Raw genomic sequence first — 121908 nt, forward strand, 5'->3', positions numbered from 1 at the left:
GATCTGCAGCTCCCAGAGGAGCTGAACAGGGTGTAGAGCAGGCTGGCGAGGCGGAGGCAGGGCCGACAGGGCCAGCAGCGCAGGCAGGGTGGCACCGCCGCAGTAAACACAAAACCACCACTGACAGACGTGTTGAAATCAACAGGTCCTGGTACCTCTTCTGTTTGTTTAAGTTTGAGAGCCTTTTAAAACGGACTTGAAGATGTTTGTTGATGTCTGTGCTATATCGACTCTTACAGCTCCCTTGCATAATATGTACAGAGCAAAGTCTTTATTTGATAAGTGAAAAAAGAAAAAGAGGGAAAATGTTTTGCTGGTACCTGCTACACGTGTCTGGACTCTCAAATATTCTCTTGTATAATAACACTTACAGATGTTTGATAAATGATCAGGAAAGAAAGAAGCAGAGATGCTGAACAAGAAAATTACATCTCCAACACCCCGGGCTCTGGAACAAAATATACCAACGAATACAAATAAAAAATGTCTGTGGAGAGTTTAGGGGATTGTGGGAAATAAGGTCCCAGCTTACTAATCTGACAGATTCCATTTCTCTTCGCGTAGTGAATCATCCTGAGATGAAACATTGATAGAAACATGGAAAAGGAAAGATGAATGACAGGGTCTGTTAAAAAAAACGTATCTCTCATGGGGTTTTCTGTGAAAATGATGCTATATGTCATTTATTTGTACAGAGATCTGAGATTTATCCTTATTTGCAGCAACCTGTTAGAAAGGCGACTTGAACACACTGAAATTTGACTTTTGCTAATCAATGATGCCAAATACATGAGAACTCGAGCTATAGAGAAATGTTTATGACATGGTTAGTCGGAACACTTTTCACTTGTAAGATTAAGATTTTCTTCTTAAGAAAAATGATGCACATTATTTTTACAGCATCATCTGCTTATTTGACCCCTTTCCAACTTCCTTTATGATTTCAAAACTCATCAGTGCCTGTGAAAAGTTTAGGTACACCTAGTTTCTGAGAGACACAGGCATGTTGCTTTTGTTTATACAAGCAAACTAGGTACCTTAATAGTATTGATTTCAATCAAACTCTCACCTTAGGCAATAACAGTAGGCACTGAATGTAAGGTTCCACTTCCCAAGTTACAGTATATATTTGGAGAACATGAAAACTCATTCCAGAAATGTAGGTGAAATGTAGGTTGAATGGTAAAAGAAATACTGAACCAACATGGCTACCGTCCCATACTTGTCATTTAATTACGTCTGGATTGCAGCTAATTGGAACCAATTTTACTGTACAAGACAATGACCCCCATCATAAGTCTGGATCCATCCTCAGCATTCTTCTACTGATATACCCCATGTTCCTCCTCTGCACATGACCAAACCATCTCAATCTCTCAACCTCTCTCACCTCATCTCTAAAATGTCCTACCAGTGCATGCACTCTAATATACTCATTTCTAATCCTGCCCATCCTCGTCCCTCCCAATGGAAATCACAGCATCTTCAACTCTGCCACCTCCAGCTTCAACCCCTGTCTTTTTGTCAATGCCAAAATTTTTAACATGATGATTAGTGTAAAAATCCAGCAGCATTGTAGAATACATGCATTTTACTGCATCCTTACTACACATATCACACTGTAAGCAGATAGGTAATAAAACATAAAACTGGTGTGTGTGTGTGTGTGTGTATATATATATATATATATATATATATATATATATATATATATATATATATATGAATGAAAACAACCATTTCAGATTCAGATGAACATTTCATTCATTCATTCATGAAATAAATACTTTAAAATGATGACATTTACACAGGGTACTTATTGTTTTTCTTTTAAGTATTTTATTTACCTTTTTTATTCTTCTAGATTCTTTTTTTTCCCCATGTTTTTCAAATTGCGGGTTTCTGTCTTAATCTGTTTAATTTGAACAAAACTTAATAAAAGCTTCATAATTTAAAATGTGCAACCAAAAACTTCCATGTAGTGACTGCTGGAAACAAAAGAAAGGACTTGCACGTGATGTGATGTAGAAAATGTATAACAAAAACTGCTTAATACTATTATTATTAACCAATAATAATAACAATGATAATAATAATTATTATTATTATTGTTATTATTATTATTATTATTATTATTTTGAAGACATAAATGCACTGAAAATTTTGTCACCACCACGAACGGCCGCCAGAGGGCGACATTGTCAAAGGTAGTTTGTCAAAATGCATTACCTTGAACATGCAAGACGTTAAACAAAATCCCAATGGTCATTTTTGTTATTATTAATAATAATAATAATAATAATAATAATAATAATAATAATAAACAATTGCAAAACCTATTATTATTGGAAAAGGGCAAAGAATTTACATATGCTTTCTGATCAACGGCTAAGCCACATCCAAAGCCGTCTATACGATACAGTAGATTATCATGGAACATATTACAAAGAAAACAAAACATATAACCTAATCAACTTATTTCTTACATTTTTTGAAAGTATCTGTAGAAGCATGACTGCACTTCTGGTTATTAGAATTTATCAGAATGTAGAAACGGGGAAAATAGCTTGCTAGTCCATTGCTGCTATTCATAGAATCAGCCACTGGGTGGCAGCAACTGGTCATTACAATTCTGTTGTGTGACTCAGACGTGGTACATTTCTTATATTATATCGCTTACTTAGCAGTTTATGCAAGAAAAAGATAAAATATACAAGTAAAATATTAATATTCCAACTCAAGTGTGTGTGTGTGTGTGTGTGTGTGTGTGTGTGTGTGTGTGTGTGTGTGTGTGTGTGTTTTATGTTCAGTCTTCTGAAAGACAAAATTAAATCAACTGCAGCTGAAATATTGAACACCAAAAACTTCACAGCATCGACACACAGATTCTTCACATTCGTGTAATCAGTTGACCTTCACACAGAGCAGTCATGTCTCAATCATTCCATCGACAGCTGCACACACTCCTGTGCCTGGCCCTGCTGATCGAACTTCCGGGCTACGAAAGGGAAGAGCGATAAGAGAAAGAATATTTTTGATTTCATAAAATGGTCAATGTGAATTAACTGAGTAAAAGAGAAGGTATGAGGGCGGTCTCTGACTCACAGAGAGAATACATCTCCAGCTGCTGTCTGAGCCGCACTTTCTGTAGGCTGTCGTAGAAATTAGGCTCCGGAGCAGATCCCACTGTGGGAGGCATCGTAAATATGCGCATGATCTTCCTCTTATTCCTTTTGGGAAAGAAAATGATTTTATTGATATTGTTATTATGATGAGCATCATGTTTAGGGGCTGTGTATTAAGTACTACATGGGAGTTTTATAAGGTATATCAAGATATAAGTAGTAGATATATCAAAAGATTAACAGTAAAGGCTCAGGGTTATTGATAAGACGTTTGAATGTTCAAGCCCCAGCACCACCAAGCTGCCATTGTTGGGCCCTTGAGCAAGGCCCTTACCTCTCTCTGCTCCATATACACTGTATCACAGCTGTCTCTGCACTCGGACACCAGCTTCCTCACAAGCTGCGATATGAGACTAAAGAATATCACTGTGCTATACTGTCTCTTTTGCAGAAATCCTTCTATCACAAATCACTCCTGCTTTCACTCTTCTCCACCCACTCCACCCTGCCTACACTCTTTTCTTCACTTCTCTAACACACTCTCCATTACTTTGCACTGTTGACCCCCAATTACCTGGACTTCTCCACCTTCTCCACCTCTTCTCCCTGTAACCGCATCACTGTGCTATACTGTAGAAGTGGCAAATAAATGCATCTATCTAAATGCATATATTGAAGTGCTTAAAGATTTTCACAGACAGTGAGTACATGATATGTTTTAGTTACAGAGATGCAAATTATACTCCAGTTATAACCCAATTATAATCAGTTATTACAATTTTTTCTGCATTTTAAATGGATCACATTAAACAGGTTTACTCCAAACCTCAATAACTCAAATATAAATGAATAAAGGAAGTAATTTGTACCCAGAATGTTCAGGGTAAAAGTGTTGCAGAATGTTGGCATGTAGTATAGTATTTCTATAGTATATGTATAATTTGCTTAAGACTTGGAAAATAGGTATATCATGAACGGACATATGGTGCCACCCAGATGTTTACTTCCAGCCAGGATTCTTTCAAGGTTTTTCCTCATACCATGTCGGGGAGTATTTCTTTGCACCTTTGACTCTCTGTTGTTACTCTGATAGGTGATGTAGTGATTGTGTGATACTCTGGATTAGCAAATAGCAATGTACTTATATATATATATATATAAAAACCTTATTTGTCACACTGCTATTTATTTATAGTAAATAGGCCACTTATGCACTTCTAAATAAATGCATTTCATTGGCTCTGTACATGCATAATGACAAAGTTTATTCTAATCTAATTATATATACACACATATATATATATATATATATAGAGAGAGAGAGAGAGAGAGAGAGAGAGAGAGAGATATTAACCTTTATGGATACTTTGTTTGTTTCAGACATTTTATCATAGACTTATGGTTTTCATAAATGTGTTTATTTACTAATTATGTGATTAAGTGTAATTGCATTTGAACTAATTATGCAATCAGTTTAATATTTTTGGTTGTTATATAAGGTTATATAATGTTTTGTTGTAAATAACTTTAAAATGTTATAAACTTTATGGAATACTGACAGATAATCGCAATTATTAATTTCCTATTTTCATTTCCAGGATATAAAACAGCACAATGCTGAGGTGTGAATGTTTATTTAAGGCATCATATCGAGCTTGTTATGAAGGCCACACATCCATGTTTATGTTTATGTTTATAGAGTCACTGCAAATAAAATAAGATTGTCTTACTTTCTAGCGTACATCAGCAGAGCAAAACTGACCAAAATAACAAGCAGGTACACGTTGGTCGCTTCGTTCCACGCTTCATGCACGGAATAATCCACTGATTCCTCATTAGCCATCACTCCAAATCCTCCCATTACAATGTAAAACACACCGCTTTATCACTGGGTTTAAAAAGTAAATACACCCTGAAACCACACAATTTACCAAAACAAAACCTCAATTTACTTCCGCGATGTGAACGCAGCAGAAACATAAACTTCCGGGTCTCTCTCATTTATGTTGTCAAAACAAAAGCCTTGTTGTGCTAATATATTTAAAATGTCTTATATAATAATGCCCCTGTCATGTAATATGCATTTCTGTGTGTGTTTGTGTTTTCTATTGGCTTAAGTATGACATTAATTTGTATATCTGATCTTTTTTAGCATGGCACATGATATCTGATCAAACATTTGGTACGAAAAAAATCAATATTTCAACTGTGTAAACGTAATTGTTGTTTATTAAATATAATTTGATCAGCTAATACAAGTCACATAAACTTTAATTGAAAGCATGCACAGTTGTGATTGAAAATTCAAAATTGCTCAAAATTGAGACAATTTACTAGCATTATGAAATATCAAGGCTTTTCTCTCTTAAGACCTACTTAAATGTATATCTAATAACTTTACAACATATTTTTTGTATTTTTAACAATGTGCAACTGGAAGCTTCTTTCAACAAAACAAATTCCCAAAAAGTGCAAACATACTCGGCAATAAAGCGCGGTCTTGAATTAACGAGAGTTAGTACTTTTATTTTGCCCCTTCTAATGCATTTGTAATACGGAAGTTAATTGTACATACAGATTCCAGTAGTCTCATGAATCCATAAATTCGATTGGGTAACGGAAAGGGGGCGTGTCACTATGCTGCGTTCTAATTGGTGGTGCTATAGCGCCACTCTAGGGGAGTGTTTTATTTTGGCGTTGATTTCGTTTGTGGACTTTTCAGCTCTCAAACTTTTCAGCTGTAGTGTTTTACAGTAAGAAATTCAGGGAGATGATGTGTGGAGGTTTTCTAAGGGTTGTCCGTCCTTCTGCTGTGGGCTTGATGGTAAGAACGGGGTAATTCTGCCTACAGTGTAATGCGCGTTATAACCTGTCTAATGCGCTTTATTACCTGTCTAATGCACCTGTCTAAATCCTGTCTATTGACCCCTACTATAATTTGTGTTTAAATATTTTATTAAATTATTTAAATAGTTTAAGATTGGTATCTGTCTAATCATGGTTGTGGTGGCATCATCCCCATCTTAAGATGTTCCCAGAACTTTCTGTTTGTTTTTGGTGTTTTGAAATGATCTCAGCTTCTTAGTTCCTGCTTTCAAGGACATTTTCCGGTTACATTGCAAGCAGTCAACATTCCCTAACATTCCCACAATCTTTAAATAACGTTACAATACCCAGAGATGGTTGAGGAAACATTCTTCTAACGTTAGGGGAAAATACTCTAAATTATACCTGTACATCATTTGTTAGTATAGTGATGTTAAGTGGTCTGTAGAGTTTAAAAATATGAAAAATAAGGAATAAATGTAAAGTCATAGTAGAAATCTTATAATAGTGGACAGGCGTAGAGATGATCTAGATGTGGGGTTTACTAAATAACTAAATACATAATTAAATGTTATGGCAATGTCTCAGAAATGAGTAAGGACAGGATGTGAGTAAGTCAGTTCCTTTTTCCTGCTAAATAAGTTCTTATCAACATTTGAGTAACATTACGAAATCATTTTGAGCTTTTTTATCAACAGCTTCTTCTTCTTCTTCGTCGTCTTCTTCTTCTTCTTCGTCGCCTTCTTCTTCTTCTTCTTCTTCTTCTTCTTCTTCTTCTTCTTCTATAAATGCTTTATCCTGGACATGGTTGTGTTGGAGTGTGGAGTTTATCCCAGTAATACTTTGTATATTATATTACATTTCATTATACACCGATCAGGCATTACTTTATGACTACCTGTGTAATATTGTGTTAGTCCCTCTTTTGCTGCACTTTTTTTTTTGCTTTTTTTTCTGAAAATGTTCACTTGCTACCCGATATATCCCACCACTAACAGGTGACATGATGAAGAGATCTTCTTCTTCTTCTCCCCATTAGGGGTCGCCACAGAGGATCATCCGTCTCCATACCCCCCTTGTCCTGTACATCTCCCTCTTTTAACCCAACCACCTCCATGTCTCCCCTCACCACATCCATAAACCTCCTCCTTGGCCTTTTTCTTTTCCTCCTTCCTGGTGGCTCCATCCTCAGCATTCTCTTACCGATATACCCCGTGTCCCTCCTCTGCACATGTCCAACCCATCTCAATCTCACCTCCCTCACCTTGTCTCCAAAACGTACGCTACATACGCTGTCCCTCTAATAAACTCGTTTCTAATCCTGTCCATCATCGTTACTTCCAAAGAAGACCTCAACATCTTCAGCTCTGCTACCTCCAGCTCCACATGATGAAGAGATAATCAGTATTGTTCACTTCACCAGTCATAATGTTATGTTCGATTGTCTTATACTGTGTATATGACCTGGTTCAGATGCCAAAAGGACACCCGATATACAAACATTTACACTCTTTTTCATGTTTAGAAATCGATGGCTTCAGTGGGCACTTTAACAAACCTTTAAACTGTCCACTTTAGTTGAGCCTGTGCCAAGTGTAGCTTCTGATTCCTGTTTTTGGCTGACAAGGGCAGAACCCGACACGGTGTTGCAACACATCTGGCTGTAGGGACGACTTGTGCATTCTGAGATTCTTTTCTGTTTACCATGTTTTTAAACAGTATCCAATTAAGTTACCATAACCTTGTTGCCTTTATTCATGTATAGCATGTGCCTTTATTTGGATGTTTAATATGAATATTAAAGGAATCATATTGACCAGTAAGTGTAGCATTTCAAAAGCTATGAATTCTCGAAGTTTGCACCTGGCAATACACGTATAGATACTAACAAGACTCTATTAATGTTGTTAGCATTTCTCTCAAATAACAAACTGCAATTTCCTTTTATGTTTCAACAATTGCAGTCTAGTCTTATGGTGAAGAAGAGCCAGGTGTGTCACAGGACACCAGTCAGCATTCGCTACTCTGGCAGCGGTAACAGCGAAGAGGAGAAAATCAGCCGCTTTCCTGTGCCTTACAAGAAAAACCTGCCCTATGACATTGTGGAGTTGATGGAGGAGGTTGAGCTGAAGGCAAGGCAACAATCTTCTGCTTTCTTAACTTTGTCTGTACATGTGTGTATATTTGAGGAGTAATACTATTTAATACAAAACCCATTTTCCAGGGTGGCTTTCTGCCAAACGTCTTCAAGGTCCTCGCTCATCGTCCTGCCGAGTTCCGAGCTTTCTTCGCTTATTATAATTTGCTCATGAACAAAGAGACCGGTATGAGACTGAAAGAAACAGACATTACACATCACACAAAACAGATTATTATTTATATTGAATAATTTGGTACATTTTAGCCTAAAACTTGTATGTTTTTGTGTTGTTGTTTTTTTTTTTTCCAAATTACAGGAGGTTTGTCAAAGGCAGATCGGGAGTTGATTGTGGTGGCAACCAGCGCCCACAATAACTGCCTGTACTGCGTCGTATCACACAGTGCACTACACCGAATCTACTCGAAGAAGCCCACACTTGCTGATCAGGTATGTGTATGTATGTGTGTGTGTGTGTGTGTGTGTGTGTGTGTGTGTGTGTGTGTGTGTTCTTCATTCTTTTCATTTCACTTTGCATGTTATATGAAGAAATGCTGTTGTGGTTGCTTAATCTTATCTTCAAAAATAACTTGTATACTTATATAAATAAATACTTATGTATAGAATACTCAAGTAAATGTACCATGCTGTAATAATACATTTATTTTTTTAATGTTTAGTACCTGTAATTTGTTACACTTCACCCCTGAACAAATACATATCTCTACTCCGAGTTCTATTTCTATTTTTTAGGTTCCATTTATATTTTTGTTGTAAATTTAAAGTTTGTATTTTAATATATATTATACATTCTTTATAGTTAAAATTCTTTTAAAATGTGTGCGTTTATATACATTCTCTTCAATTCCTCTTTATTCTATTCTTGAATTCTTTAATGTTTAATAAATAATCCAATCAAATTATATTTGTCACACACACATTCATACAGAGTACGACATGCAGTGAACTGCTTTGTACGACTCTCCAACATTTAGGCATACAAAAGGAATAGAATTTAAGGTATAAACTATTGAAAATTTATGAAAATCATTTCCGTTATTATTTTTATATTTAATTTTATGACACTGACAGTCATAAAAAGCATGGCCTAATGTGTACAATTATATACGTGACAAACGCAATTTGAATCTGAGCATCAAGCACAAGCTTGTGTGTTGTAGATTATTTATGGTCTCCTCCTAAAGTTTGTTTCCCTTGTCCCTGCAGGTGGCAGTGAATTATGAAGTCGCAGATCTTACTGCACGGGAGCGAGCCATGCTGGACTTCGCCCTGACTGTGTGTCGCAGTGAGACAGTGACAGACAAACACTTCAGCTCTTTAGAGGCTCACGGATTTGATCGTGATGATATCTGGGACATCGCTGCCATCACCGCTTTCTTTGCCCTGTCTAACCGCATGGCCCACCTCACAGACATGAGACCCAACACAGAGTTCTACAACATGGGCAGAGTGCCTCGAGACAAACGTTCCCCAGGCACGGAGGACGACAGGCCGTAGAGTTGAATAGTGATGGAAGATCATCCTCACTATTCCTGAAGAGAGATTCATGATAAATGCTTCGTTATTCAGTGTGTGAAGTTTGTTCGAGCCAAACCAACAGTTTTCCGTTTATTAGGATCTGAATGTTGTTTTTTTTTATTGAACTTAACTTATTCAACTAATAAAAATAATCATTTAGTTAATACATCTTTAAGTGACATCTGTCAGTGTTACAAAGAATGGCCAGAGATGTTCTTTTAGGATGGTATTGTTATTATATAAAAAAAAACCCTGAGCTGAGGTTGTACAGAGATAAAAATCTGAAAAGTGTTTTTTTTAGACAGTTTATGCAGCGAGATAAATGAGTATGGTGGATCTGATTTCCATGACTCAAAAAAAAAAAAAAATAGCTGAGTTGAATATACATAATCAAAAGATATTCATCTATTGTATACTTTATAAATTTTCATCTATTAGCTAGTATTAGTTTTACATGGATTGGATGGTTTGTGTAATCACTTGTAGAGTATCTTTGGACTCTACTAGATTATCAATCTGTTGTTAAAGATATGTGAACAAAAACGTTTAAAGTTGTTGTTTTTGTTCTTGGATGTGTATGTTGATCATTCGTAAAGTATAAAACCCAAAAAAACTATATGAAAGGTTAATTGCAAAGACAGCTAGGAGCATAAAATAAATGGCAAGGGTAAAATGCTGAAAGCTAAAAGTTATTTAGACTAACTTCTATGACAGGAAAAAAATATAATATTTGTAATGATAAGCAAGTGACAAATAATGCTTACGTCTTACAACCATACACAAACAATCCTGTATGTTCTCTGAGCCATTTCAATTGTCCGATTCCCAAAGCCAAAGCCATGGTCGGTAAAGAGTTTTGAAGAAGGCATGGTATCTCTCTGTATGAAGAGTTTTGTTCAGGGGAGGCGTACAAATACATTTTCAAAACATTAAATTTCCGTAAAGGCTATCGTCAAACAAATTGTGAAAATGGAGCACCACAACGACACCACTATAAACAGGTTGTCTGCCTCAAATGTATAAGGACAAGGCAAAATCTTCCCAGGGTGACTGTCCAGAGACCTTCTGTAACAGCAAGAAAATCTGACATGTACTAATTTCTGAGACAACAGTCTTATTCTTCACGTGCCTGGATTGTGGGGTAAGGTGGCTCTCCTGTATCTAACCATCACTATCAAATATTTTGCATTTGCCTCATAATTTCAGTGCTCGAATTGAGTTAAGTCTTATGAGGGTACCCAGTTGTTGTGTAATTCATATATTTGTAACTAAAATAATCTTGGGGACCCCCCTAAATCTATTTTTTAAGTGTCATGTGGGGTCCCTAATGTCTTATGGGGTCCCGGATCCCTACAGCCCCCCCTCTCTTTTCGATAGAGCAAAACGCTTATAGGGAGTTGTTTTTATGGAGTTTTATGTTGAAATAATAAAATGTATTAATAAAAATTAAATTATTAATTATAAAATTAAATAAAATGTTAATACAGTACAGTATTGTATACATTAAATAGCATTTCTTGGAGTGGCGTCCGTTTATCGCGGTTTTTCGTAGCCACCGCGATAAACGGGGGATTACTGTACTTTAATATCTTTTGCAATCTAAAAGATTGAAATGACGTATGATATCAGCAGAGGGCGACATTTCCCAATGTTATCCTGTGCGTTTTTATGCACACTGTAATTGTGACTAATTTTCTGGTATTGTGTATGAATTGATTTCTATTTTAGTTAAAGGTTTTTAAAATGAGATAAAGTTACACGACTTCTAATTATTTACGACTTCTAACAACTTTATATGAGTATTAAAATTTGTAGGAATAAAGTCACATGATTCACTGGATTTCAGGACAGAGGACTTCTAATTATTTACGACTTCTAACAACTTTATATGAGTATTAAAATTTGTAGGAATAGAGTCACATGATTCACTGGATTTCAGGACAGAGTTTATTTAGTAAACATAAAATGATTTTTCACTTTATAGCCTTTAAACAATGTGAGTTTTAATTTGTTCTACAAAAATGCATGTAAAATATTTCTTGATAGGATTCTAATAGAAAAAATGATGCTATAACCATATTTATACACATACAAGTCTCATACCTAATACAGCCTATCAAAATTTTATTTTGAAATATAATTTATTTTATTATTATTATTATGGTGTATATTTGGATTTAATACATTATTAGACAATATTGTCAGAAGCATAAAAAAAGCATAAGTACCAGTATGTAGTGCTGAACAAAATAGACCGTTTAGAAAGTGAATTTGTTTTATAGACAACAACAACAACAAAACATCAATACAAACCTATTAATTAACTTTTTTTTCTTTCTTTCTTTTTTTTTTTTTTTTTTTACAAACATCAGGTACATAAGCCATTGTTTCCTGAAACATGGAATGGAAAAAATTTTATGAATATGCTAACATATTCATAAAATTAAATAAAGTTCTTTGTAAGATACTAAAATACTTTATATGTATGATGCTTTGCTGTTTGAACTCATATACTGAGTGTGATTGTCAAAGTAACAGTTACTACACAGTATACAGATGAACTATGATGCAGAGTGTAATATACATTTATAACCAAAATCTCACCACTATTTATAATATATATATATATATATATATATATATATATATATATATATATATATATATATATATATATATATATATATATATATATATATATATATATATATATATATATATATATAATTTTATATATTCAAAGAACTTGCCATTTTATGTTATGCAAGTATTTCAGTGTCCTCTAGGTTTCCCCTCTCTCTCTCTCTCTCTCTCTCTCTTTCTACCCACACTTATCTCACATTGCTCCCCCACAATCCTGTTTATCCATGGTAAAATGATGCGGTTTCTAGGCAACCAACCCAGGCTGTAGGACCATGAAACCAGAATGCTGCTATCTGATTGGCTGATGTTCACAAGCTGACACAAGACAGGCTAAGCTTCAGTCAGTCCAGAGCTTTGTTTCTCAGTGTGGGGGAGGAGTCTATGCAGCAGAACGTACACACTGGTTTTCACTCACACACACACACACACACAAACACACACACACACACACACACACACACACACACACACACACACATGCACGTCAATACGCCTACACAGCAGTCTGCTGTGTACTGCTTCACATCAGCACTGGAGCAGCAGCTGATTAGCCCGACTGAAGCGTTGAGATCATTTGGAATATCTTCTCTTGATCAGCATGTGTCTGTGTGTCTGCTGTAGGTGAGTTGATATAGGAGAGCTTCTGTGTGTACGTGTGCATGACACGTTCATTTTTTCTTTTTCTTTTTTTTGCTTGGGATTCCTCCTGCCCCATAAGGCTTTGCTGCAAGTGGATGTGCTGATGTAGGAAGAATGGATGCACCACTGCTCACACACGTATACACACTCTTAGAGCTCAGCCGTGAGACCAAATGAAGAAATCAATATCCACGCTTTTGACGATTAAAGATACAACAATGTGACTGAAGGGTAAGAAAGATATGTATGATGTGTGTGTGTGTGTGTGTGTGTGTGTGTGTGTGTGTGTGTGTGTGTGTGTGTGTGTGTGTGTAAAAAAAAAGAATGAGAGTATGAATGAATAGCTATGTGCATCCAAGTAAGGCTGGGAAATATGTTTAAAAGATTGTATCACGATACTTAGAAACACTTCCTGAAGACATTATATGTATAATGATTATGATTTGTTGTAAAAAAAAAAAGTGCTAGTTACAGTAGTGCAACATTTCCCTCAGAGTTTGAGTGTGTGAATTTCAGACCTTGAATACCCCATGACAGAAAATGTGTGCCATATTTCAAACCTTGAATGCCCATGACAGAAATATACAATTTGATTTTAAGTGTGTACAGGAAAACGTACACATCAGCAACAGCTTTCAGGAAACAGCTTTCATCAGCTCAAATTTAAACAACACTGCTGTTCTCAATTCTGATTGCTCCAAAGGTGTTGGTTCATTTTTCACAACAGAAGCTCTAGCAGTAGCTCTGACCATGAGGTTTATATTAAAGCAGTTGTTATAGCAAGTTCTCATTCATATACTAAGAACTAATTCATGTGATCTTCTATAATTTAGTTTTTTGGAGAAAAAAATATATTATTTTTAATATTAAACATTAAACATTAGTTTAAACATTATATACAAATCAAGTTTCATATTTATTTATGAATCAAGCTATTCATCTACTAAACAAAAATTTTATATGTTCATTTTTATCTACTAATCAAATTTTTTGAGTAAAAAGATTGAAAAAATAATTTACATCCGTCAGCAACATGTAACTCTGATTAGAATTGGAGTCATTTTTAGAAAAGTGTATCATGACATAATTTATGACAATAATAATATCCTACAATATTGATGTCATACACTCTTAGGGGAAAAATGTTTCTTCATGGGTTCTTTGGATAGTTAAGGTTCCTAAAATGAGTTCCTCTTGTATTACTATTAGATAAACATTTCTTTAGGAGATTTTTGGACAAACAATGCACCACTGGACTCTTTAAAACTTCTTTTAAACATCTTTTCTAAGAGTGTATAATCCTGTTGATCTCTCTTGATCTCTTTTTATGCATTAATCTCTTACTTTAACACTTCATCTGATATTTTATTTATTCATACTGCTGTTCTAAGCCTTGGATAAAAAAGACGACATGTGAAATAGTTTAATTTTCCTTAAATAAGATTCATACATTTACAAGTTAGTAGTTTTTGTTCTGCCGAAGTGGACATCATGTGACAGCTGCAATAAAATAATGTTCATCAATTAGTATCTATTTACATTTTACATTTTATTTGTATAGCACTTTTAACAAAGGACATTGTTCCAAAGAAGCTTCACAGAAGTAAAAAGTTACATGTACAAATATACATTTTAAACGTATACATCAGTCCAGATATATTTTTCCCCTATAATTTTATCCCTAATAAGCCAGCCAATGGCAACAGTGTCAAGAAAAACTTTTAGAGATGGTATTCGGAAGAATCCTTTAAAGGAACCAGACTAAGAAGGGAACATCGTTATCTGAACGTACATTCATTATAGTTCAATCATTGTTGAGTTAACGGATACATGATTAAATGCAAAAACTGTTCTTGGAAACTGTAATCTTAAGCCAATGTAGCAGGCAGTTTACATTAATTACAGTCCAAATCCATCTTCATTGTTTTTGAGTTTAACCCTCCACAGTAACTTCATGGTTTTATATGGAACTATCGTCAGCAGCAGTAATTCTCTCTAATTGAAAAGACCTCTATCCAGAAGTAGGGCATCAGGATGAATCAGACAGGTCTGGAGAAAAGAAAGTGACAGGGCCACCTTGTACATCAGGAACATGTTTTACCAGACTTGGGGGCAACAGGTGTGTACACTTACTGTTGTGATATGTATTATAATACTATGTTTTACAGCAAAACAATATGTAGACGGGATAATATGCATCAAGGTAATTAAGTACCAACACAAAGACAGCTCCTCATTAAAGCTTCCTATCCAATTGAGCTATGATTGTATAGATATTTATTAATCTTTTATAAAAGAAATGATTGAACAAAAACTTAGCTCTAATACTAATACATTATTCACATAATGTGTTCTAAACAGATACAAATATAGATATGAATAGGAGGCATATTTGTTTTTTCTTGTAGAAAGCTTGCCAGAAAGGTTCACAGAGCAACTACTTTAGATGAAATGTAAGCATTGGAAGTGGGATCCAGTGGGATGCAGCAAAAAAAAGGTTTTATACTTACATGTGGGCATCAACAAATGACCAAATAGAATGATATAAATCTAAATAAATATAAATATTATATAAAAATATATTTTTTAATATTCTCAGAAAGTCCTGGGAAATCTTTTTTCCCATGACAGATTTTGTTGTCTTCTCCAAACACACAGTGTGTGATAATTCATGATTTGTGAACCAGAATGCGTGTGCATGTGTGTGTGTGTGTGTGTGTGTGTGTGTGTGTGTGTGTGTGTGTGTGTGTGTGTGTGTGTGCATCACATCTTATCTCAAAATCTGTTGTTTACATCAATTGCAAATCAGGATTTAATTCACTGATCTCAGAACTTAGAGCCTTACTGTGTGTGTGTGTGTGTGTGTGTGTGTGTGTGTGTGTGTGTGTGTGTGTGTGTGTGTGTGTGTGCATAAGTATGTACTAATTCTATCAGATGTTACATACCTAATCAAGGCTTGATATCACCAGAACATTGACTCTCTGTAGGATTTTCATTACGTTTCCTCCCCTTTCACAGGACTGTTTCAGCTGTAGCTGCTGTAACACCATCCAACAATGCTGAGCCCTGTTCTCCATTCTGAGCTCTCGGCCTTGGAGCCGGAGTACACAGACGGTAAAATATATGAGCTTCACTTTATTTGCCCTAAACCAGAAACACACCACAAAACATAGGTGATCAGGAGATTTCTACAGATGTCTCAAGTGATTGCTAGTAATAGAGTTTGTTGTGCCTCAGTTTAGGGGGGAAAAATGTTGTTACAGTTTCTTTTAGAGTTCAATAACAACAATAACAATAATAAAAATAATTTGTATTATTATTAAAAAATATTAAGCCTTTTTAGACAAAATAGAGAATTACAATTTTTAATAATTAAGTTTAAAAAAATTATAATTTGCAAATATTACATACATACCCACAAATAAACCAAGCTAAGCAATATATGAAATAAATATATAAATAAATAAAATGGCTTTTAAATAAAAATAAGAGATCATTTGAGCTGGGTTTTTTTAATTATATAGTCATTAAAAAAATTTCACTTAATGTGTTAAATATAAAAAACACTGTGTCTGCACAGCTGTTGTATTTTTTCTGTACTGAAATGTAATAATCTTATATTTTTATATTCTTATCATTTATATATTCTATAATTTTTATTCTATAATATTTTTGACCAACTAGAATTTCACATATTTTGCCACAGACAGCATTTTTAATTTGGTTAGTTAGATTATTAAAAATAATGATAAAATAATGATGATTAGTCTTAATCGTTTCTAGATCTACTACAGATTTTAAAATGCACACAAAAAACACAGAGAGAATGAAGGCACCCGAGTATTAAAGAATGTAAGGCAAGGATCAAGATACACAAACAAGACATACACACTGACACAGAGGCAAGAGGTCACAATGAGTATATGTTAATCCTTTATTTATTGTGCACAAGAAACGTAATGAGGACAAAGTATTGAAAAGGAAATATTACCCAGGGGAGGAGGACCTCTGTTGGAAGAGAATTATCATTCAATTTGACAAGTTGCTTTTTAAATCTCCACTTACATTTGATCCAAATCTTTGCTCATTTCCAGTTTATTCTTAATGGTTTCAGTAGATTTATACAGCGGTTCACCACAGAAACCTTTGTACAATTTGTAAATGTCTGCTTCACACAAATCATACATTGAATACATAATGCAAAATTGCCACACAAAACCGTCCACACATACAAATGTACAAATTTCACTGCATTGTAAAAGAACATGTCAAACCAAGCGTTATTTATTTTTTAGAAAGAAGCACAATTTCAAGCAAACTTTTTCCCGAAAATAGAGAGCATGAAAATGTTTAAAAACGATAGATATGCTGTTTGAAATTAAACTAAAAGGTATACCCAAATGATTTTTGGTTCTGCTGTATCTTGAGAGATGGCATGCATATACAGGTATTTATAAATACATAGACATACTGTACTCATTTTCACATTATACAGATTATGTATTACTAGAAAAGAAGTGTGATTCCCAAAACACTGTTTATGTGATGTCACATCCAAAACAAAGCATTACTTGTTAGTTTCTTGGAAATGTATGCCCTCCCGACCTGAATAGTCACATGGCCAGATGTGCATGCTGATGCTGATCTTGTCTGAGACACTTTGCATGTGAAGAGTTTATATGTCACATTTTGTAATGTTTGATTTGCTCTATTGTGTTGCATTTAAACCGTTTTAGCTGATGTCATCTCTACGGTGGAGTTCAGCCAATCAGGGGAATTCCTGGCCACAGGGGATAAGGGTGGGAGAGTGGTCATCTTTCAAAGAGAACCTCAGGTAAGGATTTTACTCGCACACCACCTGGGCAAAGAAATGCAAACGAATTAACAGTTTACACTCATTATGTTAATATGGTGACGTCTCTCTTTCTTTCTCTCTCTTACAGGGGGAATATAATGTGTACAGCACATTTCAGAGCCATGAGCCTGAGTTCGACTGCCTGAAAAGCTTAGAGATAGAAGAGAAAATCAATAAGATCCGTTGGTTACCTCAAATCAATTCCACCCACTTCCTCTTGACCACTAATGGTAAAAAATACTTCGGATATTATCAATCAGATCAGACTATACATCACCAAATATTTGTACATATATTCCTTATACTATTTGGCGTATTCTTTAATGATGTTGGGGGTTTAATGATTGGTAATGTATGTGTTTTTCTTTTTAGATAAGACCATTAAGCTATGGAAGGTTAGTGAGAGAGACAGGAGGCCTGAAGGTTACAACCTGAAAGATGAGGAGGGCCGGATGAAGGACATTTCCAGAATCACATCTCTTCAGGTGCAGTTCTATACACTGTTATGCTGCAGTCGAGCCTACAAGTCTGAGACAATATGAAATTTATTTTTTTTTCTTTACATTTTTGCACTAATTAGTTCTCACTGCTTGGCTAATTTATGCTGCTGAAACTTGTGTTAAAACAACACTCCAATGAACCATTTGTGCAATTTTATTTTACTACAAGGAAATTGCAAAGATTTGTGGAGTCCATGCTTAACTCAAGTGCATGCTGTCATTAAAGCAAACTTTAAAATTTTAATTTTAAAATTCATCTCAATCTAAATTCAAAGTATCTCCTTTTTACTCAGGTTGTTGTCAATTTTGTAGTTTAAAATCAAAATTGAATGAAAAGAATGCAAAATTTAAGTCAAATGTTTACTATGGCTCTCAGACTTTTGGATCTCAATATATATTATATATACATTATTTCATTGATGATTCCAAAATTCAAGAGAATGTACAAAGGTTTTTATTTTAGTTTAAGACAAAATCCACCCCGAATGACCTGCATATTGATATTTACAGCCAATATGTTCAGTTTAAACCAATATGATTCATTCTGAAATGAAATTCTACACCGACCCGGCTTAACATTATGACTTTATACCATTATGAGCGGTGAACTGAACAACACTGATCATCTCTTCATCATGATACCTGTTAGTGTGTATTATATATTAGGCAACAAGTGGCAACATTTTGACCTCAAAGTTGATGTGTTAGAAGCAGGAAAAATGGGCAAGCGTAAGGATTTCTGCGAGTTTGACATGGGCTAAATTGTGATGGCTAGACGACTGGATAAGAGCATCTCCAAAACTGCAGTTCTTGAGTTCTGTTTCCGGTCAGTATCTATCAAAAGTGGTCTAAGGAGTGAACAGTGGCAAACCAGTGACAGGGTCATGGGTGGCAAAGGCTCATTGATGCACATGGTGAGCGAAGGCTGGTCCGTGTGACTGATCCAACAGACAAGCTCCTGTTGATCAAATTGCTGAAGAAGTTAATGCTGTTAGTGCTTGACTGGTTAGGACTGTTAAGGCAGCAAAAGGGGGACCAACAAAATATTAGGTAGGTGGTCATAATGTTACGTCTGATCGGTGGTTATAAAGTTGGCAGGTCGGTGTAAGTTTATTTATTTATTTGGTTTAAGTTTCATATATATATATATATATACATACAATTGATTTGACTCATGGTGTGTCTTTGTAAAGGTTCCTGTGTTACGGCCGATGGATTTGCTGGTGGAAGCGTCTCCAAGGCGTGTGTTTGCGAACGCTCATGCCTATCACATCAACTCAATCAGCATTAACAGTGACTGTGAGACTTATCTGTCAGCTGATGACTTGAGGATCAACCTGTGGAATCTTAATATCACAGATCGCAGCTTCAGTATCTTTTCTATACAGCTTTCTGAATGTGTGTTTGTGTGTGTTTATCCTGTGTTATGGTTATGGCACGATTGGCTAATTGCTCATAATATGGTGAAACCAATGTATTGTGGTTTAAATGGAGTTTCATACATCAGTGTATAAAAACACAGACTGTATTGTGTGGTTTAACAACTAGTTTCAGGTGGACTTTAACCGAAGCTCCAGGAATCTAACATGTCTGCGATGCTTTTATGTGTTTTCGGTTTATGTGTCTGTGTTTCCTTGAACACCTTTCTTCAGACATTGTGGACCTGAAGCCGGAAAACATGGAAGACCTGAGCGAGGTGATCACCGTGGCTGAGTTTCACCCTCATCACTGCCACTTGCTGGCCTTCAGTAGTAGTGCAGGTGCAACACGCTTGTGTGATATGAGATCTCGAGCATTGTGTGACAGACCTGCTAAACGTGAGTCTCTCTCACTCATCCTGCTGCATTCATTGTCTGAGAACACACACATGTAACAGACTTGTGTTTCTACGGTGTGAAGTGTTAATAATTGAGTGGGTACAAGAGATGTTCAGAGGAGTTTGGAGTCAATCAGGCAAAATTGCTGATTGGGAATATTGTATTACATTTTTAAAGCTACTCATATTCAAACATTCAATACTTAAACATCTACTTTGGGATGATGATGATGGAACATCTGAGAAAGATAACACAGTAAATATATTTTATACCGGAGCGGCTTTAATGCCTGATTCTAAATAGACAAAAGGCGTTGATTAATTCTATAGAACAGCAGATTTGACAATAACTAAAGTTTATATTAACATGTTCATTTTAAATTAAGTATTTGTTTTCAGATATAAATGCACAGAGGCCCTCAGATTACCAAAAATGTGTAATCAGCGATGAGTCTCCTTAGTCATGAAAAGTTTCCATTGCCTTTTTTTTTATTATTTTAATTTGTTGGTAATACAGTATATATATGTAAGTAATATCTCTGTTTTTGCTGGTGTGTGTTCCCTTTTAGTATTTGAGGAGTCAGTGGATCCATCTCATCGATCCTTCTTCTCTGAAATCACTTCCTCTGTGTCGGATGTTAAGTTCAGTCACAGTGGACGTTACCTGCTCACCCGAGACTACCTCACTGCTAAAGTTTGGGACCTCAACATGGAGAACAAACCAGTGGAGATATATCAGGTCTCAACTTACTCTTACACCCTGCTGTTATACAGTGATTGCCAAAGAGGCCAGATGAAAAAGTACTTTGTTCTTTCTTGTTAATTTCAGATGATTTCAAGTGATAAGTCTTTTTCCTGAGATCACATATCATGCACTGGATATTAGGCATTAGCGACAACTAGCAAAATAACTAGTCTTATTATAGTAATAAAATTTGCTACAGAATAAAAAAAGAATAGAAGACTTCAAGGCATAATGTTATTGGAAAATAATTTATTTCAGGATGTCATTGCATGAATACATAATGTTGATTATTTTCCTATAAACAGCATGTCTGGTAGATCTATTTGTTTTGTATACTGCAACAGACATTTGCATATTTGAACCTTTTTGAATTGCCGACAAACAGTGAACTAACCATAATTAAAGCATTTAAGCAGCATCAGAAACCGAACACCCAGCCACACATTCACAAATGCTTTAAAACTGTTGAACTCGTCTTGACACATAAGATACAGGGATGCTTTGCTTTTAAATGATGGCCACATGGTTCAAAGGTTACAGTGCATCCAGGAAAGTATTCACAGCACTTCATTTTTTTTCACATTTTGTTATGTTACAGCCTTATTCCAAAATGGATTCAATTCCATATTTTCCTAAAGGTTCTACAAATAATACCTGATAATGACAATGTGAAAGACATATGATTGAAATTTTTGCAAATTTATAGAAAAAAAATTTGATAAAATCAATAAAGTACATGGTTTATGTACTGTTTATCACTGATGTGTTGCTAATACAAAAAGTCTGTGTGTTCGCAGGTCCAGGATTATTTGCGTTCTAAACTATGTGCCCTTTATGAGAGTGACTGCATCTTTGATAAGTTTGAATGCGCCTGGAATGGAGCTGACAGGTAAGACCATGACCTCTGACCTTTGAGCTCCATTCTTGTTGCCATCTATTTACAAATTTTTTCCTTGTTGTCTCTTTTAGTGTCATCATGACAGGGGCGTATAACAATTTCTTCCGGATGTTTGACCGTGCCAGTCGTCGCGATGTGACTTTGGAGGCGAGCCGGGAGGTTTGTAAGCGCCGCGCTGTGCTCCGGCCTCGCCGTGTGTGCTTGGGGAAAAAAAGGAGGGAGAACGATATCAGTGTGGACAGCCTGGACTTCAGAAAGAAGATCCTGCACACAGCGTGGCATCCTACGGATAACATTATTGCCATCGCGGCCAGCAACAACCTGTTCATCTTTCAGGACAGACATGGCACAGGACACCATGGAGGCCATCATTTAGAACAAGACAAGCCTCTGCAATTACAGGATACAACTCGTTAGTGAAATAACCCGTTTGCCCAGAAGGCAAGACATGACAATCTGTAATATTTAGAGCACGTTTTCACTATAAACACAAAAGCCTAATTACAGTAATAACTTAATGCTGGATATTTTAACCACCATTATGACTGGGACTGTATTTCAGCAATCCTGCATGAAATGTAACACTCGAAGACTGACATGAACCAGGAGATATTGTATATTTGCCTGTCAGCGTCGAAATAACTACTGCATGTTTACACTATTATTCTTAATTAACGGGCTTCGTTAAATTATAATGGCAATGATGAAGGCAAACAAATTGGACCCTTTATTTTATTGATTTTATGAACTGTATCCGCCGCCTGGTGGCTCATCTCAGGTTTCATGTTTTTTGACTGGAGACAGGAGACAGTCAAATTCGAAGATGTCCTCTTCCTCGTTTCGGATATCAAAACTGAAGCAGTACAATCATGTGAATGTCTGACTAAGGAGTAATGTTTCTAAGCAGCATCATGAAAACTGGATTTGTTTTGATTTGTTTTTCTTAAGCATGCCAAAATTATTATTGTGCTGCTAATTTGATGCCACATGAAAGACCGTCCAAAAAGATGAAAAAAAAGGGGGTAGGGGAGAGCAGGGTGAGCTTAACTGCTGTTTTACCTCAACCCCGTCTCCCTTATCAGTCATTAAATGTTACTGTGGAATCCGACGTTGGCTAATAATGCGAATAAAGAAATGGTAAAGCTGATTTTACACCAGACGCAGTAAGCTACGATAGGCTACATTACGCATTGCACAAGTAATGCATGTTTATAATAACCTGGGACCGATATTCACACATATGTACTAAAGCAGGGCAAAAGACACTTAACGCTCCTGTCCATGTGATTTGCAAACAATCCACGCTTGATTTTAAAGTGCTGTGGTGCTGCATCGCTTCTGGTGTAAAATGGGCTTCATTTAATGCACATCAGATCCTCTGATCACACATCTCATGCTTATGGAGTTAATTTCAGTGTTATCACCCTGAAAGCCGTGTCATTAAATTTGGACTTTTATTTCATTTAAAATAATTCATACAAATGCATACAGTCACAAACATTTCTGGTTTTTTTTTCCTTTTTTTTTTAATTCTGTTTAACAAAAAAATAATGATATCTCATAGTATATATAGTATGTATATTGCTAGCCTACCACTTTAATCAGGAAGGAAACTATGTAGGCAATGGAGCGCTGCAACTACCCCAGCAGCTCGGAGCTGCCTCGTAAAACACGGTACGGTCAAGTCACACAGAAACAGGCAAGCATGACGCCAGCTTTTCACAAGACGAACTGGATTTTTTTTTCTTCGTCAAAACAGAACGCATTTTTTTTTTTACCTTTAACACATAAGGCAGTACATGCTAAGTTAACAAAAACTGAAAATTATAAACAATAAAAAAAAAAAACACTGAATATACTTTTTGAAAGTACTGTGCTAATTTAGACTACAAAAAAGACACATGGATTAAAAAAAATAAAAAAATTAACAATTTATCGATGCACTATGTGGTTTAATTCCAAAGGGAGGAAGGAGGGGAAAATAATTTTCCTGAGAGGGTGTGCAAAACAGGCCTCTTTCGGGGCATTTTTTAAAAAAAACAAAAAAACAAAATCATATATAAAAAATTAAAACAACAATAATAATAATAAAAATCTATTAGTTGATGGTTACCTCCCTTTATGCTGTGTTTCTTTTTTTTTTCTACAAACCACTGATCATATCCTAAAAACTGTACACAAACAGGATACATTCAAAACTACAGCGTTTTTTTTTAATCAATGAAACCCATTGGACACGAAAGAAACAAAAAATTGCCCACTGCACTTAGACAGACTAGAATCTAAACCAGCAGGATTTGTTTTAGGGAGTTTTTTTTGTTTCAAATCCATTTTTTTTTGTTTCCACATCAAAAAAAAAAAAGAGAAAAAAAAAGAGAGAGAGAGAGAGAGAAAGAGAGAGAGAGAGAGAGAGAAAGTAAAAGCGAGCACGATCCACCACCTTCAGTTCAAATGGTTGGCTACTTCAGACAGTCATGGTTCATTGTGATTTTTTTCGTTTTTGGCTGGTTTCAACTCCTCTTCATTGGGGTAAAGAAGGACCAGGAGAGTTCTCTAGTAGCACAGAAAACTCTCGATATAGGAGTGTGTGGCTACAACTGCTCGTTGGGGTGCTGCTCTCGATCGGGCTCGGCTTTACCAGTCTGGCCTGGAGATGGTGCATGGGGAGGGTGTGCTACCGAGGGAAGGCTGTGGCTGATCGGCACTGCGCTCGGCACGATTCCTTCCACAGGTGGCGGGAGGCCACCAGATGCCAGGCTCACCACACCTGGTGGGTACCTGTAAAAAAAGAAAGAAAAAAAAAAGAAGTTTTACTTAAATATTTTAATTAAATGAAGTATCAATGTCTAACATAGGAATATGGATCTTTTTGCATTTTATTCCCTAAACATGGTGTATGTGTACTTTGAACCATTACAAGAATATAGGGAAGTGGGCAATTTTAAATACACGCCAGACAAAGATGGGAAAACTTAAAAAGTACAGTATAAAGTACATTCCTTATAAAGTACAGTAATCCCCTGTTTATCGCGGTGGCTACGTTGTAAATCCGATAAATGAAAAACCGCAAAAAAAACCGGACGCCACCCAAAAAAATGCTATTTAATGTATACAGTACTGTAATGTATCAACATTTTACTTCATTTTATAATCAATAATTATATTTTTATTAATACATTTCATTATTTCAACATAAAACTCCAAACAATTGCCTATAAGCTGATTTGGTCTATGGTGCTATCCGCGAGAGATCGGAAAATCAGCAAAACAAATTAGTTATGTGGCAAATGCGATTCGCCGATAAACCGGGGGCGCCAGATTGAACCGCTGTAAAGCGGGGGATTACTGTGCAAACAAACTATTCTTTACTGCATACAATACTTTGCTTTTTCTATTCATTCTGTCTACTACAGCAAAACATTCCACTTCCTTCTTTTTTTTTGTTATGTGTGGTTTGGTACAGAGCGGTGACACTGCACATATCTGCATGCAAGTCTTTTAGCAGATGTTTATTATAGCACCTATGGGTGATTTTGTAAATGCGCGCTGGGTGGGTTTGCACCTTCTGCTGTACGTATGCAAATAAAGGCTTCTTGTGCTGTTTCATGTTGTACTGCATGCTCTTTAAAATTCGACTGCACAGTATATGATTACATTTTTGCCAGTTTGCACAACTGCATTATGCATGCAATTTTAAAGACAAAAACACGGCCCAGAAATTTTCAGCACATCATTTTTAGGATAAAAGTTAAAAGTTCTAACGGTTTACTATATAACATCTTCTTTGTTCTCTCAATACATCTTTAATCGAGGCAAGAAACTTGTAAATTAATGTACATTTAAATAATCTGCACATGCAAAACATGCACTATAGCATTAAAGTAAATGCTTTGGGCATTTCTTTGTATAGCACTTAAGTGATAAGTGAATGTGAAATCTGCTTTAGAGAAGAGTTGTGTTTTCCTATTAGGTTGCACTGGATGCCACAGTAGGTGCATCTAATGTAATATTTATAATATGAGCCTGATGTGGTGCTGTTAATGCTTATATATTTACATAGTAAGATATGTTGTCTCCCTCTTGCAATGTTTGAGTGGAAACTCTCAGGGGGGCACAGCAGAAACTACCACCGAATCAACACACAGGAAATAGAGGGGAGACTGATAAAGATCTAGAAACGGCATTTACGTTTATCTAACATTAAATCGGTGCAAATCTCTACTTTGCTGGCATCAAATATATTTTGTTTCATTTTAGAACAAACATTTTCATATAACAATCATGCATAAGGTCACAATATAGGTGCAGAGCAGAAATAAGCCAACAGTAACCAAAGAACCAAGAGTAGAACCTGATGTGCTTGATCATAAATACTCCACCTCAATATACTTATATACTCCACTCTAAGAGTTTGGATTCTACCCAATTGAATTGAATTGTATATGCAAAAAAATGGATCTTCAAAAATCCCCCAATATTTACACCCTTTCCTGCAACCCCCAGACTGCAGTTCCCCCAACACACTCAAGTTTCCCTATAGGTTTAACTAATATGTGAAACGCTGCGCTGACTAAACAGTCTGCAAATCTACGATTTTCACGTCCCACTGTTACTTTAAATAAAACTATCTGTAGGGTGAAAATGTGCAAGCATAAATGCATTTGGGTGTTAATCTATAACCTGTAGGCTCCATTCAGCTCTGGGTGTATGGCAGGATCCATGCCTGCCCAGTGTGTGGTCTGTGTGAGAAACTCCTTATTCACACAGTTCTTCAGGTTGTCTGGAATACGACCTGGGGGCACAAAAATTAGACATATTACACTACAACAGAAACAGGAAGTGCTCTAAAAACAATGATGCATAAACACTTATTTATATATATACACACACACACACACACACACACACACACACACACAAAAGGTGGGGGAAAAATGATTAAACTTTTATATTAGGTTTATTGTAACAGAAAGACAGAATATAAAAAATTAATCCATTAAATAAACCTTAAAGAAAAAATTATAAATTAATTTTTATTTGATCCCATACCAAATTAGCAAGAATTCTGACTCCCACACACCCAAATTAATTCTGTCCCTTTAGGAAAGAACTTCTGATATCAACTCACTATGTGTATAAAAGACACCATCACAGAATCAACCTGTTCCACTCAAACCTCTCCACCACCATGGGCTCTATGTTTGGTTTCACTAATAATTAACATACATTTGCATAAAGCATACATATTTCTCCATGTCCTTGTTGAATAGAGTATTACAAATTTTAAAAATCTTAATTTAAGGTACATTCAGGACAGATTTTTTTAAAATGTGCGATTATGTTGTGATTAAATATTTTAATCGATTGACAGCCCTTAGATAGATAGATAGATAGATAGATAGATAGATAGATAGATAGATAGATAGATAGACAGACAGACAGACAGACAGACAGACAGACAGACAGACAGACAGACAGACAGACAGACAGACCTAGTTTACTTTGAATAATGAAAGAGGTCTCCAGTGCCAGTAAGTGTAAAAATCATTACATAATTGTGGGTTCTTGTTCAATGAGCTGATTTTTTTTTTAAGTGAAAAATCTAATACTTCACTGGTAATAGACTGATAAATCAATAAAAAATAAATAAATAAATAAAATAAATTTAAATAAAATAAACATTTCTGGTGATAAACATTCTGACATTTTGTAACGCTTGTATGTATTTCCATCATTCATTATTTCATATAAAAGACATTAAACTCGTAATTGGTGTTATTGTGCCGTACCTGTAATGGCCCTGCGGATTTCCCGAGCTGCCTCCTCTCTCATCTCGATTGAGGACTGCTCGCTGTACCAGGCAGCGTGAGGAGTGCAGATCAAATTAGGGGCGTCTTTCAGGGGGCCCTGGCTGAAACTGAGACAGTAGTTAGAGGTATAAAAGGTGTCATACAGCAGATGCTTCAGTGTGATTACACTGTGGAATGCTAGCATGCTGTAAGGCTGGTAAACAGGCAGGTAAAATCACTTGAGGCACTCTGTCTCTGTCTTATACACACACACACACACACACACACACACACACACACACACACACACACACACACACACACACACACACACACATTTAAGGCTCTGACAAGTTGTCTTTTTCTCACACTAATACACTTGCATACCTGAAGGGCTCAGTCTCGTGGACGTCCAGAGCTGCGCCGCGTATTCTGCCCTCTTTTAGTGCTTGAGCCAGAGCTTTCTCGTCCACCAGCCCCCCTCGCGCAGTGTTCACCAGGAACGCACCCTGACGCATCTAACACACACACCCACACGAAAAATACAAATTCAGCTTTTTTTGTGTGTATAGTTTATAATAAGGACAAAGCATGATAAAAGTCTAAGCAAAAATAGGGTACAGCACTGATGTACATACAGCAGGAGATTTCACCATATAATCAGAGCAGCTCTACTGCAAATATTAGACTGAAATTCTAATTAGACTAATGCATAATACAAAATATTTTTTAACTGTGTAGCACAAAATATGTGAAAGGTGGTTTCACGGATTCATTGTCTGATAGATGAAGTGGTGAGTATGTTACCTGTTTGATAGTGAAGTCGTTGATGAGGTGGTGGTTGTGTTCGTTCAAGCTGCAGTGGAGTGTGACGCAGTCGGAGTGGAACAGAAGGTCCTGTAGTGTGTTTACTCGCTGTAGTCCGAGTGCTCGTTCCATGCCGTCAGACAAATAAGGGTCGTAGAAGATCACATTAAAGCCAAACACTTTAGCTCTCAGAGCTACAGCTTGACCAACACGCCCTGAAACAGACACACACACACACACACTCATTAGACAAATCAATAGCGTTTTGCTTCTACTCAAATCAGACGTGTCTCATTTTCTTGTTTAAAGCTCTTCTAAGTGGCTTAAATGAGTAATTAATTTAATGATTAATTTACAAGTGACTCAGACCCACTTTATATAAATGAATATTTGTGATTTCCGAGTCCCTAACTGGTACTAATTAAAATATTAAAAGAGGTTATAAATATTTCTTTGCATTAATCCTATATCGTGTAAAAGTCATTCTATTCTAAGTGCTTTATCCTGGTCAGGGTCTTAAAAAAAGATCTCCAGGTGCTTTGTACTTATAATAAAGGATAAATAAAACAACAACAACAAAAATATAGTAAAAGATTTTGGTAAAAGAATATTGTGTGAACAATAATATAAAATGTATGAAAACGATCCTAAATTGTGAAGTGAACATTTAAACAAATAAAAATGTAAATTTTACATAATTCCATATAAAACATGTAAAGCAAAATAATAGAAAATTATACATAATAATAATTATAATAATAATAATAATAATAATAATAATGCTTAACAGCTGTTGTGTAAGCTGACCTAGGCCGATGATCCCCAGAGTCTCCCCTCGGATGCGAGCGGCTCCAGACGCGACCTCTCGGATTTGCTCCACGCTCTGGACCCTTGTGCCCTCACGGAGAGCCTGGTGCAGCCAGGTGGTGCGTCTGTAGAGATTGAGGATGTGACACAGCGTTGAATCGGCTGTCTCTTCCACTGAGGCTGAGGGCATGTTACACACAGCTATCCCTGAGAAAGAATACACACTCTTAACTATATGGACATAGTGAGACACACATACATATATAAACACACCATATATAACGTCAGTAATTAACGCAGGAAGGAAGAAAATGAGATTACCCAATTCCCCAGCTGATTTGATGTCGATATTGTCAAAACCGCTGCCGATGCGGACGATGATTCGAAGTGCTTTGAATTTCTCCAGGTCCTCGCGCATGAGCGTGATGGTGTGGTACATGAGAGCCCCGACGGCTTCGTTTAGTACCTGGAGGACCACACAGGAAAGAAGCAAGGTGAGGACAAAAATACACATATAAATAAAGATTTTTATATATAACTATACATGAAACTATACAGTATGTATGCATATCGCATCCTAAAGTATTTGCAAGACCACAACTATGTCTTTATTAGATCTTTTTGTAGGGTCTGAAACATCTTGGAGCGATATGTCTCTGTCTACTGATGATGTTTTCAGCATCTCATGGAATCCCGGGAACTCACTTTCAAAACCCAAGAACGAACAAAAACTGTAAAAGTGTAAAACTGTACAACTGAAAAGCAGTGACACTTGAAGAGTGCTTATCCTATATAAAAGAGCCTTGTATACATTTTTGATAATTTGGTCCATTACATTTAAAATTTAGCTATGGTACTGTATGTCTGAGAGTGAGGAGAGTGTGTTGAGAAGGTGGAGGGAGTATTTTGAGCAGCTGACGAATGAGGAAAATCAGAAAGAGAGATGGTTGGACAGTGTGGAAAGTCGGTTGGACCAGATGACATACCGGTAGAAGCGTGGAGATGTTTAGGAGAGATGGCAGTGGAGTTTTTGACCAGATTGTTTAACAGGATTTTGGAAGGTGAGAAGATGCCTGAGGAATGGAAAAGAAGTGTGCTGGTACCGATCTTTAAGCATAAAGGAGATGTGCAGTCTTGCAGTAACTACAGGGGAATTAAGCTGATTAGTCACACCATGAAGTTATGGGAAAGAGTAGTGGAAGCCAGGCTGAGAGAAGAGGTGACCATCTGTGAGCAACAGTATGGTTTCATGCCGAGGAAGAGCACCACAGATGCCTTATTTGCTTTGAGGATGTTGATGGAGAATTATAGAGAAGGACAGAAGGAATTGCATTGTGTATTTGTGGATTTAGAGAAAGCGTACGACAGAGTGCCAAGAGATTAGTTGTGGTATTGTATGAGAAAGTCAGGTGTGTCAGAGAAGTATGTGAGGGTGGTACATGTATGAGGACAGTGTGACGGCAGTGAAGTGTGCAGTAGGTACGACAGACTGGTTCAGGGTGAAGGTTGGACTGCATCAAGGATCGGCCCTGAGCCCTTTCCTGTTTGCAGTGGTGATGGACAGGTTGACGGACGAGGTCAGACAGGAGTCTCCCTGGACTCCTGTCTGAGGGAGGGCAGTGGAGTGATGCAGTTGCAGGGAGAAGAGCTGGAAAAGGTGGAGGAGTTCAGGTACCTGGGGTCAACAGTGTAAAGTAATGGAGAGTGTGTTAGAGAAGTAAAGAAAAGAGTGCAGGCAGGGTGGAGTGGGTGGAGAAGAATGACAGAAGAAATTTGTGATAGTAGGGTATCTGCAAGAATAAAAGGGAAAGTTTATAGGACTGTGGTGAGACCTGCGATGTTGTATGGATTAGAGACAGTGGCATTGAGTAAAAGACAGGAGGCGGAGCTGGAGGTGGCAGAGCTGAAGATGTTAAGGTTTTCGTTGGGAGTGACGGGGATGGACAAGATTAGAAATGAGTTTATTAGAGGGACAGCGCATGTAGGATGTTTTGGTGACAAGGTGAGGGAGGCGAGATTGAGATGGTTTGGACATGTGCAGAGGAGGGACATGAATTATATTGGTAGAAGAATGCTGAGGATGGAGCCACCAGGTAGGAGTAAAAGAGGAAGGCCAAGGAGGAGGTTCATGGATGTGGTGAGGGAAGACATGCAGGTAGTTGGTGTGAAAGAGGCAGATGTAGAGGACAGGGTGGTATGGAGACGGATGATCCGCTGTGGCGACCCCTAATGGGAGCAGCCGAAAGAAGAAGAAGACTGTATGTCTGAGAGAAATATTATGCATAGTGCCTCATGTTTGTCACTTAGTGATTTATTAAAGATAGGAATAACCATTCAAATGAATTTTGCATTTCTATTTGGGGCCCTGTCATATTTCAAGTGTTTTGGTTGAATCAGAGTGCTTTTTTAAATCTCAGTGGGGAAAAATTATAAATATTGAACAGTATTGCTTCAAAAAATAAATCTAACAGCCACCAACACCATATAATCAAACACCAGTAAATCAAAAGAACAGGACCAAAAAAAAGAGTTTAGGCAGGCCCAATTACAGATTAACAGAATAGTTAGATTTCATATTTTAGGTGTCAAGTGACAGTAAATTATTATTTAAAAATAATGCATTTTCCATGAGGTAATGGATGACTGTAAAGCATGCACAACACACAGAGAAATGATTTTCAGTTTCAAACATATAACCGTAATAATGAAACACAACTATGACCATAGGAAAATATTTATAACCGTCTATCAAAGTATCTTCCGAGTGAGTGCGGAGCTCTGTATCCAAACCACATGACAAAATCTACCTTTTGCGGCTAAATCCGAATACCATGTTAAATATTATATGCTGTATCTCAAAAGTTTCCTGTGGAGAGCAAATGATTAGAAATTCCAAGCAGCATTGCTCTTAGTCATGCGGTGTTTTGTGCTCTTGGCTGCAGAAATGTACTGCATTAAACATGACGACTAGGAGAAAAACAATCATTGTGAATGTTCTATGAAGAATGTGATGACGTTAGGTTTGCTCTTCATGCCTCCCACAATGCATTACATTGCCCAGTTCATCAAACACCTACGCTCATAAAAAGTGGGATTAATTAAATAAACGCATTTACATGAAATTACTACAGAGAAGTCTCTGGTGTTCATGCAAAAGCAAAATGAATCATGTTTACATTTCCAAGTTAAAAAAAACACTCTCTAGCGGCGAGTCAGTTCAGCTGAATGTCTATTAGGACCTTATTTCCATGAACACTGCTGTTCATGGAAATAAGTGGTGACCCTTCGTCGAGTTTTTAGGTAACCATGGAATCGTTTCTGCTCCAACAGCCACACGACTAAAAACATTTCAGTTACACCTTATTAACTTTCATTCACAGACGGTCGCGGTCACTGAGGTGCTTCTCATTTTGCACACACAGCCTCAGCACTTTCTGCTTAATTATCAATATGGCTGCCTTTAATCCTATTACCGGACCTCACTAGACATTCAAATTGCATGAGAATTGAGTTGGGAATGTGAGTTATTTCTTAGAATCCAATAAGCTTACATTAAATGTTTTGTACATCGCAATAATTGACATCTGTGACAATTATAGACACACCTTTTGACCTTTATTTTAGGTAACATTACCTCTGCAAAAAAAAAAAAAAAGAAAAAAGCCTATAAAAGAGATTCTGTCACGGATTACTTTCACAAATAAAGCTGACTAATAAGAAAAGCCAAAGGACAGTAGATAAAGGTAAATTATTTAAAATATATGCTTCAGAAGTAATGTACATCAAAATGTATATACAGCAGAGACAAAAAACAGGGTTTCGAATCCGTCCCATCATTCCTGGTGATGCCATTTTGAATTGACTATTACACTAGTTGTTTGTATATTGTAACGTTAAATAAAGATCTAATTAGTTCCCTATTACAAAGAACGCTTTAGAGGCATGGATTGGAGGTAAATCATCAAAGTCAGCGTTGTGCAATGTGGCCCGATGAGTCATTTATTTTGCATTAATCACACATTTACAGTAATCCCTCGCTATATCGCGGTTCAGCTTTCGGGGTCTCACTGTAACACGGGTTTTTACATGGAACATAACCCCCGCAATAGGTGAGGAATTACTGTATTTCTGTACTGTAATGACAAGTCACGCTTTTTTAAAATAATCTCTTTATTTTAATATGAAAAAACAGCAATGATTTTGATCCTGAAATTTCTGTTTACAGCTTAACTTTACAAACTAATGAAACTCTAGATTTCTCCCAAAACTGTTAAACAATGGTGATTGCCATCAATGCCATTGCAATATAGTTTATTAGCATCTAAAATATAATCTAGTAGAAGAGCTGCGTTAAACTAAATCTGTCATGCGAATATAGAGTACTTTATATAAACAACTCCTGACCAATCAAATTAGAGAACTTGCTACACCACTGCTGTATAACAAGTAAAGTAAACTTTGTTGATAAAATCCTGTCAACTGAGCCGTGAAAACGGATAAAAAAAAAAAAAAACTATATCTAAGAAAAATAATTTGACAAATAAACGTTGTTTTTGCTGCTTCAAAACAGACCCGGGTGTTCATTTGTTCACTGTCATCTTGACAAATTCCACTGATTGCAATCGCAGGCAGAGGAACAGTATTATAAGATCTTTTCTTTTGTAGAGGGAACTATGTAATAACCTCATCCATTCAGCAAGGGAAGTTGAAATTGGCTTGTGGAAGAGGACAGGGAGAAAAACCAGAGAGCCATCTGTCCCTGCGAGCTCTGGGAGGGCACGCTGAAGCCTGGCGTCTGTCCAAAAATACACAACGCGTGCCAAAAAAGGCGATTTGCAAGTCAGCAGAAAAAGAAAAGCCGCGAGCATGTTAAATATCCGTAATTTTTTAAAAGTAAAACAGTTTCATATTATTTCAGCGACGTGTACAATATATAGGAGACCTTCTTGTTTTGTAGTTTTCTTTGTTTCACAGCCTCAGATAGTGAAGCTCTGACATGATAATTACAGCAATAAACGGAAGCTACTATGTAGTAACCAGCTGCCACTTTGTCCTAGAAATTAGAACAGTTGCAACTGCAAGCCTGCAGGTCAGCATGTAGAAGTTCATGGCTGAAAGCATATTTGCGCTTTTTTCCTGCTCATTGTTTAATATGTATATTAACTACAGTCAGCACATTAACAGCAACACTTCATGGAAATTTGTCATTACAACCTTCGAAAAAAACCCTTATAATAAAACTATTCACAGGCCATTAAATCTGATGTACACTTCACTTTAATGAGCTGACTGCCAACAGGTTTTTCATTTCCAATGTATAAACTAGGGCAAATATTTCTATTAGATGATGGTAGTTTCCATAATAGCAGCTCTGATAATGATCCAGGTTCCGTGCACTCATTCTAAAATGATGCCATAATAACAAACTCTAATATTAGATTAGATTCGATTCAACTTTGTCATCATTGTGCAGAGTACATGTACAAAGCCAATGAAATGCAGTATAGTGTATATAATATAATCCAGTTTATTCAAAGAGAAATTTATTTAACATTTTTTCGTTAGGACTCTTCAGTGTCACTTTGTAATGATCAGCGATAAAGTTTCTAAAGTGGTGTTTTGTGGTCGTTCAATAATATCAAATGCAACGAAAAACTGATCAAATGCATGTCAGGCCACATCACACCAACCCAACATTGATTATTTCTATATACCGTAATTTCCGGACTATAAAGCGCACCCACTGAATTTAACAAATATTTTGATTTTTTACATAAATAAGCCGCACCTGTGTCTACACTGAAACTAATGAACTTTACACAGGCTTTACCGAAAGACAGTGTCTGTTACACGGTGTAACGGGTGAAATATGTTGTGGCTCCTTTAAGAGCAGAGCGGCATTTTGGGAACAGCACGTCACTGCATTCTTCCGGTATTACTGCGTGTGTGCGTGTGTGCGTGTGTGTGTGTGTGTGTGTGTGTGTGGAGACTGAGGATTATGTGCTCATTATTTTCTGATGCTCATTTCTAAGTTTCTTTGACTAACCCATAATGCTGTTGCCAAGAAAAATAAAAAAGCACGAGTTTTGGAAACCTGTCTGTGCTTATATGATTTCTGTTGCAACCTTCACCCAGACTCAACGCGTTACAACGGCTTGTATCTAAACAGTAGCTGACCAAAAAAGTCATTGTTCACTGTCTTTCTCCTTCCTTTCACAACTATTTCTCTCTGGAGTTTATCTTTTGCCATCATCGTGCGTTTAAAAATCAACACCGGTGGAAGTTTTTCTCCTGAAGCCGTGCAGCTCAGAACACAGGTGAGGTGCGTTTTTTCATTTCCGTTCGGAAATTTCATTGGTCTAATGTTATGGGGTTCAGTTTTTTGCTTGCAGTTTGTGAAACCGGGAAAAACCCAAGAAAAATCCATAAATTCAAAACGTGGGGAAAAAAGTAGCGGCTTATAGTCCGAAAAATATGGTAATAGCACACATCATTGTGTTTTATTCCATTTATGTAACCAATAATATTAGTAATAGTTATTATCAGAGGTTAGTAATGATTAACACAGAGCATCTAATTGCAAATGGATAATAGTGTTAATACTTTTGTACCTAAAATGTTAAGATAATATAAGATATTTAATATCAATATTACTGACTTTCTAAAGAACACAGCAACTGAATATGAAGTAATTTCTATTTAAAATATTTCTATTTAATAAAATATTAACAAGTATGCTTTAAAAAGAATGCTAAAACTGCAAAAAGTATGCTAATAAAAGGATGTAAAAACACTAATAAATCACTAGCAATACAAAAGAATATACTCTACTCTTTAGCTAATCAGGTATAAAGTCAAAACCACAACACAACCCATACCACCTCAGATTTCTGTTCTTGTCTGGCAGACAGCTGTGGTAGCTAATGTGGGAGAGTATTGTGGGTTTTATATCTGATTAGCAAATCATAAAGCGTAGCTCACATAGTCATTTATCCAATTAACATTTAGTGTGAGACACTTTTTTTGCTTGGCAAAGCTGTAAAGGGTGGTTTTTAAGTGAATGATCCTATAGACCGCCTGTATACCAATCTGACCAATCAACAGTACATTTCCTCCTGCAAAACTGCCGCTCACTGGATGTCTTTCGCACCATTCTGTGCAAACTGTTGTGTGTGAAATTTCCAGGGGCTCAGCAGTTTCTCAGAAAGTCTCAGTTTCTCAAGAGTCACTAAGATCAGTTTTTCCTCTGAACATTAGTGAACAGGAAAGGTGAACATTAACTTATGCTACTGACTATGTGGTTAGCTGAACGGATACCTGCGTGAATGTTGAGATCTGCAGCTTTTTCCTAAAAAATAGGAGACTGGGTTTCAGACTGTCTCAGTGTTAAACTTGCGGGAAATGGCTTGAATATTATATAGGGCTGCAACAACTAATCGATGAGATTGATAATAATATCAAATGATTAAATTCATCGTCAACGAATGCCGTCATTGATTAGTTAGGCTGCTCAACAGGTTACAGGTTAGTGTGACGGCAACACAATACAGCCGCTTGCTGAATGGTGGAGAGTACAGGCAACCGGCAGCAGGAAAAAGTGTGCGTCCCAAGTAACTGGATGAAGGTGAAACCTCAGCATGGTAAGCAAAATCTGTATAATCCTCATCATGTGAAAAGGTTATAGTTTAATAAAGTGCTATTGTGTAAACTGTTGTTTGCTAACTTCGGGACAGTCGGACTAGATCTGTTCTGATGTGACTTGCAGCATCAGCATCAGGTGATCAACTCACTCTCGACGTAGTGATGGATTCAATTAAAACGATGCGAATAAACACCAGATCTAAAAGCAGCAAATAACAGCAGCAGTACACGATCAGATTTTTTGTCAGAGTTACTGTGCATTTGTACACCAATCTGTTAACTTGTCCGTTTTCAAACGGGATTAACTGCGGCTTAACTGCGCTCAAATGCTTGTTTTTAATGTTTGTATATTTAATTTATGCATATAATAATTTAATTATTATACAAAATGAAAATAATTAAATATTCTAAATGCTTGCACAACTGAATAAACATTTTATTATAATGTTTTTAAGCATGGTTGTCATCTTGCCATCTCCAATTATCATTAAAACAATACAAATTTTGATTTACACAAATTGCTTCACCTTCCATAGTCAAATGCTGTTTTTTGGGGGGGGGGAGTTTACAGAAAGAAACAACCCAGCATGAGTGAATCTGTTAACAGGAGAAATCCCGCATGCACTCCTCAACAAATGGCCACAATAAGATTTATAAAATGTCAAAATTGAAAAATAGTTAAACTCAATATGTGGCTTTAGGGTTTTATATAGTTATAATAAGCAAAACATCTCGTTTGAAACCCCCCCAATTAATCGAAAAATAAATAAATAAAATAATCGATTATCAAAATAATCGTTAGTTGCAACACTAATATTATTCAGAACATATATTCAGCTGATAAACCACGTTGTTCTTCCAAAGAGCTCCCAAACAGGTCCAACTTGACTGACTAGCTCAAAGGTAAATGCATTAAACATTCCTCTACCTTCTCGTGGATCTCCTGGGTTGACTGAGCATCACAAAAGGCCACGGTGGCCACGTCTTTCAGGATGGGCATCTCCACTGTGCAGTCCCGGCCGTCCAGTAGTGCCACCAGAGGACGAGGGTGCATGGGCCCATTCATTATAGGAGGCCTGATGCCTGCACAGAGAGATGTGCAAGTTTAGTTAGGACTTTTTTCCTCACTGAAGTTTGACACTAATGCGAAACAACCAAGGGTTACTGGGTTGGTCAGAGACATTGTGCATGCAGTTCCTAAACAAATTTACATTAAACAACATTTTATTTGCGTTTAATTCATAACTACATTTGAAAGGATGCAAAAAAACACTTAGTGACAAAACCTCATTCAAATTTTCATCTCTCTCCAGAAGTCTTCTAATAAATATGATAACGCAACAAATGCTTGCGATGTCCTCGAATCTGTCATTTCAGTGGCATGTGATATGCATTCAAATGTCTTGATTACAGCAACTGGACTTGTATAGAACGACAGACTCGCCTCCCCCACGAAGCGAGGATCAATTCTACTTTGTGGTGAAATGAATCATGGCAATATAAGCTGCAGCTTGGAAATCGAGGTCACCCCACGCTCCAGTATTACAACCTTAAAAAAGGAGCAAGATGGTTCAATGACTCCAGATAAAGAAACAACATAAAAGGAAAGTCAATAAGAAGAAAACTTTCAATGATTGCATGCGAATAAATACAAATGGATTCTGTGAACATTTATTTATGTAAAACCTCGAGCATTTCTCTGAGCTTTTACTATTAATTTTATTATTATTATTATTATTATTATTAGACAAATGTAGGATAAGACATGATTGGTCTCATATATACATATACATACATACATACATATATATATATATATATATATATATATATATATATATATATATATATATATATATATATATATATATATATATATATATATATATTTTTTTTTTTTTTTTTAACTAACCAAATCAGAATGAGGCAATTCCACGTCCTTGAAATTACTTGGATTTAATTTAAGAAAATGTATTTAACTGAATTATAATAATAATAATAAGAAGAAGAAGAAGAATTCTTAAAGTTCGTTATACTCTGAAATAAATAACTTTTTTCATTTAGTCAAATATAAAAAAGCCAAAAAAAAATTGCACTATTAAAAAATTAAGCAAAAAGAAACTTTTGCCAGTAAAAATGTTACCAATTCCAAATCATAAAATATTTATTTTATTGCAATGTGATTTAGATCTTTGATGCGGAAAAACAAAAGGTTACTTCACCATTCTTTTTTTACATTTCCTCATAATCGGAGTAAAAGGGTTACCTGGAGGCTAAACCAAATCTAAATATAGAAACAGATTCGTATTCATGAGGCCATTATACAAATATAAAGTTAAAAAACACAAAAATAAATAAATTATTCAAACGACTGCTTTCCCGTAGGCTTTAGAACAGCTTGGCTCCTGTGGCAGCCCTGTTAGTGTGCAAGAAGAAAATAAAAAAAAAAAAAATCCTAGCTTCACGAATAGACACAAACATTAACTTTCAAGGTTAGTCTTAGGAAAGATTCTCAAAATAAAGTACACCCTGTAGAATAAACTCTGTACTTGACCTCCAGTGAGATGTTCACAGATATTCGGTGACACAAAGAACGTTTGTCACTGACTTTGACAAAAAAAAAAATGCTACCAATTACAGCGCACATAACGGGGCATGCTGGGTCATTTTCTCACTTGTCAAACTCACGCTTCCTGAACATATTGCAACGCAGATGCATCCTGAGCTGGACTGTTAGACGGCCTGAGACACAAAATGTGTATCGTACCAATGCTTATTTACATGTTGCAAAATGTATAAGGAAATGTGGGATAATAAGGAAAGCAGGTCAGCTTTATCAGCAGGTCAGATGAACTCTGCTTGGTTCTACTGTTCATTAAAACTGTCACCTGACAATCTTTTGTGTAGTGCAAACAATTACAGGCATAATCGTTTGAATAGTTAATTCTGAACTTTTACAATCAACTAATTGAAAAGAAATCTGGACACAGGGACAAAAAAAAAATCATTATCATTTTTCCTTAAAATTATATTTCCCATGAAATTTCTCATGGTTTAGTTATGGATGAATCTGCAGGAAGTTTTTCGGTAGTGTGACACAATGTGGAACTAATTTCTCATGAACATTCCACGATATTGAACCTTAAAATAAAAATATACAGAAATACAAATATAAGGAAAATCTCAATAATAATATGCTTACAAATATAAGAAACACTTCAAGATGCGCTTTTCTTCCATGGATTAACAGAACATCATGTCACCATTGTGTGGGTTTTTCTCTTTACATATTACAAATATGTATTCAACGTTGTGCACAATTCTTGATCGTTTCCCCACAAGCAAAAGTAAAGACCTTGTAAAGACCCTTCTTGTTTGATTTAAGGTAAGATAAACTTTTGTGTATATATATATATATATATATATATATATATATATATATATACATACATACACACACACACACACACACACACACACACACACACACACACACACACTGCAGGGTAAAAGTTTACGTCTGAAGTTTAACGTTAGTAAATGCCACCATTCCTGTTTTGTTCTCATTCTGATAAGAAATGCTGATAATGTGTAGATAAACACAAAGATGAAGAAAAAAAAACCTGCGCCTCGGGTACTCTTCAGTCTGTTTGTTCCGTTTGTTAAATTGTCATATTTTCCTGCCTTTCTAGTTTTTATAGGTGTGCTCTTAGACTGGTTTGTTTATGACGAGTAACAACAATGACTCGGTGGACTCTAATAATTCATTTTTCAGCTACATCTGGGGAAAAATATATAGTGAGTACCAAACTAGGCTGTTTTTTTTAAGTTTATATATAGGATACATTTATAGTTTACATAGCATTTAGTGCGCTTGTGTCCAAGGAATACACTCGGGATCTATCTTGTGAACTGATGAACAAGCATTCCTAATAAATACAATGAGTCTTATTTCATTAAAATGAAAAAGCAGTAAAACTACAGCCAAGTGATACCGTAACACTTCTAATTAAAATGCAAAACAATGTTTGTACCCTATAATGGCAGGGTTTGTGTACTAACCCACTCGAAATTAGTCAAAACTGTGTCACAAGCATCACACTATTAAGTGATATATATGCATCAGTGACTTCAACATGCCTGATTCATGTATACTGTATCTAATCTGGCGTGTGCAGACATGACGTGACTATTTTCCCCATCTCTTGTGCACACACAGACAGACACATATACACACACACACACACACACACACACACACACACACACACACACACACACACACACAGACAGATGTGGGCCTCCTCCCTCTACACACACATATTTGTCTGCCATCATTTATGCTGCTTATTACTTAGACGATCCCTCACCTGCCATCCGTAATAAACAGTTACCAGTTTCCTTTTTATTTTTTCATCCCAGGTTTACGTTCCTTTCATAAACCTACTGAACGCTCATGCTGAGTGAAGTCTAGCGGTGTCTAGCTTTCCAGACTAATAGCTTTTTCCCCCTACGTTCAATTTTTTTGATTTAGAAAACAAACTGGCAGTGTGATATAAGCGGACCTGATCTGTGCTATGCATGAAATCAGGCCGTATCAGGACTAACCAGAACGAGATGCAGTTTTCTTTCTGGACCTCTCTATTTCTGTGTAAAGGTGCATTTCTAACAAGTGCACATGTGTAAAACAAATCACGGGAAGCAAAAAGAAAATATGCGAACGCTGCAGTGTTTTTCATGCTTGGCCTCTAGAGATGTGTGTGGGATCTGTCTTTGAATGAGACACTTCACAGCAACGGGATGTCTTCTACCTCGGCTGTCCATTTAAACCGCAGGGCAAGGCCATCAACCCAGCCCCTGAGGATCTTCTTCTAACACATGGCTTTATTTGAAGCACAGTGTTGTATAGAAGAAAATGAAATGGTGACATCATACTGTCAAGCATGAAAAGGGTCCTGTAAGTTGATCCTAATTATTGGAGTCTATAACAGGATTTATGACCGTGTAATAACATGATATCATGGTGAGAATTGTTCTTCAAGCGCCTGAACTTAATGCATAAAAACATTGATTGAGCTCTTCCTGTTTCTTGAAATGAAAATTTCCTCCCATCAAAAAAAAAAAAAAAAAGGAGAATTAGGAAGCATGTCAAGGCCGGGAACTAGAAGCCACATTTCCACTGTACATCATGTTGGGAGAATTCCCAAATGTGAGAGGCACCGTGTCCTTGCCAAACCGCTCTGATTTTCCACGCATGAACACACACACACACACACAGACACACACACAGCGTGGAACAAGGGAGAACCTCGCGTTGCACATTGCACACTCAAACGCATGCTTTGCTTAAAAAAATAATATGGCACGCAAATGGTATTTTGCACGGGGAGAAATAACACGCGTGGACTATAGAGAAGAGAACTGAGACGAGAGGGAAGGCGAAATGAAAAGCATAAGCGACAGGAGGAGGGAAGAAAAAAAAAGGGGACACGCACTGCTTTGCCGCTCAACGCCCAAATAATCGCCGAGCACACGTCCAGTATATCACGCGCTCGCTCGCAATGCGACCGTGGCTTCACGTGCGAGCTCGCGCACGCAAAGCGAAACAATTTTACCTACCTAGAGGCAGGCCTTTGTTCAGCAAGTGTGAGCTCCCCATCGCGCGATCTCCTTCCTACGAGCAACCCCTTTTCAACGGAACATTCACCAATCCCTCAGCATATGGCGGCTCCCTCCCCGGTTTCCTTATTCCCGTTTTCTTCTTTTTCTTCCTCACTCCGTCGCCGCTGTAGTGGAGCTGCACACGCGCGCGCGCACGCACGAGCATATGCGCACGCTCGCCCCGACCACTCTGTCTTTTCTCTCTCTCTCTCTCTCTCTCTCTCTCTCTCTCTCTCACTCTTCCTCCTTGCTCCCTCACTTTCTATTTCGACACGCAGAATGGTAGTGCAAGCGTGTGTGTGTGTGCGTGCAAGAAAGAGGGAAGAGGAATGGGGTGGAGCCTTTTTTTTTTTTTTTTTTTTTGCTCGAGCAAAATTGATCTTTTGTTTCCTGAGAAGGAAAAAAAGAAAAAGGAGTTTAATAAAAAAAAAAATGTAAAAAGGAAATTCAGAACAACTGACGGGCAGGACAGAAAAAAAAGAGAACATTGCATGTAAAATAATGACTAGTTTGCTGCTGTTTCTTCTTTCAGGTCTAATCAACAAGAACCAGAGTTATTCTTTACATTTCATGCTAATCTAAAATTTAAAAATAAAGGCCCTTTGATCCCTAAAAGTGTTACAAGGGCCCCTAAAAGATTCCAAGTGCATCTGTTTTTTTAAATAATAGATTAATAACAATTATTAAGAATAAATCAGTTTATTAGATGTATTTTGGACTCTTGGACCCCCCTTGGACATTGTTTACCTAAATGTATCTTTGCAACAATATTCTAAAATGTACCAAATTCCTTTAAATGACATTGCATCAAGGATCGGCTCTGAGCCCTTTTCTGTTTGCAGTGGTGAAGGACAGGTTGACGGACGAGGTCAGACAGGAGTCTCCGTGGACTATGATGTTTGCGGATGATATTGTGATTTGTGGTGAGAGTAGGGAGCAGGTTGAGAAGAGCCTGGAGAGGTGGAGGTACATGCTGGAGAGAAGGGGAATGAAAGTCAGTAGGAGTAAGAGAGTACATGTGTGTGAATGAAAGAGAGGGCAGTGGAGTGGTGCGGTTGCAGGAAGATGAGGAGACGGTTTAGGTACCTGGGGTCAACAGTGCAAAGTAATGGAGAGTGTGTTAGAGAAGTGAAGAAAAGAGTGCAGGCAGGGTGGAGTGGGTGGAGAAGAGTGATAGCAGGAGTGAATTGTGGTAGAAGAGTATCTGAGAGTGATAGGGAAAGTTTATAGGACTGTGGTGAGACCTGAGATGTTGTATGATTTCGAGACAGATGTTGAGGTTTTCGTTGGGAGTGACGATGATGGAGAGGATTGGAAATGAGTTTATTAGAGGGACAGCGCATGTAGGACATTTTGGAGAAAAGGTGCATTAGGTGCGATTGAGATGGATTGTATATGTGTAGAGGAGGGATATGGGATGGAGTATGGAGCCACCAGGTAGGAGGAAATGAGGAAGGCCAAGGAGGAGGTTTATAAATGTGGTGAGGGACGACATGCAGGTAGTTGTATTGAAAGAGGCAGATGTAGAGGACGGGGGTATGGAGACGGATGATCCGCTGTGGCGACCACTAATGGGTGAAGCCGAAAGAAGAAGAAGGTATTCTTTACATTAAACAGGAACTCCTGCTTATTTATGCAGTTATGCAGTCAGTCAATTATGTGGCATGCATGTGAAGTGAATAATCATGGTGATTATGATGCATATAAAAATATTAAATATAAACAGGAAAAACCACGTGTACAGTTTATATACTATACTATTAATATACTAGATTTCTGAGCTTAATTATTTTGAGGTGATTTATCACAAGGAAATGAAAATGAATATTGTAAACGGCATTGATAAAAAATAAAAAAAAAACCAATCTAAGAAAAATAAGATAAGGAAAAATGAGAAGTCGTGATTGTAGCATTTTCATTTTTACCTGTTTTGTTTTGCTAGGAACATCTCAGACTTCTGAGGAATTGAATGCAAAGGTACTATTTAAACTATTAAAATGAGACACTTTGGAAACCTCATTTTGAACCACAGTGAACTTTGCATCGAATTGATCATTTTCTTGAAGATTTCATTTACACAGTTTGAGTGTCATGGCACAATCACAGCTTCCACGTCTCCTGTCTGACTTTATTGTCAGACAGAAAAATGTACACAACATATAAATCAATGATTTGTGACATTGGTGGTTTAGAGCTCATAATATGGGATGTTCACCAGCAGATCATTTGGTGGTTTGGTGACCAAAGACTAGTAATTCACCTAATGTATTACTGGCAATGTCAGATATTTCTCATCATCAATATATGATCACTGCTACAATCCTACTCATTTAGGAGGATGACATGACACACAACCCACATTACAGCTACAAATATGGTGACATGCGGTTATGGTGGAACCATTAGGAATTAAGCATTAAAACATGTTAACATGCAGAGGTAACCTTATCATATTCTTGTTATCTCAAGCTCACGCTGAACAATGTTTCCGTTCACACGATCCTATCGAGAGGACACGCCCAGATCATAATGATTCATATTACCTTTTTGTCAACGATGTTTCTGATAATTAATCTTGTAAAAATGAAACTGAAAGAAAGGGTCAAGAAAGGATAAATCAAATCTTATTTCCCTGATTGATTGTGGCCATTTACAAGTTACAGGAGGAGGCATTAAATAATTAAGAGATAAAACAGCAATATTTAAACTTTTTATGATTGAAAAATTAGTATATCGTTGGAATCAGTTTTGGTAGTGTTTGCCAAAAAAAAGGTTGTGTTCCAATCCTTATTGTCTTGTGCCCTTTATTTTTTTGGTCTGCTCACATTATAAAACGTGACATTGTCATAATTGTCATTGTGACACTTAGAATTTTTTAAATACAATATATTTTCTTCTAATACACTTTGTTTATCTGGATGACTTCCTCTTTTTCTCACACTTATTTAGCAAGTCTCTAACTGTCAATGGTGTGATGAAGGGATGCTATATTTACCTCAGAAAGTGACTAGCTGCTAAGTTTCCTGGCTAACGAGCCAATCTGGGAGCCTGAGCTAATGAGGCATATGCTGGTGTCCAGGAAGGTTTGTACTGAAGCAGAAGATCCCTTAATCATTTTTTTTTTTCACTTTTCGTTTGTGACTGGGACCCACCGTGTCCACAGCCTTACCGCCGTGTCAGTCTAACACAACAAATGGCCGGTGTGTAAACCATGTTTTTGTCATGTATTGACTTGATAATGAGTATGCAGGTTTCCGAGGAATTTGTTCTTTGTGTTATTGAATAAAGCGAATCCATACATAAACAGAGCTGAAGAAGAAAATATGTCCATCCCAATGCCACATTTAAAACACATTCATTACATATTTATTATCTGTTATTAAATGTTATCAAATGATTCAATTGTTTCAAAATGGGCACAAATGTTCTTTTTAAGTCATAAATCTTAGACCCGTTTTGCATATTATTAGTTTTTGCACACACAAAACAATCACCAATATGATATGCAAATAATCATAAACAATCCGTCTTGTGATGAACAAGCGTATACGCTGTAACCATGACAACAAATGTATGGTTTTGCTTAAAAAAAAAAAAAACATGCTATTAAAACTTTGAAAATCTGTAAATAAATTGGTTCTTTTTAAAGTATAAAAAGATATTAATGAAAAATCACAATATGCTTAAGCATAGATTAATTGATATTTTAATTGTAAAGAATAAAGGTTAGAGATGTTCAGGCTATTTATAGTTTTATTAAAGTTTTCACAAAAAGAAGCAGGAATTACGATGCAATATTTTGCCATGCCTCTTGTCAAACTGGAAAACTGCCAATGCAAGGTGTTTTTCACTACTATATATGTATAGAATACACCTTCCAAACCCATTCATCCCAGAGCAGTTCAATATTATTTAGATCCGGTGACTGGGCAGGCAATTCTATGATAGATAACACTTCAGCTCTTTAAATAACGCTTACAGAACATGGACTTGTGCTTCATTGTCTTGTTGTATGGTGTAGTGACAACAATTAACTTTAGTCCAAAGTAATGGTGTCATGTTGGTTCAGTATTTCTTTCAGCTGGAATAAGTCTCCAACGTTACCTGCTTCAATACAACTCCAAAACATTAAGCTTAATATATATAATATAATACAGAATATAATCAAATATAATATAATATAATAGTAGACCAACATTAAGAGTGCATTTATGACGAGATACTATAAATAAGTGACCCATTTTATTTATGTCCATTCTTACATCGATTTAAGATAAAAATGATAAAGACTTTACTAATTGCTGATTTAATTAGTAATAACTAGACTAATTTACTCATTTTTACACATATTACATAGTTCCCCAATTGATTTACTAGCAAACCACTGAAACCGGCATTTCGTTACAAACCAGAGCATTAAGCATATAAATCACAGTCTTTTTCCACTGTGAAAATGGCAACGGAATAATGATTTGGTGACACTTTCCACCCACACTCCTCTGATCAATCCACTGATAGGAAGAAAGCAAGACAGTGGAGGAAGAGAGCTGTCTGCAGCTGGATGGCTTAAAGCAACAATATTCCATTGTGGAATGAAATGAGAGAAACGGCAGAGTGGGGAGAGAAGAAGCCCCTGTGAAAGAAAGATTAAACTGTCTGAGGCATGCACGGCTGCTGCCTCGCTGACATACACACACACACACACACACACACACACACACACACACACACACACATCAGCGTGGAGAATTGTTAAACTCAACCCTCCCTCTTGTAATAAATTCTGTGTGACCACACGCCTCCTATTCAACGCAGCTTGTAACAAATACAGAGCCTGTGGTTATGAGGCAGTTGTGCAAAAATGACGCTGTGGTCCACCATTACAGTAAAGCCTATTTTATTGAAACGATCCCCACCGCAGTAAACCTATCCCTACAGCCACGGTTGCCATTTCCTGAAATGATCCTTCCCCTTAGTTTACAGACTAGCCTTGGATTTGAGGTACTGCAGTATCTTTTGACAAGACTCCAATTCAGCATGACCTTTAGAGAATGTTCCATAAGCTAAAGATCTCACCCCTTTGTGACTAAATGTGAAACCAGAAAGAGACCATAGGTTCACAATAATTAAAAGGAATATTCACCCACGACTCTACGTCAATCGGGTCTGCTGTTTGTTTGGCCTTGTTTATGCTATATGCACCATGGCAATGTCCTACTTGAGTTTGCTGTAGGCTCTCCATGAAATGTGGATACATTTCTGAACGAGGTGTGTCGCTCATTTGCATTATTAACATTGTCTACTTCATTGTAATTCATCCAAAAAAAAAGAATGAGACACCATTTTTCCACTTTGATGTAACCATCTGCTGTTTTAGTGGAACAATAAGATGAATACTCCTCACACCAAAATCCTTTTTATTAATTTTGACAATAAGTACTTGTTAGCTACAATTACGATTTATTTATTTAATTTTTTTGCTGTTGAGAGACACAGACTCGGGTTGTGCTCTGTTTTCACAGCTGTACAAACTCCCACACTGTCTCGAACAGAATTTGAGCTGGTCTTGTTGTGTAGTTGTGTACTCTGAGGATTTCTTGCTCTACACACACACACACAACAAAATGACTTCTGTAATGCTTGGGCAAATACTGTTCTAGATCATTACTCAGTCGTCATTCCACACACTTTGTTGATTTACCCAGAATAGAATACCATGCAGGTTTTAGTTTACGCTTACATATTTGAGTTTGGAGATCTTGCCAAATATATTGTGACTAAATATGACTTGACTTGATTGAAACAATCATGACAGCTATACAATGCTTGTTGCATTACAATAGACAATATTAAGTCAGGCATACAGTCCGTATTTACAACCCAGGAATAAGTGGTAATGAATATAAAATGTATGGTAGATGCATGCTGTAGATACTATATGCTATTACATAACAAGCAGACATTTTTGGGGGTGACTTCTATTGCCTTTCAGCTTCAAATGCATCTATTTTTTTTTTACATAGATTTGATTACTAACTTGTTTGTTTCTACATTGGCTCTCTATTTTATATATCTATGAACATTGCTTAAAAAATGGAGAGTGAGAAAATGGGCTTGTGTGGAACGTTTTAAGGAGCTAATACCAAAATCTTCCCATTCCCTGACACAGTCTGGGTTACTACCTTATTACTGGCCTCACAGCTCCGACAAGGAAAAACTTACCACCACAAACCTGTTGAAGCAGGTCCATTATGCTTGAATTAACATAGGAAGCTGCTTAGATTTTACATCTGTAAGACCTATTCCTTTACGACCTCTGATTATAGAATATATATATATATATATATATAAAATTTTGTAAGCAACTTCCAAAATATCTAACTTAGGAGAGCAATCATTCACATGCTCATCAGGACAAAAACTTTAACATCAAAGGACCTCTTTGTTAAAATCACCATGAACTTCACAGCTGTATGCGGATGTATTTCTTTTCCAAAAGAAGTCAGAGCAAAGACATGTTGACATACCTGACTGACTTACACCCCAGCCAATAACAACTGAAATAATACCACACACACCCCAGACTAAACACCACAAAAAAATTTCACAAGGGCCAGATTTCAACCATAAAAGATTTGTCATCATCTCCTTCATTAACAAGTCCACTTAAATAAATAAATAAATAAAAAAGGAATGACCCTATCTGAACCGGTCCAAGTGGCGGGACTTATCCATCTTGGAAAGCATTTAATTGGACGAACACACGACTAGGACTGGATAAGTCATCGAAAACAAGTTTTCATTTTCCTAGGCTTGGCAGAATTTGTACTGAAATGTTTGCATTTCTAGATGTGCCAGTGTTATGGTGTAACACTAATGGATTGTTATAAAAGCTCTGAAGCACGCAGTTTAATATCAAGAACATTTTAAAAACCCTGGGCTTAATATCAGGAGGTTAATTAAAATATTTTTGATTACACAATAACAACCCTGAAGATCTGTAATCATCTTATATTAGTCTGGTTTTGGTTGCAATCAAGTCAATCTAATGTGAGTCTACGCGTATAATAAATATAATTGACATTCTATACAGCCAATCAAATGCTTGACATTTCTTTCCATCAAATACAATGTGTTTAGCTAAGAAAGCTGGCCGACACTAAAGCAGTCACTTCTCACTGCTTCTCCCTGCCTGTAGGGAAAACAAGAAAAGCCTGTGTCAATGCACATGATGAGCCAGCTGGCTAGAGCACACAGGAAGTAGGAGGGGGAAAAAGGGGGGCAAAAACAATCACAAACCTTGCATATCGGCTGCTTTCGGAGCCGCAATCAGTCCCTCGGCGTGCCTGGGATTCGGGGATCCATTGCAGAAAAAAAAACTGCCCAATTACAACCGAGGGAACGCAAACCAACCAATCAGACAAGGGCTTTCTTTGGGAACGCGCCAATCTTGGTTGGTGTTCCAAACGCCCCCTAGTCTTTCTACTAGGGTAGACTATGAGACAATACACTGCAATGAACGTTTAGTGCACTATATAGTGAGAAAGGTGTTGTTTGAAATCGAGCCGTTCATGTCTACTGAGGGAGGGGTCAGTGTGACTTGCTCGGACAGGAAAACGAAATCTGAGGACATGGGTGGAGAAGGAGGGGGGAGAAGAGAGGGAAGGAGGTGGATGTGTGGGGGGATGGTTGTTTCACAAGGGATGAACAGGGAATGGCCAAGCTAACATTAGTTGTTTTTGCTGGCCAAGGATGAAAGTTTCAAATGAGTCTTGGTATAAGGCTGAGTCAGAGACAAGCTTCTATATGAGCTCAGTGAAACAGTTGAAAAACATTTCCTATCACAGGTAATTGGGGAAAAGTTTCCCATTGCTTGCTTGTAAATGGCATTTGTGTTGTAGACTACACAAACTTCATATTGTACATGAGAAGTCCTTATCGGCATGTTGACTATGTGAAAAAGTCAAAACGTTTTTCGACTTTCAGGCTTTTACGAATAACCTAGACGACATATACAACATGATAGATACTAACAGATAAACACCAGAACCAGCAGGTTCAGGGCCTGCTTTTTTCCATCTTACCATCACACTAGTGATCTCTAGGACTCTGGTAGAGGTGGTAGATGGTAGCCCACGGGGACTTGGTAGCTTAATGGCTGAGGCATTGGACTTTGGATTTAATGGTCATTAGTTCTAATCCAAGCCACAACAAGATACCACTCCTATGCACCTGAGCAAGACTCTTAATCCCATATCTGCATAGTTGTGCAAGTAAGCTAAATGTAAGTCACTCTGGATAATGGTGTCTACCAAATACTGTAAATGTGAAGATTCGACTGCCAGTAATCATTATGCAGTTCTGCAGAACATCAGCTCCCTCACCAAGAAGGCTCAGCAGAGGATGTATTTCCTGGGCCAGCTGAAGAAGTTTTTCATCCCTGCGAAGATGTTGGTGAACTTCTACACTGCCATTATCAAATCTATCCTCAGATTCTTCATCACAGTCTGGTTTGCTTGTCCAGGGACAAGGCCAAGCTGCAGCGTGTCATCCACTCTGTGGAGAAGTTGATTGGCTGCAGTCTCCCATCCCTCCAGGAGCTGTAGGCCTCCAGGACCTAGAGAGGTGCAGCCAAGATCGCAGCTGACCCCTCTCATGCTGAAAACAAACTCTTTCAGTCCAACCCCTCTGGCAAGATGTTTGGGTCCATCAGGACCAGGACCTCATGCCACATGAACAGTTTCTTCCCCACTGCAGTCAGCCTGCTAAACAGTGCCCCACTTACCCCGAGATGACCCCCCACCCCCTCCAAAAACTTACAATCAGTCACTTTCACTTTCTATTATAAATTGCGCTACTTTTTATGCAAACTCACACTTCTGTGTACAATATTTATTTTGTACATACTTCATGTCTGTATATATGTTTGTACAGTCACTTTCACTTCTACATTCTAAATTGCACTACTTCTCCTGCAAAGCCACTTACTGTATACAGTATTTATTAAATTTGTTATAGTCAATTTAAAAATTGTGTACACATTGCGTATCTGTGTATATGTTTGCGCCCGACACAAAGACAAATTCCTCTTTGCTGAACCCTTTGCTGAACTGTTTCTGATTCTGATCTCTGGATAATTATAACTGTATATAATTGTAAATCCATAAAATATCCTAGATTATCTTCTACATATCATCTGTATATACACAGACTATAACCTTTATAATTAAATTAGCACTTTCCAGGTTTGCTTTGTAGAATTCAAGAGTTATATTTATATTAGGTTTGTAATCTTGTGTACCAGTGTAGATTTATTAATTGCTAGAGACTCAAAGCACTTTTGTACGTCGCTCTGGATAATGGCGTCTGCTAAATGCCGCAAATGTAAATGTAAATACAGTTTTACATATCTTATATTGTACATTTATATATTCCATATTTCTAGTTCCTAGTGTACTTGCTCTACAGCTTTAGCACAAATTTTTATATTGGCCAAAGCCTTCATATTTATGTATTTATCTGCACTTGTCAGTTTGCACAATGCTACTATTTGCACTTCTCGTTGCTGTGCACCTATACAATGCATTGATAATAAAGTTGTATCTCTCTCTCTCTCTCTCTCTCTCTCTCTCTCTATCTATCTATCTATCTATTGAGCAAATATAAAGGTTTAAGCCACAGACTCGTGGGTATTATGTGGCTGAGAAAACAAGTTTGAAAAGCTGAAGTGTGGAATGCTTGATTGTCTGTGTGTACATTCATGTTTATGTCTGGTATTATCATCCACCTCATATAATCAGATCAGCTGACACACTTTGTCGTTCACACCTGGTATCAAAGTACGTCTCCTATGGCCATCCATATATCGTTTTCGAAGAAGAACACACACATTTATTCTATCAGTCTTCCACTGCATTTCTTATCTTAACTGAAATAAAAACTTATTTATAACATAACATTTTTGTTGGAAAGGTTACTTTTGTAAAAAAAAAAAAAAATTTTTGACGTGATTTAAAATGATATATTTTGTATAATCGATTTGTATAAAGTTAAAGGGCCACCACATCTACAGTATATATGATTTTTGAACATTACATTTAAAAACCATCAGTCCCTGTTCTTGTTTTGCCTTTCCGTTTGGAATATCCGTGTCCATTCAGCCATATGAACATTATTGAAGTTGGGGACAAGCATTGGGCAAAATGTCCTGGCAATCCAGTTGTGTTCAATAAAGTTGAAGCCAACTCTTTGTTCAGGCCACTGCAGTTCTTCCACTCCAATTTTGGCAAGCCATGTCCTTATGGCACTTACTTTATACATAGGGCATTGTCATGGAGAGGAGGTTTGGGGTAGTTTTTTTTTGTGCTAGTGAAGAACATTTGTAGATGTTTTGTTTATAACAGTTTGGTAAGGATACACATATAGGTGTAATGGCAGGTATTCACAACATTTTGGCTATACAGGATATATTACAGTGGCATATATTATAGAAGTGCAAAACAAAAAAACAAATCAGAAAACTAAATAGCAATTAAAAAAATAAAACAGAAAACAAACTAAGAAAAGAAAATGTGAATAAAATCAGATAACAACATTTAAAAAAGAAAAAGAAAATAAATAAATAACAATATATAACCTTTCTACGGTTTGTGTAGACAAACATTTAGGACCAACATTTCAAAGCTGTAATACCTTATATCGTCAGTAGGAGACAGTAGAGAACCCATTGACTGTGAAATCCACTGTATAGGCGACTAATGAACAAGCTGTCACTAGCGCCCCGATATGCTCTGCGCATGCGTAGCATTTTCTCCAAAACCAAGATGGCGGTACAAGAAACAGCTGCTCAACTCTCTATGGCTCTTAAGGTTCAAGAATATCCAACTTTGAAGGTTCGTAACTTCTTAATTTTTAATGGACAATCCCAGCAGGAAGGGTCGGGTCATGATTAACTGATGTAGGCTTGCCTTGTGGTAAGTGGTGTTGTTTAAATCAGATGTCAAGAGATTTGAAATCAATGTAGAACTGTGCGGGTTTGTTCAGGGAGCTAAAGCTAAACAAGTTAGCAAAACAACTCAGCTGAGCGAGAGAGAGAGAGAGAGAGAGAGAGAGGAGGGAGAGGGAGAGGGGTGCACAAGGGGGAGAACTGGCATTAGAGATTATATTGAGTTTTTAATTAGTAAAGTGGAACGACTGTCTAGTGTCTTCTGTAAATGCAACTCAGCTCCGTTAGCGTGCTTTGTTTAGTAAAATCAGATCGGAATCCTGGATGTCATAAAAAACGCTCTGATGCCCATTGGATCATGTTCTAGCCTCCCCTGCAGGCTGCCTACAGAAATAAATGGCGTTCTCCTGAAAGAAATAAACGGTGCATTGCTCCTAAAATGGCTCAGGCCACATTGCTCATATCTAACATGGCGCAAATGCAACCTGCCATTCTGCTGTTTTGCCTTTAGCTTGTGATCGAGACAAGGCAATGGCATCTTGTACCTAGTGCACGTTATCTCTTATCTAATACCTGGTTAAGGTGACACTAATAATCTGCACTGGTTAGACATGCACGGGATGCATTTATGCACGGGGATACATATCCGTGTAGCTGCTGATCAGGGATTCTGTGCATGCGATCATACGCACAGGGTCGTACCGGGAGACGTTCACGTGTCTTGGTTTTAATCATGGCAAAAACACGTGATGGCTGCTTTGCCACCTTTGTTCTCTGCGCCACTGCTTCCCCTCCCCTCCTTCTCCCTCCTACAGCAAGCATCATGCATGCAGTAATGCTCGGGAAAGAGCTGCATGTCGAGATCAGACGCCTAATATCGGCTATTCATTGTGCATAAACGAGCTCTGTCTGACTTGCGTCTCATTTCCGTCTCCTGTGCACGCATGCAGAATTTCAATGCTTATTTGTGCTGCTGCTGCTTCTGCTTTCTGTTCGATGCGCCCAGCACGTCAAATCGTTGGATTTATTCTTTGTGCGTATAATATAGATTTGCATTAAGGACTTGCATTAATTTTTTTGGGATGAACACGTGATCTGCACATTCACTCAAGTTAGCTTTTGTAATTGCAGTCTGTTGTGAGTTTTTCAGAAACTGAAAGGGGTCTGGGATTTTCTTTCTTGCTTGCTCTGCTCTATAGAGTTGTGCATCTGTGGGGGTTTGATGGAGGACAGCCAGTATGGTTTGAGCTGACGGGAAGGTTACAGTAACTCAAAACGAGCACTCTTTGAATCCATCGTGAGCAGAAAAGCATCTCGGAAAATACACAGCGTGCGGAACGTTTAGGATGGATGGGCTACACTTGCAATAGACAGCCGATTAGGGCAGCGGTTAAGGGTCTGGGTTACTGAAAGAAGTCTAGGGTTTTAATCCCCAGTATCACCATAGCCTTGAGCAAGACCTTTAACCCTCTGTGCTCCAGGGGTGCTGTATCAATATCTGACCCAGCACTCTGACCCCGTCTTCCTAACATTCCTGGACTATGCGAAAAAAAGAATGTGTCCTGAAATGTACATGCGACAAAAAAAAGCACCTTTCTGAAATACTCAGACAAGACTTTCTGGCACCAACAAACATTTGACCTTCAAGTCACAAGTTACTGATCATATAGTGTTTGGCATTAATGAACTTATTATGCTGGCTAGATATTGCATGATTGAGCAGGTATAGAGGTGTTCCTAATAAAGTGGTTGGTGTGGGTATCACCAGTATCTAGTTAGCACATACCTATTACTACATTAAACTGTATTGGTATACTTTTTATAGTATTGTGTAAGTATATAAAGAATTGCTGATCAGATGGTTGCAGGTTAAAGCCCCTATATAAACAAGCTGACACCCTTGTGGCCCCCCGAGCAAGCCCCTTTACTCTCAGTGCTCCAAGGGTTGTATCATGGCTGACCCCAGGTCTGAACATCACTCGGATATGTAAAGAAAGACTTTCACTGTGCTGTAAAGTACATGTGACAAGTATAAAGCACCATTCTTTCTTTCCTTTTTAAACCATATCTTCATGCATGCCAGAACAGCTTTGGGCCTCTAAGTTCCAGAGAAAGGAACAAGTAATGCTACAGAATGCAAAGAAATCATTTGCAATTGTGTGCTTTCAACTTGATGGCAAAAGATTGGGAAGAACCACATATGGTGTGATGGTCAGGTGTTTTATGGAATATAATATTGATAAGAAGGAAAATGAACGTGAAATCGTGCTGTAAAAAAAATTGCCCGCGTTGAGATGCTTTGATAAACAATGAGTAATAATCGGGTGCATCAGGTCGAGGTTCATCCTCGATCAGTATGGATCACAACTCACCGTTCAGCACGCACGTAACCCGCGGATTAATGATATTTTGAAACTTGTGTTTTAATCGTAATAGTTTTTTCCTGCCGATATTGCCTTTTAAGTAATTTCGTAACTACGCAGAGCAGTCATGTGCTCACGTGAACAGGACAGTGACATAATCAGTCATTAACAATGGCTTGCAGTGGAGCAGAAGAACTTGAAAGGCATCCTGCATCATTTAAATCGCATGTATGGGAGCATTTCCTTGCTATAATTTTCTTGTAATACATGGAAAGCAAATTATATTTGTCTCCTGGCCATTTTTTTGCTGATCTGAAAAATAATTCGATCCGTGACGCAAAAGCCGTTTTGTAATTTATTGTACCACTAGTAATACATTTAATAGACAAAAAATGTATAATATATATAAAATTTTGGGTATCGAGTTTGTAAATTGTTTGAGAGGGAAAATCCAAATTATTTCAGTGATAACATTCAAACAAGGGACATTTATACATTTTACATCAAGGCCTCTTATACTAGCGATCTGTTTAGTGCATAATGCTTTGGATATTGTCAATAATGACGTTAAAGCAGCGTGTTAAATTGGGTATAAAACAAAAAGAGAATTCTGATAAATGGGGCATCCAACTAATAGTTTTCCCCCCCTTGTTCTCATCCTACTAACAGTGACAGACTATATAATTGACTATAAAACTCATCTGGAGTGACCTCTTGAATTGAACCATTTATTGTATTTTTGCTGTAGAAATCCGTGTGACCAAATGGAAAAATATTACACAAATTGCTCCACTAATTAATCTGTAATGGTTATTTTAAACCTTTTAACTGACACCGGTGATTTCCAAAGCCTCAACGAGTTTTATCCCCTGCAGGTTCCTTATGAGACGTTAAACAAGCGATTCCGTGCCGCACAGAAGAACATAGACCGCGAGACAAGCCACGTGACCATGGTGGTAGCTGAACTGGAGAAAACCCTGAGCAGCTCCTTCCCTGTGGTGGACTCTGTGGTCTCTCTGCTGGATGGTGTGGTGGAGAAATTAAGTGCACTCAAACGGAAGGTATCATTAATCCTAAGCATTTAATAGCTTGACAATTACGCTTCACTTTTTTGTTTATATTAGCAGCGAAAGGAGTAGTGATATAACTCTGTTCATTTAACTTAGTTTGCAAGGTTTCTTTAAATTCTAGTACAAAACATTGCTAGACTCAAATAACGTTCAGTAATGGTCAGGATCTTTACAATATCATTTTACAATGTTCCTTTTGACTTTGTGATTCAAATGATATTTGAAGGTGCTTTTGAAAATATTTAGCAAATTAAATGTAAATTCTAAATCATTATAAATAGAATTGTAGTGAACTCAATTAATTGATTATCAAAAATAATCATTAGTTTCAACTCTAGTACAGATGAGCAAAGGTATTATGTTTTACCTGGCATCAGCATCCCAATTCCTAGTTTTCTGGTTTCTGGTCATTGGACCTACCAACTATAACTCCAGACGTCTACCACTCATTGTAACATCTCTTGAAGGCGGCAGAATCAATCCAGGCTGAAGATGAGAGCGCTAAGCTCTGTAAACGGCGTATCGAGCACCTGAAGGAGCACAGCAGTGACCAGCCGTCTAACGTCAGTGTGTGGAAGAGGAAGCGCATGGACCGCATGATGGTGGAGCACCTGCTGCGCTGCGGCTACTACAACACCGCCGTCAAGCTCGCCAAACAAAGTGGGATCGAGGTGTGCCTCTGTCATCATCAAAATGTTCACGTTTTTTGAGTTTTGATCTTTTTTTTTTTTTTTTTTTTTAACACTGATTGAATTGATCTCTACATATTTACATATTTGCCAGGATTTGGTCAACATTGAGATGTTCCTCACTGCAAAGGAAGTGGAGGAATCTCTTGAAAGGCAGGAGACAGCTACCTGCTTGGCCTGGTGCCATGACAACAAGTCTCGCCTGAGAAAAATGAAGGTAACGCAGTTTATTTAGCAGACCTGATTTTTTTTTTTTTTTTTTTAAGAAAGCTTCGGTTTCTGAACATTATTTTTTTTTCTCCTCAGAGCTGTCTGGAGTTCAGTTTAAGGATCCAAGAATTTATCGAGCTCATTCGACAGAACAAACGCATGGATGCAGTACGGTACGGTGACCACCTTCTGTAATAAAAAGCAATTACGTTCAAGTTGAACCTTTTGTGTAGATATTGTTTGTAAAATTGACCTGTGTGTGTTGTAGACATGCACGTAAACACTTTAGCCAAGCAGAAGGAGGGCAGCTGGATGAGGTTCGGCAGGTGATGGGCATGCTGGCATTTCCTTCTGACACTCACATTTCCCCATACAAGGTGAGCTTTCTGGACAGACCTTTTATTAGTATTTTTTTATTAAGCAATTAATCTAGGGTTTAGCCTGAGATAAAGCAGTGTAGAAGTGTTTTTTAATGTTTTATACTCCAATGATTTAACATGTCCTCTTTAAATAAATGATGATTTACATCTCATTTGCATTTCATTTATTTTTTAGACCTCGGTGTCATTCCTAGAAATCTGTGAATTAACTGTTACTATAAAAAGCGATTAAGCGCAACAACTTCATTTCAATACGATAATTCAACCGTAATTCAGTATAATATTCGTTGAAAAGCGTAATGTTGGTTACTGAGGATGCACATTGTAATATATGCTCAAGTGACATCACACATACTCATGAATATTTAGATTCCTGTAATGTAGTCCATCGAATCCTTATAAATGAGCATTACAGCGAGATAGTAAATCTCTCTTACAAAGAAGACTTGGTCAAGATCTTGGAGCAAACATTTTTATGGGCTCAAATGATTATATTAGAAGGAAGGATGATGGTTAACGTTGGTGCCGGTTAATTTAGGTTAAACTGAACTGCAGTTAAAAACATTCACTGTACACTGAGAAATCCTTACAATTATAGATCGTGAAAGCCTAGTCAAGTTCGGAAAAGCCCAGGAAAACGGTTTCCTAAAAAACGCATGAGCAGTGTCAGATGTCGGGGTTGGAAACCATGAAATGATTTACAGACAGCTTGTTGTCTCACACAGGACCTTCTGGATCCAGGCCGCTGGAAAATGCTGATCCAACAATTCAGATACGACAATTACAGATTACACCAGCTGGGGAACAACTCTGTGTTCACCATCACTCTGCAGGCAGGGCTGTCTGCCATCAAAACCCCGTATCCTCAACAGCTTCGAGCTTGATTACTTCCAACACACCACATTTTCCTAATAGCATTTAGAGTTACCGTTAACACATTCTTAGTATGAGGCAACCGTTTGCATGTCCTTGAAACAAATGCAATTTGTGGCAATGACTCATTTACAGTGTTAGGTTTTCAAAATTAGTCATTATTTGGTTTAATAACATTCAGTGGTATTTAAGGTATTAACTCTTTCTGCAAGAAATATTCTGCAACACACTTGTATGTTTACGTTTACATTTGCGACATTTAGCAGACATCCTTGTCAAAGTGCTTTGAGTCTCTATCAATGGATAAATCTACACTGGTACGCTGAATTACAAATTCAAGATAAATCGGACTACAGCTCTGTCGAGAGGGTTTTTTATCTTATTTATTATAATTTTTTTTTATAAATTGTTTTTTTTTTTAATAGTGCAAATTTGAAAAGTGTTAAAGTATGCATGTATATAGTATGTGTCAAGGGCATACATATGTACAGTGGGAGAAATAATCATTTAATCCCCTGCTGATTTTGTATATTGACCCCCTTACAAAGAAATGGACTGTCTAGATTTTTGTAGTAGGTTTATTTTTAACAGAGAGAGGCAGAATATTAAAAAATAATCCATAAAAAATTAAAGAAAGGTTATAAATGATTTTGTATTTGACGGAGTGAAGTAAGTATTTGATCCCAAACCAAATTAGCAAGAATTCTTACTCTCACAAACCCTAATTAATCCTGTTCCTTTCGGGTAAAAACTCCTAATTTTAACTCATTATGTGTATAAAAGACACCTGTTACAGAATCCACCTCTTCCTTTCAAACCTCTCCACCACTGTGGGCAAAGAGCTGTCAAAGGATGTCAGGCATTAGATTGTAGACCTGCACAAGGCTGGTATGTAATGGGTGTGTTTTATACACATAATGAGTTGATATTAGGATTACTTTCTTAAAGGGACAGGACTAATTTGGGTGTGTGGTGGTCAGAATTCCTGCTGGTTGGTAGGGGATCAAATACTTCTTTCACACTATCAAATACAATTTCATTTAATATTTTTTTTTTATATTTATCTTTCTGTTAAATTAAACCTACCATAAAATTCTATACTGTTCAATTATATATAATTATATTTTGTGGACACCTGACTATTAGATTTCTATATGTTTTTTTGAACATCGCATTCCACATTATAGTCCCAATTTGCTGTTGTCATAACCTTTACTCAATGGGAAGATGTTCCACAAGGTTTTAGTGTATATTTGTGGAATTTGTGTTAATTCAGCCACAAGGGTGTTAGGAAACTCAGCTACTCATGTAGGGTGAGGAGACCTTGGATGCAGTTGGATTGCAATTCATCCCAAAGGTGTTCAATAGGGTTGAGGTCAGAGCACTATAGCAGCCCACTCAAGATCTTCCACTCCAACCAATATAAAGCATATCATCTTGGAACTGGCTTTGTGCTCAGGGGCACGATCATGCTGGAACAGGTTTGGGTTTCCTAAATCAATTGAAGATAATTTAATGCTACTGCAACCAAAGCCATCCTTTACAATCGTGTGCCTCCTCTCGGTTGACAGTTTGGGGAAGAGCCTCGTATGGCTGAGAAAGTCAGGTGTCTCAGTACTGTTCTTAACATATATGACACACTGGTAATCTGATGAATATAAGTTAATGCCCTTGACTCTTGGCTCACAGACAGTGTTACAAAGAGGATGGTACCTCTAAAAACCCAGACTGTCCTGTTTGCAGCAAGTCCCTAAACAAGCTGGCTCAGCCTCTCCCTATGGCCCACTGCGCAAACTCCCGTCTGGTGTGTAAAATCTCTGGAGAGGTCATGAACGAGAACAACCCACCCATGATGCTGCCTAATGGCTATGTTTATGGCTATAATGTAAGTATAGAAGTGTTACGTGACAGCCTTGTACAACTCTCTATGTCGGTTGGGTTCTTTCTCTGTTTTGTCTGGTTTTATTTTTATGACATGGTTTGGGTCCACTTTCCCCCTGCTCTAAGAGGAAAACATTACCGAAATGTAATGCAAGATTTGATAGTCTGACTGATTATCATTATTACTTAGACACGAATAATAATCAGTCAGGCTATCAAATCTTGTATTACCACATATATTTATATCTGATTCTAGAAGAGAGCAATTATATCCTTTAGAGTCTAAGGATATAATTGCTCTCTCCTAGCATGCCCCCCATTTGCAGGGTTTACTGAGTGTTTATTGCTCCAGTGCAGTTTCAGAGTGACGAATGATTCACATTTCCCGTAGACAGTCCGAGTGAGCGGCAGGTCAAACATCAGAGGAACCTCATCCATATTTGTGATGTGGTGCGGAAGCGCATCTGATTTAATATAAAGAATTTCATTGGTTCACCCGAACCTGTTCGGCAATTTCATTGGTCTAATGTTATGGGGCTCAGTGTTTTGGCTTGAAGATTGTGAAACCGGGAAAAACTCAGGAAAAATCCATATATTAGCCGCTTCGTTGTTTAAAGCGTGGGAAAAAAGTAGCGGCTTATAGTCTGGAAAATACGGCACATTATTTCCAATACAAATGCAATTTCTTACGTCTGGAAGACATAAATGGCAACCAAATGTTAAGTTTGACTTTATTGAAATGCTTTGCTCTATTGAATGGCTTTTACTGTAGCTGTTTAAGTTGTTGCTTGTTTGTGAGTCTTTCTGCCTTTAGTTTTGTCTGCAGTAAGTGAAAAGCAATCACAACATCAGTAAGCACTGATGGCCAAGACCACTAATAGGCATTTATGCTACAACAATGCCATATTTGACAGATGGTGTTGCATTCTTTGGATCATGAGCCCTTCCTTTCCATCTCCATACTATTCTTTTAATACCATTTTGCTACAATACAATTTTTGTTTTATCTTTCCAAAGAATGTAACATCATTGCTGGGCTATAACTCAGTTTGAATTTACATTCATGAGTCTTTTGATTGCAGACCTTGTTGATGCACCCATTTCCTTCAGTGTTTTTATAGTTGGCTGTTGGTTCTGAAGTGGTTTTTCCCTCACCAAGGAAAAAAATGGCTATAATTCCTAAACAGTTAATAAATATTTTTGTATTACCACTCGAATCTAAAGAGCATGTCTACATTGATTGTTTTAATTGATTGATTCATTTAACAATGAATTTGTAATGTGTAGAGGCAGAATTATTTTTATTTTTTCAAGGATATACCTCATTTTTTTTAGATAATGAGAATCCGCTTTTATATCATCTCATAACTATATAAGTTTCAGTTTGCTTGATGTATAAAATGGTATGTATTTATATAGTATATTTTTTTTTTTTTTATTCCTTCTACAGTCTCTTTTGTCTATTCGCCAAGACGACAAGGTGGTGTGCCCCAGAACCAAAGAAGTCTTCAGCTTCTCCCAGGCCGAAAAGGTTTACATCATGTGATGAGACCTCCAGAGCCTAGTTCAAGATTTTGAATTTTTTTTTTTTTTTTTTTTTTTTTTAAACCACCCAGGAGTCGATGAATCCCAAAACGACAAAACCTATAGTCTAAAGGCCTCTGTTCCTCAGCCCGTTCCATGAGACTGACTTCACTTGGCCTCTGCCAAACCTTTTCAGAGAAAGGTTTCTCATCCATTGGAGGTTTTTAACTATACAGCTGAATGGTGAAAACAGTGTAGAACAATACATCATTTCAAAAAAAGGTTGATATTTTGCCATTTTCCTTCACTAGCTTCTTGAAAGTTGTGTGATGTCAAAAGGACATGGCTCCACATTATATGTCTGAGAGCTTCTGCCTTTTTAGTGTGCTTAAAATGACCGATTATTTTAATCAGTGGTGCCCTTTTTTTCCGACCGAAGTGTTTAAAGCATAACATGGTCCACTTTCTAATATCTTGCCTGAGCACCTGTAAGAACTTTTTTTGTTTTTTTACCACATATGGTTGGTTAATACCAGCACATCTCTTTCTCTCTCTCTCTCTCTCTCTCTCTCTCTGTCTTTCTCTCTCACAGACAGACACACACACACACACACACTCTTGTACTTACTGCCGTTGCAGTTACCTTATACCTTATAGAAAGTGTAGTAGCGTCAGTGGAAAAACTTCACACATAATTCTCTGTTGATGTAACTAGGTGTAGAAAGACATTGCAGTTCGTTGGTAGCTATTTGTGAAGGGTTGTTAGTAGACTAAACTTTACATCACATGCCGTGTTTTTTAAAGGTCCATCATTACAATAATACTTGTGTCCATGAGCAACAACTACAAGTGTAGCAGGATTTTAATGTGACTAAAGTCAGAGATTGTGAGGACATTCTGTGAGGAAATCTGATTTATCATACAAAATATCCATGATCTAATGTCAGAGTTAGTGGTGGTTTTCGATTAAAGAAGAATGAATTCATTCTGAGGTGTGCACAATTTTCTTTTTTCAATTTTTTAATGCCGCACTTTCCTGCTGTAGTAGGAAGATCAAGCCTGGTTAGTTCAGTAGTAGTTCCACGATGTATTCTGGTGAAGTGATCCGTATTTATTTACCCTCAAGAATTAAGTAATAAAACAGAAGGAACAAACGTCCAGTATAGTTAATGTGACATCTGTTTCCTCCCATGATCAACTTTTTTTTTTTTTTTTTTGGGAGACCCAAAGGAATCTCGTGGATTTCACACGGATCTCACATCGATCCCATTCTTGGTGCGCACCTCTGCATTCATTCACCAAAACAGCCTGTAGTGTCTGAATCTCAGGTTAGATTGACATCGTACATGCTATACCATAAAGCCTGACTCACTGTGTCTCCATACCTCACAAGACCATCAATTGTTACTTCACATTTCTCGAAAAATAGACTGTCTTCCTATTTTGTGTTAGGTCTTAATGGTAAGGGCTACATAGGTTCGGGATTGATAAGGTCTTAACCACTTTGTCATGTGATTTTCTTTCTCTTTTTTTTTTTTTTTTTAAAATATGCTTCAGATAATCATCGGGATTTTTTTGTTTTTGTTTTTCAGATGAAGCACTAAATAGTTTTGTGTTGTTTTACAAGCACACATTTTCTATTTTAGAATCCACACCGTTCCAGTTTTCCCTGTCAGGTAGCAGTTAGGTCGTTTATGAGCACCTATTTTTTAAGCACACTGTCCTTTTTTCCTTTATATTTGGCAAGCTGCTTTCAAATGTGCTATTTTATTGTAAGTGTAGAAAGGCTACTTAGATACTGCTCTTGCATGTGTGTACTCATAGAGTAGTTGGGTTGTTCATGTTTAGTCAAATAAAAAATTATTTGAATAAATGCTGTGACTGTCAATGACTGCATGAATATTAACCAAAAAACATCCTTTCAGAGTTCTTAGACATTAAATATAATTCTATCGTTAATAATAATAAAAAATATGTATATTGTGCATATTATATATACATTGTTCATTTGAATAGTATTTACTGTAGTATAATAGGAATAAGAACACTTAGTTATCGGAAAAATGCAACCGGGTGCTATGATATGATGCTAGTGATTCCTTTTTAATTGAAATGTATTCTATGGGTATCATAAAGGTATGTATTTTTATTATTATTTAATACCACAATTTTAACTTTGACTAAAGATTACATACACCTAAATTCTTTCAAGCATAAATTTCTCAACAGTTTTGTTTTGTCTCAGGTACTAAAAAAGGTATACTTAGAATTGATGTGTTGAGTTTTTAAGGTGTTACTTTAAGGTATATCGTCCTTCCACGCCAGGAATTGTGTTGCATCCACCCCCATGCTTCACTCTTTTTAGGGATTGATTTTTAGAAAACGCCTCAAAATTGCTGGTGATCACCTGCAAAATTGGGCTTCTTATGGAATTGCATATGGCAAAGTTTTAATTGATCCTCATAAATAGCTGCTCCACGTCTTTATCTTACAGCAATTTCAGAAGCCCTACATATTACATTGTATCACCAAGCACAGGAACTTATTATATAAAAAACCTTAAATGATGTCTCAGACTCAACACATACACAAAAGAAGACTGAAAAACAAACCATCAGTGCATGTTCCTTTTTATTTATTTACTATAGAAAGATCTTTCAACTTTATAATCTATAAAAAACATTTGCTGATTTTGTCATGAGTTTGGAGATCAGTATTCCAGGCATGCAAAATATATATGTTTATAAATCAAGTTAACATGACACAGTCTTTGGTCAATTTTGTATTCACAGTTTTGTGTGGTCAAGGAAAGATTGCTGTTTGGTAGCCTGTTTGGTCTAGTAGACGTAGCTGGCAGTGTAGAGGGACTGCATAGCAGCCGTGTCAGCCTGGCCTGTTGGTTTGTACTCGCCTTTAGATGCCAGACCGTTAATCTGTGGGGGGTGAACAGGAGAAGCATGATGTTCACTTGGCAGATCTACAGCTGCTGCTTTATAAATAATATTCCCACTGTATGTTTTAGATATGAATCAAATTCCTGCTTTATAAACAATACCAACTAAAACCAATTGGCTCCCCTCTTTAAAAAGAAAATTCTATTTCAGTGCCTACCTTAGCACGAGTAACGAAAGCCTCCTGTGCAGCCTTCTTGTTTGCTGTTTTACCCTTCCATGCTGCCAGCGCTGAGGCCTGGAGAGCACGTCCGTAGGAGAAAGTCAGCTTCCAGGGCCTGTGCAGTGGAGTCTGGTTGATGGCATTGAGATTGAGTGAAGCTTCCTCCTCACTCTGACCTCCTGACAGGAAGCAGATGCCTAGAAGAACAAAAGAAATCCCAGTGAGTACAGGTTACAAGGAGAATCTTATTTCCTTATTAAACCGTCCAAACGTGGTCCAAATCACCTGGAACAGCGGCGGGTACGGTGCGTCTGAGGGCACTCACGGTTGCCATGGCAACCTCTTGTGGGGTGTACTTCTTGGGGCAGGAGTGTCCTGCTGTGACCATGTTAGGTTTGAGCAGAGTACCCTCCAGATAAACATGGTGGTCAGACAGAGCTTTGTAGACAGCAGCGAGGACCTAATCCAAGAGACACGAATGAGTGTTAGTATGTGTGTTGGATTTGAGAGTTAGGCTAATGTTTATAGAAGTTGGATCAGATCCCACTCCCATCTGTTTCTGCAGCAGGGACTTAACATTGAAGCCAACACAAAAATTATGCTTTGATTTTTGATTATTTTTCAGTTCATTTTAATCTCTGAGGAACCTCACCTTCTCTGTGACATATTGGCATCGCTGGAGGTCGTGATCACCATCTGGGAGAATCTCAGGCTCAACAATAGGCACCAAGCCATTCTATAGAAAAAAAAGAGAAAACCACTTGTAATGCCTTAAGCCTCAAATTTATGCACAATGAACAAAGGCAGTTTGTGTAGAGGTGGAAGAACTGGGTACCTGTTGGCAGATACTGGCGTATCTGGCTAGTACATTGGCATTTTCAGCAATAGCCAGAGCGGAAGGGCAGCCGTCTGAGATCTTCAGCACACAGCGCCACTTAGCAAAGTCACACCCATCCTTCTTGTACTGAGCACAGCGCTCCCCCAGGCCATCCAGCCCTAAAAGACACAGGGGTGAATGACTATTCAAGAGCTGACAAATGCTCAAAGACCTAAGTGACAGGATCAGATCATGAAGTGCTGAATGTTTCTCTAATAACAGTGAAGAATCATCATGCTAGACTTACCTTGTGTGGTTGTCTCACCATCTGTTCCATTCAGCCCTGCTGTGCCTTTGTCAACCTAGCAACAAAAGATACACAATTAATACATGATGGTCTCATTTGTGGACACTGTTTATATGTGAAGATGATTTTCTACGCGATTGTGTATGTGTCTGTCTGGTGTGTAAAACTGGTCTAACTTGTGGTAAAGAGACCTTCGGTTACATCGTGCCTCGTGATGTCATTTACAAAGGTTACATCAGTTACATTTCCTGTTTCTAAAGGTCAGAATAAGCAACTAGCGTGAACGTTGTTGCTGTTCAGTTTCCTTTGAGCAGTTCACTTATGTTTAAAATCATTTACTTTCAACACCACAGACTATGAACTGAGTGGAAGCAGGAATTACAGTATTACACTTCTTAGCCTAGTCATCATTTGAAAACATTGTGTGTCAATTTCAATAATACACTATAAGAATAATTAGCACTAATCGTACTAGCATATCTATGAAGAAATAAAATAATTTACAATAATTAAAAATTCTAATCCATGACATTTCTAAACAGTAAGCAACACAGAATCTGCTAATGAAGCTGCAAGTGTTTCGTTTGATCAGCTGATAAACTTTGCCAGGTCTGCATCTGGATTGCAGTGTACTAGTTGACAGCATTGCTTTAGACCTTGGTCGTAAAAAGAGCTTGCCTGACATTTTACGCAATCCCTACATTTGATCGCCCTACGTGCACTTTATCCTTATGTCCAGGCAACAAGCTGAGTGAATGAATGACTTTGAAATAGTCTGACATGAGAATTTTAACAGAATATATGCAAAGTGAAGAAAAGAATGTGTAATATAATGCCTATACAGCAATTTTACCTTAATGCCAACCACAATTCCCTTCTCCTTGATGACCTGTGGAAAAAGGACGCCCTTGTCTGATTTCTGATACAGTGTCTCGTGGAAGAAAATGACTCCTCCGATGCTTTGCGAAATGGCAGGATCAACGGAGAACAGGAGGTCTCGGAAGAAGCGGCGGTTCTCCTCCGTGTTCTCCACGTTGATCTTTTGCAGACGCTTTGCCATGGTGCCTAAATCAGGAATGACAGACTTGTTGTTGACATTTTTGTTCAATGTGTAATGATTAGACATATTCATGTCCTCGTTCTAATACGTTATTGCTTCTGTAGTAAGAAGTCATAAACATTATTTGAGGTGACATTTATTTTAAAGAAGGACTTTCCATTATCACTCGCAGTCTCAGGTAAAGCTGTGACTTTTCTAACAGGCAAAAAGTAATTTCTCAGTAATGACTAAATGTAGAGGGTTTTTTTGGTCTTCCCAGGTTTAAAAAATTTATAATAATGGCAGAAGCTGGAAAGTATACAACATTATACCAGTTACAATGCGAGTGATAGCGGGAACTAACTTTTTTAATAAAACTATGAATGGATACAAAATTATCAATTACGTGTCACTCTTTTGGAAATATACATTATTTGTGTTGACAAATTGAAGGAAAAATAAAGAGGAATGAAATGCTCCAGAAAGTGCTGTAATTAAAAAATGATTAACTTTGGGGTGAAAAAAACAAACCATTGTGTGTTATTCCGGCCTTTCAATTCTACAATAAGACAATAATCGAGACGGTATATGTTAAATATATAAGAAATGTAATCAACTTTGCAGCAGTCATGATCTCCAACACGCCGCTATCGTTTTTCGAACGCTACTGTGGTAATATCAAGCTATGAAATATGTACAAGTATATCATGTGATACCTTTATCTCCAAATGTATGTAATGCAAATGTAACAATGTTTATTTCAGGCTAGTTTTCTCATATTCAGGCCTGTTTTTTGCAAGCCCAGCAACTAGTGCTGTAGACATCGTTGCAACACCATGCAACAATAATTAACTAAGAATGATTAGCTAATCATTAACTAAGATAACACATGAATTCACCTGTGGACTCATCTGCAGCCAGGATACCCTTTCCAGGAGCCACAATACGCTGGGCGATAGTCGCCAGCTCCTTCTTCTGGTTTGGTGAAAGGGATGGAAACTGGTGGGTCATCCTGGAAAAAAGAAAGAAAGAAAATAAATAAAAAAGTTATCAGAAGATGGAAATTGTTTACATATTAAGCAGTACATCTAATTGAGTGCAAATTTGTTTTCCTTATGATTTGGAAACGCTGCGCCCTCTTGCACATTTAGTTAATATTTGTCCTGTCTGATCTCCAGTCCAGAGAGCTGATTGTACCTTTAAATAAATCGTATCAAACCATCCAAACTGATATGTGGTCAGTTCGAGACAGGATTGCAAAACTGTGTGACTATGTGTACTCTGAGATTTGATTATTTGTTCCAAGTCGGAGCAAACATTGAACTTTGCAAGGCAGGAATTACTCCATCATTCCAGTTTTACCTTTTGGCATTGCTGAAAATCCTGCTTAGTTGAAACAACTTGTTTTGCCAGTTTATGCAGAGTTCAGAAAATCATTTTGGCTTATGGTTCTTACAATTCTTACACTACTTTTCAGAAATACAAATCAAGGTAACATTTGTCGCTTAATTTGTAGAACTTTGCATGAAGATTTTCCAGATTTTCTACAAAACTCTCACAATGCTCATGAGAAATGTTTCAGTTCATTACAGTTCTTGACTCAACGTGTTGCAGAACGTGTACGACATAACATGTTTACGACTTGTTAGTATTAACAAATGCATACAATTGTAACGCTGAAATCGAGTTTTCAATTTTCAAAAATATAATTTAACAAGATTGAGTAATATGTATCACTTTATTGCTTTACCTGGAGAATTTTTTTCTACAGTTGCACAACTCTTTGTACACATCCGCCTCCATTCAACGTTATTGAAATCTATAAGTCGTGCACCTTTCACTAAATGTTTTTTTCTGGTATGTTATAGTATAAATAAACGCATATTTTTTTTTATAAATGAATTCCTGTTATTAATATAAATGAACAAAATAAGGAAGTTACTTTCTCTCTCCAGTGCATTTGAGTTATTTTTTCTACATCAACAAAACCCCTAGCTCAACTATATATCCATACGCTTCCAAACTTTATAGTTAATTACCTTAAACGCAAATTCACTATAAAAGTAGAGAAACATACTTACTTGCTGGATTTCTTTGTACCGCCGGTGATGAGAGATGAAACAGACACTCGGTTTGTTGCTTGGGCTGTTTTGCAGTCTGCAAGGAGCAAGTGAATGCAGCACTATTTATTTCAGAGTAAGATGGAGGTTGGTTCCTCTGGGTGGGAGTTTACTGTGTGCAGGGAAACTATTGGTTGAGGTTTATTAGCATGTCTACGTGTGCGTGTCCGTGTACGTGTAGCCCCCATTGAATAGCGCCAACAATGTGATTGCCTCATATTTACAACCTTTAAACCCTCAAGCAAATGCACATATTTCCCTTCTCACAACTTTTGGAAGAGTTTAAATCAACATGATATAGTCAAAGTGAACACAACTTAGTGATATATTTATGCTAATGAAATGAAATGCTCCAAAGCACGTAGGGGGCAAAAAGTTTTAAGCAGCTCTGTCACAATAACTGTAGACAACGATAGACTTGCCATTCAGGTTTTCTAGGTTCCTGCATTTGCCTCGTGCAAGGTCAATAAATGGTTGTTGTTTTTTTACCTTCCATGTCATGCACAGACATGATGGCATGTATTTGAGTTTGCTTTCATGTGGTTTGTAGGAGACCAAAGAAACATGCATGTTGAAGTAATATAAATGTGGAGTCAACAAGACAGGAAGTTTATGCTTATGCATGCTCAGGAGCTACTTTTTAGACGTTCAGTCTGTGTGAAATGTAGACTTGTGCATGTCCAAAGGTTTGCGTCACTATGGTTTCGAGGTGAAACATAAAATCAATGTATATTTATTAGAATAAAAAAATTTCGGAAACAATTCCAAATGAAATGTAGATGTTTCATGCAACGAAACAATGAAAACATTGATGGTAATCAGACCCAATTTGAGCATTTTTTATTTATGTCTTCAATTCATGTCTTTACTTGATAAAAGGACATAGACTGAGAGACTCCAACATGAATAAGGACCCAGACAGAGAGACTCAGACATAAATAAGGCCCAAAACAAAAAGACTCAGGCGTTTTCACCCTCAGGCAAATTAACTGTGTCCCGTGTGGGTGTGGGTGTGGGTGTGGGTTTGTGTATTAAAGCAAACACAAGCTATACAATATATAAAGCAATTATAGTGTGCAAATTCTCTGGCTAATTTGCTTTTATATATATATATATATATATATATATATATATATATATGTGTGTGTGTGTGTGTGTGTGTGTGTGTGTGTGTGTGTGTGGAAATGAGTTGTAGAAAATTATTTTAATATCTGAATTTTAGATTTAGTATGCTTTGTGAAAAAAAAAAAAGAAAGAAAGAAAGAAAACACCAAGATTATCTAAAGAGTAGACTACTAAAAAATTATTCAGTAGGGGTGGAGGACAATTGCCTAATAGCTGATCTGATCATATCAGCAGACGAGAGTGGGTCAATGGAACTAATGAATGGTGCTCCAAGTAAAAAGAATTGCAAACTAAAAAAACACTCAGCAATGATGTAAAAGAGGTGACTGCTGACGTGCATGCTATGAACTAAATAATAAAGAAAAGCCAAATTGTTTCACAATATGGACTCTGGATCATGGGTCAAAAGTCGATAATCACGCAGGAACACAGTTCATAAGCGTATTCTTCATGCCTAGATCACAAACCTGGAATTGATCCAGTTTTTCCTATAAATCTACTAACATATACAGTAGAGCTAGTCTGCTTTTTTGGCATAAAACACACTCATTGCCTCCACCTTCTGGACTTCTGAAAAATTTTGGCAAAGCTATGATGCTGATGGTACAGTACATGAATATTAAATCAGAGATAGACTGAGTTTCCTATCAAAAGAAGTGGATCAGTTAATATATGTTTATTAATAAATGTTTTTGTGAGTCAACATTTCTCTATCCTGTAATATGCAATGTCCAGATGTTGAGTGTCTCTCCACACATCACCACCAACCTCAGGTTTTTAATGTCTTTATTCATTCAGCATGCTCATGGGAGAATCAGTCCAGACTTCTCTAACCTCAGTTACAGACCTATGACTTGGGAATGTCCAGGGATCAAGAAATCCGTTGCTGGGGCAAAGATTTATAGCTTGGCGTCCTCCCCAAAAAGACCTAAATGTTTTCATTTATTTAATCATTTTCTATCCACTTCTTTTGGTGAGAAGGTGTTACACATTTTTCTATCCTTCGTCCAAGTTTCAGAATGCATTCTATTTTAGAGTTTGGGAGAAGCCGAAAGAAGAAGAAGAAAAAGAAGAAGAAGTAGAAGAAGATGGAAAACACATGAAAATAAAAAAGTCATAAGTCAAATATAGTTGTATAAGTCTGGTTACCTAAAGGATAACTATATGACTATACAGTTATAAAGTACTGTAAGAAATACCAGATAGACCAATGTCACTTTTTAAAAATCCCTTTTTAATAGTTTAGACCAGGGGTCCTCCACCACCTGGACATGGACCAGTAACATTTCATGGATCATTTAAAACCGGGCACGCACAGAAAGAATAAAACCTTTACATTTATATTTTATTTGCGTTTTCATTGACTTTTACCATCTGCAGGGTGTGTGTGTGTGTGTGTGTGTGTGTGTGTGTGTGTGTGTGTGTGTGTGTGTGTGTGTGTGTGTGTGTGTGTGTGTGTTTTGTAAAATGCCCACTCCACATCTGGCTATGCCAATATCCTGCACTTGTTTCAGTTGCTGTTTGTTTATGCACCGATAAATGAAGCTTGCACTGATTATGCATTATGGTGAATTACATATTCATTAAATATCAAAATCAGAATCAAAATAAGAAATAGATTTATTACCAAGTATATTTACACACACAAGGAATTTGATTTGGCGACAGGAGCTACCAGTGCAGGAGAAGTACAGACATAATATAACAAAATATAAGTAAAACAGACAATTAAATAATGCACTATATACAGAAGTAGAAATGTTGTTTAAGGCGCCAACAGTTTGAAGAGAGAGTGGGATGGGTGTGTGGGGTCCAAAGTGATTTTCATAGCCCTTTTCCTCACTCTGGAGGTGTGAAGGTCTTGGAGGTTGGGCAGTGAGGCACCAATAATCCCCTCAGCAGTCCTGACCATCCGCTGTAGCCTCATAATGTCTGATTTGGTAGCTGAACCAAATGTAGGAGGTATATATGTAATTAAGTTAATAATTAAATCATATAATATGTATAATAGCATTATAATATGCACGTTATTGCGTCTGTAATGCAAAAAAATGCTGATTTGGACGCTTGGATTGTTTTTGGTATGAAGATAAAGTTCTCCCACCAGTAGATGGCGCTGCAATTTGGAGTAACTGAATATGTTAGCGCACTCACTCAAAATACTATGGCGCTGTGTATACTACTTAGCACTGCAGTATGCACTTACTGACTTAGACTCTATTTCCGTTTCCGGGAGCTTCCCCTCCTCCTCCTCCTCCTCCTCTCAAATGTTCCGCAACATCAATATTTCGAACCTGAGCAGTTAAACACACTGAAGGGAGGTTTGTATGGATCAGAATGCATTTTATAAACTATATTAATAAGCCGATTTAATTAGGACCGTTTAAACCGTTCCCGCATGGTGTGCGGCTTTAGGAAGATCATGTCTAATCAAAATTCCGGTTCCTCTTCATATTAGCCAACTGTAGCTCTGTAGGCAAATAGAAGGATTGTAAGATGAATTTGGAGAATAAATGAATTACAAAGATACATAATATAATTTAATATTTTTTTTTCGGTGAGATTAAAATACCTCGTTGGTGTTAAATAGTGAATTAGTCTTTTCAGTCTTTGGAAGCTAGCTTGAAGCTAATCACTGATTAGCTAACGTTAGCATATGTTGCAGCTATATTTTACAAAGAAAAGTAGCTGACAGGATTAGAATAATGGATATATGTCACAAATAAGGGCCGATCATTATTTTATTGACAATTAAAGGGTCAGTCTTTTCCCCCGGTTTAGTTTAAGAGTCTGACAGTATATCTGTCTGTCCATCTGTTTGTCTGTCTGTCTGTCTGTCTGTACGTATGTATTTGTGAATGTGTGTGTTTATAATATATATAACTCCATTGCCTGTTATTTGTTTTCAGAACATTTATATGAACATATGTTTTTGGTTTATAAAATGTTCGAATATCAAAACCTATTAGTTTAAAATTTGTTTACTTTTTAAAAAGTTTACAAAAATATACGGTTTTTTTATATTCTTATTAAAAGAACATTTGAATAACCTTTACATGAGGTAAATTTATAGCTATAGTAGTAATAATTATAATATTTGTGAAACATCATATCACCAGTGAGTTCCCAGGACGTTTCAGAAATAGTGACTGTTATAAGAACATATCCAGAACGTTTTGCAATGTTTCCTGAAAAATCAACCAGATAAGCAATAAATGTTAACATAAAGCGAGTATTTTGTGTGATTTGTGTGAATCTGAAATGCTCCGTACATTTTCCAGACTGTAAGTTCACTTAACTATGTTTAAAACAGATTAAGGCTTTGCTTGTTCAATGGACTCTAACCAGTGATTTTGTCATTTGTGTTTCAGAGGGACAGCTGGCGATACAGGATGTCTGCTCAGAAGCGGCCGTGTGATCCCAGCAGCTCTGCTGGCGCCCCCTGAGAAAAGGAGAGACAGAGAGGGAGGAGACGGAGGCGAGGGTCTGAGCACAGGGGCAAGCAATGCCGTGGAGACCGTCATCAAACTGGGAGGCGTGTCCAACTCGGTAAGATGCATATCAGTGGTGTATATATGTGAGGCATATTAAGATTTTAGAACCTTTAGGCAATGAGTGTCTAGTTTTAAGTGGTTGGAAGATAGTGAGGATGTTTCTCCATGAATAAATTCATATCTCCATCTTGTTAGCATGATATTGTGTATGTGTGTTAGGGGAAAGAAAAGTTTTCTATGTATTTAAAAATAATGAATAACAATAAATAATTTGGTCAAAAGGCAAATGTACATGATTGTGAGACTTACAAAGAACATATTTACATTTAATCACCACATTATCTGTGTAAAGCTGCTTTGAGACAATGTTCATTGTTAAAAGCGCTATACAAATAAAAATGAATTGAATTGAATTGAACTTACTCTAAATGTAATCAGATATGCTAAGAATATGACATTTCTACTTCTCTACCTTTGTGCTACAGCAGTTTGTGTGTTAGTAAATGTTATTCGCTGATACATAATATTTAATAACTGAGTGCCATACTGAAAAATACGATTAATTCTGTGTAATAGTGGGTGGTATGAATTTTAATCTGCTAAACTCACTGTAAGGTATAGATGTTCATACCATTATACTTTTACATGAGAAAATAAAAGACAAATTCTGATCGTATGTGACCAACTCTTAATCACATATATAGCCTGGTGGGTTAAATCAGAGGTATTTGCAAGCCCTAGTTTGGTCATCTCTGCTCTAAACTATTCATGTGTCAGAATATACTGTAGTTGTTGTGATGGAAAAAGGGATATATGATGAAAGCTATTTACTGGAGCTCTACAGTATGGTGTAGTTTCATTTGGTTTCAGTTTCAAATAAGTGTTCACTTGGTATTATAATCAGTTTGAATTTGTCTGTAGTTTTAAGGTCAATATGAAGGCACAAGACCATTTTCTGGTAGCAAACCCAGCATATATGTTGACAGGCCAAACCGTGTCATTGGAAAAAGTGTAGCAGAGCAGATAACAATAGGAAAAGCTGTCTGTGTTTAAGTGATGCTAGTTTTCTAAGCATGAAGCTTCTGCAGCAGATCCTCTGTTGTTGTTCATTCAGGCTTGAGCACTAGTGTGGATAATTAAACTAAAGGCAGCTCATTGGACCTAAGACAAAATTATACTCAGATTGTAATAACATTGAAAGCTATTTCTTTACATACCTCCCTATCTATCTATTAAAAACTGAATGTTTAAAAACATCTTGCTGAAGAAGTGTGTTCTCTCTTTTGAAAAATATAAATTGATTACTTTAAACGTAGTGGTTAGATGTTGTATATCAAATAATTAATGATGTTTCAGAAGTTGAAATTGCCCAGAATCGCAGGAATGTCAGATAGAACCTTAAAATTTACTATTTTGTCTTCATGTCTGTCAAAATCGATAGCCAAACATCAGTGTTCATAATATTATACTGGCAGTCTGCATAATGCTAATAAAGAACTAGATGCTTTGCACATATACACATGCGACAGTATTCTTATGTACGTTTTCAACATTAGTCTTTTTCTATTGGTGTTTTTAATTACTTGTGCTTTAAATTTTTTTGCTTTTATTGTCAGTAATCATTTAACTATTGTGTGTGTGTGTGTGTGTGTGTGTGTGTGTGTGTGTGTGTGTTTATAGGAAGAACAGGATATTAAAGCACTGCAAGTAAAAAACAGGAAGTTGGGAGATGCTTTGGACCAAAGACAGGTAAATGTGTCTACGCCTTACACACATAATATGATGAATTTTATGTATGCGTTTCCAGATCAGTTTGTGCATTTTGTCTATATGTTTAAAGGTTATTGAAGATGAATTGAGGGAACGAGTGGAACGGCTCGAGACGAGGCAGGCTACTGACGATGCTAGCCTACTTATCCTTAACAGATACTGGAACCAGGTAAGCACCCCTGCAGATTGCAAAAATAATGCCTTATATTAGCATTCATGATTCAGAGCATCCCATTGGAATTCCAAAGTCTTGTGTAAAAGATTGTTAACCTGCTGGACCTTTTTGCTGTGAAGTTTTATTTTCCACGAAATTCATTGAGATTTTGAAATGTATTGCTTGATTTATCTCGGACACATCTTGCATGCTGTGGACACTTGCTATACCTGTAAAAAAAAAAAAAAAAAAAAAATGTCTTTGTTCTTAGCTATTTTTTGCATTTGTTTTAGAAATTCACAACCCTTATAATGCACTCACCGTTTGTGTTTATTCGTTACTTTGGACCCTCATTCATCTTATTTATCTTATTCATCTTATTTCTCCTTGTAGTTTGACGATAATATGAGGTTGATTGCTCGCCGATATGACCAATCGGAAAGCCAACCAGTGGAGAGCCAGCCTGTTGAGGGGCGGAGCCTAAAGCCAGGCACACCAGAGCCGGATGGAGATTCCAATCAGGAGAGAGCAAAAGACAGAGGTAAAATGAGGCTAAGACAATGGCGCTTAAAACAAAAAATGCATGCAGACCGTGTTGTAAACTGTGGTGTAACTTTTATCTTACAGGTCAACAAGGAGAGGGGGCAAGCTCATTTCTTGCCATGTTGGCCAGTAGTAGCAGTGAGGAAATGGAGGCGGAGCTAAAAGAGAGGGTGGAGTCCAGTTGTAAACAGGCCAGTTGTGTGGTAGAGATTTGTGAGTGCTTGAAAACTACAGTAGATCAACTTAAAAAGGACCTGGATTCTAACTTAGGTGAGAGACACATTGTTAGAATGGCTTATACGTATACTGATTATAGTTTAATCTCTTACTATATGTTGATAATTCACAAAAACAAGAATAAAAGGCTGTGTTTTTTGATAACTACAGATGGTAGACACTCTGAAATCGCTGCTCGCCTCAACACCTTACTGGCAAATGAAAATGAACGTCTTCGTCAGCTGACAGATGACCTCAAACAAAAACATAGTCACATGACCAGTGAGGTGAGAGTGCTTTTGCGAGCGAAAAATGTATTTATTTTTCTACGGGTTCTTTTTTTTTTGCCGTTCTTTTTTAGTTAAGTTTCGCATTGCTTGCACTCTGTGTGTGTGTGTGTGTGTGTGTTTGTGTTTGTGTAGTTTTGATGACCACTGACAACATAACTAAGCTCATCAAACTTCGCAAGGAATTAACTGGCTATTTCATCAGTGTACTAGCTCAGTCTTAAGTCAGATATTCTTGCTTTTTAATTTTAAATTTTTTTTTATATATATATATATATATATATAAATGTTTCTAGTTTGACACTTACTTTGCTTGATCTCTCTTTTTTATATACATTTATGCAGCAAAATATTTTTGCTAAACCCCTAAGTTATTTATTTATATTGGACACTCACTTTGTAAAGAAGCTGAATTGGAGCGCTCTGTGTCAATTCAATTTATTGTGTTCAATTTAAACCCTGGCAAATTTGAACCAGTCCTACAAGAATAAACAAGATTCTCATGCTAGTAGTTTCCTGATTCGGATTTAAAAACGTTATATTTTTCATCAGAGACTGCTTTAGCTTTGCACGTTCAAAGACAAAGAGTTTAGTCACAATGTTTGGAACAGTGTTTGAAAAGATTGTAGCTTATCTGCCTGTGTGGATCTGTTTCAGTCTCGTTCCCTGGCGCGTGCTGCTAGTCGAGCTGATAACAGAATTAGTGAACTGCAGGTGTCAATAGAGGAGCTGCAGTGGGATACAGAGAAGATTCGGCGCAGGGAAAACCGTCTCAACACACATCTAGGGGAGGTGCTGGAGAGGGTGAGTGTGTGTCTCCAGCTAAGTTTCAGGTCTGCTGAATGTACTACTGTGCTGACCTGGGTGTTTGATTCTCTTTGCGCAGTTAAATAGTAAAGGGTATAAAGTATGTGGTGAGGCCAGCAGTGTGTGTGGGACCATTACGATCAACAAGAGAAAGGTAAGTGTTTTTCATTTTCTTTTTTATTGACCTTATGTATGGGCCTTTAAATATTAGGGCTACGGCTAATGATGATTTTGATATTTCGATAATCTGATTTAAAAATGTTTTGCTTATTATAATTATATAAACCCCTAATTCAGGGTATTAATGTATAAAATTGTACTTAAAAATGCAAAAGCCACATGTTGAGTTTAACTATCTTTAATTTTGACATTTTAAAGCTTATAGTGGTCACTTGTCGAGGAGTGCATGGGGGATTTCTTCTTTGAATGAATTCACTCATGCTGGGTTGTTTCTGTAAAAAACAGAACCCAGCATGTTTTCTTGCTGTCACGCTAACTTTAGCAGCACAACTAATCGTCAACAACGAATTTCATTATCGATTATTAGCAATTTTATTGAGTAGTTGTTGCAGCCCTGTTAAATATAATTGAATAATTTTTAGGATGCAAACGAGATAGTGGCAGTTATTATTGTCTTAATGTGGTTGTGCAGTGGTTGTGATTTAGCCCTTTCTTTTTCTTTGAAAGTTTGAAGAGATGAACAGTGAGCTGGAGGAGAACAGGGAGTTAGCAGAGAACCGGTTTAGCGAGCTGCAGAAACTGCAGCAGGATCTGCAGACCGTTGTCCAGGAGAACAACAACATGAAGGTAGACATTCATACATGCATTTGGTCACACTAGCAAATACCTTTGTACCTTGTTCTTTCATAAATTGCATTTTTGCCAATGGAACCTATTTAGGACAGTTTTTAGTTTTTTTCCACCAAAAGAATTCGATTTGTTACTGGGTAATAGTGAAATAACATGATGTCAAATTTTCCACTCGGCTTTTATTTTTTTTTTTTAAGCCTATGACGAAAAAAGCTTTGACGGTTGTGTGTGTGTGTTTCTTCGAGATGGAGCTTATGTGCAGGGCTGAAGGGATGGTGAGAGACACGGCAGAGTATCGGTGCCTGCAATCCCAGTTCTCCGTGCTTTATAATGAATCTTTGGTACTAAAGGCCCAGCTGGATGAGACCAGAGCTCGCCTGAACACAACCAGGGCCGCCCGCCTTCGCCAGCTCGACCACATGGAGGTACTTGTGGTGTGTTTGTGGTCAGTGTTTGCTATATGTATCAAACAATCTGATTCACTGGTGGTGCATTAGGTTCAGTCCAGGCGTATTGTTAGCTTTTTCGATTCCTGAAATTATTACTTGCTTTATAATTAACATTTAAATTTTATTTGTCACATACACATTCATACATGTAGTGAAATGCTTTTTATGACTGTCCCACATCTGTGGATGTGTCATTGTGCTGAGTCAGTATGGTTGTCATTTTGGGAGAGCTATAATATAAAAAGAAAGTGACATTTTGTGCATGTTTGTGCACCTGTCAGAATGACGAGGTGTCTCTGCAGCGTAAAGTTCGTACTGAAGTGATTCAGCTGGAGGACACACTGGCTCAGGTTCGCAAGGAGTACGAGATGCTGAGGATCGAGTTTGAGCAAACGCTCGCTGCCAACGAGCAAGCAGGTAAGCTGTCTTTCAGCACTTCCTAAAAAACAGTGTTGTGTTTTTTTTTTTTTAAAACCCTCTCCCCTAAATTTTCTCTCTCCATAAGGCCCAATAAATCGAGAGATGCGTCACCTTATCAGCACCCTGCAGACGCATAACCAGCAGCTGAAAGGAGAGGTGGTCAAATTCAAACTCAGACTCAGAGAGGCCCAGCAAGAGCTCAACCAGGTAAGAGACACTTGTGCAGTGTCTCCGAACATAAGGCATCATTTGGACGACTGTCAAAGTAGAGGTCGACTGATCATGGATTTTACTGACACCGATAGCTAGGTTGGATCGTACTTGCCGATATCCGGTTAAAAATGGATACTGAATAAAAAAAAAGAAAAAAAAAACATGCTAAATGAAATAAATATGAATAAATTAATTATAATAATAAAAAATATAATTATATAAATAATAATTAATCAATATAATAGTGTTCTCTGTGCATCATGCTTAGCTGTATAAATAATTTAAATAACTGTATAGGTAATTTAAATCGCTTTGGTCAAGAGCGTCTGCCAAATACCATTAATGTAATTATTTAGGAATTAGGAAGTAACCTAATAATTATGTTAGGATTTATTCGGTGTGTGGTGTTTAAGTAGTGGAACAAAGAAAAGAAGACATTTGTTATTCATAATATCTTCTATAACAAGTGGGAAACACTGAACAACAATATACTTGTGTTATAAGTAAACAAACATGTCTTGTTTAATACTTTCTTTTTCATAGCTGCGTGCTACGAAGGGTAACCCCGCTGTCCAATCACAATCAAGCACAGAGATGGATATAAAAGAAGAACCTGCTTCTGTTTTAACATCTACTACTTCCGATGTCACAGTAAAAACCGGGCAAGATAATGATTCAGCCACGCCCACTACCACCGGTGAAGGCTTTTTCTTTTGTATTTAAAGTAGATTTGTTTAGAAAAAAATACTTTAGAATCTCCAGTCTGCATTTTCATTGTAACTGCCTTTTGCAGTAAAAGAAATGATGTTATTAAAATGTTGAATATACCAATGCTTGCATTTATTAAAGGAGAGCAGAAGTGATGATGAATTTGTCATAATGGAGGGCGGTTTCTGTCTTGTTTCAGGTGTGTCTGTTAAGACTGAGCCTGGAACTGAACCTGAAGGCACTTTAAAAGAAGAAGAGAAGGAGAAGGACAAGGATAAAGAGAAGGAGGAGAAGAAAGAAAAAGACCAGAAAGAGAGAGAGAGGGTATCTCGTGTGGCAGTGAAAGAGGAAAAAGAGAAACCAGGCACAAGCAGCAGTCAGTCAGATGACACACCATCTGAACGTGGCACTGTGGTTGGAGGGCCAAAGAGGAAGGAAGTGGAGCAGCTGAAAATCGTCAGGGTAGAGCTCAAGTGAGTTATTATTATAAGTTGGTTAATAAAATGCGTTGATAAACATAATTAGTGTTCTTTGTTACGTAGTTTATTTATAGTGTTATATAATTATTTATTTATTTATTTTTTTGCAGGAAAGCACAAGAGTCGCAGAGAGAGATGAAGCTCCTGCTGGATATGTATCGCTCGGCCCCAAAAGAACAGAGGGACAAAGTGCAACTGATGGCTGCAGAGAAAAAATCCAAAGCTGAGGTAAACTTACAGTAAATCTCTCTCAGACACAAATCCCTATCAGCTATCAGTAGGCTGTCATCGGATATTACATACTCACGTCTGTGTGTCAGGCAGAGGACCTACGTCAACGCCTCCGGGATCTGGAGGAGAGGGAGAGGAGGGAAGGAAAGAAAATGGCTGATGAGGAAGCTCTGAGAAAGATCCGGATAGTGGAGGACCAGATTGACATCCTCAACAAGAAACTCTCCCTTGCAAAGCAGGTATGTGTGTAATAAGAATGTGTATGTGTGTGGTTAGTAATCTTTCAGCGTAGTTTCTATGTATGTGTGCAGAGGTAAAGCTTTGTTGCTGATATAGATAGAAAGAGGTTTTTCTTTTTCTCTCTTTTATTATTAGGAGGTGCTAAGCTTAAAGGCATGTTCTGATTCGAGGTCGACTGTTATGGGTTTTTCTCTGGCCGATGCTGATATTAAGAAATCAGGGCTGCTGATATGTTTGCCCGATTTTCTTTGTCCTCCCTTCATCTCATGTAATCTAACAGTTAATGAATAAGAATATGAAGAATAAGAAATTAAACATTTATTGAACAACACAAGCCTCCAATCAGTGCAGTTGTTAGCAGGTTTTGGTACCCAAGCCTACCTGTATCCTAAAATACAGCTGGTTGAAGGCTCGCTAATAATACATTTTCAAAAATTATTTGCGTTCCAGAGTTCCCGTGGGTCATGGAATTTCTAGAATACCAGGGAATTTTATATATTTGTCCAATCATGGAATATCAGCGATTTTTCTTTGTTGCCTTCAATTTTAGTTTCTATGTACTAAAATGTAATTCTTCGTTACCGTATTTTTTTTTAACCACATTGTGTTACGCGTTTTTCAACGCCATTTTATTCCCTTCCCACTCGACAACTGACACTCACTTAAGTCAAATGTAATTACCAGGCTGTACCTCTTAACTAAAGCCAACATGCCAGGTAAATGTCAATTTCAAGAGCTTGGGTTACAAAATGACTACTTCAAAGGCTGGGTGTTAAAAACCAAATGTAAAGTGTGTAAAACAACTATCAAGCTATCGAATATGGGAGAAAGTGGTATGTTGCCGTAACTTTAGCTAGCTAGTTAGGCTACACTTAAAAAATATTTTTTTAATCTATGTTAGGTAGCTTAAGTGGTAGTGTAGATAATTACTGTTAACTCTTGACAAATTTTTAGCCTCTGCAACCAGTATTTAGTCATATATTTAAACTTGTAGATTTGTGTAAATAAAGTTATTTAAAGTTTTAATCAATGTTGTATTAATGTTAAGGCTAATTGAAAAGATTGGCAAGGCCCTTAAAAATGGACAGATTTGAAATACTGTCTGTGGCTGGTTTTTGTCTGCTCAGTGCTCAGCACAACAGTGGCCCGTGCAGCTTTTTAGGTCAGCGAAGGTCAGGGAGAAGTCAGGGAATTTGGCAATTGGCTTTGTGTAGGAACCCTGTTATTCTCATTCTCTCTCCAAATGTTACTGTGATTATCTCCCAAAAAGTAGCATCATATTTAACCAATAAAATATATAAGGCTAGATTGAGAACAAAGGATAAGATCTTAAAGCCTTTGGTCAGCTGTTGGCTTGGGTGGTGTTTGAGCTTTAGTTTTCTCTGTGTTCCGCACCGCAGCCTCTAGTCACACGGCATCAGCCGTTTTCATACAAGCAGATGCATGTCAGGTGGAGGTGGAGCTCTCCCTGTTTGGATGCCGAATACAGAGTACTGGGAGAGTAATCTTCTCTCATGCATGTGCAGAACATAGACGCACGGTTTACGGCTGCCTAATAACCGGCTTAATTTGCAGCGCAATAGGCCGATGCAGATTAATTAAAGAAAGGCCAAAAATCGGCCTGATCAGTCGACCTCTAGTTATGATCCACATTAAATAATCTAAAAAGCTTTATATCTTGTAAAAAGAAATTGTGATTAAACGTGTAATTATTAAAAAGGCATAAAAAAGGGTGTTTGTTGAAATCCGAATTATATCAGCAAAACAATGCCTCTCCCCACAGTATAACAGCTTAATTGTGCCATTCAATTGGTGAATCATCTCTATAACAGACTACTTAGAGCATCAGTAATAACTGGTGTAATGTGTTTTTTGTCAGGAGGAGGACGCCTTGCTGAGTGAGATGGACGTTACCGGGCAGGCTTTTGAGGACATGCAAGAGCAAAATATTCGCTTGATGCAGCAGCTCCGCGAGAAGGACGATGCCAACTTCAAGCTCATGAGTGAGCGCATCAAATCCAACCAGATCCACAAGCTCTTAAAAGAAGAAAAAGAAGAGCTGGCTGACCAACTGCTCACACTGAAAACACAGGTATGCACAAGGACTGGGTTCCACAGATGGTTAAATGATGCATGTTATTAATGTTATTCTGTCTCCGTCTCTCAGGTGGACGCACAGCTGCAGGTTGTGAGAAAGCTGGAGGAGAAAGAACGCCTCCTGCAGGGCACCATTAGTGCTGCAGAGAGAGATTTGGCTCTGCGCACACAAGCCCTGGACATGAACAAACGCAAGGTACACCGATCACAGCTATGCTCTGTGTGTGTTTCTGATAACTTTGAACAAGTGCTCACATTAACCCAGTGTTCTTGCACAAGTCTGGGCGTGATATAAAAAAAAATAATAATTTTATGAATTCCTGAAGATCTAATTCAGCACGTATGCTTGTGCACCCAGTCCCAAGAGTCTGCGTTACTGTCTGAGGAGTTACGATCTCAGCTAGAATCAGTGCAGCAGAGACTGAAAGAAGTTCGTGCGGAGGTGATCGAGAACAGCATTTCTAGAGAGAAAGAGTCCTTCAATGCCCGCCGTGCCCAGGTACACATTTATATACTACGATGCAATGCTCATTTTAAATGAGACAGTAAGTAATAATTATTCATCTCTGGAATGTACCGAAACCAGTCGAAACAATAATTTCGATGGAAATGGATGTTTGTGTTAACCTGGATCTTTCGCTTCGTTAGGAGGACATCTCCAAACTGCGCAGGAAGATCGAGAAAGCCAAGAAACCCGCCGAGAGTATGCGCAATGGTGATGAGATACTTAATGAGGAAATAAACGATTACAAGGTAGGGAATATGTGTGGAAATATTTCATACACAAAATTTATAATTGAAGTTGATTTTTTATTTATTTTTTTATTTTTTTTTAGCATGGCTACAGTTTAACAAAAAGAACACCTCTTGTATTTTCAGGCCCGTTTGACGTGTCCATGTTGCAACTCCCGTGTAAAGGATGCCGTGCTGACAAAGTGCTTCCACGTCTTCTGCTTCGAGTGTGTGAAGACACGTTACGATACCCGGCAGAGGAAATGCCCAAAGTGCAACGCCGCATTCGGGGCCAACGATTTCCATCGTATCTACATCGGATAGGCTGGTTCCTGCTGAGTCCATTGCCTCAACATTTGCTCCAAATGAATGAGCTGTTCATTAGATGGATTTGCTGTGAAGAGTGATCTATTGTCGAGATTTTTCACTAATTCTAGCCACCATCAGCTGAAACTTCACAATGCACCACGTTTGCTTGGTTACCATCAAGGTGTAAAGGATTGTGACCTATCATGTCTGATCAGCTCTGTGTTTTGCTGCTGCTTGTATTTTGAAATGTTTCATCTGGTGGCTCTTTTACAGCAGAACGACTCACACTTGCTCTCCATTCCACCTCGACCGGTTTTGTTGAAATTAGTGATAAGCTAAAGACTTCCTGTGGGACAAGAACTGCCTGAGAGGCTTCTAGTTGTTTATCTGCAGTCGTATAGACTGAACTGTGTTGTTTTTTTGTACTTTTTTTTTATTTTGAAAAACGGCTCAGTTATGTTGGTTGATCTTTCGCAATTCATTAAATTGCTGTCCAACTGTGCATATGATTCAATTAATTATTTCTCCTTTTAATGTGGACCTTTTGCTTTCATGCTTTATCATTTGCAGGGTCTAATCGGTGTTTCTTGAGACTTGAGGAAACCAGAGAACCCTGAAGTACAGACATATAGACACAGGAATTTTTTTACACTTCTCTCAGACAATAAGCCATGTGCATTTCCTCCGACTTCTCCACATTCTTCCTTAGCCACCCATGTCTCAGTTAAACTTCTCGGTCCGAGGTGGTATAAAATTTTTCAATACTAGCTTTACACATTATCATCTCTAAAATAGTGTTCTCACACAGCAATGCAGTGTGTATCAGGCACCTTCTGCGATTGTGTCAAAATAAGACATTCGAGTTGGATCTCAAGAAGGCGGAGTCCGCTAGAGCCAAATCTGTCACGATCACGAGATCACGTCAATTGTTCTCCGATGATCATCATGCATAAGTTGCCTGAAGGTTTCAACTAATATTTTTAGGGGTTAAGCTCGTTGAAGATCTTCCTGATCTCTCGTCGTCTCCCAGTGACCTTCTTCCGCTCTTGAAGTGCACATGCCACTCAAAACCCCTGGAACGGCTCATTGCAGCATCTCCGTGTCAAACGTCATGTGAAACGTCTTTGTGGTGGATTTGCCCAGTTTCATGCAGAATTATACATTTGCTTGGTGTTCATGAGGAAATTGCGGATGTGGTAATGCACATAGTCAGAATTATGTAGGGATTTTCTTCCAAAGGAGAGAAATCACCAAAATGTATCACCAAAGGAAATAGTATTCACGTGAAGGAGTCTATATATCTAGATGGAAAACAGCCATTATGTCCCATTTCTTCCTACACTGATCCAGCCATGAAAATAGCCCCGGATGCTAGCATGGCATCTAATTGGTGTTTATTTGAGAGTTGTATTTTTTTGTATTAGTGGCATCAGCTTTACTGTAGCACATGCGCACACACAAATAGTTCTGGGGATTGGGCTATACAATGCTCTACTGTTTTAGGGACTTTGTGGGTGTGTGTAAATGAGAATATCGAGATTATAACTTGTCTATCTGGGACAGGGCGATGTGTATTATTGTCACAACACAACAGAATTTAAGAATGCCACAGTGAATATTTGTTTTTCTTCCTGCCCTTTTTTCTTCCACTCTCCCTCCCACTAGTAGATAAACGGGTTTCACTTGCATTACATGTACACTTGCCATAATCTAAGTGCAGCCAGGAACCATTTACAAAGTTTTTTGTTTTGGAAGTATATAACAACTTTTGTGATTTATTGCATTTTCATTTGCTGTGATTTTTTTAAAAGTTAAAATTAGAAGAACACATTTTTTTCAGTAGTAAATATTGCTATTTGTCACAGCCAAACACTTTTGGCCAATAAAAAAAAGTATTAGTTGCAATGCCAACTGGCCTCCACGGATGCACTGGACTATGATAAAATTTCTTGTTGGGATTTTTTCCCCCAGTGAAACCTGAACGTGCTGTGACATGAAATTTGTAGCACTGAAATAGACCGTCACACTTCATCTGGATTTATTTTGGAAGTGCTGATTTATGACTCATGAAGCTCTGACAGTCGAGTTTGTGCTCCGATGAAGTTGCCTGGGCTTGATATTCCAAAAGTCGAGTTGTAGTTGCTTTTATTGCTTGCTTGTATTCTCACATAACTCTGTTTAAAGATGATTTTGTGTGGCAGTCACAGTGAGGGTGTTGTCTGGAGGAAGTGGCTCGGTGTGGGGCTGCTCGTGCTCTCAGCACTTACGGTGAAGTGTGAAGGGGAAAAGATGCCATTCGAGGACATATTCAGACATGACTACAGACCAACGGTTGTGGCGGAGAGTCTGCGTATCCATGTGGACTCGGTTGTTGGAACCCACACAACCCAGCAGTGTTTGACAGTAAGCAAGTAAACCTTGTTATGTTTAATTAAACAAGTATGATTTTCAAAAGCACATTTTGACTGTAACAGGACACCAATTTGTAAAAATGTTTTTACTTATGATTTCATGCACACAATCCTTTTTTTTTTTTTTTTTTGTATCCCCCCAGTTTGTTGTCTTGGAAATTCCCAATCCCTAACTCTGTCCTATCACAACATATGGGGAGGTTGCTGAATTTGAATAAACAGTGTATCCCATGCACAAACTAGGGAACAAAATGCTCCTTTAATTCAGACTATCTATTCAACATAACAGATTGCGTCCCAATCCTCCCAGCCAACTGACCTCAAATTAACATGGCTGCTCACTGCATGAACAGTTAAAAATACACCTCATATCTTCTTGTACTGTAATACTTGATTTTGGCTCATTCAATATATTAATGTTGTTTCAAAAATATCTATGAATAGCAAGATTTTTCATTCTTAGTTTATTACTTAAGTATATGTTAACCAAAATCATTTACATACAAAATTTCTTACAACTGCTTTTTATTGTTACGCTACATAATATCAGTCACTTATTCATTCGTTCATTTATTCACTTGTTCATCTTCAAAAAGAGCTTTATTCGGGTTTTGATCTGGAGCCGATCACAGGAACATCAGAGGATTATTAGATTATGAGGCATCCATTCACACCCACATTGTGCACATTCACTCTTCTAGGCAAATAAGAAAAGTGTTATACTGCAATACAACGTATTTGTATTTGACTCAATTAAATTAAATGTGTAAGTAATAAAGGGTGTTCCAAAAAATAAAAATCTCTATGCATAGAACATGTCCATGCAGAGCAACGTTTTTCATACTAGTTTTTTTTTCTATAGAAAATCAAGTTAGATTTAGATGTAAAAAAAATAATTATTATTATTATTATTTACCCTCTGTAAAAAGACTTTTGAGACACGTGGACATATGTGCTGACTTATATCTTGTTATATCTATAGGGGTTCTCATCTGGCATTAACATGCATCCTGTGAGATCTCATCATCAGGAGTTCTTAGACTACCTTGTTTGTTTGGGATGCATATGACTACTGTATTAAGTGTAACTGGACATCATGCGTAATTAGACATTGTGCTGAACAGTACAGTCTTTCACAATTAATAGACAAAGGCAATGCTGTAACAGCAACATCTGATCATCTGTTCCTACGAGCAGCCTGTACAGATACATAAAAAACATAAAATGTATATGAAATGTGTATGGCTTTCTACCTACAGAGAAAAGTGGTAGCTAGAGACTCATTCTAAAAGACCAGTATAATCGGCTACATGTTTCGGCTGCTTGCTTGTGATCAGATCAATGAAAAAGATGTTAATTCAAGGTGTGAACATGGCCTTACAAAGTCTATACAGTTCAGTGACTTTGAGGAAGGAAATATACTTCAGTCATCAGTTAGCTGGCTAGCTTGTTGCTAGCAAAAGGCATACATGGAGAATGAAACAAATGCATTCCTGAGTCTCTCCGTGACACTATTTGTTGGTTTATTTTTGCTGCAGTGAATTGTTTGGGGAAAAGTGGAAGCATGATAATGAGGAAAAATAGTAGATGTAAAACTGCATGGATTCACAACATGCATAGGTTTTACAACATTTTTCAACTCCTCATCAACTATATTGAAGCAAATCAATGAATTGGACTTGTTCTCAAAAGATGTTCCCAAGTTTACCCACAAGAAAATCACTATTCCATAATAATTTACGCGATCTGTTTGTTTCATTCTTGGTTTCATTTCCTACATTTACATTTACGGTATTTAGCAAACGCCCTTATCCAGAGCGACATACAAAAGTAGTCTGAGTCTCTATCAATGAATAAATCAACACTGGTTTGCTTGATTACAAACTAAAAGATACCATCAACCAAAATTCTGTTTAGAGGAATTATAACACGCTTTAAAGAATAGCACAAAGACCAAACAAACAGGGGGGAAAAGTGCTAGTTTAAGTGCTTCAGGAAGAGATAGATCTTCACCCCATCATTTGAACATAGCCAGTGACTCAGCTAGTTCAGGCATCTAGGAGAAGTTCATTCCTTTGTGCAGGAACAGAAAAGAGCGTTAATGTCCTGCCCAATTTTTTGTGGTTGACAATTCAAAACCACATTTTTTTTTTTTTTACCAATTTTTTGCTCAGAAGTGTAATACTGGTTCTAAATGTATTGTACATTGTTTTGGAGAGATTAAGATCTCCAGTCCTGTTGCACCACACTCGCTGTCCTTCACACAGGTTTAAATGCAAAAAGATAACTCTTCAGGAAAACTACACACGAGTGAAAAATATTTATTATTTTATTATTTTTAAATGTATACTCAAACACAGCATTCAATCTTCTTGTGTAATTTTGGGCTGTGCCTGCAAGTTTTTAACGTGTTAGCTGTTTAGTATGCAAGCAGCTGACCTTGTAGCGGGAACAGTAGTATATTTGTGAGTGTGTGTGTGTAGTGTCAAGTGCATGCTTGTGGTTAAATTGTGTGCAGCCATCACTGTACGCAAGTATCTTCTTCAGGCAGCTCATTGTACTGACTCTAACCTTAATCGAATGCTAGAGCAAGTGTGTAAGTGTAGTAAGTATAAGTGTGTGTTGCCAGTTCATCAGGTTTACCTACATTGTCTGTTACATTGTCTGGTACAGCAGCATCGGTGGAATTTTTTACCACCGTGTATTGACACTTGTTTTTTGTAGGTGTTTAGTCACAGACACTGTAGATTAAATACTGCAGTAAGAATGAGGTGTGTGTACCACTCATATGTTCATAGATTCATACAAGCACTACACACGCCATAAAATATATCAACGTCAGTGCTGTGATTGATAAATAAGGTAGAGGAATGTTTTTAGAGCATCAGAAGGATTAGTCTTTTATGATGTATTTGAAAAAATGTCAAAGAAATATATATTTGGATTTCTTTAATTAGACTTTTTCTGGAGCTGTGAGGCCAGTTTAACTAACAGGTAGAAGAAGTAACCAAAATTTGGAGTCAGCCATGATACAGTGCCCTGTGAGCACTGAGGGTTAAAAGCCTTTCTCAGGGGCCCCAAAAATGGCTGCTTAGAAGTACCTGGGCTTGAACCCCGACACTAACTCAGATCAACCACTGAGCTACTGCCTCCAAAATGACTGCTTTCGGTGATATTGTTACACTACATAATCTCATTTAGCTAAATAAGCTTTATAGTTTCAATGTCTTGATATCTGACACAACACATTCCAACCCTAAAGCTTTGATCATGAATTCTTATTATGTGGAAAGCGGCGTCTGGTTAATGATCGCTGACGGGCTCCAGCTCTGATTCGGATTATCTGTTATCTGTGTGTGGATAAAGACCATCTCATTCACCTCTCACACGCACACTATTACTCTTTCTTCCTGGTAGTTTTTGGATATGGCGTTGCAGTTTGTAGCAGAAGGAGCAGCCGGGGGCCTCAACGTCATTGCTGTGTACTTGGCTGAGGTCCTGCGTGCCACTGGAGTAGGCGGTGAGTGAGTTTGCTTGGTAAAGATATAAATATAGGGTTAAAGATAAGGACAAAGATGTGTTGTGTAGAAAGAAGCAGTTTAGAATTATGTACAGTATAATACAGCTAAATGGCAAGAGTTTTCTTGTTTCCCAAATAAATGTGTATAGTCTTAGTATACACACCCAGTAAGGTTCAAAGTTCATGCTTGTGTAAAAGTATGTTTGACAAAAGAAACTATGGACCTGTGTGTGTGTGTGTGTGTGTGTGTGTGTGTGTGTGTGTGTGTGTGTGTGTGTGTGTGTGTGTCTATTTGATTGTCAGGAATTCTGGCTAAGTGCAACTAATCCATAAGACATTTTGAACATTTTTGTTTATCATTTGCTATTGACAATTGTACACACTCAGGAACATAAGTATTATTATTAAGTAGGAGAAAACCGAATTTATTGCATAAACACTAATAGAAAACATTTAACTAATAATTTAATTTATTCTAAATCCAGTTTGAGGCCTAGTGTAAGCATTCATACACTTAGATTAAAGTCAAACCAGCCAATGCTAAAGAATCCACACATCCGTAATCTGAAGCCTGATCTCTGGGCCTGAGACGAGCACATTAGATGAGGCATAAGTTCTAACATTGTGGATCCTTCAAACTTTTGTATAATTAAAATTCTTAGGATTTTATAATGTATATGTACTCATGCATTCCGTTCATTTTTTATTTTTTTCATTTACCAGATGCTGTATCCATCCCTCACTTCACCCTGAGGGCATGGCCTTTGCAGCGAAGTGGATGTTACTGGCATTGATTAGTTACTGGCTGCTGTGCGCCATGTTAAGGTTATCGGTAGTGTTGTTACGGCGTGGATTCTGGATGCTGAAGTTCTTTGTGGTTGTGTGGATCTTTAGTCGGATCATCAGTGATCCCAAAGCCTCTGCTGATGCCACGATTACACGCTTGTTCCTGCTGGTACTGCTCGCTGCTGTGTGGAGCGTAGCCACTGGTAGAAACAGTGGGACAGATCTGACCAGTTTGGATGTTCGACTGACAAGTCTGGAGGGCAGAGTAGCCAGAATGGAGAAAAACGGTCAAACAAAATGATGAGAGACTGAATGGATGTGATTAGAGACAATGCAGAGAGATGGAAGAAAGCAGGAGGAAGAGGATAATTAAAAAAAACAATAGGTCTTAAAGATTACATACTACAATAAATAGCTGTCTGGGGTTACTTATTAAAATATTTACATATACTTTTTTTTTCTTCCAACTGACAAGTCATTCAAATACTCTACAGACACAAAAATCATTCAGGTTTGCATAAACAAGTGGCTAAAATGGACTCTATCCACAGGAAGTGGTGTAGAAAGCTCATGAATATTAAACACAAACTGTGACACTGTAAAATACACTGTGATCATAAAGGCATGGAGGAACCATAATAAACCACAATACATCATTTCAGTACATGCTGTTAATCGAAAATAATCATTAGCAGGGTGGTGTTTATTGGAGTTGAAGCCAGTTGCTTATGAGAAACACCCTGAAAACGGGTTCATTCTTAATTATTACTCTTCTTGAAGCAGGTTTAAACTGTTGACCCCTCACCAGACTGGTTTTCTCTCACTTGGTATAATTAGTACAAGAATGTAACTTGTTACTAAGAATCCTATAAAACTGTCCCAAAGACTTTCCTGTGTCTAAAAATATAAAAATAGAAATAAAGAAGATTTATCCCTGACTGTTACAGTGATGAAGCTGGAGACTCTTTCCAAAAGACACTTCTCCTGTGATCCTGTGAATATTCCTGTGTAGGTTCTTGCTAACAAAATTATCATCTTAAGTGGATTAATAGAAACTTGAGCTTGTCTTGCACTCAAAATACTGACCAAGGTGTGCTGTTAAATTATTGCCTTTTGATTATATATATTTCAAAAATATGATCGATCATTTATTTTAAATAAACAAAATTACATTTGTATCACTGCCAGAACTCAGAGCTGAAGAACTCTGGACAGTAAAACATGTTATCATATACCAATATCTATACAGTTTTTAAAGGGGTTGCAATATTTCATCAATTCTTTTGGGTGAAAGTAAAACAATTTATAAGAAAATAAATAATAACTCCAAGTCCATGTACAGATAGTATTTCTTTTAGACTGGATTAAATGAAGCAAACTGGACCTTTTGCTTTCTGTAAATGTTTATGTACAAGACACACAACTGTAAAGGTAATACAAAAATAGAACAACACTGCATAAAACATTACATGGATAAGATAAATAAATACAAAGATGTCTTTTTCGCATAGACAATTACTTTAAGATCAAGTGAGCAAAGGTAAAGATATTTATACATGATGTATTATTGATTAAAAACTTTCAAAATGCAGATGAAACGCAAGAAGAATGTTTCATTTAAGACCACTTTATACGTTTTAACAATTAAAACTGGTGTTTATTTTTTGCTGTTAGGGCATATGGATGTTAAAATGTGAAAACAAATTCTGATGATATTGCTTATATCCATGTGTAGATCTGTGTTTTTGTGTGCAAAAAAAACAACAACAAAAAAAAACCATTTGAAAGATGGAGACATCTCCGGTACTGGAAGGAAACTGTGTGTGTGTGTGTGTGTGTGTGTGTGTGTGTGCGCAAAATGTCCTGAAAAGGAGCTCTGATGTTTTCTTAGTCTTTACTGCACAATCTGTGGCATCTCACTCCAGGCTTTAGCTTTTTTCTTGGCCAAAGCCAGCCATGGAGGCTCGTCCTGGGTTAGAGGGGCTGGAACTGGGTGGCTGATGGTCCTCTTTTCCTTTTCCAGTAGTGCTGGCTTGGATATCTCCAAAGAACATGACACTATTTACAAAAATACATAAATAAATAATAATAATAATAATTAAAAAATGATTTGTAATATACACAATACTGCAAGTGCAACATTTCATACAGGGTTGTAAAGATTGTATTGTGGATATTTGTCCACTAGAGGTCAGTAAATGAATAATGTCACTGTAGTTACACAGTTCATCCTCCAGGTTGTCTTCAAAGCAGTCCCTTAACTAAATCAAAGGTTTCTGTAGCTGTCGCTTTTGTGGCACACTTTTTTAGGTCCGAATTGAATAAGCGTGAATTCCTGCAAACATTTGCGTATAAGGTTTAAACAACATTCCGAACAACAATATTATTACCTTTAACTGGTGAAGCAACAGGTTTTAGCTGATCCTTAGTAACCGGAACTGACAGATCCTCCAATGAACCATTCTTATTAAATTCCTCCTAGAAAAATAAAACAAACCTTGAACAAAACGCACGAGACATGTTGACATAAAGGATGTTTCCTAGACAGAAAACAATGTGGATAAACAATTTTATCAGACATACACACAAAATAACCAAACCTAATAATGGCATCTGTCTTTTTTTTATATGAAAAGATCTAAGTGCACTGCAAAGTTCTCTGCTTACAACATGGAAAAAATGACTCCCTCGGATTGGGATTGCTGTCTTAAGGAAAGTTAGAAACAAAAAAAATGTATTCGGTCAAACAGCCTGGTTTCATTGAAGAAAGCATGTTATTATCTTATTTATATAAATGAGCAGTTGAGAGTTAAGGCCTTGCTCAAGGCTCCAGCTCATGATCAGAAGTCCAATGTCTTAACCTTGGGTTAACTTATATGTCAGAGGTATGAACAGTAATTTTTATATTTTTACAGAATTCATAATGACTGCTCCACTGCATGCAATAAATCAGTGACAGAGGAAAAACATTATTGTTAGTTGCAAGGCCAGGCAGGGTTATACTTCATGCAAGTGATGCTGTCCTGCAAACTTTTTTTTTTTTTACATCTGGAGAATTTAACTCTCCCTTTTTAGGGGGCAGGTCTGATGCAAACATACATCATCATCATGATCACCATCACCAAAGTACAATTTATTTTAGAGCCCTGCGCAGACTGTTTTCTTAATCCCACCAGCTCTCGCTGAATTTCTGACCATTACCGCCTGATCCCTCAAAGGGTTGCGATTTTTGTTTCCACTCCCGCAAAGATTCTCTCCCAGCTTATAAAGATTGTGTGAAAAAATGTACACAAATGTTAGGGCAACTATTAGCTTACAAAATAATAACAGACACAAACCATTAAACTGATAATAAAGCAATGATAAAGTAAAGCGAATACATGACAAACACATTAGGGTTTTTTTTTCTTATACTTGTAAACAACCTTCAAACTAAACATTACAACTTGCGGGATCTGCGTGATGGAGGGTCAAGATAATGTTCATCTTGAACAAGGAAACTTGCAATCCTAGTTTGGGCAAAGCTAATGATTAAGGATCTAACTCACCTTGCTGTCAGGTGATTCATCCAGAGAGTTTTCTTTGAAGACTTTTTGCTTCTGCTTGGCCAACGAGATCCAGCTTGGAGGCTCTGAGCTTTCAACTGATGCTTTCCCAGGCAGATCTGTAAATATCCCAGCATGACACTGATAAATGCTACATGATTACAAAGCCAGCACAATCAATCTTAATAAAACATTTCGGATATTCATTCTTGATAGCTAGGTGGTACCTGAGGTTCTTTTGGGCTTTACAACTCCTTCAGTCACCTGATCAGGCTTCTTGGGGTAAGCAGGCTTCCTTGAAAGCTGATCCAGGAATGGCGACTTCGGTGTGTCCATGGGTTCTGTGCTAGGAGTTTGACTTTCTCCCTCGGAAGCATAGCGGTGCAGAACTGGTGTCTTTCTCAGCCGTACTCCAAAGGGGTTCTCTGGGGTTGTGTCCTCATCAGCTGTGCATATCTCTTTCTGGAGCATGGATGATGACAGACTCTGAGTCTCCTCTTGGTTGGCAGATGGCTCAGCTCTTATGGAATCAGAAGATTGATCCCTGCTTGGCCACTTGTTAAATACAGGTTCATCAGAGTCATCTGTTACAGAGAGTGTGACCTCCTGAACAAACTCTTTGGCAGCCTCGCTTTCAGCTGAGCTTGACTGGTGACTCACAGAGAGCACCTCCTCTTGATGGACCTCCTCTGAATGTTCATCTTCAATCTGCAGACTTTCTGTGTGCTGATCTTCACATTCTTCCATAACATCATGAGGCTCCCTGGCATCCTCCTGTAGTATTTCAGGAACATCCTGGTTTGAGGTTTTCTTGGGAACACTGAGCTCAAGACAGGTCATCACCACAAAGGAAGGTTGCTCAGTAAATTCCTGCACTAAAAGATCTTCAGGCTGATTCACAACCTCTGTTGGCACAAGCGAACTGCCTGTGACTGACTGGCCGGTCTCATGGGAACGTTCAATTTTTATGCTTGTGTCCAATTTAATCTCCGGTTCCATATCTTCTATGGGACATGTCTGATCTATGATCTGACACTCCTTTTCGTTTTCTTCTTCTCCATGCAGTTCATCACCATCTTTGATCTCTTTGTTGTCTTCAACCAGCATCTCATCCTCTTGATTACCTTCATTTTCTGCTTCCTCCTCACTCTCTTGCATTTCATCCTCATCCATATTTTCCTCAGGTTTCATGTTCTCATCCTTTTGTTCCAAGGCTACTTGCTCCCCAGCAAAGTCAATTTTCTCACCGTGTTCAGCTACTTTCTCCTTTATGACATCCTGGTCTTCATCACTCTCATACTTCTCAATACTGCCCTCATGAACTTGCAGATCTTCTTCAAATCCGACTTCCTCTGAAGTTTCTTGTCCTTCTGGCAATTTTTCTTCCTTTAAAACACTCTCTACTTCCTGTAGAAGTGTGACTGATTCAGAAAGAGTGTTTTTAACAGGTAATTGGGTGTCTAGGACTGAGGAGAGATCTGTGAAGTAAGGCTGTTCTGTTGCGCTGGGTACATCCGGTTCGTCCAGCTCATCTTCCCCAGCTAGGTCTTCAACCTGAGATAGAACGTGACACAATTTAAACATTGTTATCTTAAGAGTACACAGTCTGATATTTTGCTTAGGGATTACCAAGACCTATTTTTAAACTACACAAAGAGGTTATTGCCCTCAAATATTAAATTCCAACCTCTATCTGTTCAACGGTAGCTTCGGAATCCAGCACCAAGCCTGACACAAGGGGGCCTTTCAGAGAACTCAGCACTTCCTCCAGCAGAGAACCCTGGTTTTTAGAGACAACCTCACAGCCTTCTTCCAGCAGGAAGTCATCAGTCTGGAGCTCCAGTGTTATTGGGTTTTCCCAGGGGCATTCTAGGATCCCAGAGATGGCGACGTGATCTTTGTCAGGAACACATTCGTCATCCTCCGACGCCTCGGAAGAAACGGACATTGTTGAAGATGATCTTTGACTTTGGGAAGATGCTGGCAGCTCCTCCTCATTCTGTTGCCATCCTGATGAGCTCATTAGAGAGTCCTCTTGGTCTTCATTAAGCTCCTCTTCATCTTTAAAAAAAATTTTATTACAGAAATACGGTGTATTGTTACTTTAGTTCCTCGAGTGTGTAAAAAAAAATTAAAAATATATTTATTAAAATATAAATTCATATCCTGTTTTCAATGTTTAAGCACAGAAATGGATGTAGAGTACCTTTATTTTCCTCCTCTACTATGCTTGTTCCTGCAGCTCTCCGGTTGTCCTCGGTATCTCTTAGTAGTACTCTTTCTCTCAGGTCCCTTCTTTTGGCTTGTAATATCTCCTTCTAAATACAATCAAAGTGGTTGCTTATTTAAAATCTCCCAGTGAAGGCTGTCACATGATGTTTAAAATATCTACTTCTGTACACCTAAATCATCATCCAAACGACTTGGCTCAAATTTGTAAATACAAATCTCTGTGGTGGGTTTGGACACCATCCAGAAATACTTTCCAGAAAGTCTACAAACTGAGGTGGGTGTAAAACCATATAAACCAGCCCTCTGTATGACTTTTAGCTCCCAGAAAAGTGAGTAAGTGTTAGGGATTTCTCACGCTGGCAGGCTTCCTTTTAGCACAGGCCCTGGTTTTGACAGCAATGCGATGGTGGGCAGCAGAACTGTCCAGGCAGGAAAGAGAGCTGGCTGGCTCACTAAAGTCCACAGGAATGGATGTCTGTGGGGTACTTGGTCTCGATGAAGCTCCAGACATCTACATATAAAGACAACAAAAAGGAACAATCTGGATCCAGGTTCTTTACTTAACATTGTTGTTTAATAATTAGCTTGTTCCCAGAAACATTAAAACACATCCAGTAGTTCAATTATTGGCCATTCACTTCCCTACTGTTAAGAAAACATTCATGAATATCCTTCCTGCATTAACCACCAAAAACTCAGATTAGCAAAATGTTTCAAGTCCTTTATTGTCTGAAGGATCTAAATGTACTAAATAGTCTGTAACCCCAGCTATAGCTATAACTAACTTGTCTTTTTCCTTTTAGCTTAGTCAACTCTGACTGGTGTCTTAAGGTATTTCCTTTATTGAAAACAAAAGAAAAAAAAACAGAAAAGGTCTTTCCAATTGGATCAACAGTGGGGACAAGGGTGAAGGGCAGCATTTTTATCCTCTGACATCACCAATGACTAGAAACCTGATAAGGTGTTGGTTTTTTTTACCCCATTTAAACCTTTTTAATACATTACTAGTGCGGTGGTGGTATAAGACCACATCCAGCAAGCATTTTTACACAACTAAATACATAGATAGTGTTTTACTAGAGGCATGCGACTGTTCTCATATTTTTGCAGGTAAAAGATCCTTCAAATGGGTAATGTATTCCATACAGGTCACAATAACATTTATTTAAAAAATTTTTTAAACATGATTGGCACTCAATGGTCAGTTTACCAGAAACACAAGACAAATAGCTACACACTCATAGTCTCTGTGGTTTCATCTCTGCCATCTCCAGTCCACAGTACTCCAGTAATAAGGTGGGCTATCAGAATTTTTTATAAGAAGGACAAGAGAAATATGAAGTGGGTGGTACTCTATCTCTTTGAGGATGGTAAGTATGGTATGACACCAAACCTGTACGATACAATGACCATAGTCTCAAAGTCTTCATCTCTGAATGACTAAATTAACTCACTTGGACATCCCTCCTTTACAAAGATGCAATTGCAGTGAAAACTTAGATAAATGAATCTAGTAAACAGATGTGATTAACATTGTGCCCCTTTTATATTATTAATTATATTAAAATTCACAACAAAACTAAAAAATAAATAACCATTGAACATTGAACAATCCCATCCTTCTTTTCATTTCCAAACAAACCCTTACTATAAAAATCGACCGTAAAAAATTCCACAAAGTGGTTCAACAAAGGTCAAAAGACTGTGCAGACCTTAAAAGGTGTTAACATTCATTTTTAGAAGTAAGGAAATCCTACGGGAAAGCAAAAATAAAAGAAATCAGCGTTATTCCTTGTGTGTACAGAGATCACGAGTGCCATGCGGCTGCAGGCTAGAAGAGAAATGTATGTTTGTGCTGTGCCTGGGTTCTGCCTGGCAGCCTTGGGATACTATAATAACCCATTTCTATCAGACAGAAAGACTGCAAGCCGAGCCACCGGAATGCGAGTTCAGACCGCACTGCAACTTTGATGAGAACCTCTGGAGTGAAGCAACAGATGATGAATACTACAGAAATGACCCGAGGCACAGAATGGCCCATCATTACAGTCAGATCAAGAATTACAGTTAGATCATAGCCTGGTTAACGGTGGCAGTAGACACTGAATACACACCAGGTCACTAAAATAGATGAAATGAATGAAAGTACGAGGCAATTTTCTTACCGAGTCAGATATAGCTGTGGTTTGGCTTTATGCCTTTATACAATAAGCTGAAAGTGTGTTTTAACACAGAAATTTATTATTTCATTACAACAGTATGTCAGTAAGTAAGTTTTTATTGCTTTTATGCCACAGCAATTTTACCAACAATTAAAGTTTCTAATTATAATCCATGACGTCATGCTTTTTAAACCTTTAATGTGGTGTTATCAATTTTCTTTTCAAATGTTGTTTGTCTTTCTCTCACCATCTTCTCTATTTTTCTCTCTCAAAGTTTGCAGACTGTCAATATTGACAGACCTCTCAACCGAAGATCACACATTTAATAAAACAACGACCTTGACTGGTACCACAGATATAAAATAACATTTAAAGTGATTCCAATATCAATGGAAGCTAAGCCAAACACAAAACCCAGATACATAAACCATCTGCAGCTGCTTTAAACCGCTCCTCTTTATCTGATCCATTTATAATGCTTGACTTTCCCCTCCTGTACATCACCACATTTTACTGCCTTGTGATTTCCTACATTGAGCTACAGCCATTACCCACAAAACAACAAGCTTTAGACTGTTGGATTCTACTTCGCAGTCAGTTACTGTGTCTCTGAGCATGCTTTGTGTACACAAGGCAGCCGCACTGACTAAATAGAGTGTAGCTGGCTGATTGACAGTACGAGGACGTTCCTGTACTCTGTCGCAGCAGGGTTTCCACAGGTTTCACAAAGTCAAATTTAAGTCTTTTTAAGATCTTTTAAAGACTATTAAGAATGAAATTTAAGACCTATATCATGACATCAAAAACACACACAAATACATTGTTAGCAACTGGCCTTAGCCAAGCCCTACATTCATTTTTTAAGTCAAGTTTCGCTAAATGTGCACTTTCCCATAGCTGAAAAATAAAATCTGTTTTATGTTGTGGAACAATCCAAAAGCGATTTGCTCCAATAACAGAAAGCTGATTGGCTCTTGCATTTTGGTCTCCTTTCCAGTCGTAGTAATACAGCGAATTATATTTGGACTAGCAAAGGAAAGAACTACACCACTACTAACAAACAAAAGTGAATTTAACACTTTTTTTTTCTTTTACTTTTTTTAGACCCCACAGAAACCCCGTAGAATGTGTTTATGTTATAGTATATTACTTTCCCCATCTGGCTTTATATAAATGCCCTGAAAATGTAATAATAATAAAAAACACTTGTGTTGGACCAAAATAAAAAATTCCTAACCTCCCCTCAAATTCACACTATACACAAGCATAGTGTACAGTATACATGAAAAGTGGCATTGTTAGTAGACATGGTGCAGTGGAATGAGGCTTAATATCTATTAATATGTGAAATCCATGAATCCTATTTCTCTAAATGATACTTCACCCTATGATACCATCATTTGTGAATATTTTTTTGGCTTCCACATAGCTGCCTGTTGTATATCCACTTTGGGAGTGGTAGCTCAGTGGTTGAGGTGCTGGGTTACTGATCGGAAGATTTGCGGCTTAAGCCCCGGTACCGCCAAATCTGCCACTCTTGGGCCCTTGAGCAAGGCCCTTAACCCTCTGTGCTCCAGGGGCACCATATCATGGCCAGCCCTGCGCTCTGACCCCAGCTTCCGAGCAAACTGGGATATGCGAAGAACAATTTCACTGTGCTGTATTCTATTCACTCAAGATGTTATAGCACACAGAATTAATAGTCTTTTACACTTACAATAACAAACCATGTTTTCATATTCATAATACATTTATTTTGTCATTACAGTGAACATGTGGAGATTGTTACCTCGTCATCATCGCTGTCTGATCCCTCCAGGCTAAGGGAGCCACTCATCTGGACCACACCTGATGACTGAAAATATGATAACTATTAATATAGCCAGTATTAATTCCGTTTAGTAGTTTTTAGACTAAATACAGACTGATCAAATGTTTCTTTTTGGAAGATATTTTTTCAATCCTTCAGCCAGATTATTTTTTTCAGAGCTGGCTGGTTTTCAGTTGTCCTGAATATGATTTTCTCAGCAGTATTTGTGTCATTGTTAAGAACTGCTGTACATTTTCTAGTGAAAAAATTGGATATTTGGATTAGATTGTGGCTTGTGGCTACACTGCAAATGCCAAACATAACGATCAGAAAACGACAATGATTTATACCAGTGTGCTGATGAATTCAATTTGATCGGTCAGACGGAGTTGGTTTATTTTCTATTGCAGCGCATTCACATAAATCATATAAAGAAAAGTAATGTTGTCTGTAAGATGTTTATTAGCAGGGATAAAGGAATCTGCAGCATCGGCGTTGAAGCTGTTAATTCCAACACAGGAAAGATTTCAGGAGGAAAGGTTTTACGGTTTCTCTGTACTGTAAACTGCGTTTTTGTCTTATCAACTGAAGGGACAGAAAGAGAGAATCTGTCGAGTGTTTATAGCTACTATAAGGCAAATACAGTTACATAGGTTATAATGAATTAAATTAAATCTTAATCGTATAGAAAATGTCATATTGACGTATGAGTGGATTATAACACTTAAGTATTTGCTGTGGTAGAAATATAACCAAATATGGCCTGTAACGGTTCACTTCGTTTCAAGTTCGGCCACATTACGCCACCCAGTTGCTGATTATTTTTCTATAACAGCACGCCCACAAGCAAAGTATGCAAAAATAAAGACAAATTTTGAATAATTTTTTCAGTGTTTACCTGCACTGAATAACAGCGTCTTAAAGAATACTCATGGAAGTAATTCTCACATGATTAACTCACATTGTTCTGAGTGGCTTTAAAAAATACCACACATTTCTCTCTTTTTCTTTTTTTCTTTTTTCAAATTATATATTTGGTTAATCGGTTTCTATATTTCTCGATTATTAGAAATTAAAGAAATGTAACTGGTCCTAACGAGTCTATTCTCAGAGTAATAATGAACTATTTTGGAGTTTTTATGCTTGTAAATTGCACACTATGCTGATCGTCTTGCCATCAAGCTGTTTCTCTGTGGAAGATGCACAGGAGAAAAAGCAGAAATTCTCTGCAGTGGGAGGAGGATGTAACCTTGACTCTAAAAAGGAAGCTTGTTCGCATATAGGTGACTCAAAAAAAAAAGAAAAGAAAAAGGACAATAGCACTGATTGTGTTAAAAATAGACAGGTTTAAGCCTAATACACATGCAGCAGTAGTGCTGTGCAACTCTGGACTAATACAGAGTTCTCTCCCGTTTTTGTAAAGGATGAAGACAAAGCGTCCTGTGCAGAGAGGCAAAAAATGGAGAGACAAGACAAGTACAGAACACATTAATTAAATCTGACTGAGAAAAAACAGCATGATTAATTCATTTAGACCTTCGAGTCTCCACAGTCGGGCCCTGTAATGTCTGATCCTATCGTGCTAACTGGCTAACTGACTCAATGATGCTCACTGATGTCTGATTAAGAGGGCTGCTTAGTAGTACAAATCCTACTAATAGCATCAAATTAATCTTGCACATCACATAATGTTGTAAAATATTGCACAAAAATACTCCAAATAATTATATTTATTATCATGATACCTTCTTTTGTTGATTAAGCCTCTGTATCCAGTTTTTGTAGATTTTGCTCAACACATTCCCACTATTCACAGTTTTTTTGGACCCCCCTGTATATATCTTTTTTTTAAATCCCATGTCTACTAAATTGTTTCCAGCACTTGCTGAAAATTCCAGAATTTCAGAAGTCAAACAAGAAACAGGAAGCAGGAAGAAGTGAGTCATACCCTCTGAGAGGAAGTGAGCACGGTGTGGATTATGGAGTTCTCGGGTGGACTGCTTGGCAACCCGTCGTCCTCTGAAACGGTCCCTCCGTCTTCAGGTTTCTTCATAGAAATCACAGCTGGAGGAGAGCCAAGACGGATTGCCTGCTTCAGCTGCATCTGCACGGCAAACGTTAGCATAAAAACGTGGAAAATTGTGTGTAGCATATCTAATAACATACAGTTTTCTGAAATATTTGACCTGATCATTGATCATTTTATCTTTCCTCATATTAAACCTATTTATAATAAAGATATCATATTCTTAGATGTGAGGTTTATTTGGCATTTCCAGCCTCAAGACAATGTCACCCATAAGCTTTTGCATCTCATGAATTTATGTGCAACTAAATCATGTTCACATATAATGAGCATAGTTTGTCATGTTCTTGTAATTCCTTCATTTACCTGCTACCCATAGTATATAGGCTTTATAGATAATAAACTCAAGCAGGCTGCACATGTAATGGAATAAATATTTTTAGCTGAACATCATAACCACTCTTAACATTTATATTTATTATGGCTCAATGATAATAGTGTGTCACTATGGCATAAATTTCAAATCGAACCTAACCACAGTAAGAATAGTACAGTTTATTACAGTGTCAGCAGACATTGTGGATACTGAACCATTAGTTTACACATGAAGGAAATGATTGGTTCAAAATAACAAAACACTACTGATACAAGTAACAACGTGTGCATGTGGCGTCCTGGAAAAACCTTTGACATGGTGGAATGCAATTTTCTACTGTTTGGAAAAACAATGACAAAACTGAAACCGGTACCATTAGAGGTAATAAAAAATAAAGTTTAAGGGCATTTGGGCAACTTGGAATTTGTACAAATTGTAATGATTAGAATTCTGTTCATAGCTATCTAACTGCACCAAATGTCACATTTACATTTACAGTGCCTTGAAAAAGCACTTTGAAGGAAAGAAAGATGTTAAAACTGAACACCTCCTGTGGCTAGGGGTTTAGGTTCAGTTGTGCTAAATTTATACCAAAACCCTGTGAGGTGTCATCTTAATTAAAATGAACAAGATGACAAAAGACATACACAGCTGAGCCCTCTATTCCTGCTATACTCTATACATTTTCAAATATAATTATTTAATGACTAATAAACACCAACATAAAATGCCTAAAACATTACATATACAGTTCCTATAATACCTGTAGGGATTTCACTTTGCCATGAATGCTGTCGTTTGAGGATTGAAGAGCTTCTGTTGTCTCCGGAGAGGGTGGATCAGAAGTGAAGACACTGTCCTGGGACAAAGCCTTGCTTTCCACGTTGATATTATAACTAGGGGTGGAAGACATACGGAGGTTATGCTGAGAAAAATGTGTCTGCTTTATTATAATCTCTTTTTCAACACCTAATATTTAAATGAGTGTAATGCAGTACATTGCAGGTTGTTTTCCACCTACATAAATTATATCCATGTCTCCTGTCGCACAGAATTTATTATGCTGCTATTCGATGTAATTGAAGTTCATCCTTCTTTCCAACACAAAAAACTAAACCAACATATTCTTCCCCAAAGCCTAATTTATATAGTTTATAAGCCTAACCTACAAATAACGTTTAAGTGAAGGATTCACAGAAGTGCTCTGCGAAACAAAATGTAGTTAAAGCCTTTATTGCAAAATATTTAAAACACATTGGACGTGCTGTTTAAGGCAAGGTGCCAACTGGCATTACTGTTATCACCCAGGAGGTGATTATTTCACAATAACAACATATCCTAAAGACTTTTATTCGTTGTATACCACAATAACTTGGCAATGAAAAAATTGTTTATGCATTATTGATTGGCAGTCTGCTTAACACTGAGGAGTCCTATTTAAAGACTAGTTACAAAAAATGTTACATAAACAAACATCTCCTTTTCACCTATGCCCAATTATAGTTTTTATATTAACTGTAAGGTTTTATATAGATTTATAGGCTTCAGTTATTATTAGATCTTTTTTATACTTTATTATTAGCTTCAGCCATTCAAATTCCTGTGAAAGAATGTAATAATATATTCACATTAATATATCCTTTGAATGATCATTTCTACACAATCACAACTGGATAGAAAATTGAGAAACAGCTCAACAACTGCTTTTAGTCTTTAGTAATGGAAGTTCCAGCAAACTGGTTTATATTCATTTGTTACTGCATAGAAGTGTTGAATTTTTTTGTCCTGTAGTAATCACAAATGCTACATTCGACATTGTGTATAAAAAAATAACCTTGGTTGCAGTATGCATAAGTTAGCAGTTTGCTGTACTATACATATCTGAGATGATTATAGGTTTATGTACTTTAGTGAGCATGGTTTATTTTGTGTTTATAATGTGTCTGATGTGTTTCTCCACAGTGCCTCAGTTGGATTCTTCCTATTTCAAAATCGTCTACTTTGCCTCTCACAAGCAGAAAAACAGTGTGTTTATTATAGAGCTGATCATGCCAGGGGACATCTTGGCGAATTTCCTGCAACAAGTTTGAACTTGGTACAGAAACGAAACTGGGGCGTCTTGACAAAAGCAGCTTAGCTGATTACAATTCCAGTGAGGAGTGGAAATATGAAGCTCTGAGCCAATCTCTGCTCTGATATCTAATCAATATGTAATTGCTGTTTTGGTATGTGCAGCCGATTAATTGGTTTTAAAGAATTTTCTGGTGTTGCCGAAAGAGGCAATATCTTCGGAGAGCGAGAGCAAAGTCAACACCACATTACTTATGCAAGATATGAAGATAACACACTACAGGAGGTTTTAGCTTCAGCTGTGATAATCCAAATGTGAAAACTGAATCACCACATGCTACTTTGTGAGCTAAAGTTCTGCTAAATATAGCAATTTTGATTTTGTGGTTTTAATAATGCTAATCAGTTTATAACCGGACGAAAATGAATTGCCACCTTCTTATTTTGAAAGATTCAACTAAGCTACAATGCTAAATAAACAAAGAATGCTGTCAGTTAGGTCATTCGCTACATAGCTAATGGTACCTCACCACCTGTAGCTATTTTACTGAATAATATACAGCAGTTTGCTAACAAACTAGTTAATGTAGTGCATGTATAAGATAACAAAATTTAAACCAATTTATAAGATGTGATCTAAACCACAGAGTGTATAATGCAGCCCAGGCCACATTCAAGCTAGCTCAAATTAGGCTAGCTTATAAGAGATACAATAATAGCAAAAAAGCCATTGACAAGCAAACATTAAAACTATTTTATGATTACTGTGAAAATAAGCTCATATTAGTGGATATCAATTATGAATAAATTTCGTCGGGTTTGCTAGAGCATATTAGAAAACATTAAGTATTTAAACCAGTTACCTTAGTTATAAACAAGTTAGCTAACTTTAGGGTAAGCCATTATATTGTGTCAGTCATTAGTATGATTCCTAACAGCTACAATTTAAATGTCAGTAGCATATTGCTACAAGGTGGAAATAGACACTGTGCACAAATACATCTTATGCATTTCTAATGGAATCTCAGACAGCGACTTTATTTTCCGGATAGCATCTTATAGCAGTGGGTACTAGCGACAAAACACTTTCAAACAATCTATTTACAGCGATTTAGTATTTAAGTATTACATAGTACTTATTTAAACAGTATATAGTTTGTAATATATATGTATATACACACATACAGTTAAACTGTTTGATCTTCCGATGATGATAGCGATATTTTACATTACATGCGGCAGACAAATGTAGCAGCGTATGCTCCACCTCCACGCATGGCGCTTGGCCATGGTCCATAGATTTTACAGTACAATACTGTAAATTGCACTGTTTTTAAAAATATTATGCACTGTAACTTTTTAAATTATTAAAAAATTACAGTATGCCACGCCATACTGATCACCATTCTGACTACCAGTATTAATACTCTCAAAGTTATAAATGTAACTCAAAATCTATGGATTTCTTTGGATTTCCACGAAATCTATGGAATTTTGGATTTGACATCTGACTTGCTCATGATACAATTAATGTCATTCACTGTAAAAGGAAAATGGCTTCCGCCACTGCACCGGATGTAACTGAGCTGACTGAGATAAACCGCAATAACGATTGTGCATAGTTTATTAGGAACACATATTTGGGGCAGACTATATTCCTTTCTATTGTCACCAACATACAGAAAATTTCAGTTTTTTGTAACCCATTTATATGAAATACTTCTTCCTTTCATTAATCCTGCTCCTACCTGGAGTTGCTTTCTTTGTCCGTGTGGATGGAACCCAGCTCATGAGTGTTGACATCTTCAACAGACTGACCGGACTTCAAATGGACTTCGCACTCTGCCACAGGTCCAGCAGCCTCCTTCCTCTTCTTCTTTGCGAAAAAGTTTTTGAATGTCTGGAACCTGGATTTCTTTTTCCCTGCTGTGATAAATTGTATTTTATAAAAAAATGATTTAGACAATACTCTTGTAGGAATGCACATTCCACTTGAGTTGGCATGTTTTAGAAATGCTGAAATGTGCACATTCTTGATTGAGAAAGCATGTTTTTTCAAACATTTAATGTCAATAATGTAAAATTCTATTGGAATCCATTTGTAGTCTGAGAGCACATAGAGAAAGTCAAATCAAGGCTGTTTTTGCACACATGCTACTTAAAAAAAATTGGTTCTGCTTAGCTATAAAACAAAAGTATATGCTTTTTGTAAATACTGCATACAATATTGTGCACTGTATTTGGATTTTAGCGCTAATTATATTATTATTAATAAACTTATTTATTATTATTTATTAACTTTGGGGTCCCTGGTGGTCTAGTGGTTGGGATGCGGAGCTCTCACCGCTGTGGCCCCGGGTTCGATCCCCGGTCAGGAAACCAACCTCCGGCCACTCTTAGTGTTGCGTTAGGAAGGGCATCCAGCATAAAAACGTGCAGAGGTTAAAGTATTTGTCTAAGCATTTGTCAAAAATTATTTGGCTAATATTTGCACAAAGAGTGCTCATGTTAGTGCTAATACTAGTGGTTTGGCTGACCTCAGATAAAAATCTCATGGTTGTACAACCTTGTTTTTTCTTTTTACCTGGTAATAAAATCCCAGGGCATGTTTTCATAACTGATGGTGCATTTCTCATGATAAAAATGGACTGCTTTGCCCACTGTAGTTAGATAATTCTTTTAAACAATCATGATGTAACTGGTGGCAATTCCTTTGTATCTGCAATACACAAATCATGGCACTGGAGTTTAATGCTGAAAAACTCTTAAATGCTGAAGGATCTACAATGTATTACTTAATCTGAATAAATGTGAACTAATGGCTTGTCTTGAGCATTGTTTCTTATACCATCTCAGGTCTGAGGTAATTAAGTGATGTTATTTTTACCCTTAAACTAAAACAATGTGTTATTCATAACAGGTTGTGGTTCGGAAGCCCTTGAATGTCAAAAGCTTCTTAAATCTTTGGTCTCCTTCATAGAAAACAGTCGTTAAGTACAATGTAAACAATCATAGAACACATTGGGGGCCTTTACTAGTGGGCAGGTCTGTCCTGTACCTGATACATACTGTATATACATTGTGGGGAAACACCCAGATCTTGGTGTCAGAAACCATAATTAAATTCTAGATATTGAACCAAGACTCTAATCATCAACTAACATTTAATTATACACTCAGCCCTGGTTTCTAAACCACAACTAAACCTTTGTCTGTCACCTGAGCAAACCTTGCAAACCAGTTGGCATAACTCATCTACAAATCTAAGGATTTTAAGCTACTCAATCTTACAAGAATTTTATTAGTATTCCTCTGCCACCTATGCACATGATTTTCACCTAATAACATGAAACAGCAGCAAGTGACCATGATTCTATTATAAAGCATTAGGTTAAGATTTAATAATGAAACAATTGTCAGACTTGATTTCTGCATATATGATTGTATTAATATGTATGCTGGCATGGTGGTTGTTATTATTTGGTTTTGCAACAGCTCCACACTTCTCACTGATGTGGATTTCCTCCAAGTTATTCGGTTTCTGCCCAACTCTTGAGAACATGCTAGTAGTTCAACTGGTTATGTTAAATTGCCCCTAGGTGTGAATGAGTGTGACTCTGTGTGCGAATACTTGGAGCCATTTGATAGACTGACTTCCCACTCAAGGTGTAATCTCTCCCTACACCCAATGTTCCCTGGATAGATGTTTCTCTGGATCCACAGCAGCCTCAACTAGTATAAACTGTTTACTAAGGATGAATGAAATGTCAAGACTTTCCCATATTCCCATTTCTGTGAGATAAACTGACTTCACTAATCTCATAGGAATGCTTCAGTGGTTTCACAATAACTTTGGCAAATGAGCAAATAATACAAACAATCAGTCTGATACATTTCCCTTGTATAAAAGATCATCAGACAACCTCTTCGCCCCTACCAGGGAAGTCTTTGGTTTCTTAGAGTAACAGTAACTAGATTAAAAACACGAAATTATACATTATTTTCTTGCTTCAAAAACAAGCCTTGTTTCATTAAACGACAAAGCATGAAAGGTAATTTACAAACATATTTAACTGAAAAATTAGAATAGAATTGTGTGTTTTGCATAAACTGTAAAACTCCCCTTGGGTGTCCATTACAACAACAAAAAACATGTTTTTCTGATCTTTTTTTAAATCCTAGGAAAGTTTTGAAATTAATGTCTGTAAAAATTACACATATCAAATAGTAACTCAAGGAATATGGAGTAAATAAGAGTTAAAAGACTAAAAACACTGGAGTGTTTAATTGACTGTTTTTCAGAATATTTGACTGTTACATCTGCATTTTCACAATAAAGTTCTCAGTAGAATCAATAGAGTTAATTATGACTCTGTCTTTCTCAGTCTCCCTCTCTCTCTCTCTCAGACACAAGCATGCGCGCGCACACACACACACACACACACACACACACACACACACACACACACACAGACACACAATCACATGCTGCAGTCATGTTGGCAGACTCTGCAGCATCCAGCTGTGGCCTGTCTAACGGCAGTAAACAACAGAGAAAGAATGAGCGCTCTATCTATCCTTCTCCCTCCCTCAATGATCAATCATTTACTTTTTTTACAATAAACACTATATATTGCCTTATAAGGACAGAATTTGTGAAGATAGACTCCTAGTCTAAGTTGGATGATGAGTTGTAAATGTGTGCATGCACCAACAACTAACATTATAATTATTATTGTTATTGTTATTATTATTAACATTAATATTCTTTATTTTACAGAAGGCCTGTTAGAGATTAATACATTATATTATGTTTAAATGTTATGAGTATGCTTTTGAATTCAATAAAGTTCTTAATTAAAAATTTTTGCAGACAATCTTTCCAATTTGGTCACCTGCCAAATCCCACTCATGGGCCAGCTCCCCTTAATGATGATACACCCTGGGGAAGGTGAAGCCATTGTTTCATATTGCCATTCATGCTGTATCACACTTGAATTAACATTCTTTTTGCCTTTTTCTGTATCCATGATCTTCCAGACACTCGTAATTAACTAATGTCATTATGACTTAAACTTGAGAGGCCCTTTCTCTCTAATTGTACTCACTTGGCTTTCTGGGGGTTTTAACTTTATCTCCAGACAATATGCTAAACACTTTTCATTACTGGTAGGAAAATAAGAAGTAGGAGTAAGAAAGTCTTTCGGGCGCTTATACCAAACTAGAGCTTCACAGTAAGTTAAGTGATCTGTTTCATATTAAGGTTCCATATGAACCACTCCTTCTAGGGCTTCTGGGGGACCCTGATAAATGATTTGTCAACTTTAAACTATTCTGCAACATGCACAGTCAATTACTTGCCTGGCCTGCCATCAAACCACCCAGACACTGACTCTTAATCTGGAAGTCAATTTAATTCCACTGCTTTAGACTTGTGATTATTTGCCTCTTCACAGTTGCCCAGTCTATTAGGAAATGCCTAACCCATGCTTGCACACACAATCCCTTGGATCTGACGCTAGTAGCCTGGGACTTCCGTCTTCCCACACTACCCTAGAGGGAAGGGTCAAGTATGGAGCAGCAGAAAGCTTATTCTTGTGGGAGAGGGAAAAAAAAACAAAAAACTCTGCCTTTGTCTCTGAACAACTTGACTTCCTGTTAGTGAGAGCAAGTAACTTGTATGTAGTCTTAAATGGCAACTTAAGGTAATCCTCCATTTATCAATCTTAAAATGTTTTGATTAAGGTATGATTTAAAACACATCGAAGGAAATTACCTGGGCACTCCTCTGTTGCATCTGATGACTCGGGGACTGCGGCGGCATCTGCAGATCCTGAAGCCATAATGTCGCAATCATTGCTGAAAATCAAAGAAAAATAAGCCGTTATTTTTTGGGACTTTCTGTTTACTTGCTGTTACAAGAGCAAAAAATGTGGGTTGAGATCAAACAGGAAAAAAGAAAGTGCTTTGTATCTGTTTTCTTTATTACCTCAGTGGAATTACATAGATACTTTAATGGCAAATGCAATACTGACAATATTTCCAGTTAAATAGCACAACAAAAGAAATACTCCTTTTCAAAAACACAGACACTTTAGGCCTGTTCTGACTGCGTATTACAACAGTTTGACTAAACTAATGGCCAAGGCCTAACACCACCCAGACCTTGGCACGACACATGGCCCTGATAAGCAGATGCTGCCTCTTACAGATTACAGACTGTGAAACCAAGCCTCGCCAAACAATGACATGTTCAGCAGCCCAGAGTTGCCTATTCCTGATCAGCTGAGCCAATCCTGTATATCCTGAACTTGATGAGGAACACTGAGGGGGAGGTTCAGGGGCTGATCCTAATTAAGCTCACAGTGGAGATCCTACAGTTTTCCACAAGGAAGCTGACAGCAGACCCTGTGACAGGAAAAGCTAAACAGGACTGTGAAGAACAGGATGTGGGGACAATTTGCAGCACTGCCTGACATGTCTACACATGGTCCATAGCATCTTACAGCAGGGGTGCATCCATAAAAGATGATTTCCTGACAAAGGCATTTAGAATGGGAGAAGTGGCAACACTTAAATTCAATCCGTCGAACAATATTAAGTCCTCTTTTAATTCTGGGTTGATCTCTTTATTTTATTGGTTTTCTTCCAATTCCCCAAGGCTGTATCTATGTGTAAAAGATTCTGCATGCCATGTCATGTCACGCTTTTTCATAATATCCATCATCGGTTATTGAAATTACCTCAGCAAGTATCACCTTCACTTCTCCCTAATCCTTCTCAATCATCTATTAACAGGAAATCCAATAGTTGCTTCAATATACCCACATCCTGCACAGGATGACATGCCATCGTACTAACACAATAGTCCTTTATTTAGGTAATATTTGCTGTATTTCTATTACACTGCCTATTTACAACACTTGTTAGGTTCTGAACTGTGGTTCAGAGTCTGCCATCACAATCATCGATTCCTATTTTCCATTTTGCTGTAATACCAATATTAGGTCCTTGAATGTCGACTCATACCAGATAGTGATCTGATATGGTTGCACAAAAAAGCCTGGTGGTGCATGCATTACTTCAATTTATCAGTTTCGTTCAGACGGTTCAGACAAAGAATTAGCGCCAATATTGATACTCAGTATTAGATCTGAGCATTGCTAGACAGAGATGGAGACAAAATCATTTATAGGCGAGAATGGAAAACAAAAGTCGTGGCTTTAAACCAACAAAAACATGCCTGCAGGCTTGCGATAGCTCTGCTTTAAAGCTGGCACATCTCAAGTGTTTATCTAGTAAATATACCAGGCTGAGTCAGCAACAGCAGCAAGTTTCACCCTTTAAGCAAACACTATTATCAGATCTGACATGTTTAGGACCAGGCAAGGCTAAATTGTAAAAATTTTGTGAAAATAATTAAAGGTTGACCATTACGGCCATTCGGTTAACTTTGAGGTTCATTGAAGTGTATTCTAAAGTTAAAGACAACTTTTAGCTTAGAAGATATACATTAAGTTTCAGACGTAATCTACTGATTTGCCTGCCAAATACATCAAGCAATTTTTGCTTAATTATCCTGTAAAGGCAAAATAATAAGAGTGATTTGTACACAGAGTATAATTACAGGTTGTACCATTTTAAGTGAGTGGGAAAAGTCCACTCTGGCCACTCTAAACCCTATCTTTGCCATTTGGACGCTAACCAGAACTTTTTCGCTTGGTTCTCTGGTTTTGCATTATATATTTAAAAGTTATAAATAAACAAAATTGAATTCAAAACAAAAAAGCACAATCTACTCCTAGACATCAGATGGCATCCATTCATATTTCTTTGCCAATCCCAAAGGAAATAAATAGAGTCTGCATCACAGATGGGCTTGTGTTTGGGGACAAGTACTGTGTCCTTCATTTCACATCTGTTCATGGTCAAAATGAGAAAATGACTGAATATAAATCTGCCCCAATCTTATATTTGTTTTTTTTTTTTTAAGCGGCAAAATCAATCAAGCTGTATATCAGATCCCATTATTAATCTTGTGAACATTGTGAACAGTTTTAAGGATTATAACAGGTTTTTCTATGAAGAAGTCAATAGATCAAAAATATGAAAACCTCAAATGGTTTGCATTAAATCAAACGTGCAATCAGGAATATATAGATTGGAAGACTTGGATTGGAACCAAGCTAGTTTTCATTGGTTTCGTTTAACTGAATGACTGCAAGAACATGACTCCATTCTGGATTTTAAAATCGGCTATACATGAGAACCCTTTGTAGCTCAAAACTTAACCAGAACTAGCAGATGTTTCCCTATCACTAATATTATTGCTTTATAAGCTTTTTATTTTTGCTTTAGACACAGTGTGTGCATTCCCATGACTGAATGAAAGATGCTGTGCCTCAGAATCACGTTACAGATTGTTTCTTTGCAGCAGCTAGCACACTGACCTTGGAAAGCCTCCAGTGCTAGAGCTGGGTGATGACGTCCGCCGTTTCATCTCTTATCTCATGGAATCAGAGGAATAAGGAGAGGAGAGAAGGGAAAGAAAGAAGGAAAGAAAGAAAGAGAGAAAGAAAGAAAATGGGAAAGAATATTGAGAAAGGAAAAGGAGATCATACAGGTGTTAATTGTGTTAGTTAACAGGAAGATTGTAGTAATTTGTTAAAAGGATAAACAGTGAAAACTGACTTTGCAAATTTTTCATATTATCTTCATCCAAATCTATTATTATTGTTATCAGAGGTTATCAGATAATTACTGTTATCGGAGGTGACCAAATCACTAGCCTACAAACCCAGGACTACACAATTATGTGTCAACTACTCATTTGTGTCAATATTAACACACCTTACTAACTAGCTAACTAAATAAATGATCCATAATATTAATTGTTACACATTGTACCATCACTGGTTTGAATTCTGTCCATATTAATTTCTAATGGTTTGGATAAACACAGAAACAGAGTCAGCTCTGTCATATACCATTACACATTAGATTACAGCTTTTCCATAAAGACAAAGCTGCACAAAGTCATTGCAATTCAAATACACAAGTTCTGCTTAATAAACTACACAATCTCGTTATCTAAATTTGCAGCCTTTCCCATCACATGGCTCAATCACCGAGTCAAAAATGCTGGGACTCATAAAGACAAAAATACTAGAGTATCTAACAATGGCCTTCTTTAAATCTAATCGTATTTTTCTGTGAAAGATCTCTCATTTAACATAAACTACTTAACCCTTACATAGTTGCATATTACATGCTAGGCTTTATACTTGCTTTGCTAACAAATTAGAAAAGCAAGCTAATCATGTGCTAGCTATATACACACACCAACACACCAGAGGCACCAAAGTTCTCTGCTGCTTCCTTCCCAGTTGTATTCATCTAGTCATGGTCAAAGGGGTACTCACTGCAGGTCAGAACTAAAATTATGACTGAGAAACGTAATGTTGGACCACACACGCAGCATACCACATGCATGTCCTAGCTATTTTACATACAATTAAAGCTTCAATTGGAATGTCACTTTGTCACTGTTGCTTTGTTGTTGTCATTTCTGAAAGTCATTCTACAGGACAGTTATGCCGTATCTAGGTTCCATGTTACAGTTTATTGCGTTAGCTTTTTTGCTCAGTTAAATGAAACTTGGGTGACCTTTCGGATATCTAAGCCTAGCCGTGTCATTTTTGCTCACGAGCCACCTTCAGGCCCGACGTTACTGCTGTTAGTCTATAATTTAGTAGGCTTTACGCACTGTTTTGCCATTTCAAATTGCATATCTTGCATCACATGCAAGGCATGAATCACGTGTGACAAAATCAGATGGTGTTATTGACTGGTCGAGTCAGGATGGCTTGTCTGCACAGAAACACACAACGCAGTGAATTGTGGGCCAATAATGCTGGATTTAGAAAAAAATACAACTTCAACTAAGGTACCACATCAAGAGAGTAGAGTTTTTTCTTTCTTTCTTTTTTGAATCTTGTGGGATGAACAGCTTAGCCAGGGCACAAGTTGGCTTTTAAAATTGAAGTCTATAATTTATGCCAAGTGTTACCATGTTGGACCAGCCATTTGACCACAGGAAAAAAGGTTGTGTGTGTGACCGCAATAAACAATATTCAGGTTCTCTTGGCTTTGCCTCTTAAAAAAACAAAAAACAAACGTGTTTTAAAAGGTTGCACTAGCTCGTTAGAAACACCAGATCCATTGCCCCCAAGTTCACACCCCTGATGAAAAACATCAACAAACTCAGCCCTGACACAGTCCAGAAGATGTTTTCTACACCTCTGTGCCAAACTGGGCATTGTCTAGAACAGTCAAAGTGAAAACATTTTGGGAGGACCATAAAAGGCAGGAGCAAGGTTGAGGGTGTGAAGAAGAGAGCCATTTCACACCTTGGTCAAGAAACACTCAAAGGAATTAGGAACAGAAGGTCAAACTTTTCATCGCCTGTTCTTTCAGGCACTGCAACAAAAACAACTGATCTGATGAAACAAATGATAAGCATTGACATGCTTTTGGTGTGATAAACAAGACTTTCTCTCAGGCCGGTTTGGCTACTGAGCATGACCCAAGAACAGTGTTGTTTTTGTTTGTCGCACCACAAGACCATTAGATAAAGCCTGAAAGAGTCCCTTATTGAACTAATTAATCCACAGCTCTGTTACAGCACACAGCCATGCTCTCTTCATACACAATATATGTTGGCTTGTTTATCTTCAAACAGGGCACTTTATTCTTTCTGCTGAAAGAATCATTAATCAGTATAACTTGTAAATAACTGAATACATGTAAAAAAGAAAAACTGAATAATCATATACAGCTTATTTTAAAATCAGATGCGAGCTTGTTCAATGATCTAAACTTCCTGCATAGGCACTAAAGCAGGCAGACATTCAAAAGAAATCCCACTCTGTTTAGTCCCTTTAACTTGAGCAACTTACTTCTTTCGTCGCAGGCAGCTGTAGAATGTAGCCATGGTGTCGATGTATGCCAAACCACAAGACACAGGAGTTATCCTTATTGCATCCTTTTTAAAAAAGAAATTCTTCTGGATATCGAACTAAATTGACACTCAATCCTTAAATATGCCTTCCCGGATTATTATTCCCATTTACATGCATAATCTAGGGAAACAGGGATGAGAGACCACTTTGTGAGGAATCTCCCTCCACAAAGAATGCAATATCCTTGTAGGGCAAGGTAGAAATGTGCTCCAGTATGCTGCCTCCCAGACAGTGAGCATGCTCGCTCTCTCTCTCTCTCTCTCTCTCTCTCTCTCTCTCTCGTTCTCTCTTCCTCTTTCTCTCCACCCCCTAGCGCTGTCACCTAATCCCCACAGCCTGCTATTGTTTTAACTGAGCAGTTTAAAGGCGAGTGGCAAAGCAGCTTTGTGTTAATTAGGTGGGGGAGAGACACCAGGCTATAAAATCATTCAGTCCTGCCAAAACCGTGAGAACACAGCCGGCGCACGGGTCCCCACTCCATCACGTTATTCATTTCAGTTCTCATAAATAAAAATCTTTGTCATCAAAGACTTCCTTCTAAAAACCAGGTTCCTTCAGAGGATCTGGGCATACCTGACAAGGCGGGCTTTACATCACTGCCCCTGTTTAAAAGTCTCGCGCTGTTTCCCTGCCTGAGAAGGATCTCTGGCACCAACTGGGACTGAAGTGACCAAATCTTCTAGGCAGTGGTCCAACTGTCCTTGTTTACTGGGAAAAAGAATAAATATGTAGGGCACAAAACCACAAATATACAAGTTTTTACAAACAACAGTGTAGATCTTTTTTTCCGGCCTCCTCCGGCAACTTTTTATGACTCTAATTCTCCTTGTATAATCATTACTCTTAGCAATTACAGTAACAGAGAGTGTTTAACAGAAAAAAAAAGATCCAGGATGGCTGACACTTCTCCTCTTTCTTGCTTTAAGACATCTGGCCAACATGTATTAGCACCTACATTTCAACGTATCTTAAGTATATATGTCCTACAATCACTTTTTTCAGCTTGGTGGAATGTTGGTCAGCTCTGCCTTTGAAAAAAAAGGTTGGTATTTCCTGGAAGGTTTCCCCCACCTCCAAAAAAAAAAAAAAAAATCCATATGTGCTTTTATTCAGACATGCATCTCTCCGGGAGTGTGTCCAAGAAACGCAATAAACTACGAACACCCAAACAGACTTGATTGTTTTATCGTTCTTTCCAAAATTGAAAGGAAACCGAACATCATACCCAAGAACATAATAAATAGTTTGTGTATCTGAAGAAAATGTTCACTTTTTCAGATCAAATTCTATAGCAACACTATTTTACTTTTTTACTATTCTGCATGAAGTTCTATACAAACAGCACACTCCATCTAAAATCTTGGGGGTGATGGTGTCCCACAGGACTCAGCGTGAGGCCCCTCTCCATTTAGTTCTGTCAAATCCCCCCTATCCTTTCGACAGTTTTCACTGACTCGAGTTTCCCCAGTCCACCCCTGCCGAGTGCTGTTTCTTTTTCTTCGCAAACCTCTCGGCATTCCAGCTCACATCTGGAAAACATCTTCGAAGGCCGTGCTCGAAAGTCTGCGCTTTAATTAAGGCCGTGCACGTTCAACTGTAAATAACTGAAAGGGAAAAAAGAGCACAGGAAAGACGAAGAATAGTGCACACGCATCCACCAAGTTGAGTAATCGAGTCATTATGTTCCACAAATCACGAAGTGAGAGTTAAACCATCATGTTCGGTGTCTTTTCTCATAAGGCTGAGAACAGGCCAAATGCAGTGTGTGTATCTGGGTTAAGTCCTTCTTCTGCATAAAAAAAAGGGACCATGCTGGGTTTGCACAGCTTGATCAATCATCCCAGCCCCCTTTCGCTCGGCGTGTGAGCATTTAACTTTACCTCCCCCTATTCAGCAGACACTTTAACACTCTGTGTGTGGCACTTTCCAAAAGGACTCACCCCAACTTTAACAGGACGACAATGCTACGATAATTGTGCCCTTGGTTTTACAATGCGGCGCTCTCCTTTTGCAAGGGTTATTAAAGACAAGTGGTCAAATAAAGTTAGTTTACGCAACAACAGGCTTTCTGGACTGAACACAACTTATGCGTATTTAATAAGCTTTAAACTAGTGGACTGCTATAAACTTGTGGCAGGTATATTGTTGTGGAACCAAACATACCTGAGTAACTGTAGCTTGCAAACTTCCTATTGACTAAATTTCACACTATATGACTAACATGTTAATGCTTTTCAATTCAAAGGTGCTATATCCAGTATGACAATATATTTGTATCAAATAACAAAAAAATATTACAAAATTATTACAAAAAATATTGTTTTTTTAAAATAAAATATACAATTAATAATAATTAATTCTTAACAAAAAATACAATATTCTTTTCCCATAATTCACAATAGTGGTGGAGATCAAGATCAACTAGTCAGAGTAAGTAGCTTATTATTATGATTATTTATCCCTACTAACAATTTTTTTTTTTAAACAATTCTTATAATTTTAATAACATAACACAATTATTAAGATATACAATGTTAAAAAAACAAAAAACAAATATATACTGGTTTTAATGGTTGTAATGAGAATTGTATTAGGTGTAATGGAACGCTTAATAATCCCTTTGTGACCCTAGTGGATTTGTTTCTTTCTATTGTGGTGGAAAACTACCTCTTGATGTAGTATAACCAATAAAATGCAACGTGTAGACCTAGAATCTACTGGACACCAGTAAGATCTATTAGAACATCATTGAGCATCCAGTTTCCGGTGGGTTTCTAAAATTGTTTGATGATAACGATTTAATGATGTACACAAATACACAACCTATTAGAAAACAGAAACCTTTTGCTAAACAGCAGATAGTTTGTAATGGCATTTGTAGTTGAAACCTATTCAAATGTCTGTGATGTTTTCCATTGTGTTTTTTTAAACCGGAAAATTTAATGAAATCTGTACTGTGATAATCAGATGGTTCTGGGAAATGAAGGCAGCGATGCTGAAGTCACTAAATAGCTGAATTAGGCATTGAACTTTGTTGTACGATAAATTTAATTGTTTCTCATTGTACTATAAGTTTCACTGAACTAGAACTTTGAAAATAAAACTGCATTTGTTAAGCAGATTACAGAGTCGTGTGTTTGATTTAAGTATTGAATGATAAATTAGATTAACCATAGCAGCTTTTTTTATATAAAGTTTGCTATAATGCAATATTTATTCTCAGCCCACAAGAGCATTAGAATAGCAGCTATTTTACCCTTTACGCCGGGTCACCACCTACTCATGTCTCTTTTACTGAATCTTAGAATGCCTCAAAGATCTGGAACAACCAGGAACCCCCCTATTTATTACCTTATATAGAAAAATTTTGGCCAAAATGTTTGAAGGCAGTTCTTCGCTCGATTATACGTCTTTCCATTTTCAGCTTGTGTACTCGATTAGTCGATTAATTGATTTGGATGATAGATCTGATACGCCTGTTTTTTTTTTTCTCAAGAAGACACCTTAAAACAATATATTTTTTTAAAGACACCATACACCTTAAAACAATATTTGTTGGTCCTTCCAGGGATTTATTTAGCTGAAAATAAATAAACAAAACACAAAGAGCAAAAGAAAATCTGCAAACATATTTCCAGATGTTTGATTACATTCAGACTGAAAGTCCAACATACTCAAAAACTGTTTCACTTTTACTTAAAGATGTAGTGTTTCTAATACATTATACACTTCTACATATGCAATAACCCACTCTGTGTTTGCTGAAGCTGTGTTTACACTAAACCAGTCAGTAAAAATGTCTTATTTAACAATTTGGCTGTTTTAAAACCGGTTCTAAATACGCAATCATGTGGACCAGACTTCAGACTTCTGGCTTGCAGTGGAAAAGCAGAGAAGCTTACAAACATTTCCCAACCCTCCCATCTGTTTCCTCCTGGTAGTGTTAAGACTTGTACAAAGTATTCATGGGAAACAAAAACTTAAAAAGGGTCAAATTTATATATAAAAACGTTACTTACAGCGTCAACAAAGTTGCAGAGTCGAGCTGTTATCCATCATAAGCCTGAAACACGACTGATTTAATTAGACATTCACAGCTCTGACTCAGTTAACTAAGAATAGAGCAATGACATTTAGGACTTTTAGCGCCATCTGGTGGCAAAGACCATTCTAACAATGTTTTACATTGATAAATTATTAAGGATGTGTATCTTCATAACTAAGGAAGATGCCATACGCATCTCGATGAATAGCCAACGATACGATACATATGAAGCAGTTACCGATGCGATGCACCATTATTACAATGCAGTTTTTGATTTGATTCAACACAATGAGATTCAATGCAATACGATGCAATAGAAAAAAATATGATGCAATGCGATTCAATGTAGTAAAGATAGTTCACGTTGATTTCTTTGGTTCAGACTGACAAAAAAAATAAACAAATAAAACTAGACTTTCTTTTTGTGTTCTGTCTCCAGGAAGATGCAGCTCTACCTCTGCCATATTAATCTATATCGATGTGATTCTCTGTATTGTTGTGATGCGTCATATTAATATATATCACAGTGTTGCCGGGAGAACGTGCTGGAGAAACAGTTTAGCCAAGATAAATCAATCTATGTATAAAATATTAGTAGAAAATTATTGGTCACTTGTGGTGGACAGTAATGACGTAAATGTAATTCGTTACGGTACTTAGTTTTTAAAAGTATTTCCGTATTATCATATCAATATTATATCATGTCACGGTCACTGAACGTAGTCGGTTCAAGTTGTTTCAGTGTTGGAAAAAAGAAAAAGATTCACACACCAAAAAATGGTACAGTGTGGGATCTCTTTGGGAAGATCAGACATTGGGGCATTCAAATGAACACTATGTAGGAATAATCTGAGCTAATACACTATAATGCTGCAGACAGTGACATGCTAATTTCACATAAATCCAAAATAGCACAATGTGCACGGCCCACCTAGGCTTTTATTGGCATGTTATGGGCAAGTCTGTTTGGGTGGTGAGTCTATAAAAGTGTTTTGACTGAATGTATTTATTTTCATTAAACAAATCAGTAATAATAATGTCTGTGGAATTAATGTCAAAC

At 37.3% G+C, this 121908-nt stretch overlaps 9 protein-coding genes across 21 annotated transcripts; 5 read left to right on the plus strand and 4 right to left on the minus strand.

The window, feature by feature from the left end:
* Positions 1-1746: 1746 nt before the first annotated feature.
* Positions 1747-5109, minus strand: smim19 (small integral membrane protein 19). Its single transcript, XM_046850145.1, has 3 exons — positions 4856-5109; positions 3106-3230; positions 1747-2998 (listed from the first exon to the last, which is right to left on the minus strand). The coding sequence occupies exons 1-3, from the start codon at positions 4984-4986 to the stop codon at positions 2940-2942; spliced, it is 315 nt and encodes a 104-aa protein (XP_046706101.1). The 5' UTR covers positions 4987-5109; the 3' UTR covers positions 1747-2939.
* A 676-nt stretch (positions 5110-5785) lies between these two features.
* Positions 5786-9791, plus strand: si:ch211-175m2.5 (uncharacterized protein LOC568697 homolog). The gene is made up of 5 exons (XM_046850136.1): positions 5786-5949; positions 7916-8083; positions 8176-8275; positions 8408-8538; positions 9316-9791. Exons 1-5 carry the CDS (start codon positions 5896-5898, stop codon positions 9604-9606), a joined length of 744 nt encoding a protein of 247 aa, XP_046706092.1. The 5' UTR covers positions 5786-5895; the 3' UTR covers positions 9607-9791.
* A 2930-nt stretch (positions 9792-12721) lies between these two features.
* Positions 12722-23361, plus strand: ppp2r2cb (protein phosphatase 2, regulatory subunit B, gamma b). Of its 2 annotated transcripts, XM_046850128.1 has the most exons (11): positions 12722-12891; positions 12989-13140; positions 15928-16023; positions 17646-17743; positions 17853-17994; positions 18137-18249; positions 19458-19635; positions 19917-20081; positions 20650-20819; positions 21623-21714; positions 21795-23361. In XM_046850128.1, the coding sequence occupies exons 3-11, from the start codon at positions 15966-15968 to the stop codon at positions 22138-22140; spliced, it is 1362 nt and encodes a 453-aa protein (XP_046706084.1). In that variant the 5' UTR covers positions 12722-12891; positions 12989-13140; positions 15928-15965; the 3' UTR covers positions 22141-23361. The 2 variants fall into 2 exon arrangements, with proteins under 2 accessions (XP_046706084.1, XP_046706085.1); XM_046850129.1 differs by having other exon boundaries at positions 12722-13140.
* Positions 23161-49851, minus strand: LOC124386346 (C-terminal binding protein 1). Of its 3 annotated transcripts, none has more exons than XM_046850132.1 (9): positions 49728-49851; positions 37696-37850; positions 29448-29592; positions 29127-29333; positions 28320-28534; positions 27900-28030; positions 27513-27640; positions 26404-26515; positions 23161-24501 (listed from the first exon to the last, which is right to left on the minus strand). In XM_046850132.1, exons 1-9 carry the CDS (start codon positions 49732-49734, stop codon positions 24315-24317), a joined length of 1287 nt encoding a protein of 428 aa, XP_046706088.1. In that variant the 5' UTR covers positions 49735-49851; the 3' UTR covers positions 23161-24314. The 3 variants fall into 3 exon arrangements, with proteins under 3 accessions (XP_046706088.1, XP_046706087.1, XP_046706086.1); XM_046850131.1 differs by lacking the exon at positions 49728-49851 and adding an exon at positions 42387-42729 and having other exon boundaries at positions 27513-27634; XM_046850130.1 differs by lacking the exon at positions 49728-49851 and adding an exon at positions 42387-42726.
* A 3351-nt stretch (positions 49852-53202) lies between these two features.
* On the plus strand, positions 53203-64236 carry maea (macrophage erythroblast attacher, E3 ubiquitin ligase). The gene is made up of 9 exons (XM_046850133.1): positions 53203-53320; positions 56612-56797; positions 57274-57477; positions 57590-57712; positions 57802-57878; positions 57974-58082; positions 58811-58944; positions 60648-60843; positions 62290-64236. Exons 1-9 carry the CDS (start codon positions 53225-53227, stop codon positions 62383-62385), a joined length of 1221 nt encoding a protein of 406 aa, XP_046706089.1. The 5' UTR covers positions 53203-53224; the 3' UTR covers positions 62386-64236.
* A 741-nt stretch (positions 64237-64977) lies between these two features.
* Positions 64978-69878, minus strand: aldob (aldolase b, fructose-bisphosphate). Of its 2 annotated transcripts, none has more exons than XM_046850134.1 (9): positions 69722-69878; positions 68540-68652; positions 67455-67666; positions 66602-66656; positions 66313-66473; positions 66130-66213; positions 65763-65937; positions 65475-65674; positions 64978-65296 (listed from the first exon to the last, which is right to left on the minus strand). In XM_046850134.1, exons 2-9 carry the CDS (start codon positions 68649-68651, stop codon positions 65201-65203), a joined length of 1095 nt encoding a protein of 364 aa, XP_046706090.1. In that variant the 5' UTR covers position 68652; positions 69722-69878; the 3' UTR covers positions 64978-65200. The 2 variants fall into 2 exon arrangements, with proteins under 2 accessions (XP_046706090.1, XP_046706091.1); XM_046850135.1 differs by having other exon boundaries at positions 69718-69822.
* Positions 69879-74277: 4399 nt separating this feature from the next.
* Positions 74278-85346, plus strand: rnf20 (ring finger protein 20, E3 ubiquitin protein ligase). Its single transcript, XM_046850113.1, is given in 22 exon segments — positions 74278-74321; positions 74323-74434; positions 76060-76128; positions 76220-76318; positions 76697-76844; positions 76931-77116; positions 77234-77349; positions 78007-78153; positions 78236-78310; positions 78844-78963; positions 79212-79391; positions 79697-79832; positions 79921-80042; positions 80592-80745; positions 80956-81229; positions 81346-81463; positions 81556-81705; positions 83586-83798; positions 83874-83999; positions 84162-84302; positions 84452-84556; positions 84683-85346. Coding segments are annotated over 22 exon segments (3012 nt in total). The 3' UTR covers positions 84860-85346.
* A 1083-nt stretch (positions 85347-86429) lies between these two features.
* On the plus strand, positions 86430-93411 carry si:dkey-74k8.3. Its single transcript, XM_046850147.1, is given in 4 exon segments — positions 86430-87247; positions 90673-90775; positions 91499-91527; positions 91530-93411. Coding segments are annotated over 4 exon segments (684 nt in total). The 5' UTR covers positions 86430-87028; the 3' UTR covers positions 91863-93411.
* zgc:66433 (uncharacterized protein LOC321250 homolog) lies at positions 93197-120911 on the minus strand. Of its 9 annotated transcripts, none has more exons than XM_046850120.1 (14): positions 120823-120896; positions 117377-117511; positions 111559-111641; positions 107531-107708; positions 104476-104608; positions 103259-103414; positions 101290-101355; positions 97694-97849; positions 97313-97424; positions 96794-97167; positions 95334-96660; positions 95110-95225; positions 93952-94039; positions 93197-93619 (listed from the first exon to the last, which is right to left on the minus strand). In XM_046850120.1, exons 3-14 carry the CDS (start codon positions 111623-111625, stop codon positions 93456-93458), a joined length of 2937 nt encoding a protein of 978 aa, XP_046706076.1. In that variant the 5' UTR covers positions 111626-111641; positions 117377-117511; positions 120823-120896; the 3' UTR covers positions 93197-93455. The 9 variants fall into 9 exon arrangements, with proteins under 9 accessions (XP_046706076.1, XP_046706078.1, XP_046706071.1 ...); XM_046850122.1 differs by lacking the exon at positions 120823-120896 and adding an exon at positions 114233-114284 and having other exon boundaries at positions 117377-117477; XM_046850115.1 differs by lacking the exons at positions 117377-117511; positions 120823-120896 and adding exons at positions 114233-114284; positions 116741-117042.
* Positions 120912-121908: the final 997 nt, after the last annotated feature.

This window comes from Silurus meridionalis, chromosome 5, assembly GCF_014805685.1.
Source record: "Silurus meridionalis isolate SWU-2019-XX chromosome 5, ASM1480568v1, whole genome shotgun sequence".
Classification (NCBI taxonomy): Eukaryota; Metazoa; Chordata; class Actinopteri; order Siluriformes; family Siluridae; genus Silurus; species Silurus meridionalis.

What these genes read in the sequence shown, in the direction of transcription:
- smim19 (XM_046850145.1), bottom strand. Translation starts at nt 4,986, where the DNA reads ATGGGAGGATTTGGAGTGATGGCTAATGAGGAATCAGTGGATTATTCC. An exon ending in CTGCTGATGTACGCTAGAAA is followed by an intron (nt 3,231 to 4,855) that starts GTAAGACAATCT and finishes CTTTCCCAAAAG; the next exon opens with GAATAAGAGGAAGATCATGC. An exon ending in GCTGGAGATGTATTCTCTCT is followed by an intron (nt 2,999 to 3,105) that starts GTGAGTCAGAGA and finishes TCCCTTTCGTAG; the next exon opens with CCCGGAAGTTCGATCAGCAG.
- si:ch211-175m2.5 (XM_046850136.1), top strand. Translation starts at nt 5,896, where the DNA reads ATGATGTGTGGAGGTTTTCTAAGGGTTGTCCGTCCTTCTGCTGTGGGC. An exon ending in CTTCTGCTGTGGGCTTGATG is followed by an intron (nt 5,950 to 7,915) that starts GTAAGAACGGGG and finishes CAACAATTGCAG; the next exon opens with TCTAGTCTTATGGTGAAGAA. An exon ending in TGGAGGAGGTTGAGCTGAAG is followed by an intron (nt 8,084 to 8,175) that starts GCAAGGCAACAA and finishes CCCATTTTCCAG; the next exon opens with GGTGGCTTTCTGCCAAACGT.
- ppp2r2cb (XM_046850129.1), top strand. Translation starts at nt 15,966, where the DNA reads ATGCTGAGCCCTGTTCTCCATTCTGAGCTCTCGGCCTTGGAGCCGGAG. An exon ending in TCTTTCAAAGAGAACCTCAG is followed by an intron (nt 17,744 to 17,852) that starts GTAAGGATTTTA and finishes TCTCTCTTACAG; the next exon opens with GGGGAATATAATGTGTACAG. An exon ending in GTGTGACAGACCTGCTAAAC is followed by an intron (nt 20,082 to 20,649) that starts GTGAGTCTCTCT and finishes GTTCCCTTTTAG; the next exon opens with TATTTGAGGAGTCAGTGGAT.
- LOC124386346 (XM_046850130.1), bottom strand. Translation starts at nt 42,426, where the DNA reads ATGGGGAGCTCACACTTGCTGAACAAAGGCCTGCCTCTAG. An exon ending in CAAATCAGCTGGGGAATTGG is followed by an intron (nt 29,334 to 29,447) that starts GTAATCTCATTT and finishes ATTCTTTCTCAG; the next exon opens with GGATAGCTGTGTGTAACATG. An exon ending in GAGCTGAATGGAGCCTACAG is followed by an intron (nt 24,502 to 26,403) that starts GTTATAGATTAA and finishes CTTTTTTTACAG; the next exon opens with GTACCCACCAGGTGTGGTGA.
- maea (XM_046850133.1), top strand. Translation starts at nt 53,225, where the DNA reads ATGCGTAGCATTTTCTCCAAAACCAAGATGGCGGTACAAGAAACAGCT. An exon ending in AAGAATATCCAACTTTGAAG is followed by an intron (nt 53,321 to 56,611) that starts GTTCGTAACTTC and finishes TATCCCCTGCAG; the next exon opens with GTTCCTTATGAGACGTTAAA. An exon ending in CTGTCTGCCATCAAAACCCC is followed by an intron (nt 58,945 to 60,647) that starts GTATCCTCAACA and finishes CTTGGCTCACAG; the next exon opens with ACAGTGTTACAAAGAGGATG.
- aldob (XM_046850134.1), bottom strand. Translation starts at nt 68,651, where the DNA reads ATGACCCACCAGTTTCCATCCCTTTCACCAAACCAGAAGAAGGAGCTG. An exon ending in GGCTGCAGATGAGTCCACAG is followed by an intron (nt 67,667 to 68,539) that starts GTGAATTCATGT and finishes TTCCTGATTTAG; the next exon opens with GCACCATGGCAAAGCGTCTG. An exon ending in CTTTCGTTACTCGTGCTAAG is followed by an intron (nt 65,297 to 65,474) that starts GTAGGCACTGAA and finishes CACCCCCCACAG; the next exon opens with ATTAACGGTCTGGCATCTAA.
- zgc:66433 (XM_046850122.1), bottom strand. Translation starts at nt 114,282, where the DNA reads ATGAAACGGCGGACGTCATCACCCAGCTCTAGCACTGGAGGCTTTCCA. An exon ending in AGCACTGGAGGCTTTCCAAG is followed by an intron (nt 111,642 to 114,232) that starts GTCAGTGTGCTA and finishes TTTGATTTTCAG; the next exon opens with CAATGATTGCGACATTATGG. An exon ending in TGCTCACTTCCTCTCAGAGG is followed by an intron (nt 101,356 to 103,258) that starts GTATGACTCACT and finishes TCATATTTTCAG; the next exon opens with TCATCAGGTGTGGTCCAGAT.